Here is a 109,988-nt window from a genome sequence, read left to right as displayed (position 1 = left end):
CCAATGTTTTCTTTGCATGTGTTTCAGCTCTACAGTGACCGCCACTGTGAGGTTTGAATCCTCACTGTGCCATGGAAGCTCACTGGGTGACCGTGGGCAAGTCACACTCTCTCATCCTAACCAAATCACAAGGTTGTTGTGAGGATAAAATGGAGGAGAGAAGAATGATATAAGATTGCTTTGGGTCCTCATTGGGGAGAAAAGGCTGGGTATAAATAAAGTAAATAAGTAAATAACCTGACATTTGCCAAAATGTATCTGCGAGTGACTGCCACTTTCTGTGATGTTCTGTTGAAAACCAAGTTTCAGGTGGGTAGCTGTGTTGGTTTGCAGTGCAACAGTAGCATTTTAGGCCAGTGGCACCTTAGCGACCAATAAGGTTTTCAGGGTATGAGCCTTTGACAGTCTGAGCTTATACCTTAGACCAACAAGATTTTCAACAAGGGTATAAGTTTTGAGAATCAAAGCTCTGGAGAGTCAAAGCTGAAGAAGGGAGCTTTGACTCTCAGACGCGTATACCCTGAAAATCTTGTTGGTCGCTAAGATGCCAGTGGACTCAAATCCTGCTGTTGAAAAGGAAATTGTTAGAAATACCAGATTGCTGACTTCATATAGCAGAGCCAGTCTTCTAGCAGATATTATATTCAGCAATACATGACCAGGATTGTCAAAAACAGTAACTAGCAAGGAGGGGATTAAATTAGTTCTCTGGTAGAAAGTTGCTGTCCAGACACAGGTTTATATTGCAAATGCTTTGGAGTTTAAAGGAAATGACAGTAAAGGAAGAAAATCAACCCATGTTTTCCCCATGTTATGGACATTTGCACTGAAAATTAAATAGATAAAATGTACAGAAATAGAGATAATCAAACAAGTTAGAGCAAATGTTAAATTATGATAATCATATAGGTCATAAGGTTATGAGAGGGCATAACTCATAAGCACAAAATGATTATAACTGTTTATGATCACACTGACTGCTTTGGAAGCTATTTTAATCCAGTGCCAGAAGAAAGTGATGAAGTCAGTAAAGGAAGCAATGAAGGTACTCCGGCTCCCAAAGAAAAAAGAGGGGAAAATCCTAAAATCATCTAGCACTTAATTGTGTAGTGCTTTAACAGTAATTTACAATAAATATTCATGTCCTCCTGCCCCATAATTGTATTCTGCTGAGAACAGACATGTTAAGATTTAAGGTAAATGAAACATTTGAGATAATTATACATTTCACAGAGATTTTTTTATCCCGTGATGAACAGATTTTCCTCTGGCATTTAGGTTCATTTAGGTGGTGGAGAAAAAAAGCAAGAGGCATTCAGCATTTGAGGATTATACATCTGAGAACAGAACTGCATGTTATTTTGTCAGAATTATGTTCCTGAATCTTTATTTGCCAAGATAATATGACTTATGAGTAGAAAGACTTCAAGGGAGAATTAACCTTCTCATGCCTGCCGCTTCTCCATGCCAGTGCCCTGAGGCCATTCACCTCTCTCCCAGCAGGTTTATTTCCATGTTTGGAGCCCAGATAAGGAAAAATATTTAAAAGTGACTAAGAGGTCATTTGTAAAGGTTGGCTAGTTGGAAGGGGGGATTAAAAACACCCCCTTGCTTACGAATTCTTCCCTTCCCTTATCAGAAAAGGTGGTTTGCTTGTTTGTAACCCAGTCATTATGAATCTAATGTAATTACAGCTGAACATAATTTGGTACATGCCATTAGGAAAAAATGCTACTCTACAAGTTTGAATTTTGTCTCAACTCCTTGCATTTATTTCTAAAATGGCCTGTAAAGATGTATAACATATTTCAATCCAGTACCTACCTTGAAGATTAAGATATCAGGATAAAAGTTGGTGTGAACATTCAAGACAACGTTCTGTGTTTCCAGTTGAAACCCCTGCTCAGCCTCTGTACCTATTTTCAAGGGGACCAGAAATATTCAAAATAGATTTAATGTGGCATCTGAAGTGAGGTCTTTCATACATTCTGCATTATTAATCCCCCCCATCCCAAATAGTTTCCTACCTCCTGCAGGATATGACAATGTGAGTGATTGTGAAAAATAATCTTCCATAGCTGCATCCCAATTTCCATGCAAATAGCTAATGGCATATTCTGCTTGTGCCTTTGTCTTTTCAAATATGTAGGTTTTTTCTTTTGACTGATTAGTTTAAAAAAGAATGGGAAACATTTTAAAATGGCCTTGAATCAGTGTACAGATTAGCTCTAATCCTGGCCCTTGTCCAGACATCTTTTAGTTTGCATATTACTTAAACCTCCATTTAAAAGAATAGAATTAGGTTCCATAGATTAAACAGTGATTTCTTTGTTCTCTTTTGTTTATTTTTTACTGAGAATTATAATTTAAAACTGAATGACTGAAGTCAATTTAAGTTTTTTGCATTGTCTTCAATAGTAAAAGATCTGATCTTTAATTTTTTTCATTGAAAAGGATTACTCGTGGAAGGCTATGTGATAGTGAAAGATATGAAGGAATGTTTGTTTCTTTCCAAGAGTTATTCATAATATAGATTACTTGTTTATTGAAGAAAAGGAGGGTCCAGACAGTAGAACTCAGAAAAAATGCTGCAGGCACCATTACAACATTCTATCATATTTTATCATATGCTTAAAAATCAATCGTAAATCTTGGTAGTCTTCTTATGAAGTAAATATTTATTTTACAGTGTTTGTTGCATGTGAAAAGGCACATACTTCAAGATAAGCAACTTGGATCATCTCCATTATCAGGCAATAAAAATAAATAGTAAATATAGAGTCTGTGGCTTGAAAATTTGCACATGATCAAGTGGTAAACTGTTTTCAAATGTATGACATGGTACAGTACCCTGTGGAATCATTCTTCACCATAAGCTATGTGGATACTATAATGCTGAATATGCCTTAGTAGAGTATTTGCTTTTATCACTGTTCTTGGTAGATGTTTATTCTCTAACTACAGTTAGTACCAAGGGTAGGGCAGACAGGGACCCTCTGGGGACCAGACACTACTCCACTACTGCAAAACTAGCACAGAGTAGGGATTAGAATATCTCCACCTCTGGTTGCTTTCATGTGGGCATTTTTCTCTGTGCAGGCAGTGGGGTGCCCCTGCTGTTATGGGAAGCATCCATGCAGCACTATGTCCATTCCAAGCATGACTCAGAGGGTTTCTGTGCCTCTCTCCCTTGAGCCACATCAAAGGAAAACCTCTTCTGATCCAGCTCTTTGGAGAAAGCGTTGGGTGGTTGTGAGCAGAACACTCAGTAGATACTCAGCCTGCACCCAGCATGGGGATGGGGTGCATCTGAGGTCTACCTTCACACTAAGCTCCACATTTCCATGCCCCTTTAGCCATTTAACAGGCTTTTTTCCACCACTGAGCTGGCTATTAAATTAATTCTTCTCTACTCTCTTTCTTGCTAGATGAAACGAGTCAGTCTTTACTAACCTCCTCACATAAGATATACCCTCCATGCTAGTGATTTCTACAAGGTACTTTGTCCAGGCTGGAGTTATAAGCCATGTGGAGGATTGTTCAGTGATATTTCTGCAGTTATGATATGTAAGGAAATTGCTAACCTGAGACTGAGTCTTTGAAGGAAAATGGCTGGACTTAGGTTCAGGGCTGTAAGTATTGTAAAGTTTGTGGCCTAGCTTAGAAATGTGTTTGCAGAACTGATTGGAAACACCTGTGGAGTAGTCTCTAAGTTCCCCAGAGATTCGACCTTGGAGTGGCTGTTCTCAGAGAGCTGTGTTGACTCCCTAGCTTTTCACACAGCTGTGATGCCAATTAATGGCTTAGCCCTGATTGGTTCTTGAGTTTCCAGGTGATTCACTGAGGCCTGAAAAGATGGCTTCTCAGCTCACTCAGTTCCCTTGACTAGTTTTTCATCATGATGCAAGTATGCCAGAGAGAAGCTGAAAGCTGCATGCTATTCTGTCACCCTAGCATGTCCTTATGCCAAACCAACCAGGCCTGAGAGAGGGCTTGCTTTTTAACAGATGGGTGAGATATGCAGCAATGGAAACCATTTAGAGATGCTTAGGTAGTAGCTTTCAAGTTTTAGATACACAGTTTTAATATGTAGAAAGTGCAACAGTAAGGATTTCTTATTTTGATGCTTGTTGCCTGAGTAAGAGTGCTTCATGCTTTTGGAGACACTTATTTAATAAACTTACCATTTATTAAGCTGAATCTGGAATTTATATCTTGTGCATGGGTACACCCCAGAAATGAATCCTGAGATTGGAAGGCCTGACCTTGGGGAAAGGAAGAGCTTTCAGTCTCGCAAACAAGGGCATGTGTCCTGCCTGCCTACTTGCTGGAGTGGTTGTGATCAGCATCCAGAACTGGGAGGTCAGGTGACAGCTCCTCTGTATGATATAATGAAGATTCTATGAAACCTGGCTCTTTAAATGGGTTCAGCAAACGTTCAGATGTATTTAGTCCATTTTTATCCCACCCTTCCTCCAAAGCTAGTTTGGTGTAGTGGTTAAGAGCACGGGACTCTAATCTGGAGAGCTGGGTTTAATTCCCCACTCCTTCGCTTGAAGCCAGCTGGGTGATCTTGGGCTAGTCACAGTTCTCTGGAGCTCTCTCAGCCCCACCCACCTCACAGGGTGTTTTGTTGTGGGGATAATAATGACATACTTTGTAAACCACTCTGAGTGGGCATTAAGTTGTCCTGAAGGGCGGTATATAAATTGAATGTTGTTACTATTATTAAAGAGATCAAGGCAACTTCCAGACAGTCTTAATGTTCCAGTTTCATTTCCCTTGGTTATCTTTTTTATCATCTCCCCACAGCTTCATTACCAATCCCTTGCTGTCCTGCTTTTTTCAGTCCCCCCTTTCTGAAAACTGTTTTCCCTGATCTTCCTTCCCCCTTGAAATGTAGGGAGATGCAATGTTAGTGGTGAAGCAAAGTTTAAAAAGACAGCAAAGGCTCTGTCAATTTCACCTCTCTACAGGAGGGTAGAGCTGGTGGAGATGGCTCCTCAGAGGGTTTGTTAATTTCATCTTCACCTTCCCTCAATTTCACCTCCCCTTCTGGGAAGCAAAGAGGACATTAACAAACTCTCTGAGGAAAGATCTCTGCTGGCATTATCCTTGTGTAGAGAGGTGAAATTGATAGTCTTTGGCTCTGTCTTTTTAAACTATGCTTCCCAGCTAACATTGCATCTCCCTACACTTGAGCATTCCCATATAAGATGTCTTGTGTACAGAGACAAAATCTGTGCCGTTTCTTATTGCTCTGCCCACTAGGGTTGTCAGATAGGGTTTGGAAGAATACTGGACCCTGGGGAGAGGAGCGGGGCTGGCACTCACCTTACTACAGATCATCATGCTACTGGAAGTGACATCATTGTTCCCCCACTTTCAGGTAGGCTTGCTGGCCACTCCCTGGACTATGCCATGCAGGAGGGTCAGTGGTCACTCCCCCAGTGGCTGACTACTCCTCTAGTGGTTGCACTCAGGAGGCTGGGCAGGCAAGCAATGGAGCTGCCTGGAAGCAGGGAGGGATGGGAGTACGTGAGGCAGCACAAAGAGGCCTGCTGGCACTGCCACTATCTCATGCATGCTAACGGCCAGCCGCTCCTCCTCAATGCCCCAAAATACCAGACATTTGTATGTCCAATGATTTAACTACATTTCCCTCAGACAGTCCATAAAATACCGAACAATCCAGGTGAAAACTGGACACCTGGCAACCCTACTGCTCACCTTACCATTTTGCTTTAGTGCATGGTGAGCAGTGAACATTTTTTTAAAAAATGCATGCTAGGTATAGGTCAAACTAGCAATATACCACATATGTGCTGAATGAACTGGCATAGCTGGTCAGAACATCAGAAACAAGCAGCCGATTCTCTACTCGCTGCTGGGTGTCCGGTCTTTCCTCCTATCTGTTCCTCCCCTGCCCCTACAGACCCCCGGGGTGCCTCCTTCTGTCCTGTTGCAGAGCTGTTCCCAGAGATGCGACAAATGTGAACAATGAAATTTATTTTTAACTACAAGCCTGATCAAAGATCACTTTTTATATATTGACATGCTTGTTACAGTTTAACAAGAAGACTGTGCATGGGGTTCAATTATTCAGATGCTTTTGGATTCTTGTAGTGTTATATGCCAATATCTTTATTATTTTCTCCTCTGAACTTGGAACTCACTTCTACATTAGGTATTAATCGCTTTATAGTGCTGGATTTTAATGGGAGAGATTTCTTTTCCAAATAAGATGTCTAGGAACTGACTTACCAGTGAAACTGAATAGCACTTTCATTTGCAGTGCAATCCTATGTAGAATTACTCCTGTTGAAGCTCATAGAAATCAATGGGTTTAGACTGGATAACTGCATAGGATTGCATTGTTGATGTTTTACCTTTTAAGACATCTATATTCAAACTACTATGGATCTGAAGCAAGAGATTAGTCCTCTATTATAAACTAAAATGGCTGAGAATTGAAAAATACTAAGGGTTCAATCCAGTGCAAAATTTCTACCTGAGTTAGAGCTCTTGAGCAAATGGAAATGCAAGAAAAAGACTAGGTGGCTACCCACTTCCACTTCCTCTTGCACAGGATCTTGTGCAACCAGTTTCTGGGCATTATTTGAGTCCCGTGGCACCTTAGAGACCAACAAGATTTTCAGGGTATAAGCTTTCAGGAGTCAAAGTTCCCTTCTTCAGATACCATCTAATGTCTGAAGAAGGGAGCTTTGACTCTTGAAAGCTTATACCCTGAAAATCTTGTTGGTCTCTAAGGTGCCACAGGACTCAAATCCTGCTTTTCTACTGCAGATCAACACAGCTACCCTCCTGCAAACATTAGGTATTACACAAGATCATGCAAAAGCAGAATTACACTAAGTCTGTTTATATTTCCCTTTGTGCATTACCAGATCCAAGCATGAAGTTTTTGGCAAGAACCATGCTCACACAACCAGTCTATCTTGGAGTGAACGAATCATGGGGCAGCTTAGCCATCTGTGTTATCCTGCCAAAAGGTAAAGAGGATTTTAGAGCATTGGGTGTATTAGATAAGTGGTAAAATGTGTAGTGAAGTAACCTGTATGGATCCTACATCTGCCATGCATTCCTCTCTCATTAAAATAAGGACCTCAGACTTTTCCTTTAACAATGAAACAGTCCCTGTTTAGTTTTCTAAGCTCTGCTAAAGACTGGTCTTTTTGTGTTTTTGCTTTATCTTGTCATAAAGGGCTGTAAACTGTCTAAGAACCATAAAATAAACAGAGACCACACCACACTTATAGGGAGAGCTTGGTTCTGTGTTTTTTCATGGGTGAGTTAACTATGGGAAAATTTGACTAGAGACTATCACTTCCTTCTTAGAATAGTGAATAAAGAATCATGCTGACGGCAGATAGGGACGTACCAATGCCCAGCTGGTGGCTGCTGTGATCCAGGAAAGAACACCTTTAGAGATGGAAGTTTATAAAACATTCCTTGGCATTTCCCCTGCTGATTGATTGCAATGGCAGAAGTGGGAACAGGAGTGTTCAAAGTCTTGCCAGAGTTCTTGTTGGAGGTTAGAAAACTCTGCAGGGCCTGCCAACATGCTGGACTATCAATAAAAGTGGAGGAAGGCTGGCCGATGAGGATGCTTGGCACCCCAAGCTGAGTTAGAGGGGAGTTGGGAGAAGGTGCAGGAGTTGGGTGCTATAATGCCCGTCCTCTTCAGAAGCGAGGCCACAGGGCAGGCTAGGGACAAGCCAGAGAGGGAGATCAGGATCAACTGCAACAACCACAAGTCACTCACCCCCTTCTTAGGTATCTTGTGAACCCTACAAATGAATGCAAATGCTTGAACATCAACTATGAGTTTTTCTAGCCAAAGATTTTCATGCCGGACTGCCATGGTGAATTTAAAATAAATGGAAGTTAACTGATAGTAGTATTGTAACTATAAGAATAAAAGATAATGATAATACCTATTTATCCACAGTAACATCCAGTAATGAGGAAACTTAAAGAATCATCAACACATTCTTCTGGATCATGATGCGTTCTCAAGTAATAGTTCCTTGTTCTGCAATATATTATTATTATGTAAAGACTGTGTGTGTTGGAGAGCCTGTGCCTTTTTGAAAAAAAAGGATAACAGCTGGAGAGAGCTACTGAGAGTCTCTCTACACAAGACTTTTGACATGTGTTCTTAAATGACAGAGGCGACAGAGATCACTTTGGAAGGGAGGGATTCTTTCACAACCCTCCACCGACTCTGCCGTGCCAGACTGCCTCCCCTTCTGGAGCCCAGGGCTGGTGCCACCATTGAGATGGTAAGGCGGGTGCCGGAGGGGGTGCCAGGGGCAGAGGCATGCACCATGGAGCTGGCGTGCCTGGCCCACAGCTGCTGCAGCCGGCCAACCCTGCTCTGCTGCCGCTACTGCCACCAACACACACCCCTGGCCGGGTGCAGCAACTGCGGGCCAGGCACGGCAGATGTCCGGGATGGCATGTGGAATCTCCCTAGCCACCCGCCAGCCAATGGGGCCGGCTTGCTGCATGATGATGTCATCACACGGTGATGTTATCACGCAGTCGGGGGCGCGCACATGCACTATGTGCGCATGTATGTAGGGGCAGCTGCGGGTGCCAGGAACCCTGGCGCTGTCCCTGCTTTGTTCTGCTGAGACTCAGTTAATTCAAAGTTTTAAGCAGCGAGGGCTTGAGAAGCCAACAGAGAAGCAAAAAAGTGTCATTTCCCTATTTAGTATTGCCTCAAATCCTCCCACAACTAGTTTCTCTCTGTAGGTTTCAAAATAAATATATTTACTTTCCTGCTGACTCAGATAATGTGAAAAGTCAAAATGATGCCCAACAGAACTGATATTTTTAGATAACACTCAGATACAGAGGAGGTAGGAAGAAAAATAACTCTTACGTTGTACAGTATCACACAGAGCAGACCCTATAATGTCACAGAAAGGCCATGCCAATGCACTTTTTTCCATATAGAAGAAAAACAACAGGGAAAGTTCCTGCTAACATGAATCCTCAGTAACATCCTTTTGCTCCTCAGTACGGAAAGAAAAAGAGAAGCACAACTGCATATCACACTTGTGGTGTGATAATGTGCATTGGTATGGGCAAATAACCTACTTTTAACTGTATTTTTAACTGTAGAGCCCTGTGGTGCAGAGTGGTAAGCTGCAGTACTGCAGCCCAAGCTCTGCTCACAACTTGAGTTCGATCCCAGCGGAAGCCGGGTTCAGGTAGCCGGCTCAAGGTTGGCTCAGCCTTCCATCCTTCTGCGGTTGGTAAAACGAGTACCCAGTTTCCTGGGGGTAAAGTGTAGATGACTGGGGAAAGCAATGGCAAACCACCCCGTAAAAAGTCTGCCAAGAAAACATTGTGGTGTGATGTCCCCCCATGGGTCAGTAATGACTTGGTGCTACCTTTACCTAACTGTATCATAGGACTAGTTATAATCTTTCAACTCATGACAATTTTACTTGAAACATGTAATTGTCATGGGTTGAAAGCCTCAACGCTGTCATGTTCAATTGAACTGGTCTATACGAACATCCCTACAAGGGCTGCTTGCTCAAAGGGGTGGAAAAAGCAGCAGTGAATGGAATGGAGGCAGGCACAGACGATGCCCAAATGCCACATTCCTGTGCCACTCACTGGTAACACTGCCACACTCTCTGCTCCTCCCTCTTACATTAATTGCATTGGTGCAGAAGTGCTGATGTTAAGACAAACGCGCGCCCCCCCCCCTTCCAGGCTGGCAACCTCCTTTCCCCCTTCACAGCTGAGTCATGGTTAAAGTAATAAATGGGAACAGAAAAAAGCTTGTTAAAGGGCTGAAAAAAGTGGTGAAATGCAGAGCTTAGCTTTGCTTATTCCTCACAGGTCCCTGGATTGGCTTTGGGCACAGCTACCCTACACTTCCTCCTTCAATCCCCACAATTTGTACTTTAAAAAACTTCCCAAACCTGTGCCTTGTGTGGAAGCTGCCAGAGGTTGGTACCACACATCAGCCAAATCTGCTCTATGCAAAATCCCCTGAGAGAATTTTGTGCTGTTGCTGCTGAGATCCCACTGCTAATATCTCTGTAAAGCAAAGCTAATTGGCCAAATAACAAACAAAAATCATACATATAATACACTGAAATGAGAAAAAAAAACTTGATTAAAATATTTAGGAATGTTTCAATATTGTGAGAGGAAGTGACATCTAGTGTTAGTTAGGAGGGCAAACAAGTCAACCTTCAGATATAAGTAGAGAAAATGAAAAGATATCTCAAAAGATTTTTTTAAAAGATTACTACTTCACATGAATCAAAAGGCCTTTGTGACACTGGCCCCAATACCTGCGTGCTGGATTTGCCATCAGTATGTCGTATCTCATTTAAACTGTTCAGGCAGGCATACTAAGGTGCCTGTCTGGGGTCTCTTTAGTTACACTATGCTGTAAAATATGTCACATACCTCTCACTGGCCTGCAAGATTTTACACTGGACTCGCTCCACACTAAATTATTATTTATTAATTAAATTTTTGTAGGCTACTTGCATCGATGTAGGACTCCAAGCAGGATATTAGCAACATAGCCTGAAGGGCTATTCACTAGAAGAGCAATCCTAAGCGGGTCTACTCAGAAGTCAGACTGTATTCATTGGGACGATCTCACAGGAAAGTGTTCTTTGGATGGCTATGGGCAGTTGTAAAGTTCACTACAGTTTTACTGTTGTTCTGTGAGAATCTTTGTTTTATATTAATCTCTTTTTAAAATCATCACAGATAATATAAACCAAAGTATCCAATGTGCATTAAATTAAAATCAACGCGTATCAGGGCACAATCTGTTGCAATAATCAATACGTACATTCCATTTCTCAATAAGATTTCTCTCCTTTCTCTGAATCTAATAATCTCTTCAGTCCCTTACAAAAACTCATATAAGATCTTACAAGGGCTTTGTTACTGTAGTATGTAAGAAATGCAGTTTAGAGCAGAGCAGACATATTACACAGCAGAAACGTTTCATGGACTATGAGTTCAAAGTCAAAGTAGCTTCACTGGTATGATATTTGAGTTATCCAAGATAAAACCTTGTAAATCTTTTACGAGAATTGGGGTGAGGGGGTGGATAGAAATGTCTTGCTTGTAGACTAGAATAACAGATTGGAAGGATCTCAGCAATTAGTAGCCTATCCTGATATAGCCTTTGGGCTGGAGAACCCTTCCAGCAACAAAGTACAAGCAGCAACATTTGGCCATTTCTATAGCTGTGCTTTGTGTTTCCATCTCTGTGCAAAGTAGTATTGGGAGCAGAACATGATGTGCCACGATTTTCTCTATTTATGTATATTTAGATTTGCTTTATTAGAGGTCCTTAGTAAGTAATCACTAATCTTTCCCCTACCCACTTTCTCATCTGGCAAGCAATGTCAGTACCACTAAATGTCGGTACCTCTTCTAAATTCATGGGTGCTTCACTTTTCCTGCAAGACGAATGTTGTCATAAACATCAGTAGTATGAAGAAGTCCTGGTGACCCCAATGACTTGTTTCCAATTGGAATCAAATCCCTGTTTTGCAGAAACATCCCAAACACTACAAAAAAAATGTGGGGGTTACAAGAAACCCCCAGCTGCAGAAGCATTGTTTGTGCTTGAAACAGACAACGTAAAGGCAAAAGAGATCTTGCAACCTCAGTAAACATTTCTAGGATAGATGGGGGTGACGATGGCCACCAGTGGCCAAGAATAAATGGCAGGCAGTATCCTGCATTTTGCAGGTAGGTCAGATCTAGGCTCATATTGAGTTAGGCTTCAGGCTTGACTGGTTAGTCCTAAGAACATAGACTGGAATTGAAGCTGGTGGATCAGCTTATCCAGCAACGCAGCCTTCTCAAGCCTCAGCCTAAATAGGCTAGGAGTCGACCTGGCTCAACTTAGGGTCCCCAGGTGTTCACCAGTAGAGGGCAAACTCCCAGGGATTTGCCTCCTTGTCCGCCGATCGCCCAGTGATCGGTGGGAGGGGGCAAGCTCTCAGACCAGCAGGCATCTCAGGAGCTTGTGCTCCCAACCAGCACAGTGACGTCACTTCTGGAAGTGATATCATTGTGCTGCCCGCGGGAGCATTCCTGTGCTTTATTGGGGGGCCCTCTCAGTGGGTTTAAATGCCATAAACTTTAACCACCAAAGAAGTCGTTTTCTCCAGGGGAACTGGTTTGTTAAATTAGTTTTATATTTGTATGATGTGTTAGTGTATATTTTATGTCGTAAACTTCCCTGAGCCCGTTCGCAGGGAGGGCAGGGTATAAATCTAATCAAATAAATAAATCTCGGTTGTCTGGAGATCAGTTGTAATTCCAAGAAATATCCAGACAGCACTTGAAGGTTGGCAAGCCTGACTGTGTATGGGGTTCAGTTATTCCAATACTTTTGGATTCTTGAAGTAGTGCAATGTGTGTTTAGTTTGTTTCTGTCTTTATTTTCTCCTCTGAACTTGGAACTCACTTCTACATCAGGTATTAATCCCTATATAGTGTTTTATTTCAATGGGAGAGATTTCTTTTCCAAATAAGATTCTAGGAACTGACTTATCTGTGAAACTGGATGGTGCTTTCATTTGCAGTGCAGGCCTTGGCCTTGGGCCTCGGCCTTACGTCAACACTGCTCTTGTTGAGTGGGAGCGGGTCCTGAGGGGCTATAGGCTTCAGTTTGCTTCCTGCCTGGCAGAGGCCTACTGGCCATCTCAGAGGCTAGTGGCAAAGTCACTCTTGCAGAATCTGACAGGGTGGCTTCTGGCCCTGGTAGGTACCTCTGCAGCATCAGGCCTTTCTGATCTTTCTGGTCCTTGGGGCTCCCTGGCTTTGGCTCCTCATGCTCTTCCTCTGAGCCCTCCAAATCAGAGTCACTGGGCTGGTCAGAGGGCATCATGACAGGTAAGGAGAACAGGCAGGCAAGCAGGGCTGACCAATTGGGATGTGATGGTGGTAGAAGCCACTGCCAGCCAGAGTAGATGCCAAGCAGGCAACAAAGCAAAGGTTGTTTGGAGGAGTAAGAGGGAGCAGTGCTGCGTTTCCTTTCCTTTTCCTGCCTTTGCTGCTCTATTCTGCCATGGAGATAAAGCTGGTAAGTGGCAGTGGCTGGGAGGAGGACGAAGAGGTGGTGGCGGCCATGCTGCTGCTGCTGTTTCCTTCCTTCCTTCCTTCCTTCCTTGTCCCTGCTCAGGAAAGAAGGCTAGCAAGTGAACACACACACAGATGTACATGTTGCTTGCATTTAACAAGAAAATCATTAATACAAAGTCATGTTAATACTGGTTTGCTGTGGTTTTTTCCCATGGTAATATGCTATAGAAGGCAAGAATGTGCTGCTGGACCACATTCAGAAGTACCTTGCAGGGGAAGAAGAACCAAAACCCTGTTTAAGCAGGTTGTCTGGAAGGAGCAGACACCGTAAACACATTTTTTCGATGAGGGTGGTAACCCACAGAAGCTTTAGGCAACGAATTTAAGTGCCAGCCTACTTTACGTCCAGACATGTTCAGCTTTATTTCAGAATGCAGGTAAATACAAAGTTTTTGGAAGGGTTGAACTTTGAAATAAGTTATTCAGTACAGTTCTTAAATGAAAACATGTTGAAAAATGTGCCTGCATTTTTAAGGAGAACAGGAACAATTTTTTCTTGGATTTCCAGTCAGCCCATAACAAGGGTTCTAACAAAAGTTGCCAACAATGTCTTGAAAAGTATGAAAAATGTCAAGAGCAATCAGGAGAAAATTAAGCCTGTTTACTGTGCAGGCTAGTCCCGCACATGCTTACTTGGAAACAAATCTCACTGATTTATATCAGATTTAATCTAAACCACATTTCACTTTCTTGTGATCATATATTCAGGATAAATTATGGTCATTGAACGTTTAACATTTCTATTTTAAAAGGTTGCGGATATTGCTAAATGATACCTTTTCACAGGTTCCAAGACCTGATTTTATAACCCTGCAATCCTGGACATTCTTATGAGGCAGTAATGTTAGCAGTCAGACCTCTCCTCCCACTGAGGGGCAGTTTATGGATATGAAATCATAAACACCCTCCCTCACATAGCTTAAGTGCATGACACTGCCTGGCCTGAAATAAAACAAAATGGATGCCAGCAGGGCAAGAGCCTGGAAAGATATTTCAAAAGGAGAGTCAGAGCAGCCACTGACTAAACTCCCCCTCTATGCCCCAGAGAGGTGTATAACTTAGGACAATGAGGCTCTCAGGAAGCTTCTGACTCATCTTGTCAACAGCCGATCTCATTTCCCCTCATCCATTTGCCCTAATCATACAACATCCAAGCTATTTAGCAAACCTGGTAGCTTTTTTCATCTGGCACTCAAAGGGTCATCAAGCACCATTTTCACCTCAGTCCACCTCAGGTAGATCCACTGAGCCTCTCCAAACTCCATTATCTACTTCTGGAGACAGCCATGAAGTTATAGTTTTGGGGTGATGTCAGCTTGCCCCAGGGAGCATTTTACCCTATAACTGGACTCCCTAGCCACCAGTGAGTGTGTGTTCTGGATCCATCCACACATACCCAAATTCATCGGGCCACCTCTCTTCTTTGTGAAATGCTGGTTGTTTTGCTGCTACTTTCCGTAGACCTCTATCTGTGAGACTGGTAACTGTCACCTTCCCAAAACTGCTTCTCCCCCTTTCCTCCCTGATTTTCTTAGTAAGCCTTGTATGTTTGTCTTTTTATTTCTATTTCAATTAAAAAAAAACATTTCCAGTTGAACACCTGCCTGTTTTATTTCATGAGTTCTCTAAGGGAATAATCCCCATAAACATAGGTGGAGAATCCCTGTTATCCCCTCTCGCTCGTCCCCTTTAAGCTAATTCCCCAACTAATTAGGAGACTGCCTATTTAGGTAACAGTAAGACCCAGTGAACATAACACGGTTTAAATCTGAGTACTCATTTTCAGGTTTTTGCTATAATTTATCAAATAGTTTAAGAACATGATATGGTGATTTGCTTGAAGGAGAAATGCAGGCTACACCCTTCCAGACATGTTTTTAAAAAGTAATCAGATTTGCATAAAGCTTGTAATGTTGTATTTGTGTCCTGCATACCTTGACTAAACTATGGAGCTAATCCTGGGACACTTAACTGCAATATTTCCCTTTTACAGTAGGCTTTATGTTTGGCGAAGAATAGCAATTAAGAAAAAAAATCTTAGAATTGCTGTTACTTCCATTTGAAGTTCAAAAATGCAATAAATACATTACACAGTTGCTTTCAGTAGATACCTTTTGTTATTAATTACCTACCCAGCACACACAGTTTATTAACGGAAATAGTAATTTGGGTCATTTTAAATAGTACCTCAGAAGAAAGACTTTCTATTGGCATATACTTTGAGTAAAGAATGTCAAGAATTTGTTTGCTGGCTCCTATGGCTGCAGCTTATTTAGTTCCCTGCCAATTTTGCTGGTGGGGTAAAGATGAGATTTAACCTAGGGCAATTGGAACAGTTACCCTGGAGGAAGGTTTACTTTTGATTCTTTCATATGGGAGGTGCGACAGCTGTCTGATTTATGGAGTTTTGGGGAGCTGGCAATTGCCCTTTTCTCAGTGAACTATTTGTATAGTTTTGAACTTCTAGTCCTCCAAAAATGATAAATAGTATTAATGTGTCAACTGCTACCAATATTAACCAGCCTTTATTTATCAACAGCTGAGTACTATGTTCTGCATAGAATGCAAAGATGATAATGTATTGTTTTGCATACCTTCCCTTTTTGTCAGCCCTGACTGGGTTCTCCACAGCTGGACCTTAGAGTTGCCAGATCCAGGACCGGAAATTCCTAAAAATTGGGGGGGGGGGGCTAGGAAGGGCAGGGTTTGGGGAGGAAAGACACCTTAGCAGACTATAATGTCACAGAGTTCACCCTCCAAAACAGCCACTTTCTCCAAGGGGACTGATTTCTATGGCCTGGACGTTAGCTGTAAGTCCAGGAGATCTCCAGGCCTCACATGGATGCTGTCCACTCTATGCCTCCTCACAGCTTCTGATTTAGCAAAGTCCTCACCTTCTCAGGCTGAGACTCCCCATGCTGCTACAAATCCTACTGAAAGATAATGCTACTTGTTCTTGGAAGGCTTGCTTCTTAGGGGCACACCGTCCGTTAAAATTACAGGGCAAGGTCCCAGTGGGCCATTGTCTGACCCTGCTGGCAGCCAGGAGAAAGCAGAATGAAGCCCCAGTAGTTCTGGCAGTGGCTGCAGGGGTCATTGAACACAGCCCCAGCCAGTGGTGCTACCTGTTTGAATGCATCATCAAGACACCACCAATGTGCATAGGCCCACCCATTGCTGCCTCCTAAGCCACAGTGGCAATGGTGCAGAAGCAAGTAACAGGTGAGCAAGCACCAGATCTGAGCTGAGTGGCCCCTGCAACCACGAGGTGTGTAGAGGCACAGGAGACATTCAGCTTTGGCATTTTACCCCAGTCTGCCCTAGCTGGCTCTGCATTCACAGAGGCTCAATCACATTGGCTGCTACAGATACAGATGTGTAGTCCACCCAGGAGAACCAACATGTCTGGAAAGCCCTAGAGAGGGTACACTGATCTGATACAAATCCATCGAGTGAGTTACCCTGCAATATTCTGTGATACCATCTCTGTGTCTTCACCCCCTTCTTGCCCTTCAGGTTTCCCTTCTTTCATCAAAATGAAAGGGTTTCAAGACAGTGTGTGGGTTTGCCATTTTCCCAGTGGAAGCAGGGGATCTCCCATTCCCCCGCTCTGCTCTCTGCCACCACTCACCTGGCCAGCAAGGGGGGGGGAGGGGGAAACACGCCTCCAGGGTGTGCTCCCAGGGCAGTGCAACAGTGTCATTCCCGGGAACAGGCGTACACAAAATGCACATCCAAAGAGAAGAAAAAAGGTGAGTACCAGGTCCCCACCCACCTGTTGGGAGGGTGAGGGGACCTGGCAGCCCTAGCTGTGTGAAAGAAATAATTTCAAATGAATACAAAGCAATTAAGTAATATGGCAGGCACTAAAGCACAACAAACCATTTTCTTCAGTGCAGTTATTAACATACTTTACTTTGTGCTTTAAGGCATGAATCCAAACGTCAAATAATTTTAGCAGCTCAGGAATGTGCAACAATTATGTGGTGTTTTCAAGAGTAAACTTAGCACATCACCTTAGTGCTGCATTGATAGTCCAGGATAGGCAGAAAGCAGCCAGGCAAGTCACTAGAGAAACCAAACATTTAAAGCTGCTTTGTGCCGAGTCAGACCCTGGATCCACTTAGCTCAGTATTGTCTATTCTCTGACTGCCAGTGCTGAACTAAGTGGACCAATGGTCTGACTCTGTGTAAAGCAGTTTTCCTGAATCTTTCCCAACACCTGATGTCTTTTAACTGGCGATAACCTGGGACCTCTTGCATACAAAATATGTGCTCTCCCACTGAGTCACATCCTCGTTCTTATGTCTCCCTCTTAAATCCAGTCCTGGAATGCATTTCTAAGAACAGACATTCTGTGTCAAGCTATTAGTACTGGGTTCAGCAGGCACACATTTTTGCAAGAAGTACTCAATCATCTTTGTCCTTTCAGAACATGCAGAAATGAAGAAGGAATGTTTTTCATGTCCTGGTTATTGAGCAAAATGTTGTTTAGAATCAGATGTTTCCCACCATTTTCTGCAAGGTTAATGATGAAGGTTAATGAGGAAGGGGCAGGCCTGGTGCATCCATGGAGGCAGTGCTGGCTGCTGCCTTGAGCGCTAAACTCTGAAGGAGGAGCCGTGCCAGCCCCCGACGACCCCCCTGACCCAGAAGTGGGCTGTGTCCTCACTCGCTTCTCCGCCCCATCGCCGCTGCCACTGGCCTCGGCTCAGCTCCCGGTGAGCCAGGCGCCCAGGCGGTGCGGCAGCGAGCAGGGAAGTGGACCGCCTCCTTGCCCTTTTGCCGCTGGCGCCTGCCTCAGGTGACGGGGACGCTTCTGCGCGATGATGTTACAAGTGATGTCATTGCACAGGGCCAGAGCGCACACGTGCTTTACGTGCATGCACAGGGCAAGAGTTGCCACCTCCTGCCCCGGGAGTCCCACAACCACGTTATGCTGCTGCCCCTCCCAATCACCAAGAATACTGAAAGCTGTAAAAAAGCTGTAAAAGGTATAATTTTGGGAATGTATTTAAAATTAATCATTTTAAAGCCTACAATATCAAGTTGGTTAGTGGGGGAGAGCGCAAGTAGGTATCTCGCCTCAGGCACCATAACCCTGGCACCGGCCCTGCGAAGGGGTAAGATACCTCCAGCATGGATTGCCTATCTTTAGGTATGGGCAGGAGTTCTCCTAGAATTACAATTGATCTCCAGACTATGGAGAACAGTTGCCATGGAGAAAATGGCAGCGTTGGAGGGTAGACTGTACAGCATCATCCCTTCTGCAATCCCTCCCTTCCCTAAACTCTGCCCTCTCCAGAGTCAACCCCCAAATCTCCAGGAATTTCCTAATGCAGAGTTGGCAATCCTGCTCCAGTAGCATCTCCTCCACAGGTATCACTTGGATTTTTTTTTCACAATTCAGGGCTTCTTTACACATTAGAATGTCCCTATTTGTTTTGTGATGACTTTGAAGCAGATGTATAATGAGAGTTTTGTTTCTCCCAGATTTACATGTGTCCTTTTTCCTGTGTGATTGGTATAAATGGGCAGAAATAGCTATAACCTTCCCCTCTGTGCTGTTTTCTACTCTTTGAAGCATTCTTTGGAGCTACTATTGGCTCCATCGCAAAATGTACATGCAGCCACAAAAATAGCATGAGGAACCACCAGGTGGCAGGAAATCACATGTTATAGTCCTATGGCATCAGAGTCTCTTAGGGTGTAGGGGCAGAGCTAGAGTAATGTCCTCAGTCATTCGGTGGGATGCTCCATACTGTAAACACATGTAGAACAGTCAGGAAGGATATGGGATGTTCCAATATAGCAAGAGATCCAGAATTTCAGAGATTCAGCCAGCATGGTGTAATGGTTAGAATGTCAGACTAGGATTTGAGAGACCCATTTTCGAATATCCACTCTGCCATGGAAGCTTGCTGGGTGATCCTGGGCCAGTCACATACTCTTGGCCTAACCTACCTCACAGGGTTGTTGTGAGGATAAAACAGAGGAAGAATTATGCAAGCCACCTTGGGGCCCCATTGGGGAGAATGGTGTTGTATAAAGGAAAAAAGTAAATAAATAATAAAATGCATTTCAGCTCTGCTGCTATCCTTACATGTACTAACAACAAAAAATATGTCTGCTTTATAGGGGTTTGTAACCCAGCTGGTAGAGTTCCAGGACCCCCATGAGAGGTGAAGACCATTTGTAATATCAGTTATCTCTGATCCAAGTCAATTCAAGGTCAACTACTAGCCCTCTAGAGTTGCAACTATTCTTTAAATTCAATTACTGGAATGCTAACTGCTTGTTCCTTGTATTTTATCCCCTTATACATGTAGCTCTTTTTGAAGGATGAGGAATGAAAGACATTCAGGAGCAGAAGACAGTATTAGCTAGTATGGCAGAGGCTTTGGGAAATGTCGACTTCTTCTGATTTACAATAATAACTGAGAGGAATGCTTGACAGAATGCAGTTAATATCACATGAAATCTCAAGGATAAGTTAGCACACATTTTTAATTCAAATCATTTATATTTCTTATGTCAGTAAAACCTCAACTGTTCAAAGCAAGAGTATTTCTCATTGAAAAAAAATCCTTTTTCTATCAAAAAGGTAAAAAAATCTTACTAGTTTGTTAAAAATGTATCATAGTACATTCATGGATGCTTGTGTTTTAATAGTTTTGCTTTATTAGTTGTTAGCAGCATCAAACATGTATCAAGCATATAAATGTCTAAACGAACAAGCAAACAAAATTCAGGCCTGATGTAATGATTCTGGCAAGGCTGAAGCACGCACAGTCTCTCCTTTAATCTGCGCTGCAGCACATTGGAAATGAAATGCTGAGGCAAATGGAAAATAGTGCTGCCAGCCTCCAGGGGGTGACAGTGGAAATCTCTCACAATTACAGCTCATTTCCAGGCCATAGAGAAAACCCTCAGCTCTTGCTTCTCTGCAATGTGCATTTGAGACTTTATCACTCTTAAGTCAAACACACACTCCTGTGCATTATTATTTATTAGACAAATTCATTTAGTTTAGGATTTATTCACATTAACAGTGAATGGGTTGGATGTGCCAATTCAATTTGCAGGTGAGGATTTGGGTGGATGAATGTTATACCATGAAAAAAAAATCCTGAATATATTAAATTACAAAATCAGAACGAAGGATATGCTAGAATTCTTCTTCTTGATGTTGAGGTTGCTCTGCGTAAAGCAGGTTTTTAATAAACAAATAAAAATAAAGAGACTTTCCCACCTGCAATCCAAAATAGAACAGTTTTTACCACTTCCTCTGTTGAACTGGCTCCCCTATAAGAACTATGCAGTACTAGTCAGTGTGGTTGTTGTTTATGGCCAGCAATTACAAATTCTTGGCAGATATATGCCAAGGCCTATGAAAGAGAGTAAGTAAAGTGGAACACACTGCACCTTGTACAGTCAGTGACTGTTTGATAACCCCAGCTGTACTTTGCACGGTATTCTGGAAGAAAGCAGGAATCAATCCCACATTCTCCAGTGGGAATCTAATGCAGAAGAATGAATAGCACAAAGATGATGGATTGTTTATATTCTCCCATACGTCCTATAGCTTGATCCCATAGATGTTGATGCTTGTGGGAATTCTTTCATTAATACCAATGGGCCTGTCTTATAGGCTGTTTATAGATTTACCCATTCTTAATTTGTCTTGATATATAGCTTGATATATAGCTTCTTTGTATACTTTCTATTCTTATTCATATGCACGGTTACTGTACCAAATTACTTTAGTATCCCACTGGGTGTCATTGGGGCTGCAGCTTCCATGGAAAGCTGGTACAGATCGTCTGACACCAAGCCTTATACTGGAAGAAGTACCAAGAAAGCAACCTGAATGTTCTTCAACTCTCCCTAGAAGGGGGATGGAGAAAGGGACATATGTGTTGTCGTGTCATGTGTGTGTGTGTAGTTCTTCTGTTCTGATGTGATATCCAAATATAAAAACTCCATCTGCATGAGACTGCCTTGATGTCCTTTCAAAATAACAGGCCTCATCATTTCACCCTATCTTCACCCTACACATTCCACTAAATTTCTCAGGCTAAATTTATCCCTTTTTGAAACCCTGATGACAACTCTCTATTCAGCTCATGTGTCTCCAGATGTTTTGTGATCTCATCTCTTATGAATGTTTTTAAAGATTTTGCTTACCATCAAGATTACAATCCTTTTTTACAGGATAAGCCTATTAAATGTCTAAATGAGTCCGATTTTTTTCTTTTGTGATCACCATGATTAAGTTTTCTTCCTTTTATTTCCTTCTTGGAATCAATAAATAAGAAAGGCATATAAAATTGTCCATCTAGCTCAATATTCTATCTCTGCATACTATCTGAAGCCAAATGGCTGACAACATAAATGGGTAATGAATTCCAGAGTGGACTGCTATGGAACTAAGAGCCCAAAGGGACATTCCTGCTAATCTTATAATTCAGAGGCTGTTTTGTGCTATGAGTTATGAGATTCAACATCCATTATTAAATGGGTATTTAGCTGTAATGCTCTCAGTGTCTGTTTAGATTATTTCTTATTTCAGTTTGAAAATATTGTCATTTTAAAATCTGACCTTCAACTATAGAAGGAAATGATACTTGTTAATCCTTCTGTTAACATTATGCTGTCCTGAAATGAATGCATGTTTTCCAGTTGCATGCACTTTCCTTATGTCTTGTTAGAAAATACTAGTCCCTCTTATAAAGTATAGATCGGGTAGACATGGACTTATGTTGGGTCTGTCATGTTGCATTGAGGCTGGTGGTGTTGGTTATTGCCATGTTGCTTAATCCCGGTAGGGGGAGGGAGACTAGCCAGTCTTTTGTTACTCTCAGAGCCCTACAAACCTAGTGTTGGCCGCTATTTATAGACTATAAAGAGGTGAACTGGCAGGTGAATAAGTTAGAGCAGAAACATCCAGCTTGATTGCATTATAGTCTTCGTGGCCGGTTTGCAAGGCATGCCATAAACTCCAAGAGAAGCAAATCTATACAAAACTGCACAGTAAGTCCCTTTTGACACTTCATATTCTTAGCTCAAAGCTCCCCTTTCTTTAAGTCAAAAACTGCCTATGGTGCAGGAATTCCCTCCAGCATACCCCCCCCCAATCCCAAGCCTGCTTCTTTTCCTTATTTTGAAGTCTTCCCAGTTCAGTTGCCATTGTAAATACCTCTGAATTTGCAGCAGCAAGAGCTACACAGAGAATCAGTGCCATGAAGAAGCAACCCTACTCTGCTGTGTCCCTGAGCCCCAGCGTCCCTGGGCAGATCGGCTCTCTGTTCATGGCTGCTTCCACAAGCTTTCCCCTGAACTCTGGATCTTTCCCTTGGACTTCACTAGAACTCTTTCTCAGGTTTCCACCTGACTGTAGCAAGTTCTCTTACTTGCTCCAAACCTCACTGAAGGCTTTTGACTTCCCAGATGCTTGAGGGCAGGTTGTGGAATCATGTGCTTACTGGAATATCCTCTCGGGGCCAAACTCCTTGTAATATTGAAGTTCTATGACTGGACATATTGTCTGGCCCTAAAAGCAGCTGTTAGAGGCAGGGTGGGATATGGAGCAGTGCTGCATCACTAGGAGAGGAAGGCTGACTCTTTCTTATGCACAATTTTCCTCCAACAGCCTGCTGTCTGTCCCATTAAGGAAAAAGACAGGCACAGTACAGGTAAGTGATCCGCACTGCTTGTTTACCTGCTCTTGGAGAAGTGTCAGCAGCTACCTATACTCGTATTACTTGTATAGTATAATCATAGTATTACTTTCTCTATCACCTTGCCCAACGTGTTCAGAGCCATGGGTGCATGAATGTATGTGGATCAGGCCTGCATGACAGGAGAGAGCTGTAGATGTGTCCTGCAGCTTTGGAGACTACAAGGAAGAGGGGGGGGGGGAGAGAGAGAGAGAGAGAGAGAGAGAGAGAATGGAATCTCTCACACAACAGACTCAGGAAGAGGCAGAGTGGCCAGAGTGGCAAAAGAAGCAAATTGCTCATCAGGAAGATTACACATCACACAGAGACATACACAGCACCCTCCAATGTCCTAGGCATGCTGACTCGTCTGTTTCAACACGTGGAACCAATGAGGACGTGTGAATTGCCCGTGCATCCCTCAATACCTTTTGGATCCTTTTTCAAGCTGGGGTGCCCATAAACTACCAGGCAGATGGAAGAGAATTATTCCTGGCAATTTCTTTTTTTCTACTGCAGGACCAGCCAATGACCCCTTAAAAGTGATTTTGCCAAGGTTCAGTGTTAAATAGCTATTGAAACTGCTGTTTGTTCTCTGTTGCATTACGGGTAAAACTACTCAGATTATTAGTCAAAAAACCATTGAACTCAGTAAAAGCCCTTATATTGATTGTAGCAAACTCTGATGTGTGATGCTAATCATCCAATACTGTTTTTAAACAAGGGGCTTTAGCAAACTAAAGCACTGAGGGAGATGAGAGAGGGGTTCTGGCCTCCTCTGATTCCCATCAAAAGCAAACCACTATTCATAGCACCTTCCAAAAAAACCCACCAGTGTTTTCCCCAATCTGCTGGTTGGCAACACCATTGAAATTAGGTTTCTTTGACAGATCTTAAGCTTTGGAGAGGAAAGGAATGTTCTCTTGATAGAATAATATCAGTGTGTCCTGCTTGTGTAATCCAGTTTGAGCATAAATAACACATTATGGCTGTAGCATTATTTCCAAGTGAAAAGTGTCTACATTTGGCTGAGCCAAGAAAGTTATCCTGATTGACACGTTTATAAATGGGTTGGATGGAATGTGTATTATAGTTTCAAAGACCACTGCAATCCACCTGGTGTTTAGGAAGGAAGGTCCTGGGAATCAGCGTATCAAAGGGCCCCCCTCCACCTCCATCACCCCTGCCTCCATAGAAACAGAAGCAGCTGGCTTTAAGAGATCAGACGAGGCTTTCCTTTTTCCATAGTTCCTTCTTGGTACAACCAGCCATCATCCTCCATCGTATCCATTCAGGATTCTTTGGGCAGTACAAGTCTAGATTCCACAGCCTCAGCGCCATTACGCAGAGGATAGTCCTTCGATCTCGTGTCAGAGTGGGACTGCAAAATGTGGGGCACCACCTCCTTACCTGAACATAATCTGCAACACTGCAATCCTAAACAGAGTTACCCCCTTCTATGCTCATTGTATTCAGTGGACCGCACTGCAGCCTGTGAGATGCTAAACGACTCATGTTTTTGCAGTCACTTAGTTGCAGCCAAACCAGGTAGTTAGTAAGCTCTTGGTAGGTTGTTATGTGGTCTACACTGGCCTTGGTGGGTCACAGGCCTGCTCTGGATTGTGTCAATTGTGATATTGTGCTGTTCTGTAACAGTGTAGGATATGTGTTTGTGTCTGATCACGTATAACTCTCCCCCTCCCTAGTGGCAAAACAGCTTTATTCCTAACAGTCTAAGATAATGTCTCCCTTCTAATTCTCCAGATCCTCCCCCACTTGCATAAATGCTTGCACATTTGTAATTAGAATAACAAATTAGTGGTAGCGTGCAGTCAGGCTGTCTAACGGTAACAGATACTGTGTCAGTTTAGAAATTAATTGTTTGTCTTGTGCCCTGAGTTGTCATTGGCAACCACCTACAAAAGTTAAGAATGTAGAAAGCCAATTGGATGAATGGGTGGAAAAAGCTGTTAGTTCTGACTGAGCTCAGTGCAGCTGCCATTGTGGTTGTATGGCATAAACTAGTAGGGGAAGCACAAATTATACAGTGACTACTGAATATGAATCTCCATCCAACAGTCAGTAAGCCTCCTGTGTCCTTTGGATACTCTTAGCTCACATCACTGTGGCATATCTTGCTGGAACCAGTGTTTTGGCTACCCAGGTGGCTCTAAAAACCCTTTGTGTTTTTTTCTCACATTTTGGCTCAGGAACTCAGGGTGGTGTCCATGAGATTTGCCCCCATTTTATCTTCAGAAGAACTCTGTGAGGTTTAGTAGGCTGAGAATGTGTATAACTGGCCCATGATCATCATGACGTTTCTGGGAATCAAGGATTGGAGTTCAGCTTTCCACTGTCTAGAGCCCTCCAATATACCCAATTACATCAACTGGGCTCATTTATTTGATTCATAATCTGATTTTTAATAATTTTATTGGATTGAGTTTGCTAAAATCTGATCTTGAATCATAATAATTTCCTGTAAAGCAGGACATTGACAGCTGTGGCCTTGACTCTATGAACTATGGTTTTTAAGAGTGCCCAAACCTTTCAGTCCAGTGCCATCTTCCTAGATAAAAATGCCCTGTCCTTTAAACAGAGTTTTAATCTTATTTACCTCTATGCCATTAAAAGCTTCATCTGCCCATTTCTACCCATTAAACATTATTAAAGGGACAGGACATATACTTCCAGGTCTGTCAGCATCCCTATTTCAGTTCCTTGGAGGAAGGATGGAATAAAAATGTGATTAATAGAACATGTTGAGACTGCGGAAGTAAAGACTATGGCCTACAGTCATGCCATAGTCTATCTTTCATCCTGCCTTTTTTATCTCATCCTTCTTCCAAGGATCTCCAGGCATCATATGAGGTTCTTTCCTCTCTCATTTTATCCTTACAAGAACGTTATGAGGTAAGTTAAGTTGAGAAATTAACTGGCACACAGTAATCCACTGAATTTCATAGGTGAGTGGGGATTCGAATTCTCGTTTCTCTAATCAAAGTACTACACTCTAGTTGCTGCATCACACCATATTTCTTATTGGTTAAATATATTTTAAATTGGATTTGGTAGGTTCATTTTAATCTTTCATTGTTAATGTGGTAAGCCACTTTGACCAACTAGGTAGAGCAGAATAATAATAATATAACTACTTACAGTACAAAGTACAGTCCTGTCTGTTTTCATCAAATATTGTAGAAACATCATAATTCATTTTATTTTATTTGTTTTATTTATATTTCAATTTATATACCGCCCATCCCCAGGGGCTCTGGGCAGTGAACAGTTTAAAATCAATAAAAACAAGAAAACAATAATACTAAAATCAATATACAAAACAATAATGAAATAAATTAACCAAGTGCAATGGTGGGGAGAACCCCATCCCAGAAGGTGGGAGGCCGACATGGCACCGCCCCCTTTAACCACCTGGCGGAACAGCCAGGTGGTGGAACAGCTCTGTCTTACAGGCCCGGCGGAACGATAATATGTCCCACTGGGCCCAGGTCTCCATTGACAGAGCGTTCCACCAGGCTGGGGCCAGGACTGAAAAGGCCCTGGCCCTGGTTCAAGCGAGGCGGGCTTCCTTAGGGCTGGGGACCACCAGTAAACATTTATCCGCTGATCGAAGTGGTCTCCGGGGAACGTACAGGGAGAGGCGGTCCCGAAGATATGCCGGTCCCAACCTGCTCAGGGCTTTAAAGGTAAGCCAGTGCAGCTGGCGCAGGACAGGTGTGATATGTGACTGGTAAGATATACCAATCAGGACCCACGCCGCCGCATTCTGGACCAGTTGTAGTTTCCGGATCAGGCCCAGAGGTAGCCCAGCGTAGAGTGAGTTACAGTAATCTAGCCTGGAGGTGACCGTTGCATGGATCACTGTAGCCAGGTCCTGGGGCGTCAGGTAGGGGGCAAGTTGCCTGATCTGACGAAGATGGAAAAATGCAGACTTGGCAACCGCCGTGACCTGGGCCTCCATCGATAGGGAGGCATCCAGGAACACACCCAGACTCTTTACCACTGGCAAAGTTGCCAGTGGTGTCCCATCCAGGGCAGGGAGCTGGATCCCAACATCTGGCAGCCCCTGTCCCAGCTGCAGGACCTCCGTCTTCACTGGGTTCAATTTCAGTCTGCTCTGTTTCAACCATGCCGTCACAGCCTCCAAAGCTCTGGCCAGATCATCTGGGGCCGTGTCTGGCCGGCCGTTCATCAACAGAAAAAGCTGGGTGTCATCCACGTATTGATGACAGCCCAGCCCAAACCTCCACACCGACTGGGTGAGGGAGCGCATGTATATGTTAAATAACATCGGAGAGAGTATTGCCCCTTGGGGAACCCCGCACACCAAAGGGTGATGGGGCGATAGATCTCCCCCGAGCACCACCCTCTGTCCCCGACCCTGGAGAAAGGAGACCAGCCACTGTAAGGCTGTCCCCCTAATCCCCACGTCGGAAAGGCAGCTGGCCAACAAATCATAGTCAACCGTGTCAAACGCTGCTGCCAGGTGTATAATGTCCATATGCAAGAACATTAGCAGTTTCTCGCTATCTTTATCTGGAATTAGCTGCAAGATGTTTACTGATAGTACTAGATCTGACAAGCATTATGTCAATGGAATTAGACTTTGCTTGCAAAAACTTGAGTCTCACTTTGCAGTCTTTAGCAAATAAATCTAATGGCTTTTCTAATTCATGGCTGGTTGGAAGCCAAGCAGTTAATTCACTGGAAGTCTATAAACACTATGAAAGTATGCCTTTGCAAATATTAAGAACATTCTTTGAGTCGTATTCATTTTGACATGCAAAGGTTTGTATGGATTTTTTTCCTGCCGGTTTGATATGAAAGTTTCACACCCTGAAGCGCTGTCTTGAACTGAAAGAATCATAGAATTAAACCAATACATTATGGTGATTTTACTCAGTTTCTTTAAAGTTGAATGCAGATTTTCTGGAAATGTTCATCAGCTTCTAGATTATAGTGCCATCAAAGCAAATATCATGAGATTTGAGATTTCATAACTAGCTTTTCCTGTTTCCAATAAGAGCCCACCACATGGTATACAAGGGACAAAATGACAATATCCATCCCAAATTGTATGTCTATCTGGTATTAAGAGGTTCAGTGCCTATGAACATGGGACTGGGTGGAGAGGAACAGTGTAATCCTGTGGGCCCAGCAGGCTGAGCGCCAATACCCTAGGTTAACACAAGTGTAATATTAATAGCAGCAGTAGTAATAGTTGTAGTAATAGTACTGGCTATAACAATAGCCATAGAAATCAAGGCTAACAAAACAGCCCTGACAAGCCACACCCCTACAGCATCCTTGAATTTGTTGTTTACCAACATTATTCATTTAGATAGGGAAATGTTCTTTAAAAACAATTCCAGTGATTCAGCATACAAATTATGAGCCATATTAGCACAGCCAATAAGATTTTAAAATCTGGGCTAACTGCTTGCATTCTAAATGATCATTCCATCACAATATATGTTAGATTTGAGATTGTCCTAAATAAGCTTTCCCCAAGAATACTGTTTTTGCAACCATGTCTCTAATCTCCCTTGGCATGAACCCTATTCTTGAGCAATTCCTGTGATTTGAAGCAGCTTTAAGTTTTAGTGGAGAAAACATTGATGCGAAAGTGGGGTTTCCAAATTCCTTCGGCATGGTGCTGATGTTCTTCCTCTCTGACAGGACAACAAAAACATTTGATTCCTAATACAAATGGCTTTGTTTTCCTCAGCACATACGTTCTGTTCCAATTAATTCATGTTAAAATTTGAAAGAAACAATATTTTCTCAAAACCAAAGAAAACAGCTGATAATTAAAGAAGTGTTTTCTCTCTCAGCATATCCCATGGTGTTTGTAGCGACCTACCTTTCAAAGGGCTTCCCTGTTAGAATGCCTGCATAATTTCTGCTTTTGTTAATGGTGCATTCAAATGAAGCTTTTCCATCCACAGAGAGCTCAAATACAAAGCTTGCCCTCAGAGGGTCTAGGTCCCCGCCCTCTGTGAGAAAGCATTTAAAATTATATTATTTAGTGGATTTTATATTTCTCTTATGAAGGAAGGAAAAATTACCAACATGAGAAAGATGTACTACTGTACTCAGTTTCCCACAACCTGGCAGAAAAATATAATACAAAAATAAATTCCAAGAAATAGTACAAATTACAATTACATCAGCAAAAAAAAAAAATTATTAGATTTTACCCTTTAATTTATTCAGATTAGTAAACCAAGTCACAAATGTGCAATTAATAAACAACATTAGAATATGCATCTAAAATGGATACTAAAAAGTTAGCTTATAATGGTCTTCTAAAAAATGTATTCAGTTTTTCATCTTGGAACCACCTCAGCTTTTCAGTCATTTCAAAAAGAGTCCAGTAGCGCCTTTAAGACTAACCAATTTTATTGTAGCATAAGCTTTCGAGAATCACGTTCTCTTCGTCAGATGCATGATACAGAGACTGCATGATGCATGCATGATACAGAGACTGCATGATACAGAGATGCATGATACAGAGACTACACCAGTCTCTGTATCATGCATCTGACGAAGAGAACTTGATTCTCGAAAGCTTATGCTACAATAAAATTGGTTAGTCTTAAAGGTGCTACTGGACTCTTTTTGATTTTGCTACCACAGACTAACACGGCTAACTCCTCAGTCATTTCAGTTTACCATTCTGTGTATGTACAAAAGGAAAAGCAGTACACTTCTAAGGTTCTCCCTCAGTACAATTTTTGTTGTGGAAAAATTGACTAATGCATCTAACTCCAATAGAGCTCAAGGCCCCTTTGGCTGCTGTGTAAATGAGGCATGTACAGTCCTGCATTCTCTGTTGCAGAAGAGTGGCGCATGAGTGGAGACTGTGCAAAACAGGTCTCCCTTAAAGGCTGATGTCAGAACCACCACCCCCAGCAAACGCTGTTGTACTGATTCTTCAAAAGTGGCCTTGTGGGTATGGATAGTGTTTGAACTCATAGACTAAGTCCATTGAAGAAAATAGGCTTAGAAAGGCGTAACTCTGTTTAGGATGGCACTGCACCATCTTTCTCTTCTAAGCAAACCTATTACTCATCTGGGCATGCTACAGTGGCTTCTCTGAGTTTCACTGAGTAATTACATTATTTGATATGTACAAATTCACAGATTCTGGTGCTGACATTTGAACCTTGTAAAATTATAAAGGCAGCCAAAGAGACAATCAAATTCATGGCTAGTGCTTTCTCTGTGAAAGTCCATGTAAACCTCCATGTCACAGACGGGCTCGTTGTTCCAAGAGTGCTACAGTTGCACAAAACACAGGGGCATTGTTACTGGAGGGGACTGCCCCCCAGCAGCACCACAGTGGCTGCATTCAGGCACTTGCTTCTCAGCCCAGTTCAGAATGTTGGTTATTGACTTTTAAAGTGCTAAATGGCTCAGAAGGGAGACTGCCTCCCTTCATACGAGTCTGCCTGAGCAAAGTCAGGCTTTCGGTAGCCCAGCTCCCAATGCTTACATTAGCTCAAGTCTCCTTGGCAGGTAGCCAGGACGCGGGGAGGGGGGGGGCAGGTTTGCTGTAAAATTCCCTACCCTATAAAATCCATCTAATGCTGCCTCTTCCCCTTCTGACCTGTTAGAGATTCACACACACACAAAAATATTCTAGAGGGTGTTTATGTTTTTTCCACCTTGACTTGATATTTGAGTCTATACGATGAACAGTCCTGCTGACTGCTGGTTTTATTGCTCAGTTTATCACTGTTGATTTTGCTGACTATTATTGCTGTTTTAATGTTTTGTTTTTTTAGTTTACGGTTTGATCTTATTTATGTTCAGGTTTCTGTTTAAGTTTTTATTGTTTTCTTCATGTGATATTTTCAAAATGGAAGCCACATATAGTTTTATTTGTAAGGGGAAGGTGAGATATTTATGTTCAAAATAAGTAAAAGTGTGCATTTCAGAGTATCTTTACACAAGACAAATTACATGAGTAGGATCAATTGAAAGATCTTACACTTGTTCTCCCATTGTGGATACACATGCACCGCTACAGAGCCAGAGTACACTTGAATATAAGACCACACTTCAGTGTCCCCGTGTAAGAGGTCTTCCTTGTGCATTGCAAAATCAAAAAGAGTCCAGTAGCACCTTTAAGACGAACCAACTTTATTGTAGCATAAGCTTTTGAGAATCACAGTTCTCTTCGTCAGATGCATCTGACGAAGAGAACTGTGATTCTCGAAAGCTTATGCTACAATAAAATTGGTTCGTCTTAAAGGTGCTACTGGACTCTTTTTGATTTTGCTACTACAGACTAACACGGCTAACTCCTCTGGATCTTGTGCACTGCAACACTCTGAGCCAAACTATCTTCTGCCATCCAGTGGTTAAACATACACATGGCAATTCATGTGCTAAGAATACATATTTCTGCAATGAAGACAACAGTGAAACCTCAAGCATCAGAAAACTTACCACTTTATTCCTAAAAATAGTTTTAACTGAAAATTGTCAGGCTGTACCAAAACCTCAGAGGAAGAAATCAATCCCTTTAGAAGTGCCAAATGCAGCTTGCAGATCCAAGATGCAAATTAAGCTGTTTTTACTACTGCTCTAAGGTTATGCTGTACCTTTTGAGTCTTAAAGTAAGATCATAGATACATTACATTAAAACAGAACTGTATATGTATCAAAATACTTTTATTTTATTAAAATAATTTATTGGGTAGGTTAACATACGTTTCACAGATTACAAATAGTCTTGGCCAGGGATTTTGTGAGGAGTGGGGCTGGGGGAGAGAATTCTAGAAACCTTGGAACTGGGCAAGTCATATGATTTGTTTTCTTAGGGTGTTTGATTTGGAGCTGGGTGAAGAGAGGCTCAGAGGAATATTTGTTTGGGGGCCCATGGTATCTCTTGGCAGGTTTGGATTTACTGGCTTTGCTAGTGTTATGGACCACGAGCCACCAATTTGAAAATAAAAATATGGTTGGAAGGCACATTAGTATTAAGTAACCTTTCTAACTTTCTGAAGCTAAGCAAATGCAGATCTAGTCAGGAGCTGGGTAAGAGGAAAAAAGCATGATAGCTGCCTTGAGCAAAAAAGATGGCCGAGATATTTAGAACACAAATAAATAATTTAAGGCCCAGTCTTCAGGGGCAAGAATCTGTTCACTTACACTACTATGGCAGAAGAGATAATGTGTCACCAGCACAACACTTGTCTTTTGCAGCATTATACTTGCACATCTTTTTTAGCTCCTGTGTAGATGGAGTGGTATAGAGGAAGAGAAAAAGTACAGGACCTCTTCAAAAAATGCAAAAGTTGGTTTGACTTGGATCAGAGCAAACATACATCGGTCTAGCCAAGCATTCTGTGTCTATCATTGACCATTTAGATGCCTCCAGAAAGAATGTAAGCCGGGCAGGATGTTATTTTCTCCAGCATGTGGTATATTGAACATGGCGGTTCCTTCATTGCATCCAATCTTTTGAAAAAGCAATCAAAGTTAATGGTAATGAACCCTGATGTCATTCCAGGCATGTTTGTGGCATAGGCTAATGGTTAGATTTCTAACAGCGTAGGCAGCACAATTCCCAGGGGAGGAGCAAAACTAGGTGGGGCCAAATCTGCAAAGAGGGTGGTACCAAAAGCCAAAAAGAATTTTAAAAATAAATTACATACTACAGATCTTTATTACATAAATTAACAATAAATGTATGACAGCTAACTAAAATAATAATAAGAAAAAAATGCAACCTATACAAATATTGCTAGGATTATTCAACACAATGTATTTCTTCTAATTGATGCTCTCTTGATGAACACATTAGCTTTAATATTGATCCATCATCCAAGGGATATGTTGGTATCTGTGTAGAATAGCCATGTGACTGAGCCTGGCATGCTTAACTGCGGAAAAGTCTTTATCCTACAAAGATATGAGAAATGCCTTTCTGATGTACACAACATATAGAGTGGCTTATTTTAACCACCTTTGTCAGATCTGGTAGCAGCTGTTGTAGCTGGCCTGGTCACAGGCTCTCAGTGCTCTCCCTAGAGGCCTTACGGTGGGGCCCGGAGTTCTCCCAGAATTGCAACTGATCTCCAGATTACAGAAATCAATTCCCTGAAGAAAATGACAGCTTTGGAGAATGGACTGTATGGCATCACAGCCCTTCGGAGCTCCTTCCACTCCCCAAGCTCTACCCTCCCCAGGCTCCACTCCCAAATTGCCCAGATTTTTCCACACTGAAATTGGAAATCCGAGCTCTCCCATGTAAAACTTTTTGATGGTGACTCTGTTACAGAATGTCTTCCCTAAGGTGGTGTGAAAGCTCTGTACCCTTTCCAAGGTAGTGCCAAGGGCCTAGTCTGTCATCTGGAAACTGTTCTTTATAGGTGAACTTGTTGCATTTAATTATGAGAAGTTTTGAGGGACAGCTATATAGCTGTGGTTTGTTTTGCTAAGTCTAGGTTGGAAAAATCTGCACATTAAGATTTTAATAAATTTCAGTTTTTGATACTGTGTACTGTGTGGGGCGATTAAAAGTTGAGACCTAATGGTCTAGATTTGCTCAAAAGGCTTCTTTTCATTTTTTGTGGCCAAGTGAAAAAGATTTTAGGCCTCAAGACAGGAAAATAATGAAACTGTGGATTACTAGAGGACCCCAAAAGTACTTAAAAAAATAATTCTGACAATGGTCCTTCAATTACCTGTGGTCATGCCTCCACAATGTTTCTTAAACGGAACAAAGGCTGTCCTGGGCTATTAAGTAGCTCGCTAATCACTTTTTGAGGGTCAATGTGTGGTCCCAGCACGGAATACATACTTTACAGAAAAACTGACTTGTCAAAGATGAGCGATTTTCGGTAACTGTAAACCAGAAGCTTAGTTTTGTAGGTTAGGTAGATTCATGCACTGCAAAACAATCCAAATATCATTTCTTTTGTATCTGTTGATCTTTCCCTGTGTATAACGACTATTCTAATTATTAACAGATATATCCGTCCGGCAAAACTGTTTCGTCCTTTGGCCTGTGCTTCCCTAATGCGAGGCATGAGCCCCGCATTAGGTAAGCATGGGCCCGCGAGAAACGCTTTTGTGCACTTTAGAGCCCAGAGCAAGATTCGAGCCCAGTACGAACGAACACCCGCGGCCTCGGCCAGGGCCACAAGAAGCGTTTCCAAGGAGCACCGCCCGCCCCTCCCGCCGGCCCGTTCGCATAGGCCACGCCCTTCCTTTGACTAATTCCCCCAATCAGAACGTCGCTTTTCTGTCGGTGCCTTCAGCCGAGACAATAGAGATGGAATAGGGGTTTTTTTTGGTAAACGACTAGAGTGGCCCCAAGAACTCCGATTCCCTGAAGGTGAAAGGTCAGGAGCTCTCTGGCGGAAGGGCTGAACGTCACTTCCTGGCTTTTTCTTTTAGACCTGTGGCGGGCACACGCGGTGCCCGGGGTGGGTAATTTTTTTGTTGTCGTGGCCACTTCTCGCTCGGTCGGGCTGTCATGGTGAGTTCGGTGCGTGGGGGTGGGGGTGGGGCGCGTGTGTAACGCGGCGTCTCGGAGTGGGGGCGCTGGAACAGGCTGTAGCCCCGTTTCATGCCTTCTTGTTCGGTTCCGCCCCGTGCAGAGCTTGCCTCTCAATCCGAAGCCTTTCCTCAACGGGCTGACTGGGAAGCCCGTGATGGTGAAGCTGAAGTGGGGAATGGAATACAAGGGCTACCTCGTCTCCGTCGACGGCTATATGAACATGCAGGTAAGAGGAAGAGGGAGGGAGGGTTAACGTCACTCTCTCGAAAGCTAGTGCTTACCGGTCAAGAGCGTTTATTCGCCTCGCTATGCTTCTGTACCTTCTCTCCGAGTTTAATAGGCGGTAGTTACTATGATAGTCACAACTGTCTTTTTTTCCTAATTTTATTCTCACAACCACCCTGTGAAGTAGGTTAGGCTAAAAGAGCGACTGATCCAACATCTTTGCAGAGTTTCTATACAGTAGTTTGAACCCGGGTTTTACCAGCCCTGATGTTGACACTCTTAAGCAGTATACTCCATCGTCTTGCAAAAAATTCCCTAAACCCTTCTGCATATCAGATCCCTGTTAAAAGAACGCAGAGGAGTTAGCCGTGTTAGTCTGTGGTAGCAAAATCAAAAAGAATCCAGTAGCTCCTTTAAGACTAACCAATTTTATTGTAGCATAAGCTTTCGAGAATCAAGTTCTCTTCGTCAGATGCATGGTACAGAAACTGGTCAAATATAGAAGAGGAGGGGGGAGGAGAGAGAAGATGCAATTAGGGGGGGAGAGGGAGGATGCAACCAAAACATTCCTTTGCTTGTAAATGTAAAAGGAGATGTTTACATTTACTAGCAAAGGAATGTTTTGGTTGCATCCTCCCTCTCCCCCCCTAATTGCATCTTCTCTCTCCTCCCCCCTCCTCTTCTATATTTGACCAGTTTCTGTACCATGCATCTGACGAAGAGAACTTGATTCTCGAAAGCTTATGCTACAATAAAATTGGTTAGTCTTAAAGGTGCTACTGGACTCTTTTTGATTCTGTTAAAAGAACAAGAGTATGCCAGGCTGTTGTGCCCCCCCCCCCCAGCTATGCATTTTTGTTATGTATTTCTGCTTTTCAGTGCAAACATCCGAGTGTAAATGTCTGTATCTGAAAGTGTAGTTAACATGTTATGGAGCAGGTGCTTGTTCTGATACCAAGTAGGGTTTCTTTAAAATGTTGAAAACAGTCTGTAAAGTCAAGCCAGTTCCAACTTATCACAAAGAAAGGACCCACCTTAAAGTACTCACAATAATGTAGAAGATATAATCTTGAAATGCAGATTGTAGTGTAAAACAAATGGTCATGCAGATGACATTGGGGGACTTAGCTCATAGGTATTGGTATCCATGACAGTTGTATCCCCATTACTAAAACTTGTGTATAACTTCAGCCTTGGTATTTGTCTCTTAAAATTGTCAGACCTTTGTTTGATGTAACTTAATGATCAGACTTGAAACACAAACATACAAAGAAGCTCAAAGTGTACTCTTCTCAGATACTTGAAAGGAAAATGTATCATTTATGTGTGAAACTTTACGTTCACAGAATGGAGGAAAAGTTCATTTAATAAACAGATCCTTACTAATTAGTTGCCATGGTCCTTTTCTATAATCAGCTTATTTTATTTGAACTGGTTTTCTTGTCAAATGAGTGCTATATTGCTTTTAATGAATTGGATATTGTGCTGTTTTTAACTGCTGTAATTTTATTTTGGTCTTCTGTTGCATAGTTGTTGCTTGTATTTGATTATTTTTGAATGTTGGGAGGTACTCCAGGAGCTGAATCTGAGTGCAGGGTATACATTTTTTTAAAAAAACCTTACAATTACTGTTAGGAAATTGTTAAAAGTCTTGGTTTTTTATAGGAGTGTAATCCATAATCTCTGGTTATATATACCTCTGCACAGTGCAATTACATCTAACAAAGGAACATTTGTAAAGGTTATTGCTTTCTGTATAGCTTTATGTACACATCCAAAGATATTAACTGAAATCATTTACTTGGAGAGCCATAATTTAGTACACAGCTGTGCTCTATTCATGGGTTAAGTGGCCAAGACATTTTCAGAAGCAAGGCTCACAATTAGTGGGCCGTGAAAATGTCCATGTTGATAATACTAATCTGTTTGAAAGATAGAAACCTGAGTAAAACATGAATGAGGTAAGCTTTTAAAATGAGAAAATTGATCACTGAAGAACATTATATTTTTTACTGTCAAATCTGTTCACCTTAGAGAATGTACGCATATACAGGCTGGATGTGCGTGCATTCTCCTGTATATGCGTACATTTGTTTGTAAGAGCAAGCCAAAATAAAGGTGTTACAAATTAAATCAGGGATCAGTACCTGGATAAACACAAGGTTTGTGCCCTGACTGGGATAGCCCAGAAAAGCCTGATCTCAGATCTTGGAAGCTAAGCAGGGTCAGCATTGGTTAGTAATTGGATGGAAGACCTTAAACAAAGACCAGGGTTGCAGAGCCAGGCAATGGCCAACCACCTCTGTTAGTCTCTTGCCATGAAATCCCCACCAGGGGGTTGTTGTATATCAACTATGACTTGAGGGCAGGATTTTGTTTTATTTGTATTACACATTCAGCTGTGCATGCATTGACTGTAATATGAGAATTAATGCACATACAAAGAACAGTAAACTACACACAGATTGTATGTGTGTTCACTGTAGCATATGAATATGACTGGAAATTTACAATTAAACATCATGGACGTTTCATTTAAAATGTGGAATTTAGCATATTTCTGTAAGATACCAAACCAGTAACATGAGTTTAAGTATCTCATATTACTTTTATGTCCTAATAGCAACAAGAATAGTTTGTATGGGAAAATTTGTTTATTGGAATAAATACTTGTAAAAATTTAAAGACTGTGTAGCATGTACTTCTTTTACATTGTTTACATTTAAAGGGGGAAAACCCAAGGAACTGAAAAATGTTGATGTGCTAATTTTAATATAGTCAAATAAATGTGCATAATTTGGCATGGATGTGGTTATCTACTTATCTGGTTCAACATACTTTAATTATCATCTGTTGCGGTCCCTCAGGCACCTCGTCACTTGATTTATTTAATCATATCAGATGGGTAGTCACAGTATCTGTTCCATGACATAAGATGAGGTGCATCAATAAGAAATTTGGCTTTGATTTGAACTGTGTCAGTTGATTGCTTAACTTCCTTTTTAAAAATTTGGTATTACATGTATTTGTGATTTTTACTGTTTTGCTCCCAATGCATACTTGCTCACTTAATTCCTAGGGATAAATATCTGAAAAATACTAATTATAGCTTTGAAAGTCTGAGCTTATCTTACATTCTATTGGCTAAGACGTCCATTAATGGTCATTGTTTTTATAAACAATGAATCTTTAAAAATGGAAAATAATTCCATGTTGCACTGGCCCACCATGGTGCATTTTTGTCCCTTGACTTGCAGGAGAGAATTTTTAGGGGGATGCTGGTGAAAGGGGAAATTAGAAACAATCTGCCTCTACAGGCATTTTCTACTTCTGCTACTATATGATTCAACTCAATATTAGCAACTTTGCGACCTGTTTTTTAAAGTAAGAAATATTTCAGTAAGAAAATATTCAGCGTTTGAATTTTTGTTTGATTTTAAAGAAATTTTGTATAAGAAGCTTATTTTTAATGGAGATACATAGATCCCTTAATCTTAATTTGTGGTTTTGTTTTTTTTATTAAAGCTTGCAAATACAGAAGAATATATTGATGGCGCATTATCTGGACACCTTGGTGAAGTTCTGATAAGGTATGTATACGTAGTATAAAAGTATACCAACTTAATACAGCAAGAGATATTTTACACTGTGTTAAAATCCTCCAACTATAATACTTAGTTTAGTCTCAAAATAATCTGGCAAATTGGTATAAAGTTCTGCTACATTATTTATCTTCTCGTGTAATAGTACTTCTGTTATTGCAATTGGAAATTGTTTGTACTAAAATAAGGAAGAATATATAATGAACAGAGATAAACTTTATTGAAATTAGTGCCAATAAATTAGATATAGCTGTAAACACAGAATACTTTATTTAATTTATAAACAATTTGGCGTATTAAAAGAGAGTAGGATGTGTAATTAACTTTAAAAATAAAATTACATATTTATGCTAATTATAGCAAAATTAACTTCTGTTTTGATTCGCAGGTGTAATAATGTCCTTTACATAAGGGGTGTGGAAGAGGAGGAAGAAGATGGAGAAATGAGAGAATAAAGTTTTTTTAAAAAAATAAACTTACTAAGTTTGCAGTTTTTTAAAAAATAAAATATATGTCATGTTTGGGTCTTATAATACATGTGTAAATGAGCCTGCATAGTGTATCTGGTGGTTAGGAAAAGTTAAATATTTTTGTTAAAGGAAAAAAAGTTCAATATGAAATAAAGATTCTTTTTGAATGTTCTTAAAATATGTTTGTTAGCTTAAGAACTCTTCTTTTTAAAAGCAAACTGAATGAGATTTATCCCATCACAGTTTGTTTACTATCTCGGCTAAACTGAGCTACAAGCACCACTGGAACATCAAGACCTATTCCTAAAACCAAATGTCTTGTGACAAAGTTCAAGTGAAATAGTAATCTTCTTCACTTCTTGCATTTACATTTAGAACTTGTTTCTTTCCGTGTTTAGTCTCTGCAGGTTGTGAGCGATACACCAGTTTTCTGCCCACCTGAAAATGGAGAAAACACACAGACCTTGTTACACTAACTTCTGATTTCTAATATTCTTCCAAATCTATTTTAGAACATTGTGATAGTTGCATGGTTCTTGGAACCATGCAGGGAATCGCCATGTTTTCTAAAAAGCATAACCATAACTGTGTTCACTGAAATGCAAGTTTGAGTTCAATGACTCCCCGGTCAGTTCAGCCATGCAACCTCAGATTCTTGTTTTGTATGGAGACCATTTTATTCTACAAGAACAGGTTCTGGCAAAACTTGCCTGTGCTGTCATCGAGCATTGCTGGCAAGTACAGTGTCAAATTATTTTGGTTCAGATAGAGTTATGGTTTGATTTGGTTTTACTTCAGGCTATTAAAGGTTATCAACTGAACAGGCACGCTTTAATCATTTAAGTTCTGGTTCGTCTGTAATGGTAAAGTGTTAATATTGTTGTCTAAAATGGCAACAAGATACTGGCCTTTGAACTTGACCTCTGAGGGCTGGAGCCAATTCTTCTGAGAGCAATGGACCAGTGGGAAAACAGGGTTAACATACCTGTAACTTATGTTCATCGAGTTCTTCTGTGCTGACACACATGGGGACTGCGCAGGCCAGCCGCCAGAGAATTTTCTATAGCTTCTATAGCTCCGAAGGGGCCGTTTGTCGCTCGCCTCAGCGACCGTTTTCCCACCCAAACGGTCACATGCTCCTCCAGCGACCAACGGCCCCTTCCCTCAGTTCTCCTTTGCCGCCGCTTGACCAATACACCTAGCCATAACAGCTTAAAAGCACCACTCTCGTTACAGCCATCACAGTGTCATGCATTGGAATTCACAGCGGGGTAGGAGGGAGGGTTGTGTGTCAGCACAGAAGAACTCGATGAACATAAGTTACAGGTATGTTAACCCTGTTTTCATCTTCGTTCTTCTGTGCCTCCACACATGGGAGTGTACCAAGCTTCACACAATAAGGAAGGTGGGGTGAAATCCAACACAATTTTATTAAAGAACAACAACACTATATACATATATACATCTATACAAACTGTGTAGTGATATATAAGTACTCAATATTTACATATATATACACATAAATATACATATATACACCCTCAAGGGTACCTAGCAGGTACGCAAAGAACCTTTTCCAAGACTCCCTCAGGAAAAAAGGGAGTGTAGGACAGCCTTGGCCACCGAAACATCCTGCTCCGCATTGACATCTATGGCATAATGCCTTACAAAGGTGTCTGCAGAGGACCATGTGGCCGCTTTGCAAATGTTAGCCAGGGGCACACCCCTGAGGAGTGCTGAGGAGGATGCTTGGGACTGCATAGAATGGGCCCTGACATGAAGTGGGCAAGCCACCCCAGCTAGGGAATAGGCCTTGCTAATGGCCGTCACAATCCACCTAGACAGGGTCTGTGAAGAAGCCCTGTTACCCTTGTCCTTGGCCCCAAAGCACACAAACATTTGAGGACTCGATCGGAAGCCCTTCGTTCTATCCAAATAGTAGGCTATGGCCCTTTTTAAGTCTAGAGAATGGAGGGCCTTCTCCCCTTTCGAGGAAGGGTGAGGGAAAAACGCAGGCAAAACAATATCCTGCGAGAGATGGAAAGCGGACACCACCTTAGGCAGGAAACCTAGGCAGGGACGCAGGACCACCTTGTTTGGATGAAATACCAGGAAGGGGGGGTCAGATCGCAACGCAGACAGCTCACTGACCCTCCTAGCAGAAGTCACGGCCACCAAGAATGCCACCTTGTACGATAACATGTCCAAGGGGCAGGTTGCCAGCGGTTCGAATGGAGGCAACATAAGACGTGAAAGCACCAGGGACAGCGACCATTGAGGCACCGGTGTGGACACAGGTGGGTAAAGGTTGAACATGCCCTTAAGGAATTGACGGGATTTTGGGTGAGAAAAAACTGAACCACCATCAACTCGGGTGTGAGCAGCAGAGATAGCTGCAAGGTGGACCTTGAGAGAGGAAACCTTCAGGCCCAGGTCACGCAGGTGGCACAAGTAATCGAATATAACCCCCAGGGGGCTACTGGCAGGCACCACCCCTTTGGCAAGTGCCCACACTTCGAACCTGCGCCACTTGGCCGCATAAGAGCGCCTAGTGGATGGTCTACGAGCATTCAGGAGGACCCTCTGTACCTCATCCGAAAAACCTACAGGGGAGGAACGATCCGCCAAGCCGTCAGGTGCAGCTTCCTGGGGTTGTGATGGACCAAACTCCCATTCAGGAGAAGGTCTTGCCGAGGGGGCAGACTCACATATGTCCGTTGGGACATCCGCAGGAGCTTTGGAAACCAAACCTGCCGTGGCCAAAAGGGGGCCACCAGGATGCAGTCCGTCCCGTCCTCTTATCTTGCACAGGACCCTGGGAATCAAAGGGAACAGAGGAAACATGTAATGCAAGCCCTGAGTCCACGTACACTGGAAGGCATCCCCAATAGAGAGGGGGTCGCTCCCTGCCCTGGAACAGAACATTTGGGCCTTGGTATTCGCCGCTGTTGCGAACACATCTATATCTGGATGACCCCACATCCGAAAGATCGGCCCAATGCACTCTACGTTCAGTTCCCACTCGTGGTCCAGCAGAAAGACCCTGCTCAGGGCATCCGCTCGGGCATTGTCCGACCCTGCCACGTGTAATGCACGAATTGTCACGCCATTCCTGATTGCCCAGTGCCAAGTGAGCGTGGCTTCCCTGCAGAGCGCCAGGCACACTGTGCCCCCTTGTTGATTTATGTAGTACATGGCCGTTGTGTTGTCCGTCTGTACCAACACCTGGCGATTTTTCAACAGTGCTGTAAGGGACACAAGTGCAAAACATATGGCTCTTAGTTCAAGCACATTGATATGGAGGGTCTGCTCCCTCTCAGACCAGACACCTTGCACACATACATCACCACAATAAGACCCCCAGCCCAGCAGAGAGGCGTCAGTGGTAACAGTGACGTCAGGGTGCTGACAGCCAAAAGGCGCCCCTTTAAATAAATTTTCATCAGACAACCACCAGTCCAGGGAGGACAGGATGACCCTTGGGATGGAGAGCTTAAGGGACGGCGGATGCTGCATAGCATCGTACCTCCGCACAAACCAGTTTTGGAGAGGGCGCATATGCAGCCTAGCGAAGGGGACCACCGAGGTAGCCGCTGCCATATGACCTAATAAGCACTGGATAGTGCGCACGGATTGGAAACGGTTCCTTTTAAACATGGACACAAGACCCCTTAGGGACCTAGCTCTCTCCCAGGGGAGCAGAGCCTTACCCTCCACGGAGTCCAACAGTGCACCAATGTAGGAAACCTTGCAGGTGGGCACCAGCTTGGATTTTCCAAAGTTTACCAAGAGCCCCAAGCGGTCACAAGTGCTAAGCACCAAGTCAATGTCCCGCACCAGCCTAGCCTCCGACTCAGCCACGAGGAGCCAGTCATCGAGGTATGGGAAGATGGTACAGCCCTCCTCACGGAGGAATGAGACCACAGGGGCCACACATTTTGTGAACACTCATGGGGCAGTGAATAGACCAAAGGGAAGCACCCTATACTGGAAAACCCTACACTGATAAACAAAACTCGGGTATTTTCTGTGCTCTTCCCGTATCCCCACGTGAAAATATGCGTCCTTCAAATCAAGGACAGCAAACCAATCCCCCTGTTTCAGTAAGGTAAGCACCGTCGCCAACGTAACCATCTTGAACTTAGTAACCTTGAGGAAGGCATTAAGACCCCTTAGATCTAATATAGGGCGTAAACCCCCGTCCTTTTTGGGTACCAGGAAAAACCTGGAGAAGAACCCTGTCACGGATTCCTCATAGGGCAACTCTTCCACAGCACCCTTGGCCACGAGCGACACGATTTCCGCATCCACCTCGGCCATAGTGTTATTTACAGCTGACGGGTGAACTGCACCTAGGCAGCTCAATGAATTCCAGCCCGTATCCCTTATCAACAATCGTTAAGACCCATGAGTCAGATGTTATTGACTCCCACTCGGAGAGGAGTGGACTCAGTCTGTCCGAAAAAGTCGGGGATACGGCTGGCGTGCCCCGTCAGTACTGCCTCCCAAGACCCTGCTGATCCTTCTGCTGGGCCGGAGGTTGTGACGGGCGAGGTTTGAAGGGTCTACGCCGCCTGGGTTGTTGTGGAGGGGCGTAGTGCCGCTGTGGGTAGGCAGGATACTGTTGGTAGCCTGGACGCTGCTGCTGGAACCTGCCCTGGTAATGGTACGGGGCGTATCGTGGAGCGTACCGTGGCCTGGAGGCGGGCTTGTCCGTTGGAGCCAAACCTAAGGATCGCGCCGTCTGCCTGTCCTCTTTCTTCTTTTTGAGGGCCTCATCAGTCGAGGTAGAGAACAGGGAGTCCCCCTCAAAAGGTAGACTCTCCACACGAGACCTCACCTCCTGTGAGAGAGCCGTAGATCGAAGCCAGGAATGGCGCCTGAGAACTATGGCCGAAGCCATCCCACGCGCAGCAGTGTCGGCAGCGTGGCTCCCTGCGTTCATCTGCTGCTTGGACAGACACACAGCCTCGGTCTGAAGCAGGGAGACCACAGCTTTCTTCTCAGGAGGCAAATCCCCCACGTAGGACGCCAGTTTCTCCCACAAATACAGCTGGTACCCTGCCATGATTGTCTGATAATTGGCGATTCTTAGGCCCAGGGAAGAGATGGAATACTGGCGCCTACCCATTGCATCTATCTTCCTGCCCTCCTTGTCAGGTGGTGCTGAAGGTGGGCCCGACCGACGAGGTTGGAATTCCTCTGTCACCAAGGAGGAGGGTGGGGGGTGTTTTGCCAGTGCTTGCCAGGTGCCCTGTTTGATCTTATAAAGCTGCTCTATCCTCTTGGAAGTTGCAGGTTGGTCACAGGGCACCTTCCACACCCTTTCCCCGATCTCCTCAATACCTTCTAACATGGGGAAGCCAATGGTAGCAGGGTTGTCTCCATAGATCCTCTTCAGGAGCTTGTCCTTGGTTTGGGGGGTCGCTGAAGAGATATCCATCTCCAGCGCCTGTGCCATACGGGCCATCTGATCAGCATAAATCTTCAGGTCCTCGTACGGGGAGCTGGTGCTCGGCACTACGTTGTCATCCGGGGACGGTTCCGACCAGGTCTCGGATCGGTAATCCCCGACGCTCTCAGCCTCCCCTTCCTCGGAACCATGTGTTGACTCCTCTCCCCGGTACGGTGGAAGGAACCAACCTTGCGCCGACGTCGATGGCTTCAGATCCGAGTACCCGAAGCCGACAGGAGCCCCTTCCCACTGACAGTGGTAGGCTGGAGGGATGTAGGAGGAGGCCTGACGATGGCGCGAACCCACCGAGTGTCCGGATCCGACACTACCAGTCTCGGAACGGCGCCTCTCATGGCTGGAAGCTGTTGGGGGTCGATGATCTGGCGACGGTCGGATCCGACGACTGGTCGATGGACTCGGATCCGAGACCACAGGGGGCGCAAGCGGTACCTCCTCAGGAACCGGTGAATCCAGATGGGGAGAAGGTGTGCGGGGGATCTCAATCACCTCCTCCGTCGGAACCGAGCGCGGCGAACGATGGCGGTGCGCCTTCTTAGGCTTCTTGACTGGCGGTACCGACGAGGCCCTCGGAACCGACGTTCCCCCGGAAGACGGGCTCGTTGTGGAACTCCGCCGTTTAGACCCCTTGCTCGAAGACGACTTCTTCGGAACCGAAGCGGCCCTCTTCGGATCCGACAGTGGACTCGGCACCACTAGTCTTGTCTCGGAGTCGGACGTCCTCGAATCCGATCGAGACTCGGAGGCGCTTCGGGGCGGTCTCACCGAACCCTGCGCCGGAGAGGCGGCTCTTGACGCCGCAGCGCTCGTCGGCCTGGATCTTGCTGCCGACTTTGCAGAAGACACTGAGCCCGCTCGCGAACGCTTCTCAGCAGAGGGGCTAGGGCAGGCCTTGGGGGAAGGCAACGGAGTACCCTCGGACATGAACTTCTGCCACAGGGAGGAGTTCAACCGGGCCTTGCGCTCCTGCCAGGCCTTGTTGGTAAAGCCCTGGCATATCTTACAGGCTGGGACATTGTGGGTCTCCCCCAGACAAAACAGGCACAGTTCATGGCCATCGGTTTGGGCCATTTTAGTGTGGCACTGGAGGCAATGTTTGAAGAGCGCCTTTGAGGCCATTTTCAGGGACACGCAAAAAGCAGGGTCAAACAGTCCGAGTCGTATTTACCGAGGCCGAGTCAAGTCCAAATCAGTAAGCGAAAGAATAGTCCGAAGTCCAAATTCAAGCCAAAAGATCAATCCAAGTCAAAAGACACACCAAAAGCACAGAGCAACGAACCTCATGTTCTCTCCAAGCGGCGGCAAGAAGAGAACTGAGGGAAGGGGCCGTTGGTCGCTGGAGGAGCATGTGACCGTTTGGGCGGGAAAACGGTCGCTGAGGCGTGCGACAAACGGCCCCTTCAGAGCTATAGAAGCTATAGAAAATTCTCCAGCGGCTGGCCTGCGCCTGCGCAGTCCCCATGTGTGGAGGCACAGAAGAACAAAGATGAACATGATACAATCTGGAGGTTGCGGCAAGAAAGGGATAATGTACAGAAGCTCCTTTTCACTCCTTCTCCTCCTGTGAGCTTGTGTTCTACATATACATAAAACCTGAGTAGAGGAAGAGAATTCTGCAGATTTCCCTGTTCCTAATCCCACAATGTTTTGAGGGTCTCCCAACTCTTAGAAGTGCATCTTTGTGGAGCAGAGAGGCTGCAGAAGAAAACCCCTTTTACAAACTTGCTTTGTCTTGGAAGGATTGGATCCAATCCTGTGTAATTTCTGCAGTGGAACCATCAATATTTCAGTAAGGAAGGTCTCCAATTCATTTTGAGTTGGCACTGGAGTTTATAGTGTTAAAAGGAAAAGATTTCAGCAACAGATTGGCTTAGCACTACAGCAGTGGGGTTTCACTTTATTGTGACACAATGCCCACCAACTCCACCAGTTTGTTTATTCTCAGGATCTGCTGTAGCAGATTACAACCTTTACAACAACAAGCTTCCATTTTGCCAGCTACTTTCTAGCTCTTGTAGAAAAGTACAGATTCAGGGACAAACCAGGTGCTTTAAATATTGGTTTTATATGATCATGATTCATTATTGGAGCTAGTAAGTGTTTCACTACATCCAGTCTATGCTGTGATTAAGTAAATAGCGCACAGGATTATATTCCCTTACAGTCCACAGAATTTACAATTTCAAAAATGGACAGATCATAGCTATATGGAATTGGTGGTTGAAAATGGATAGCTGCATAACTGTTTTGAATTCTCCATGACTAACCCTTTGCTTTGGTGCTGCAATTGCTCTTGCCAGGGCAACCTTTACTCTTTCTTCCTGAACTCTCTTCAGTTCTTCCAGTTTCTCTTCACGTAGTCTTAAAGAATTAAACATAAAATAAAGTTGGGGCATAGATATTACTTCTATGTTATCTTTAAAAAAAAAATATTGGATGGGTTAACATATACAAATCATAATATCTAATATCAGTCTCCATCGCATTATATTATTCCCACCCATTCCCCCCCTTTTTCATTGTTTTCCATTCCCTTCATATCCATTACATCACATTACATCTTTATCTCCTATAATAATTTCTATAATATTAGTTTCTACATTATACTGTATAATATATAGCATAACATATCCATCTTCATCTACATTACATAGCTATCTCCTTAGTACAATTTATCCTTTATAATATAAACTTCTAATTTATATATTATATATAATATAGTATATGCTATAACATACCACTATCTACAACATTTAAGCCCGCTTTCTATTATTATTAAATTCTAACTTATAATATGTAATATAGTAACTTATTTTAACCTCTAAATAAAATAAAGACCTATCTTTCCCTTAACAATTATCCAAAGACCACATCTTCCCTTTCATGTCCCACTTTTTTTCCACAAAATTCTTAAGTTTCTCCCAACTCATAATGTATTCCTCTGTATCTTGTTCTTTAAGCTTCCTTGTAAGCTTATCCATTTCTGCCATATTTAATAGCTTCAAAATCCAATCTTCTACCGATGGTGTTTCTTGTGTCTTCCACAACTGTGCACATAACATTCTAGCCGCAGTAATCATATAAAAAACCATTACTCTGTCCATTCTATCAAGTTCTTCCAGGTTCATACATAATAATAATAATTCTGGGTTTTTAACAACATTTTTCTGTAAAATCTCTGACATAACTTCTACAATTTCCCCCCAGAACTGTTTAGCTTTTTCACAAGTCCACCACATATGATAAAATGAACCTTCATGTTTCTTACACTTCCAACATTTGTCTGACATTTGATTATTACCATTAGCTAACTTTTTTGGTGTTAAATACCATCTATACATCATTTTATAAACATTTTCTCTTATAGTGGTACATGTTGATATTTTCATAGCATTTTCCCACAACCTCTCCCAAGCTTCCATCAGTATTTATTACAGTTTATTGCCCATTTTACCATTTGTACTTTAACTACCTCATCTTCAGTAAACCATTTCAACAAAATCTTATATATTTTAGATATCATTTTTTCCCCTCTTGAAGTAGACACTCTTCTAACTCCGAGTTTTCCATCCTAAATCCTACTTTTCTTCGGTCTGTATCATACAAATCTTTTATCTGTCTATATTGAAACCAACCATACTGAAATGACAGCTCTTCATTAGTTTGATAGTATATACATTCTGATCCACTCTAAGAATTTCTTTATATGTCAACCACTCCTCCCCTTCATACTCCGTCTTTGGGTTCACAACTTCCGCTGGAATAATCCACATAGGAATCTTCTAGGTATCTCTCGTATTTTGTCCAAACCGCAAATAAGCTCCATCTCACAAAATGGTGTAGAAACATAGCATCAGCTTTAGTCTTTCCATACTATAAGTATGCATGCCATCCAAAAAGTTTATTATATCCTTCCAGCGTCAATAGTTTATGGTTTTTCAATAACATCCATTCTTTCAACCATACCAAACATATAGCCTCATGATATAATTTTAAATTTGGTAGTTGTAATCCACCTCTTTCCTTGGCATCATATAATACCTTCATCTTCACTCTAGGCTTTTTCCCTGCCCACACAAAGCTCAACATCTTTCTTTGCCATTTTTCAAACTGCTTATTGTCTTTCACAATTGGTATTGTTTGCATTAAAAACATAATCCTCGGCAACACATTCATCTTAATAACGGCAATACGTCCCAGCCATGACAAATTAATCTTGTTCCAATTCAATATGTCCTTATCAATTTGTTGCCATAGCTTATCATAATTATTCTTGAATAAATCAATATTTTTTGCAGTCAACTCAATACCTAGATATTTTGTTTTGTGAACTACCTCACAATTCGTTATCTTCATTAGTTCTTGTTGTTGTTGTTTAGACATATTTTTACATAATATTTTAGATTTGTCTTTATTAATATAAAATCCTGCCAGATCTCCAAATTCTTTTATTTTCTCCATCAGTCTTGGCATATTTTGAATAGGATCTTCAATTATAACCATCACATCATCTGCAAAAGCTCTAACTTTGTAGGAAAGACCCTTAATTTTCAAACCTTTTATCATGTCATCATCCCGTATTTGTCTAAGTAAAATTTCCAATACCATCACAAATAACAATGGAGAAAGTGGACATCCTTGTCTCGTTCCTTTTCTTATCTCCAACTTTTTTGTTATATCACAATTTACAACTACAGCTGCAGATTGATTCTTATATATAGACTTCGCTGCTTGAATAAACATTTCTCCCATTTGCATCTTTTCCATCGTGGCAATCATAAAATCCCAATTTAAGTTGTCAAACGCTTTTTCTGCATCAGCAAAAAAGAATCCAACTTCCCTGGATTCTTATCATAATACTCTATAGTGTTCAAAACTACTCTTAAATTGTCTTTTATTTGTCTATCTGGCAAAAAGCCTGCTTGTTCTTCTTCAATAAATTCCACCAACCAGGTTTTGAGTCTTTCAGTCAAAATTTTGGCAAAAATCTTATAGTCATTGTTGGTTAACGATATCAGTCTGTAATTTTTAACATTCGTTAAATCCTGTGTTTCTTTCGGTATCAATGTAATGTTGGCTTCATTCCATGTTTCCGGTATCTCTTGTCCTCCCAATATTGCATTCATTACTTTTTGCATCAGCTGCTTTAATTCATCAGCCATTACTTTATAAAATTTAGCTGTAAGTCCATCTGGTCCTGGCGCCTTCCCCACTTTCGTGCCTTGTATCACATCCATAATTTCCATTACTGTAATTGGGGCATTCAACTTATCTTTCAGTATCTTAGGCACTGTTGGCAAACTCAATTTATGAAAATATTCCTCTATTAATCTTTTATCCACAGATTTTTTCTGATATAATCTCGCATAGTATTTGTAAAATGCTCTCTGAATTGAAGTTTGATCCAATAACTCTTTTCCATCTTCAATTATTTTACTTATTATTTTCTTCTCTCTTTTTTTCTTCAGCTGCCAAGCCAAATATTTCCCGGGTTTATTGGCTCCTTCAAATGACTTTTGTTTCAGTTTTTTCAGTTCCCATTCCATCTCCTTATTTTCCATCACTTTTATTTGTTCCTGTAGTATTTTAATTTCATATTGCAATTTCTTTTTGCCTGGTCTTTTCCTTAATTGCTGTTCTTTTTGTGCTATTTTTTCTTGAATTTCCTTCATTTTCATTTCTTTATTTTTCTTATCTCTTGCATTTAAATCTATAAGCACTCCTCGCATAACTGGTTTATACGTATCCCAAACTTTATGAATTGACACCCCTTGGTCCACATTATATTGAATAAAGCATTTAGTCTCTTTTTTGAGAACCTCTAAATTCACCTGACTACTCAGAAGGTCTTCATTTATTCTCCATCTTAATTTTTTACTCCTCATTCCAAATCTCCATAACATAGGATTATGATCTGAACTAATTTTGGGCAAAATGTCTGTTTCTTTTGTACAAACTACCAACTCTTTTGATACCCAGATCATATGTATTCTCGATAATGATTGATGACTTGCCGAAAAAAACGTGTATTGCTTGGCCTTAGGATTATATTTTCTCCAAACGTCCTCCAATTCTTCTTGCCTTTGCAACTCAAAAAAAGACTGGCAATTTTCCCACTTTGTTTTTACTCAAACATGTTTTTTTTATCTAGTTGTAAGTCCACCACTCCATTAAAATCCCCTGCCACCACCACTTGATCATATGTCACTTGTCCCAGCTGAATCATAATTTCATTAAAAAATTGTTCTTTTGCTCCGTTTGGCGCATAAATTCCCAAAATTAATGCTTTTTTTGCATTACACACAAACTCCACCGCCAAATATCTACCATCTTTATCAGTAGCAATCAATTTAGGTTGCAGTTCTTCTTTAATATAAATTACAATTCCCCTCTTTTTTTGCTTTGTTGCTGCTACAAATTGTTTTCCCAGTTTTTTATTTTGTAGATACTTAACATCTTGATCTCTTATGTGGGTTTCTTGCAGGCAAATCATATTACATCTTTGCTTGGCAAGCCAATGAAATATTGCTTTTTGTTTTGAGGGTGAATTAAGTCCATTTACATTCCATGATAATAATTTGTACTCCGTAATTACAGCCTAGTTGCTTTAGGTAAGTCCTTTTCTTGTTCTAACAAAAACACTTCCATTGCATGCCTTGATTTGATCACTTGTCTCACGGATTGGAACTCAAAGCTCAAGCCTTCTGGTATTTCCCATCTATATCTTATGTTCATAGTTTTCAGTTTTTGCGTTAGATCTCTGCATTTCTTTTTTTTTTTTTATAAAATTTTTTATTGGATTAGACACATATAGAATTTATTACAATCATTCCCTTAAATTTTCCAATTCTAACCCCCTCCCTTTCCCCCCCCTTTTGTTGACTTCCAACAGTTTTCCAACCCCTTGTCTATTCTCCCTCTACTCATTTCAAACTTATTGTACTTATTATAATATACTTTCAAACTCTTCTAAGCTTATCTATAGTAACATAGTGCTATCTCTATTTTCTTCCCAAATGGGTAAAAATATGACAATCTTAACTTATCTTTTTCAATAATAATAATAATCATCATCATCATTTTGGTATTCTGTACTCTATCTTACTCTTTCTAAGTACTTCAAAATGGGGCAAACAATTTGTCCCTCTTTATGCATAACTTCAAATACTTCTATAAACATTGCATACATTTATTATAAATTTGACTTTGATTTGATTTATTATAAATTTGACTTATACTCTATAAGATAGTCTTTACTTTACTTTCTTTTACATGTCTTGTCCTTTTTGATTAACTAATTTCTCCATTATAAAACTATCCAACAAACAATTCATGTACACATTCAGCAAAAGTCTATCAATTAGACCTATATTATGTATGCTAATGTATATTTATTCTCCATTGTACAGTTATCTGCTAACATAAAAAAAAATTAATTAAATTCTATCCTTATAATCCTTATGATAGTAACACTATCATAACTATTCATACCCAACTATTCATACCCAACTATTCATACCCAACTATTCATAACTATTCATACCCAACTATTCATACCCAACTATTCATACTAATCAAATAAAATAATTGCTTAGAATTTTTTTCACTTTACTCTCTCCCCCCGGTATAGTCACTCCCCTCTCCTTTTGTTATATTTCAGTAATTATCAAACTGCCACAGTCCTCCCACCTCCCATTTTTTCACCAAATATCATTTCAGCCTCTCCCAGTCCGTGTTAAACTGTCCCAGGTCAAGGTCTCTCAATTTTCTTGTCATTTTATCCATCTCCGCCATGTACAGCAATTTGTAAATCCAGTCCTCAATAGTTGGCACTTCTTGTACTTTCCATTTCTGCGCATATAAGAGTCTAGCTGCTGCTGTCATGTAGAATAACAATGTCCTGTGTTGTGCTGGAATATCTTCCATTCCCAAGTTCAGTAGCAGGAGTTCTGGGTTCTTATTAACTTGAAATTGTAAAATCTCACTCATTACTCTTATTATTTCCCCCCAGTACTGCCTAGCTACCTCACAAGTCCACCACATGTGATACAGAGATCCCTCATGCTTTTTACATTTCCAGCATTTATTAGATGTATTCAAGTTCCCTAGCGCAATTTTCTTTGGTGTCAGATACCAACGATAAATCATTTTGTAGAGATTCTCTTTGATACTGGTGCATGTCGTAATCTTCAATGTATTTTTCCACAAATATTCCCACGCCTCCATTGTTATGTCTTTATTAAAATTTATAGCCCACTTCACCATTTGCACTTTAACTACTTCATCTTCCGTATACCATTTTAACAGTACTTTGTATATCTTAGAGATTTCCTTTTTTTCTTCTTGTAGAATTGCTTTCTCTAAATCTGAGTTCTCCATTCTTATCCCTCCCTTCACACAGTCCGAGTAATAAAGATCTGTAACTTGTCTATATTGAAACCAGTCATAATTTGGAGACAACTCTTGTTGCGTCCTTATTCTTATTTTAGAAAGTTCTATTCGCGTTATCTCCTTATACGTTAAGCACTGTTGTTCATTATCAACCGTTCTCGGATCTATTACTTCATATGGAACCACCCAGGAGGGGATTCCTTCTTGCAGGTAGTCTTTGTACTTCTTCCAAGTTGAGAAGAGGCTTCTCCGAATGTAATGGTGCAAAAACATAGAATCTGCTTTTACTTTATCGTACCATAAGTATGCATGCCATCCAAATAATTTTTTATATCCCTCTAAGGCCAGCAGTTTGCGATTTTTCAGCTTCATCCAATCCAGATCTCTGCATTTCTTTCTCCCTTGCAAAACTCTCCTTGGTAGCTCCTTCATGATTCTGATCCATGTCCCTTCAAGTACTAATGGGGATTCAAAATGTTTTCTGATAATCTCCTCCTTCATTCTCTTTGTAGTCAACTGGACAATAATATCTCTTGGTAAATCCTTTTGCTGTGCATACTTTGAATTTACTCTATAGGCTGGATATTTCTTTGTTTAAAAATTCTGCAATTATTTCTTTGTTTAATTATTTTTTTGTTTAAAAATTCTGCAATTATTTCTGTGATTTGTTTCAAGGTTGATTCAGCCACTTTTTCCGAAACGCCTCTAAATCGAAGTTGTTTTTCTGTTGCTTTACATTCCATCACAACCGTCTTATCACTCAACACTGATGTTTCTGCTTTTAGACTTTCTGTCTTCGTTTCCACCTCTTGTACCTTCTGTTGTGTAACTTGAAGCTCCATTCTTATCTCATCAATACTTTTTGCCAGCTCAGCAACTTGATTTTATAGCCTCTTTAATATCCTTCAATAAGTTTTGCTGTGACTCTTGAATTTGCTTTTGTGACTCCTGCACCATTTTTGTGACTCCTGCACCATTTCTTGTGTTTTGTGTATGGTTTTTTGTATAGTCTCATTTATTTCTTTATTGCCCTCTGTTACTTTCCAAGTTCTCAATCGCTGGTTGTTGTGGGTTTTCCGGGCTGTATTGCCGTGGTCTTGGCATTGTAGTTCCTGACGTTGAACTAAAGAGTTGAAAAAGAGCGAAAAGAACTTTTTTGTGACACTGAGAGATCTCTGTCTTTTGGTGCTACACCTCTGAAGATGCCAGCCACAGCTGCTGGCGAAACGTCAGGAACTACAATGCCAAGACCACGGCAATACTGCCCGGAAAACCCACAACAACCATCGGTCTCCGGCCGTGAAAGCCTTCAACAATACATCTTCTCAATCGCTGTCTGCCCGTCTTTGTCTTTATCTTTTTTCGCCATCGCTGGGCTTGCCTTGGCACCCCACGAATCCGCTCTTTCTCAGCTCCGTCTTCTTATCTGTCTCTTTGTACTCTCGTGTCAAACTTTAATTCAATAATGCCCCCAAAAAAACAAAAATAGGATTTTACTGCATTCAAAATGCCGGGCGCTTTTTCTCTATGGTACAGCCTATAGTAAAATCATCAGCTTTTCCCTTTCTCAAAATGGCGAATTTCACTTCCTTTTCAAAATGTCAGGCGTTTTTTCTCTATGATATAGTCTATAATGAAGTCTTCCAGCTTTCCCACTTTCAAGATGGCGAACTTCCTCGTCCTCTCCAGATCCTCTGTCCCCTGTTGTTTTCCTTCCGCTGCTCCCCCGACGCGTTTCCTGCCCTTCTAGCAGCGGCTCACTGCTATTACAAACAGACTACTTCTCGCGATCTTTCCACCGCTTCCCACACTCCTTCCCTTCGCATCGTTATCTCACAAACCGCAGGTATGAAAAACAAAAAGTTCTTTTCACTCTTTTTCAACTCTTTAGTTCAAATGATTCACAAATTTCCACTCCCCACCACTTTTTAAATTCTTCCAGTTTAGGTATCTGTCTCTTTAAATTAGTAAACTTTGATCTTTGTGTAGTAATCAAGCCCGTTAGGGGAGATAGCAATCTTTACTTCTTTCGTTCTTCTTGGGTTGTACTCACTTTCTTTTGTTCAATTCTACTTAAAGTCTGTTTCTGAAGCTTGGGTACAACGGTCCTGTGCCAATTAAATGACTCCAAAAGCTGCTGCAGAGATAATAGCTGCCCTTCTATGAGGCGATCTCAAGGCAGGGGGAGAATCCTTGATTCAGAACCCCCACTCTGCCGAGATCACACACTCTTGGGGCTGTAAAAGCATTCCTGCCTGATTTCTGCCTGAAATCAGGAGGCTGCGGGTGGTCAAAGCACCTTGCCAGCCAAAAAACAGCACCTCGGATGATCCAGCTCCCTGGATCACTTCAGATCTGCCATATTCCCAAACCGGAAGTCCTATGTTATCTAAAGAAAAGTTGGTTTTGGAATCTACCACATTTTCTCCATCTGGCAACTTTTTATTGTGATTAGATTGTGGAATGTTGGCATTGAAGGATCAAGAAATGCGTAGAAATGTTTATGCAGAAGATTTTTGCAGAAAAGTAGCACAGGTATATATTTTAGACTGAAAAAAACTTCCTGTAAAATCAAGACAGCTAATAGCGATTTATAAAGAAACCAATTAACTACATAAAATATGCACAGACATGATTACCTGCAAATCCCAGTGTTGACCAGAAATAGTGGTGGCACTTAAAATCTAAATTTACATTCAAGTTCAGTAATAATATATATGTGAAAGACTGTTACTTACTGGTTGTTCACTTACCGTTGCCGTCTTTCTTTCATCCTGAGTTTTTCATTGGCTTCAATAACATCAAGGTATTCATTTGGAATTGCTTCCAACATCTCACACAATTGAGAAACTCTGATTTCTACTACTTTAAGCATTTGCAAGGTAGTCAAACTGGATACTTCAGATTCTTCACCACAAACTTTGTATACTTCTGCTACTCTTTTATTAAGTGTATTGAGAATTTTATCCTTATGATTAAAAAAGAATGTCAATAAAGAACAGCAAATGTTACATTATTAAATTTATACCAAAGCCCACAGTGAAATATTAGGAGGTACCCTAATTTCCAAATGTGACACTTATAATTGCATGATTATATTCCCCACCCCAACACTTTTTAAGCACATTCATGGATGGTTCACAAGGCAGACTGGTACAGAGTGATTGTACAAATGATAACTCTTTACATAGTTGAAGATAAAGGTGAAATCTAATAAAGGTACAAACATACATCTCCTAAATAAGCCAGTATGGTTTGAACTCTTGGAAAAACTTGTTTTCGGGGGGAGGGACCTTTAAAGTAGTAGAGAAAACAGGGTTAACATACCTGTAACTTATGTTCATCGAGTTCTTCTGTGCTGACATGCATGGGTACTGCGCAGGTGCAGGCCAGCTGCCGGAGAATTTTCTACAGCTTCTATGGCTTCGAAGGGGCCGTTTGTCGCACGCCTCAGCGACCGTTTTCCCCGCCCAAACGGTCACATGCTCCTCCAGCGACCAACGGCCCCTTCCCTCAGTTCTCCCTTGCCGCCGCTTAACCAATACACATAGCCATAAACTTTCAAAGACACCAACTTTCATTATAGCCATCACAGTATCATGCATTGGAATTCACAGCGGGGTAGGAGGGAGGGTTGTGTGTCAGCACAGAAGAACTCGATGAACATAAGTTACAGGTATGTTAACCCTGTTTTCATCTTCGTTCTTCTGTGCCTCCACACATGGGAGAGTACCAAGCTTCACACAATGAGGAAGGTGGGGTGAAGTCCAACTCAATTTTATTATATATAACACAGTAACAATCAACACGTGCAATAAATATACTACTAACTATACATGTAATATCTATATATATATATACACAACATGTGCAATAAATACGTCCAATAAATATATATACACATATATACACATATATACAAACACAAGAGGTCTTGTAATACCACCATACCATCCAAGACTCCCTTAGGAAAACAGGGAATGTAGGACAGCCTTGGCCACAGATACATCCTGCTCTGCATTGACATCAACGGCATAATGCCTCACAAAAGTGTCAGCAGAGGACCATGTGGCCACCTTACAAATGCTAACCAGGGGCACACCCCTGAGGAGCGCCGAAGAGGCAGCTTGGGACCTTGTGGAATGGGCTTTGACCTGAAGTGGGCAAGCTACCCCAGCAAGAGCATAGGCCTTAGCAATGGCCGACATGATCCATCGTGACAGGGTCTGTGAAGATGCCCTGTTACCCTTATCCTTGGCCCCAAAACACACAAACAAGTGAGGACTAACACGGAAGACCTTAGTCCTGTCCAAGTAGAACGCTAGGGCTCTTTTCAGGTCCAACGTATGAAGGGCCTTTTCCCCCTTTGAAGAAGGTTGGGGAAAAAACACAGGCAGCGTAATGTCCTGCGAGAGGTGAAAAGCGGACACCACCTTAGGCAGGAAGCCTAGGCAGGGACGCAGGACCACCCTATTAGAGTGGAATAGGAGGAAAGGGGGGTCAGATCTTAGCGCCGACAGCTCACTAACCCTCCTGGCAGAAGTTACGGCCACCAGGAATGCCACCTTGTACGATAATAGGTCCAAGGGGCAGGTTGCCAGAGGCTCGAACGGAGGCAACATCAGCCGTGAAAGCACCAGGGATAGGGACCACAGAGGTACAGGAGGTGACACTGGTGGGTAAAGGTTAAACATCCCTTTCAGGAACTGGCGGGACTTCGGGTGAGAAAACACTGTGCTACCTTCCACCCGAGAATGGAAAGCAGAGACATCTGCGAGATGGACCTTGAGGGAGGTGACTTTTAACCCTTGGTCCCTCAGCTGGCACAGATAATCAAATACGAGTCCAAGGGATCTATTGGCAGGCACCACTCCTTTAGCAAGTGCCCAAGCCTCGAACCTACGCCACTTAGCAGCGTAGGAGCGCCTAGTGGACGGCTTCCTAGCATTCGCTAAGACCCTTTCCACCTGATCCGAAAATGCTACTGGCGGGGAAAGATCCGCCAAGCCGTCAGGTGCAGCTTCCCGGGGTCGTGATGGGCCAGGCTCCCGTTCCGTAGAAGATCCTGCCAAGGGGGCAGACTCACATATGTCCGTTGGGACATCCGCAGGAGCTTGGGAAACCAAACCTGTCTTGGCCAAAAGGGGGCCACAAGGATACAATCCGTCCTGTCCTCCTCTATTTTGCACAGAACCCTGGGAATCAAGGGGAACGGTGGAAACATATAATGCAACCCTTGGGTCCACATAAATTGGAAGGCATCCCCAATAGAGAGGGGGTCGCTCCCTGCCCTCGAACAGAACCTCTGGGCCTTGGTGTTTTCTGCAGTTGCGAACACATCTATGTCCGGATGGCCCCACATCTGAAAGATCGGCCCAATGCACTTTGCGTTCAGTTCCCACTCGTAGTCCAACAAGAGGACCCTGCTCAGGGCATCTGCCCGAGTGTTGTCTGAACCTGCCACGTGTATAGCTCGAAGCATCACACCATTCCTGATTGCCCACTGCCAAGTGAGCGTGGCTTCCCTGCAGAGAGCCATGGATGCTGTGCCCCCTTGTTGATTTATGTAGTACATGGCTGTCGTGTTGTCTGTCTGTACCAACACCTGTCGATTTTGTAGCAATGCTGCAAGGGACACAAGTGCGAAACGAATGGCTCTTAGTTCAAGCACATTAATATGGAGGGTCTTTTCCCTCTCAGACCAGACATCTTGCACACATACATCACCACAATAAGCCCCCCATCCCAGCAGAGAGGCGTCAGTGGTCACTGTGATGTCAGGATGCTGATAGCCAAAAGGGGTCCCTTTAAATAAATTGCCATCAACCACCAGTCCAAGGAGGACAGGATGACCCTTGGGATGGAGAGTTTGAGGGACGGAGGGTGCTGCGCAGCATCATACCTGCGTACAAACCAGTTTTGGAGAGGGCGCATATGCAGCCTAGCGAAGGGGACCACAGAGGTGGCCGCTGCCATATGACCTAACAAGCACTGGATAGTGCGTACGGATTGGAAATGGTTCCTCTTAAACATGGACACAAGACCCCTTAGGGACCTAGCCCTCTCCAGGGGGAGCAGGGCCTTACCCTCCACAGAGTCTAACAGTGCACCGATGTAAGAGACCGTGCGGTTGGGTACCAGTTTCGATTTCTCAAAATTCACCAGGAGCCCCAAGCGATTGCAAGTGCTCAGTACCAAGTCTATATCTTGCACCAGCTTAGATTCCGAACCAACCACGATGAGCCAGTCATCGAGGTAGGGAAAGATGGTACAGCCCTCCTCCCGCAGGAAGGAGACCACAGGAGCCACACATTTGGTGAACACACGTGGTGCCGTGGATAGACCGAAGGGCAGCACCTTATACCGGAAAACCCTTTGCCGGTAAACGAAGCTCAGGTATTTCCTGTGCTCCTCACGTATCCCCACATGGAAGTAGGCGTCCTTCAAATCGAGGACTGCAAACCAATCCCCTTTCTTTAGCAAAGAGATCACAGTTGACAGAGTGACCATCTTAAATTTGGTAACCCTTAAAAAGGCATTAAGGCCCCTCAAATCTAGAATGGGGCGTAAACCCCCATCCTTCTTGGGGACCAGGAAGAACCTAGAGAAGAACCCCCTTACAGATTCCTCATAGGCCATCTCTTCCACAGCACCTTTGGCCAAGAGCGACACGATCTCCGCATCCAGCTCGGCCATAGTATTATTTACAGCTGACTGGGGTGAACTGCACCCAGGCCTCTCAACGAACTCCAGCCCGTATCCCTTATCAACGATAGTTAAGACCCATGAGTCAGATGTTATTGACTTCCACTCGAAGAGAAAAGGCCTCAGTCTGTCCGAAAAATTCAGGGGTACGGCTGGGTTGACCCATCAGTACTGCCTCCCAAGACCCTGCTGATCCTTTTGCTGGGCCGGAGGTTGTGACGGGCGAGGCTTGAAGGGTCTACGCCTCCTGGGTTGTTGTGAGGGGGTGTAGTGCTGCTGTGGATAGGCAGGATACTGCTGGTAACCAGGCCGCTGCTGTTGGAACCTGCCCTGGTAGTGGTACGGAGCGTACCGTGAAGCGTACCGTGGCTTGGAGGTGGGTCTGTCCGCTGGGGCCAGCCCCAAGGACCACGCCGTTTGCCTGTCCTCTTTTTTTTCCTTGAGGGCCTTGTCCGTAGATGCTGAAAACAGAGAGTCCCCCTCGAAGGGCAGGCCCTCGACCCTTGACTGCACCTCCTGCGACAGGGCTGTCGACCGTAGCCAGGAGTGGCGCCGGAGGACCACCGCTGAAGCCATCCCTCGTGCAGCAGTGTCGGCAGCATGGCTCCCAGCGTTCATCTGCTGCTTGGATAGCCGGACAGCCTCGGTCTGGAGCAGGGACACCACAGCTTTTTTGTCAGGTGGGAGGTCCCTGACGTAGGATGCCAGCTTTTCCCAAACGTAGAGTTGGTAGCCAGCCATAATAGTTTGATAGTTGGCTATCCTAAGGCCGAGAGAGGAAATCGAATACTGACGCCTGCCCATCGCATCGATCTTCCTGCCCTCCTTGTCAGGTGGTGCAGAAGGTGGGCCCGACCGACGAGGCTGGAATTCCTCGGTGACCAACGAGGAGGGTGGAGGGTGTTTCGCCAGTGACTGCCAGGTGCCCTGCTTCACTTTGTACATTTGCTCTATCCTTTTGGACGTAGCAGGCTGATCACAGGGCACCTTCCAGACCTTCTCCACGATCTCCTCGATCCCTTCCAACATGGGGAAGCCAATGGTAGCCAGGTTGTCGCCATAGATCCTCTTCAGGAGCTTGTCCTTAGTCTGGGGAGTCGCTGAAGAGATGTCCATCTTGAGTGCCTGAGCCATACGGGCCATCTGGTCCGAATAAATCCTCAGGTCCTCGTAAGGACAGCTGGTGCCTGGCGCCACGTTGTCATCCGGGGACGGTTCCGACCAGGATTCAGATCGGTAGTCCCCAACACTCTCAGCCTCTCCTTCCTTGGAACCGTGCAGCGACTCCTCTCCCCGGAACAGCGGAGGGAACCAACCCTGCGTCGACGTGGACGGCTTCGGATCCGAGTACCCGAAGCCGACAGGCACCCCTTCCCATTGGCAGTGGTAGGCTGGACGGATGTAGGAGGCCTGACGATGGCGCGACTCCACTGAGTGCCCGGAACCGACACTCCCAGCCCTGGAACGGCGCCGATCACGGCTGGAAGCTGCTGGGGACCGATGAGCTGGCGATGGTCGGAGTCGACGGCTAGTCGACAGGCTCGGATCCGCGGCCACGGGGTGCCCGAGTGGTACCTCCTCGAAGGCCACTGGATCAGGTACCTCCTCCGGAGCCGGCGAATCCAGATGGGGAGAAGGCATGCGAGGGATCTCAATCACCTTCTCCGCCGGAACCGAGCGCAGCGATCGATGGCGGTGCGCCTTCTTAGGCTTCTTGGCCGGCGGCTCCGACGAGGCCCTCGGACCCGACAGTTCCCCGGAAGATGGGCTCGTGGTGGAACTCAGCCTCAGCTTCGACACCTTGCCCGACGTCGACTTCCTCAGAACCGATGCAGCCTTCTTCGGTTCCGAGCGTGGACTCGGGACCACAAGTCTTGTCTCCGAGCTTGACGCCCTCGGATCCGATCAAGACACAGAAGCGCTTCGGGGCGGTCTCACCGAACCCTGCGCTGGAGAGGCTGCTCTCGACGCTGCAGCACTCGTCGGCCAAGATCTCGACGCCGACTTCACCGAAGCCACTGAGCCCGCTCAGGAACGCTTTTCAGCAGAGGGGCTAGGGCCAGCCGTGGGGGAAGGCATCGGAGTACCCTCGGACATGACCTTCTGCCACAGGGAGGAGTTCAGATGGGCCTTGCGCTCCTGCCGGGCCTTGTTGGTAAAGCCTTGGCATATTTTACAGGCTGGGACATTGTGCGTCTCCCCCAGACAAAATAAGCACAACTCATGGCCATCGGTCTGGGCCATTTTAGTGTGGCACTGAATACAATGCTTGAAGAGCGCCTTGGAGGCCATCTTCAGGGGCAGGCAAAAGAATGGTCAGACAGTCCGAGTTATAATTACCGAGTTCACACAAAGTCCAAATCAGTAAGCAGAAGAGTAGTCCGAAGTCCGAAGTCAAAGCCAAGATATCAATCACGAAGCAAGAAGCACCAAAAAACACAGAGCAACGAAGCACACGTTCTCTCCAAGCGGCGGCAAGAAGAGAACTGAGGGAAGGGGCCGTTGGTCGCTGGAGGAGCATGTGACCGTTTGGGCGGGAAAACGGTCGCTGAGGCGCGTGACAAACGGCCCCTTCGGAGCTATAGAAGCTGTAGAAAATTCTCCAGCGGCTGGCCTGCGCCTGCGCAGTCCCCATGTGTGGAGGCACAGAAGAACAAAGATGAATCATTTTTGCAATAATACGGCAAAGTGCTTCTTTCAGACTTTGTGTTAACTATTAGACGCCTGCCATGTAAGAAAAGGAAAGTTCACTTGGGAGATGAAAGGCTTCTTTTGAACTGGTATGATTTATATAGCTTCAGCAAAAAGTTTTCTTACATTATATACAACACCACTATTTATAACATAAGGAAAAAGTCCTGCAGTAACTCCACACCTAATTCTCTGCATATCCCACCCTATCCAATCACAGCCACTGCTGTCATTCACTAACTATTGTCATTTGGCATTTGAAATTATTCCTCTCTCCAAGATATAAGGACAGATGGACTCACGTTCTAGCTGTATCTGAAGAAGTGGGCTGTGACTCATGAAAGTTCATACCCTACCACAAATTGTATTAGTCTTATAGGTGCTTCTGGACTCTTGCTCTTTCTATTGCTACAGACAAACACGGCCACCCATTTGATTGATCTTATTGTTACAATTGTTTATACAGCAAAATGTTACCATGGTTGCTGGATTATACTGTCCTGAAGAAAATATCTTGGCTTTTAATGCCAGTCCATCACTTTTTTCCTCTTCTTTCATGCAATCAGCTATAATAGCTGCTTTTTCATCCACTAGGCTTTTTATTTTTTGTTCCCTACAAAAAATACAGCACTCAGAAGTTATAAACAGGTTTCACAATTTTATAGCTAGATTGATATGACACAGTTGGCTATATTTCAGGTGACTCTTAACTTTATAGGCAGCCTGCTCTAAGTATGGTTAAGTATCTTCTGTCCACTACAGACAAATAGGTTGAAAAGGAATTCCCTCCTGGGGGAGGGAATTGTAGTCCTATGGAGTCTATGCTTCAAGGAGTTTGTGCAGGCATTACTACGTCTGGCTAACATCTGGAGAATGCAAGCGATTACCTTACTAAGCAGACTGACAGGAAAATGAAAGAGAACAGCATCTCTTGGTCAGAAAAGTGGTTTTCCCAGTCATGGAATGGGAAGCTACTACCGTGAGTCTCCTCTTTCACTGTTAGCTGAATGAGGTGGAAGTAAGCTCAGCCAAATGAAATATGACTTATTTCTGTATAGAACTGTTTAGGATTGCTCCCCAGCAGCCCCAGCCTAAGTGTCTGCTGCCTGCCAGTACCCCTACACAACATAAGTACTGCTAGAGATATCCTGTGGTCATTCTGCAGAGGGGAAAGGACAAACGCCCCTCTGCAAGGCCCAGACTGCCTGGTAAGTACATCAGACTTCCTCATAATCCTAGCAACACCCACCAATCAAGGAGCTGCATGCCACTGATTCCCTGTGAGTGGTACACATGGGCACAGCTAACTACTACCTGCAAATGTAGCCATGGCCCACTGGTACACTGCTCCTGTCACAGGCAGATTGTCAGAGATTGGGGAGGAAAGTGCTGCTGACTGCAACTTCCAAGGAGGCTCAGGCCAGTGGTACAAACTGCAGGAACATGGGGTGGGTTTGAGTTCTTATATGCCAGTGAGTTCCCTTTAGCCAAAAAAGGGAAATGCTAAGGCAGCAACAAGTGAATATACAACTGCACTGTCAACAAAGGTCATCCCACTGGGGAAGGGCATCCTTGTGGCAAGCAGGAGAGAAAGGTATGACTCCTAGGAAAAGGGACAGTAGCCAGAAGGCAAAGCCCTGCCTTTTGCCCAGCAATGGGCCAGGTAACAGCAAACATGAGGGAGAGGCCTAACTCAGACCCACAGCTCTTGCAGAGGGGGGCAGCTCCCCAGTTACATAGGGCATTAGGCAGTCCTCAGCAGCAGGAGACAGACATAGTTCCATGGAAGAGCACTGGGACTGCATGACCAAGGTTACCAGTTCAACTCCCACACAGAGCTTTGAGGCCAATTCAGTTGCACACAGCCAAAGTCCCCACACACACATGAAATAGCACCATGATTGCCACATATGTCCATCATTTTGACCATCAAGCCCCTAGATACCATTTTCTTCCAAACTCAAAGGCTCAACTCCACTGTTAGTTCCCATTTGCACCCCATAGGCAAGCTGCATTTTTTATCAGATGCCAGCAGTGATATGGGGAAGTGAGTGATCTGGAGACTCCCCTAGAAAGAGCATACCTGTGTCCTCTCAGACTATCTAGGGTGGCAAGGTCTTCTACTATAGCAGAAGGCCTCTCACCCTATAGGCCCAGTTGCCCTTTGGGGGAAAATGTGGGAGAATAGTATGAGCACAACACTAGGATTCCACCCCAACTCTACAGTAAAAGCATAAAGTTTCAGGGCAATTCTAGAGCATTGCACCTGACACAATGATGGCACTTCCAGATTTGTGTTTGAAGTGATGTTGCGGCATTGCTATGACACCTATTTGCATAACCCGATCCCTTAAATCTTTTGCTGGTTGCCAGCGCTCAGCAGGAAACTCTAAACTGCCTCCAGCCCCTTCCATCTATAAATGCATGCTGAAGACGGCTGAGGTTGGGAGCGGGCACCACCCAAGCTTCTTATGGGAGAACATTCTACTCAAAGTACCACTGCTGAGAAGGCTTTGCCTCTGGAAATTGTAATATGATAATACAGGAAGGGTGAGCAGTCCTGTGCTTCAGCTGCCATTGTAATTGAGTCCCTCGTGTGAGTTTGTCACTGGTTTTCGGGGGAGGGGGGGCTCAGCCCTCCCCCCCAGCCAAATCCGGTGGGGCTTGAGCCCCTCAAACCCCCCCCCATAGTTTATGCCTATGCTTCCCATTGATTTTTAAAGAGTAAATAGCAACTGGACTGGGGATGCAGCACAAAATGGCTTAATTCCTGAACCCCATGCTGCTCTCCCAACCACAGTTGGCCTGTTGAAGTTCCTTTTTGTCTTGCAAGGGAAATGTGCCATAATGGCACCTTAGTCAATGGAGCAAATAGCATCTGGGAGCTTAATTCCCTTTCTCTTATGCCACAACTCCAATCCAAATTGCGGATCTTGTAGCTATGTACTCTTTTTAAAAAATCCACATATTGATTCACATACCTCCTATCATTACATCTTGTTCAACCCCAAATAAGGGGAGTAAAAGCATAGGATGCATACTTCAGCACTTGCCCTTTTTTCTTAGATAACTTACATTTGCTCTTTAACAATTCTTTCCCTCTGCCGACAATCTTCCAGTGCTGCAACTAAGTCCTGAATGTTTTGAAATAGTGTTAGATTTTGTTCCTCAAAAAATGCAAGCATCTGAAGTAACTCTTCTGGGTCTTCAAAATATATCTCTGGCTCCTTACGCAGAAGAAATAATGCTATAAATATACTAGCAGCTCTGTTAGAGACAGCACTTTAAAAAAATCTAAAACTCAAAAGCTGTGCTAAGATGAATGGGAAAGTTTTTAAGATTGCATTACGTTAAACACTGTAAGTTGCACTTGCCTTGCTACTCCCTTAGCAAAAATATTATCAGCCAAATTAAGGGCAGTTCACATATACAGAAGGTAAGTTTTTAAATTGTGTGTGTGGAAGAAAATTGTTTGAAGATACAGAGGGATATGTATCAGTGAGTTATAATGCGCAAGGTGCCTGCCAGTAGCGATAGTGTATTTCCCTTCATATTTCACAGCAATTACTGTGGCAACGGTGTGCAGCAACGGAAGTGGGAATCGGCATTTTGTTTTCCCAATTATCTTAATTTTTCTGGAAATCAACAAAAACGATTGCCCTCAGACTTACCTGGGCAGCCGAGTTATGGCCTGTAGGGCAGCGGTGGAGTGCGAGACATGGCGGCTGCCAAGTTTGGACCTTCCTAGCAGCCCTGCGGAGAGGCCCATGTATTTAAAGTTTCAAATTCACCAGCTGGCCAATCAGAGCAGGCAGGGCAGGCTGTCCAGGGGTGGGGTCGGGGTGGGACCTCTGAAGTGCTGCTTCCTCTCAGGTATGGCAGTGTGGCTCATAAGCAGCAACCAGACCTTCCCCTTGTCACTATTTGTTCTACTGGCAAAGGACACAAAGCTGCGTGTGGTAGCAAATCGTCGGCTTCTTGGCAGCAAATCAGCAGCAACTCTGATGGTGAACTGGTGGCAGCTCTGACATGCGGTGGATTGGCAGCAGCCTGCAAAGGACTGGTGGCCTGGCAGCAGTTGCAGCAACGGCTCTGTCCGGCAGAAACACAGCAACAGCTTGGATTCAGCTCCAGTGGGGTGGGAGTGGCGCCACGGCAGCAGGGGGAGGTGCAGCAGCAGCCACAAGCCCAACGAAGCATGGGGCTTCTTTAAATTCCGTATGCTAACAGTAAAGGGTATGGAGGGGGCACCTTCCAAGGCACAGGCAGCAACTAGGCCTCCCAGCAAGGCCACCAGGGCTGGGGGACAATGAAAGGCATTGGACCAGGCCGTGCACCCTGCCCATCTAGGGGACCGGGACAGCCTCATGGATGCACCACGGGAGTCGCCTCGCTCCCTAAGGGTGGGGTGGGCCTGCGGGGATGGCCAGGGATGCAGAGCATCCAGAGGGAAACCCAGTCATTGTACTCTGCAGGGTATTTCGCAGACATTAGAGCTCCCCTCAGAGAGGGTGGAGCAGCTGGAGGCCTCTGGGTTCGGAGCGGCTTCTGCTACTCTGGAGCTTGCTGAAGGCCCCTCCCAGGCAGCTGGTACAGCTACCAGGGGCTAGAAGCTGGCCAAGGGCCACAGGGCCACACAGTTGCCAAGCAACAGCTCCACTGCCTCCAGCAGCCCAGAGTGTGGTGGCTGGCTGAGACCCGGGCCGAATCCACATTACCTTCGCGCGTCCCGGTGTTGCGCTAAATGTCCGCGAAACACCCGGAAGTATAGAGTCTTTCAAGCGCGATTTCAGAAATCGCGCTTGAAAGACGCTATACTTCCGGGTGTTTCGCGGACATTTAGCGCCGCGCGGAGGTAATGTGGATTCGGCCCCACTGGGCCCACAAGAAGACCTGACAATCCAGGTGATGGGATGAGGACTCAGACAGTGAGGGAACCACTGGTGAGTCCTTTTCATCTGACAAGGCCATGGTCCAGGGGAGGATTATTGGGATGCAGCAGCGCGCGTATTTGGCCTTGCCTGGGCGCTACAAAGGAAGGCTGAGCATAAAGAGATGGGGACAGGCTCCAGGGAGGTATGGGCAGTGGAGCAGGCTGAGGGTTCTCCCCCGCTCAATTCATCCTTCATGGATGGCGAAGAGCCTCCTGGGATTTACCTCGCCAGAAGATCTGGGAGCAGATCTTGGGTGGCTATTGTATGGATGTCTTTTCAATCATAAAGCCCAAAGAGAGACAGAAAGGGGTTCCAAAAAGGAAACAGTGAAGCACACCTTCAGCAATTTGTTGGAGGGCTACACTATTCTCATGAGCATTGTGCAGACAGCCTATCCTGAAAGGCGCTGGCACTTGACCCAACCACCCAGGGAACATGCTGTGTGTGTGGGCACTTGGTGGTGATAATGCAGCTATAAAATATGACGAGGCCTTTCAGAAGTGGGCCTCCCACAACCCAAGGGCCAAGGGGGACCTCATCAGCGAAAAACTGTGGCTGTGGCTGGTGGGGACCCACATAAAAGGAATGGGTGAGACTAAAAGGCGGTAGTTGGTCCAGTAGTGGGACAAAGCCAGGGGGCTTTGCTGGGAATATAACCAGGGCCAGGGCCAGCACTGCACTGTAGGTTCGAACATAATTGTGACAGCTGTTTGGGCCCCCATTCTGGCTTTCTTGCCCCTGCAGATCTTCTGCCCCTCACCCTTTTTGTGCTGGCCAGTCCTCCACTGGCAGCTCCCATACAGAGGGAGGGTCCAGTGCCTCATCTGCCCAGCCTTCAGGTGCCAGGAAGTAGCCAGGTGCCCAGAATCTTGAGGTTGGCCTTCACCCCCGTCAGGCTGGAGGCCCTGTGCCCCCTCCTGCTGCACTACACCAATAGGCATGCTGTCCACTACCTTTTAGATGGCATTTTCCTGTGGTTTTGTATCCTGATCTCTGGTCCCTGAGTTCCCACCACCTCTGGCAACCTTAAGTCTTCCAAGGGGTTGCCAGACATTGTGGGAACCAAGATCACTAAGGAGGTGGCCACCAGCCATGTTGCAGGCCCATTCAATCCCCCCTCCCTTGCCCAACCTGACAGTTTTCCCATTTGGTCTGGTCCCGAAGAAAATCCTGGGAGAATATAACCTTATGAATCATCTTTCTTACCCATGGGATGCTTCTGTTAATGAGGCCATCCCCCCAGAGTTGTTCTCTGTCAAGTATGCTTCCTTTGAATGTGCAGTCTAGCTCTTCCAGACTTGTGACACTGGGACCTGTTTCCAGAGTCCAAGTCCTGGGGAATTTCACTAATTGCCCTTCTCTTGATAGTTCTTTCAGGTTGGGGCAAGTCAGTTTGGATCTGTGGGCACAGCGTTGTGCACCGGGCTATCCAGTGTTTTCAGAATGGGATGGCAGCTCAGCCTGGATGGTGTCGTTAAGATCACCTGGACTGGCATCAGAGGAATGCTCTGGGAATCACTTGTACCAACAATGCTTCACCAGGCCAGGTGTGGCAGCCCTCCTTGTCATTCAGGTGGGGATGCCCTTGTCATTCAGGTGGGGGAGAATGATCTGGGCAAGCAGCAGGGTGGACGTGGTTCAGCAGAAGTTGGCCAGGGCAATGGGGCAGTTTGTGGAGGCAATGGGGGGCACACTGACTCCTCATCCAGACATTCCTTCCAACTAGAGTTTTTATATTGCCCTGATGGTGTGTACCTGTCCAGCTGGGAGCAGGACATCTGGTTGCATGACATTCAGGACAGCCTGTTGCTTTGATTGCAGCTTTAGGGGCAGGAGCCGTTTTGGAGGGAGCCATTTTGTGGTTTAGGCATTGGTCTTGGATTCTTTTTGGAGGAAAACGGGGCCCATATTGTGCACATATTGCTGATAAAGGGTGTATGTTCCAACCCCAGAAGAAGAAATGATAGTTTTGGATCTTCTTCCTCCATAATTTTTCTCTACCCATAATTTGCTCACCAGGAATGAGCATACATATTAACTGGAGTTTGGGTTCCATGTAAAAGCAAAATTGGCATTAGCAACAAAAAAAGCAAGAGTTGTTTCGACTGGACCCTATGAAACATTCGTGGGAAGACTGTTGTAGAGCAGATGCTTCCTGCTTCCCACAACAGCAGAGGGACCTCTGAAAATCTAATGCTGAAGTTGCAGGACCATGTGGCCAAGAAAACAGGAGTGGAGTGCAGAAGAATAAGTGGGCAAAATTGCTCACACCTTCTTCTTCCCCCATGGAGCCTTTGGGGCTTGGAAGCACTGCTGATGGAAGGGGAAGATAGAGGCAACTTTGCCCAGTTCCGTTTATCACTGCAGCCACCTGGGTCATGGGGTTTTTCATCCATGTAAGTTCTGTGGCCTCCAAACATCAGCTTTTTAGAAGTCTCAGAAGGTTAATGGAGTAAAGGAACAGCTGGAAAAATCCAAGTCTGGTTTGCTTAATAGGATGTCATCATTGCAAATGAGCAGTTTTGCCTAAAGAGGCAGATCACAAAATTATTTTTTACATAAGGTTCAGTTTACATTTTGGTTAGCCACAATGAGAACATGCCCTCTACAGTAATGTAATAAACAATAATGTATGTTTGTGTGTGGGGGGGGGAGACCCAGATTGTTTTTCTGTCCTTAATATGGATTGTATAGGCCAATATATATGGTATATCTTAATGGAAGTGTTATTTGATATATAATAAATACCTACTGAAACATTTAATTTGTCTTTTTAATTCAAGTACGTTACTTATGAATTCTTATAAATAAAACAACATATGGTTAATTTGATGTGGTCTAGAGTCTATCCAGGAATACTGAGCCTACCCAGGAAGCCATGCCACACTGATTCTTAACCCTGTTGAAGTAATACAGTCCAGATCACATGGGAAAGAGTGGGATGCTTTGAGGTTATCCTAGTAAAAGTGTAGGCTCTTCTCCATAAAACAAGGGAGCTCTTAGTTTGCTATTTTTCCAGTTTCCTTGTGTCTTGAGGTACTTGAAAAAAATTAGTATGTAAGGCCAGGGTTTGGTTTCTACATTAAAGGGAAAATCTGTTTTCTCCAAGCACAAATTTTGGTGCAGAGGTTCTCCAAATGTTGTATTATCTTTGAATTAAAAGCAAAGGGGCTTTATTTTTATGTAGATATAACAAACAGAATAAATATAATTACCACATCACTTGGTATGTCTTCCAAGGAAAAGTCATCATCTGAAGAAACATTTTTTTCACTCGTACAGCTATTAGAGAAGATAATAACTTAACTTAAATTTACATCTCATCTCTGAAAACATTAATATTTCACATCAAAAGGCAACAAAATGTTTTTGTAAAATAGGTTCTAATCCTTTAGCTACAAGAAACTGAATCAATAAGCCTTACTGGTCAGGTATTGTAAGAATTTTAATGTAGTCTTCTTTTCTTGATACAAATACAACAACTTCTTAGGTCTTCTGTATATCAATAACACTGATGATGCACACTGAAGACCTTTATGGTTGCTAATTGTGTTTCTCAGTAGATGCCACAGCTTGAAATCAAGGGACAGAAGCCTAATTAACTCACTCCAAACTACAATCTGCTTTTGCAGCTTTGTGGGTATTCTCAAAAGCGGTTTATAATACAAGGGGAGAGGGGAGGAGTTGGAAACATGATGGGAAATGATCTTTCAGCTGGTCTGGGCTACTTGTAAAAATGTAGATGGGGAATTTACAGTTGCTTATTGTCACTGATTTCTCCATTACTACTTTCACTAAGCTGTAAATACAGCCAATTATTTTGGTCATCATTTATTTGTTTTTAGCAACAATAAAATCAATCTAATGAATAATTTTTGATCAAGAAATTAAGCTTTATACTGTACCTTAGCATGGACCTTTCCCTTCCCAGCAAGGATGGTCTGCGGCTTATGTCTATTTTTGATCCGTTTCTAAAAAGCCTATAGTCAGTTACTTTGAAGAGTGAAATTGAAATAAAAAACAAACAGACATCATATACTACCATTATTTGGCATATAGGATAAGAGTCTCATGATAAAAGCATTGCCTTAAGACTTCTATATAAGACATAAGCTCTTCACTGTGTGAGACTAGTGAGATCTGCTAAAGTGAGACTGGTGGTTACATAAAAGCATTTTTTTGTTCCAGAATTTCCTCCCAGCACCTGTTTGGCTGATATTCTTTTTTTGAAATTTTAGATGACAGGTGAATATGAGGTGCCAGCTGACAGGGACAGAGCTTCTTTTTCTTCTCCCCTCCCACATCATCTGCTGTGAATAAGACCCTCCAAAAGGACTTGAAGATGCAGAATTTCCTCAGTTCCCACTTCCCCAGCAGCTCCATTTGAACTGTGAAAAACTGGGGTCAGGTCTAAGCTGTCCTGCATGGATAAAAACTCATCTGAAATCAGGTGATGGGAATGTGTGAGTAAGTGCATGTTCATTAGGAACAGAAACAGCAGGCCTTTCCTGGGATGTATGGCAGCTGAGCTAGAAGGAAAATGTAGGACTGCCAGTGAAATCCTATGCAGAGTTACTCTGGAGAAACTATGCATGGAATCGCAGTGTGAGTCAGTGAGTAACATAGGAATTAGGAACAGACACAGAGATGATGTTTTCTTCTGCATTGGCTGGAAAGGATGGTATGTGTGATGACAATTAAGGCAGGAGATTGGAGAAGTATAACTTGATATATTGATAATGGGTACCAGAGAAGTGGGAAGGGGGGCGAGATCTGAATAGTAATGAAGATGTGTGTGATTTCAGTGAAAGGGTTCTGTGTTTAACACAAAGAAGCCCAAATTCCACTGGGCCCACTCATCGTCTTTTGGCATCCCTACAGGCTACAGCATACCACTAAATTCCAAACTGTATATTTACTGCAAAGGAACATTACTGAGATTTATGTCCTTAGACCTTCCTGGCCATGTTGCACAGATGTTACAGAGACCAGTTTTGGTTGAAGCCTAGCCCTTGCTCCATTACAACAAATACCTTTCAGCTGTAAGTTCTGATGCAGGCATGAGTCTGGTATGACTGCCTTCCTCCAAATAACCAACCTCTCTCCTTACCTGAGTTCATCGAGACTCTCCTTTTCTGGTCCTGGCTAGGAATAATGAATGATGATGATTTTTTTCTTAATGAGTTCCTTCCACATGGACTGTCTGTAGCAAGTGTGCCTTTGCCTAAAGATACAACAGAAATGGTTGGATTCAGCACATATTTTTTGCTTGTACTGGAGCTCTTGTGCAAGTGGAAATATAAGAAAAGGACTGTGGTAGCTGCTTGTGCTGAGTCATCTTATTTAGTTAATAGTTTGCCTTTCTCAGTGAGACTCATGGTGGATTACATTGTGTAAGTCAATATGAACTACAGCTGGAACATAAACAATACAATAGGTTACTGCAAGTCAACACATAGTAGTATAGTATGCAGTCCCTATCACTTTGCAAACCATTTTGATATAGTACAGTCATTCTACCTGCATAAAAATAATTCAGTTATGCATAGTTTGCCAAAAGCCAGGGGAGAGTGCTAGGTATTGCAGCAGAGTGCTAGATACTGCAGTGGAGGAACTGCACTAAGTCAATTTAGATTTCCACTTGTGCATCACTGGATCCATGACAAAGAGTCACAAGGTACATGCTGCATCAGACCCAAAGTCCATCTGGTCCAGTACTTTTCTGTCTCTTTCTGTTGTTTGAAAATATATGTGCTGCCTTCTTCAGAGACCTGCTCAAAATGGCTCACAAATTTATTTGTTTGTTTGTTTCAAATTTGTATTCTGCCCTCCCCGCGAGCGGGCTCAGGGCGGATAACAACATATTAAAAATGCAATTAAAAATTCATGTTAATTAAAAACAACACATTTAGAACAGGATGGTGGACAGCCTTCACAGGGAGAGTTAAGATTTATACACCCCTTTTTTCCAAACTAGCGGAGGCCCAGCCTCAGCCATATGCCTGGTGGAACAACTCTGTCTTGCAGGCCCAGCGAAAAGATAATAGGTCCTGCCAGGCCCTGATTTCAGCAGACAAGAGCATTCCACCAGGTGGGAGCCAGGACCGAAAAGGCCCTGGCTCTAGTTGAGGCTAGGCAGGCCTCCTTGGGGCCAGGGACTACCAACAGCTGTTTGTCCCCTGATCGGAGTGTCCTCTGGGGAATATATGAGGAGAGACGGTCCCGTAGATATGCTGGTCCCAGTCCGCACAGAGCCTTATAGGTCAATACCAGAACCTTGAATCTGATCCGGTCCTCCACTGGCAACCAATGCAGCTTGCATAAGAATGGTGTTATATGCGCCTTATTTGGCACTCTCATAATAACACGCGCTGCTGCATTTTGTATCAGCTGTAATCTCTGGGTCAGGCTCAAGGGCAGCCCCGTGTACAGTGAGTTACAGTAATCTTGCCTAGAGATGATCGTTGCTTGGATCACTGTAGTTAAGTCACGGGTTGACAGGTAAGGGACAAGTTGCCTGGTCTGCCACAGATTGAAAAAAGAGGACCTGACAACTGCTTTGACCTGTGCCTCCATTTTCAGGGAGGCATCCAAGATCACCCCCAGGCTCTTAACCCTTGGAACTGGCACTAACGGTGCCCCATCGAGGGCCGGGAGCCGGAGTCCCGAACCTAATCCCCCGTGGCTCAAGTACAGGACCTCTGTCTTCATCAGGTTCAGTTTCAGCCAACTCTGCTTCAACCAACCAGTCGCGGCTGCAAAAGCGTGTTCCAGGACATCTGGAGATGAGCCGGGCCGTCCGTCCATCATCAGATACAACTGGGTGTCATCTGCATATTGATGACACCCAAGTCCGAAACTTTGCACCAAATGGGCAAGCGGGCGCATATAGATGCTAAACAATGAGGAGAGTATTGCTCCCTGTGGCAACCCGCACCCCAAAGGGTGGCGAGATGACAATTTCTCCCCAAGCACCACCCTCTGTCCCCGACCATGGAGAAAAGAGACAAGCCACTGTAAGGCAGTCCCTCGTATCCCCACATCGGCGAGACGGTGAGTCAGAAGATCATAATCGACTGTATCAAACGCTGCCGACAGATCCAATAATATCAGCAGCGCCGAGCCGCCTCGATCCAGATGTCTACGAAGATTGTCTGTGAGAGTGACCAGCAACGTCTCTGTCCCATGTCCCAGACAGAACCCGGACTGGAAGGGGTCTAGGGCTGAGACAACCTTCAGGAAGCCCTGCAGCTGTTCCACCACCGCCTGCTCAATCACCTTTCCCAGAAACGGGAGGTTCGAAACCGGGTGGTAACTGACCAGGTCAGTGGGGTCCAGTGATGGTTTCTTTAAAAGAGGCCTCACCACAGCTTCCTTTAATGGCCCAGGAAAAACCCCAGAGCCTAAGCCTAAGGATTAAAAAAAAACAAATTCAAAAATACAACAGCATAATAATAATTAATAGACAATCCATAAAAACATGTCGAAAACAAGCCATAAACACCACATTAAGCAGACTAAAATGATATTTGTAGAACAGTCTTCAGCCTAAAAGAAGTCCATTAAATATAATTAAAGAAGATGCAATGCCATCAATTAACAGCTTGGATAAAAGAAATGGTAAGTGTCAGGCAAGGTTCAATGAGAATATTCCAAAGGCAAGATATCACCACTAAAAAAAAGGCCTGTCTGTGGTTGCTCCCACTTCTCCTCACCTCTGCAGGTGGGCTGAACAATATGGAAGGAAGGCAGTAACTGCACACAATCAATCTTTTCATTAAGCTATCCACCACAACCCGTGCTCTCTCTTCCAGTTAGTCATTACCAAACACCTTCACTGTATGTGCAATTGGAATTCTTTACACAACCCTACAATTACCTTCTCTGAACCTCTTTTTCATTATATTGCCAAATTATGCTAACACTCAAGGCTAACACTCAAGATTGGTGAAAGCCCCAAATATTTATTTCCTCCAAAGCTTCTCAAAGCAGCTTACAAAGTAAAATAGAAACAACATAAATATATCAAAAACAAGTTGAAAACAGAGTTAACAATTAAAAAGGGGTTAAAATCCAGCCTACATTAAAAAGTTGTCCTAAATAGAAGTCTTCAGGTTGCTTCCTGAAGCTAGGGAGTAAGGGAGCCTGCTGCACCTCCCTAAGCAGGCTGTTCCACAATCGTAGGACTGCCACCAAAAAGGCCCTCTCCAATGTATCCACCAACCAAGCTTCTTTGGTTGATGTGACAGTCAGGAGGGCCTCTCCCTGTGATCTTAACTCCCAGGCAAGAGTGTATGGGAGAAGGCAATCCTTCAGATACCCTAGTCCCAAGCCATGTAGCGCTTTAAAGAATAGAACCAATACCTCAGACTGGGCTCAGGAGCACATCAGTAGCCAGTGTAGTTGCTGTAATATTGGGGTCACGTGTCCAATAGCCAGCCCCAACCAGAAGTCTAGCCACAATATTTTGCACTAGCTGCAGCTTCTGAACTTTCTTCAAGGGTAGCCCCAAGTAGAGTGCATTGCAATAGTCCAGTCAAGAGATAACTAAGGCATGGATCACTGTGGCTAGATATGGCTGAACCAGGAATGGATGCAGTTGATGCACCAGTTGAAGCTGGGCAAATGCACTGTAGGCCACCACAGCCACCAGGTTTTCTAAGAGGACTGCTGTGTCAAGCAGTGTTTCTATGCTGCAAACCTGGCTTTTTGATAGGAGTGTAACCCCATCTAAGACAACAGAGATCTCATGTTGCTGGTCAGCCTTTCTACTAACTCCAAGAACCTATGTCTTGTCAGGATTAAGTTTCAGCATGTTCACCCTTATCCAGCCTATTACTGACTCCAAGCACTGGTTCAGAACATCAACAGCATCCTTGGAATTAGATGAAAAAGAAAGGTGGGACTGGGTATTGTCCAAGCCAGCTAGAGGCCAAAGCAGGGACACTATGGATGAATCTTCTGAGAGATATAAGAAGTGCAATAATTTCAGGTGGGTAGCTGTGTTGGCCTACTGTAGAAGAGCAAGATTTGGGCTCAGTTGCGCCTTAAAGACCAACCAGATTTCCAGGGTATGTGCTATCGAGAGTCAAAGCTCATTCTTCAAATACATTTACAGTGAAATCCTAAACAGAGTTACTTCAGTCTAAGCCCAATGATTTCGATGGGCTTAGACTGGAGTAACTCTGCTTAGGATTTCACTGTTAGAAAAGGAAGTATCCAGCCAGAAGGTGGGGGGGGAAGGTTTTTTTAAAGTAAGGCTGTAAGGTATAATAATACTGTAATTAGCTTGATACAGCTTGATAAAACCAAATGACTATAGTTCCCTGCTTCCAAAGTTTCTATTCTTATTCTTTGTCTTACTTTCAATTTAAATGTTTTGCTAGAGTGCTCCTTTTTGTTCTCTTCATTTCAGCAATGCTTCTGGCTTTTGAAGGATGCTTGCTTACCTTCTTGGTAACAACAACTCTCCTTGTTAACCTTGTTGGTGCCCTCTTGGATTTTCCTGTATTTTTTGTAACTGCTGGTTATACACTCTACCTGAATAGAACAGTAAGATTCGAGTCCAGTGGTATGTTGAAGACCAACAAGATTTTGAAAATCCAAGCTCCCATCATCTCAACTGACAAAGGGTGGTTTGACTGAAAATCTTGTGGGTCTTCAAGATGCTACTGGACTCAAATCCTGCTGAAAGAACTAAAAGGCTATCAAGTACTTATACACCATCCTCACAGATATTGACCTCCTAGATTCACAGTGGAGTCTGCAGACATAAAGAACATTATAGCAAAGAACATTGCTATAAGGTGCAGATAAAACAAACATCTCTAAATCATCCAGATAAATGTACAAAGCCAAACACTCTCTGGGTACAGATAATAATGCTTGTTCGCATACACACTCCACTTTGTAACAACTGTATAAACTGTACTATTACAAATTTCTAGTTATGGGACCTTGAAGTTCTCTCACTACATTGTTCTCTCAGTGATGATCAACAGAAATGGACCCTCTGTGCCCTTACTGTAGCTAAAAAACTTATTATTACAACACTGCACAGACAAATGCCCACCTCCCATAATTTAATGGATGGAAGACCTTACAACTTCATTTGAACATGTAGCATATAGTCAACTACTGCAGATGGACTTATTTTTAGATATTTGGAAACCTTTTATGGATGCTTATGTGTAGATTTCTCACTATTGTTGTCATGTTTATTTCTATTATTTCTATTACGTATGTTTATTTTTTTGAAATAGGAACACAGCCAACAGATAATATTAATACTCATAGCAAACGATATTTCCACTATCCTTGTTTTTACTAGGAAATTATCAGTGTAATTCTAAGCAAAGTTACATCCTTCTAAATTAATTGAAGTAAATGGGCTTAGATGGGCCTAGCTTTGCTTAGGATGGCACTGTATGTACTGCAGGATTAAGCAAAGATAGGGCTGCAGTGTGAACTACATTCTGTGGACTGCATTCAAAAAGAATACTTACTTAGTTTTCTGCATAAAACGTAAGGGGATTGTGATTTTAGATCAGGTTTTTCTCGATTAGGAAGAGTAAGTAAAATTTTTGACATTCTTTTCTTCTCTGGTTTCTTTTTCCCTCTTTTTTCCAGTTGCTTTTCTTGCCACTCTTGAGGAGAAATGCTCATCAAAAATTTTTCGTAAGATAAATACCGCCTCAGAATATCTTCAGAGTTTGCAATATCACTGCAAAAGTTAAAGTTTACAATCGACAATAAATTAAGTTACTTTGTGTTTCCACAAATTTCTGCTTAACCATTCCTCACTGTTAGCAGAGGAGGATTTAATGCTGTCCCTTTCCTCAGGTTTTAGAGGGGGACAAACCAGAAAGAGGGCATCTGTTTACTACTTACTGCCCTGAACTATCCTTATGTGTAGATTGCTAATCTCAAGATTTCCTCCTTGTGATACCCTTCTCTTCCTCTATTTGTCACACAGCTATCTCTTCTCTCCATCTTCCACCATGGTTACAGGACTTGTTTTGCAATCCATGTCCATCCCTAGACTGGATAAGTAGATAGGAATCTCTCTCTCCTCTTTCCTATCAAAGTATGGAGTCCCTATAATAAAGAACTCTTCTTTCTTTTCTAAACCTGTTAAGTTTAAGTTGGTTATTTTACTCTCTGACTCACACCAGCCAGCAAGCTTCAAACACCCATCACGTTCTCTCTGTAATTGATATACTCTGCCCATATATATATATACCTTTTAATAGGTTCAGGCTCCAGTTCTTTTTTTACTACTCACTTTATATGGAACAGTGAACCTGATTGTCCCTACCTATCAGTAGGTCAGTAAAATAGGGCCATCCACAAGTTTTGTGAGACCTTCCTTGTTATTAAGAAAAATGTTAATTTATGTATTTTAAAAAATAAAATAAAATGGCATGACAAAAGCCAAGCAACTTCATTGCTCTCTGAGAGTTAAAGAATGTTGGTGGCAGTTGATGATTAACAGAAAAAGAAAAATGAGAGAAAGCTGTGGTTTAATCAGGATCCCCTAAAAGTTTACAATATCCTTGCAGGGGGAACTATCTGACAAGTTGAACAGGGCAGTGACCAGGGCCCTCTGATGAGTGATGGAGTCTTACCTGCTGGGTCATAAGCCCCCCCCCCCAGGGGCACCATTTTGGCTGCTATTTGAAAGGATCTGCTGTTAATGCAGATGCATAGACATAGATTGCTATGCCTTCTATTCCTTTTCAGTTCTTATTCGGGAAGGAGCAGGAGGATAACAAGTAGAGGTCACTCAGCACTGGAGAGAATTCTTCCAAGACTTTGATCCTTGGCTTGTTCCTACCTCCTGAAGCTTGGCTTGCATTTCTTGTACCTAGTGGTCTTGGTCTGCTGCCCCGGCATCAACACTAGTGATGTCATAATACCACTTGCCTGTGATGTCACAGGCAGCTGAGGGATGGGGGTAAACATGAGTCCCAGCTCTATAAAGCCTGAAGATCCTCAGAGGAAAGCACTGTACAAGAAGAGTGAAACTAAATCCAAAGATATTCCTCTGGTTGAGTAAGAAGTGGTACAAAAAAAAATTCTGCATCACTCTTTTAAAAAAAACTGAAAAAAGAGCTCACCTTTTAATTGCGAACACCTCATTCATTGCTGCATTCACCTCAGTTGTCAGTTCCAGTTTAGATTTTGCTTCCTGAGTTGCTCTACAAATAACACATTTTTAATTAACTCTGTGTGTGTGTATATGTGTGCGTGAAGAGAATTCATAGATGTTATCCCGGAACATAGGTGTATGACATTGTGAGGATGGAGGGGTGCACAGCCTTTTCCTCCCTACTTTCTTTCTCCACCCTATTCATTTTTCAAACCAAAATTTTCAGAAGCCTATAGAAATGTTGTACTCCTCCAGCATGTGACTATTAATCAGGCATTATTATTATTTTGTCAGCATTAAATGTGTTTTTTACATGGGGACAGGCTTGTGTGATTTCCCCATTGCTAATGCAGCTGCAACATGGCAGGTTTCTCTGCTCCTCCTCCACTGCCACCAGGGCCTTTTCAGTTTTTTAAATTGGCCATTGAATATGGTTACAACACTAAACTGTTACAGAAATCTGTGTATCAGGTTCTCTGAATTCCAAGTTTTCATTTTTTAAACAGTGGGTTTCTAGTCCCTTTTGTTGTAAAGATATGCCTTTACATCTCCACACAAAAGGGGATAGAGCTTTACCTATTTTTTTTAAAGCTGGAAATTCAGAGAACCCAATATATAGAGTTTTGTAACTATATAACAATATTCAATTGCTGATTAACAAATAAAAAGCACCCCTCTCCCACTGGAAGTGGGAGGAAATGGTTGCCATTTGGAAAGGACTAGTAAAATCTGCTGCCCACATGGCAGCAATTCAGGCTTTCCTGCGCTCTTTTCCAAAATTTTGCAGCAAAGCAAGTTTGGAAAAGATTAGAGAAAAGTCAAGGAAAACCTGGGAACTGCATGAATTCATCATGATCCTGAGGAGAAGCAGGAAATAAACCTGCTTCCCAAATCAAGTGCAAATAACCCATGTAGAAAAGGTCAATCTTAGGAAGCACTAGACAGTTTACTCCACAGTAAACCAATTCCCACTGAGAGGTTCCCTCTCTTTTTAAAGCTTGTTAAATCAGGACAGGCAGAAAGGGAACACTGGCCAATGACAAGAAGGTTTGAAAGTCTTTCAATCGTAGAAAAGTTAGTAACAGAAAAGTAGGCAAACTGGAAGGAGGCGGCTCTCCTCCTTCATGTCAAGCTGTGGAGCAGCACGAGGGCAGAAAGAACTTTTAAATACGTCGGGGGTTTTCCCCAGTCTGACTTGCGTCAGACATTTCATATCATGAGATCCCTAGTTGCAGCAGAATGCTGTATTTATGTGCTATGAACCAAATGAGAAAAGGCTTTCCTTGGGCATGTAAGGTGTGAAACTTAACAGTTTGAAACTTAACATCCCACAGTTAAAGTTAGTATTTTCTTCAGCTTGTATGTTCTATTCTGAATAAACAGTTCTTGTTCACTTTTTAAAAAAGAAACCATCTAGTGTCTGTTAGTTTACCTCCATTATCAATCCAGGCTTGGTTAAGTTTTTATCCAGGCCCAGATTCTATGCCCTCAAACCATTTTTTATTTTCCTGGGGTGGGAAAGTATGCAATGGTGGAAAATTCCTGTGGGGATGGTGGCTAGCCCCCAGAAAAATTGTTGGCAGTATGACTGAAGTTCTTTCTACACACTGCTGTGGTTGAATCTAGAGTGGGAACAGTGCACACATGGAACACAGGAGAAAACACAATGTATGACTACAGGGGGCTGGACTAGATGTCCCTTGGGATCCCTTCCAGTTCTATGTTTCTGTGTTCTATGTTTCACAGGTCAGGGCCAAAGACTCCACCCTGTGAATTCTGTCTCACAGAAATCAACCCCATTATGTGGGTATTATCTGTGCTTGAGCAATGTATACACACTAAATTGAGACCACAGTTTATAACAGAAATTGTAACACTGCCTAACATTTTAAGGGCCTCTACAGAACTTCTGTCATTCTCTCTGAGAAACTCCTCAAATGCAAGTGTGTCTTCTTCTAGTTTTGTTTCAGCAATTTTGGCCCTTCGCTCTTCCTTTGCTGCCAATTTCTCCAACTTTGTCATAGTGCATTGTTTCACTTTTACTCTGTACTGAGAAAAGAAAACAATTATTTAAAAATGTAGAAAATAATATACATTCAAGTGAACCAGTAAGTCAGGCTATGCAAGAGCAGATCATTTATCTCCTGGGTCGTATATCAAAGACTTGATGATAACTGATCAATCTTATCTCAGCCTTAGCAGTAATGCTAGAAATCCTATTTTCTTTTATAAAACAGAAGGTGCTGGTGCATGCTACATATTAGCTGCAGTGTCTGAATATTAAGACTAGTTACAGAGAATATTAAGACTAAGTACAGAGAAGTTGTATTCATTAATTTACAAACTCTATACCCTGCCTATCACAAATATGGCACTCCTTTATGGTCCCAATAAAAACAAAAGGGATTTAAACAACATTAGCCTTCTTCCAGCACAAGTACCCTCCCATATACAAATAACTCACTGCTTCTTGTTTTTATTTTCTTCCTATTTCAGCAGAGGAAACTCATCCTATGCGTCCACTGTATACATGGATTAGCTTCAAGGAAATCATTAGTATTGCTCAAGAGCTGTGTGTATGCACATGTGGATTTCTGGTTCAGGGAGAATTTGGTTTGAATTTCATGTAGATTTCTGTGGATGCAAGGAGAGGGGCGAGTTTGCCAGTCCCCCCCACCCTCATCCTGCATAGCTGTAACTCCATCTGCTGATTGTATTGTTTTACTCTTTTGCCACCTCATGAATGGAGCAGACAATTTTAAGTCTCCCTACAATGCTTGAATGTGGAATCTGGAATGTTGATACATTGCCATAGGACAAGCCATATGAAGCAAACCACAAACAGGTCTGAAACTGACCTGAAACTGACACTCTAACATTCATCACAGATATACAAATGTGGATGCAAGGAGAGGGGCGAGTTTGCCAGTCCCCCCCACCCTCATCCTGCATAGCTGTAACTCCATCTGCTGATTGTATTGTTTTACTCTTTTGCCACCTCATGAATGGAGCAGACAATTTTAAGTCTCCCTACAATGCTTGAATGTGGAATCTGGAATGTTGATACATTGCCATAGGACAAGCCATATGAAGCAAACCACAAACAGGTCTGAAACTGACCTGAAACTGACACTCTAACATTCATCACAGATATACAAAGTAACTCTCAGTGATTTAGGATCACTATTTTTCCTTTTATTAAAAATATCAGTTAAAAGAAATAAAACTTACCTCCAATAGAAACAGCTCCTTCTGTTCATTGATGTAATCTACTATAGACTGCTTGTCACTTTGACAACCTTTAAGAAAATCAGGATTGTTATATTTATTTCTTAAATTTCTGCAGCATGAGAGCCAGTTTGGTGTAGTGATTAAGAGCAGCAGAACTCTAATCTGGAGAACCAGGTTTGGTTCCCTACTCCACTTGAGGCCAGCTGGGTAACCTTGGGTCAGTCTCAAAGCTCTCTCAGCCCCACCCACCTCCCAGGATGATTGTTGTGAAGATAATTATAACACACAACACTTTGTAAACCGCTCTGAGTGGGTGTTAAGGGCGGTATATAAATCGGACGTTGTTATTGTTGTTAAAGAAATTATACTTATATTCAAGAAATTACATGACTGACAATAAACATTCTGGAAGTATTAATTTTTCCCAAAGACTGACTGGATATCTTTGATTCACTAATTTTGAATAAGATATCTTACACTGGCTTAATTCAGACCATATTAAACTGTGACTCAGGAATCTTAATCACAATTTGACATGTTTCTGAATTGACAAACCCTATTTGTTCTTGACCAGAAAACAAAAACCAGAAATAATGGTTTGTGAGTTTACAGTTTATGGTTCACTTTTTTATGACATACTGAGACTTGGGAAAAGTGAATCTTTATTAATTATCAAGAAATATATAAAAGATCTAGATTACTCTAGCTCTGTTATACGCGCTTGGAGAGTATGCTCCACCCAGTTCTTTGGCATCTTTCCATCTCTAACAATCCCAGCCTACATTAAATACTTAACAGTTCCTCACTATTGCAGAGCATTTATGCTCAAACATCTGAATGCTACCCGTTCAACAGTTTTATATGGGAGATACCATAATATACCTTACTTGGATAGATTTTGTCAATGTGACTTGGAAAAGGTCAACTCTGTGTTCTACATGATATTGGAATACTTTCATTACAATTTTTATTGTGAACTGTGGATTGCTCCTATATTAACTAAACTACCTCCTACTGTATCAAAAGTCAATACAGTTTCTTATTTGCTGGTTGATAGAGACCCAAGGATCATGTTGGCTTTAGCTAAGTATCTCTCCACCATATTTTCCTTAAAGAAAGAATCCTTATCTGCAGCTCAAGATCATTGGATCAAAAGAGCTTGAAAGAAAGGAAAGGTTCACTTATTTATTTTTATTTAAAACAGAATCAGTAAACTCACAGTTCTGCCAGAACAATTAACCCTCAACCAAATTCTCTGACTGCCTTACATGTCTTCCTAAATGAAGCAAATGAAGATCCCTTATTTGCCTTTCTAAAAGTGGCAAATGAAGATGCCCTCCTCAGCCACTCTAGCAGGCCATTCCAAAGGACTAGGCCCACCATGGGAAAGGCCTATGATATTGCCAAAGCCATGGAGACAGTGCTAAGGAGGAGGCTGTCTGAAGAACGCAGCTGGCATAGGCAGATGCAATTTGTAAGTATGAGGACTCTAGGCCATGAAGGGCTTTAAAGGTTATAAGCAGCACTCTGAATTGGGCAAATGGGTAGCAGCTAACACAGCACTGGAGTTGTGTTTTGAGTGGATAGTCAGGTCAGAAGGATCTAGATAAGGGGCCAGCTTACAAGCTAGATGTTATCAAAAGAAGGCGCTCCTAGCAACAGCACCAACTTGTTTATCCATTAACAAGGCCAGACCAAAGAGCACCTCACTCCCAACATTTAACTTGATCTACTAAGGAATGCTTACCTCCATCTAATTCTAGGAAAGCAATACCACCCAAACATTCTGCCTTCTCAACCAGCATTGCCTTCATGTTGTCTGGATTAAGCTTCAGTTTGTTTAACCTCAATCATTTCACCACAATCTTGACACATTGTCTCCACAGCAGCCTCTAGAGGCTTGGATAAATTTGAGGTATCAGTTTGCATATCATCAGCATATTGGTGACAACCCACTCCAAAGCTCCCAATGATTTTGGCCAGAGGTCTTACCTAGAGATTATAAAGTATTTGGGATAAAATAGACCTTTGGGGCACCCCACATATCCGGTCCCAAGTAGCTGACCTTGCTCTGCCAACAAGAAGCAAACCAAACCAGAGGAGGGCAGTCCCTTTTATTCCAAACAGCGATCACAACTGATCCACCAAACACCATAACTGACTGAATCAAATGTTGACAGGTCTAACTGTATCAACAGTGATGTATTACCCTTATCCAACTGTAAGCAGAAATCATCAACCTAGGCAAATAGGGCTGTTTCAATCCCAAATCCTGATTTAAAGCCAGACTGAAAGGGGTCAAGGGCAGGTGTTTAATCCTGAAATGGAGCTGCTTTGCCATAACCTACTCAATCACCTTGCCAAAAAAAACCCCAAGATCAGACACAGGTTGATAATTGCGCACATCCCTTTTATCCAAAGATGAATTCCTAAGAAGGGATCAAAGTACAGCTTTCTTTTAAGATGGACATATTAATAACCTTTCCCCAAAGGTTTCAGCACCTTCTCCCAAGGATTTTAATAGCCAGGCTGGTCAAGGATCCAGTATTCAGGAAGTGGCCTTCACAACCCCAAACACTCTATCGACATCAGTCAAGGAAACCAACTTGAATCTACTCATAGAGCTCTGACGAGAGGTCACTACCAATATCCTCAGCACAGGATTTACTCACTGACATCTAAATCTGACCAGATGAGAGAGATTTTATCAGCAAAGAATCACGCAAAATTGTCACAGCTAATTTCCAAATAAGTCAGGAGCATGAGATACAGAGGATATTAGGCCCTGAACCACCCTAAATAGTTTTACTGGGCAAAATTCATCCAATGCAATGATAGCAGCAAAGAAAGCCTTCCTTGCTGTCATCCCAGGCCTTAAAATGGGCTTTTTATCTTGTTCTTTCTGATTTAGTACAAGTTGTCAGCCTATGGTGCTCTAGTATCTCCCCAACCAGTTGAACTAACTGGTGTGAAATATGAATTGGCGAAGTGCAACTGCAGCTGTTGTTTTGTCTCTGAAAGTGCAGCACTCAAAGACAGAAGTGCGGAGCAGACAGGATAGGAAAGCGAACAAGGAATTCTAAACACGGCTTGCCTGTTTACCCAGAAACTAAAACCAAAGCTTGGGATCTCAGCTATGGTTGAGACAAGACATGGTTTGGCCTGATTGCTAAATTAAGCCAGTAAAATATAATTTAATGATGAAATGTTTTTATCTCAGATAAAATAATAGACTATTGTAATCCGTATATCTTCTTTTGAATTTAAATTTATATCTTAACTCACCTCCAAAGCTATATGCTTTATCCATTTGACAAAGAGAGCTTGACTACCAAAAGCTTATACCCTGGAAATTTTGTTGGACTTTAGGTGGTACTGGACTCAAATCATTTATTAACCAGTAAACATTAACAGATCCTACCACTAGACTCTTACAGGAATAAAGTCAAGATATGTTCTTGGTAAGGAAGTGTTCATCTATGAAGACTCAGTTTCATGTAAAAGTCTTCAATAGATTTAAACGCAGACAGAAAGTGCAGACTTTAGCACATAGGTACTCCAACTGATCATTTTGTAAGTGAGCGTACTTACACTTTGCAAAAGCAAGAGCCCAGTTTAGACTAGGGATTTCTTTTTCTGTTGTTTCTGTCTCTCTTTCAACAGCATTTTCCAGTTGTCGTATAGCTCTTCGAGCCCTTGCTCTTGATGAAATGGTACTCTTTTCATGTACCTTCAAACACTGTTGAGCTGATCTAACCTGGAATTGAACTGCATGTTTAGGATCTAGCTCTTCTTTTTTTTCTTTTATCAAATTTAGGCTTCAAATTTATGGAACATCTAGGAGAGAAAGACTTGGCTTTTTAAAACATGAACATTTAAATTCCTCTAATCAGTTGTCACTCTCACACAATGGTGTTCTCCAGTTTCATCTCAGAAAATCATAGTACATTTGGACAATCAACCTACTATGAATAAAGTGAGCATATCTCTCACATAGTGAACCCTGAGCACAAACTCACTTTATTATATTGACTTGTGTATATATTTTATTTAGGAATCTGTTAATTTTCTGTGATGGCCTTCTGAAACTCTGTAATCTTCAAATACATTGATTGCTTAACAGCACAATTCTGAGGGGGCGGGGTTGAAATTGCTCAGTGAGCTGACTACAAGTTGCTCTGGTGTATCCTGGACTTACACTGGTGTAACTCCCCCCCCCCCACGATGAAGCCCACTCCACCCTGGCCCTCCACCAGTGCCCAGCTACAGTGGCTGCAGTGCAGGCATATGTGCAGCATAAATCCCTGGGCCGGGGGAGCAGGATGGGAGGTGGAGTGTGAGTTAGTCAGCTCCCTAAGCCATTTCGGGCCTGGAAATGCCCCCCTCAGTGGCAGAAAGTTACACCACAAAAAACGATGGTGTAGCCCACAGGCACCCACTGTACAGGAAAAGTTGCTCCCCCTCCCCCCCACACACACACACTCGGACCTGCCCAGGTGGCCCGGTGGAGCATAGGATGCCAACTACTATGGGGACTAATCCACTCACACCCCCATGGTGGATGAGCCCCGCTCCCCATGCGCTACTAGTTCTCCAAGGATGCCCATGACCCCAGGTAAGCAGAGAGGCAGCCGGAGGCACTGCTTGGGAGGACTACGCCCATGAGGACTTAGAGCACAAGGTGGGAGAGGGTGCTTGCAGTGGCACGGCAAGAGTGTGCAAGGGGAAGTTTGTGAAATTTGGAGCTTGCCTCACACTCATATATGGGAGGAGAGCTAAGTCCAGAGTGACTGACTAACAACTAACACCCAAATTGCCTTGCAGGGTACCTGACTCCTGAGTCCTGGCCCAGGTAAGGCCAAGGGTGCACCAACAGGTAAGAAGGATCTGGGGAGGCAGCTGCTCAAGGAGCCATGCTTGACGGAGCTGCAGGGGGGGTTCCAGCTGCCCATTCCAGACACCTCTTAACTGTCTCCCTTACAGGATCAGAACAACAAGCAGCCCCGGGAACAGAACCGCCAGTTGCAGATGAGGAGTACTTTCAGGGCGGAGGAGAATCTGTCATCTGGTGCTGGCATCACCTGCAACAATGGAGCCACTGCCACTGCCTCCAGCCATAGATAACCTCCCAGGATGGGGCAGATCAGGCTGTGACTTGTGCCAGGCTGGGCTCTTTGGCACACATGTGTCTGTTTTCCTTTCAGGCAGGCCACAACCTGTCAGGGAGACCAAGGAGCATGGCTGTTCTAGTCCCCAGCAATCCTCCTTGATTGCCATTCAAGCCCAGCCCCAGGAGCAGTTCTCCAGGCAGCCCGCATCTCTACCTCAGTCCTGAGAAGGCAGATGAGGAATTAATCTTGCGGCTCAGACTGCTGTGTAAAAAGGCTCAGTTCTCTTTCCAGGCAAGGGAAGTTGGCAACATAAGTCCAGTCATCCTCTCCACTTTTGGTAGTTTAATAAAGTCTGTGTCGGACAACAAGTCCCTTGCTGTCTGTTTGCTTGCCTGTGGATGACAGTAATCCCCCCACTCACTTCCCTGTCAGTCTGCCCTTTCGCACATCCTGGAGGATGGTTTCTGGGTTTGGGCTGGTACACATGGGGTGGTCCCAAAGAGGTTCCACGTGCTTCCATGCCTTTGTGTGGCTCTGCTATCAACAAGAGGCACTTTGGAGGCTCCAGCCCTGCCCAGCTTCCCTCCCTGCTTTCCCCCTTCAAATTCACTGCAGGCAGTGAGGTGGGACTCAGGATGTTGCTTGTGCGTGTCTGGCATGGGAGACTCTTGTTCTCCGGCAGCGCTGCTGGTGTTTGATAAGCCAGCCAGAAGACAGCTGCATGTGGGGGCGCAAGGTTGATGCCAGGAGTTGGGGGGGTGGTATCCTGGCATCTCTGGGGCTCCTCCCCTGCACAGCTGGGCCACACTCCCTTTTGCTGATTGCAGAGGCAGGGATAGACCTTGGATATCTTGCAGCAGGGAAGGGACGACTGTGGAGCAGTTTCCCAGGCACTGGAGGCTGTTATCCCACTCTGGGGGCCATCATCCCAGAACCATCACACAGCTCTTTGGGTCCACCCCACATTCCCTTCTTATCTTTTTAATGCAGTGACGCATTTCAATGGAGCTACTGCATGTTGATGGGCATTTGTGGCTCCCATCATATCCAATGAACCTTCTAGCCTGTCCCATTGTTTCTCATGGGCATTCTTGTCATTCGTTTCAGAACCTGCTCCCCCACTGGCCTTGAAGGACCAGCGTTTCTGAGGTTTGCAGGGCAGATCCTGAGTGCCTTGGGCTGTAAGTATGACCCTCACTGGGTCCTGCTGCCTTTCTGGTCTAACTTTTCAAAGAGGCAATGCATGCTTCTCGGAGTGTTGGGGGGGGGGGTTGCAAGCGAGTGGTGCTTCAGCCAGCAGCCTGGCCTTTGTCAGAAATAGGGGTTGGGTGAGCAGGTGGGTGGACACCTGCTCGCCCTGTCTCCACCTCTAGTGCCCCCCCGCCCCCGCCCAGGTGCCTCTACAGAGCATTTTCTCCTGGCTGCACTAGGGTGGCTCTCTCATGAAAGTCCTTAGGGAGTGAACCAGTGCTGCCGTAATTATGCAGGTGTGCCAGTGCTGGCCCCTCACAGTCCTCAGGATTGGGCTACCTGGCACCCCAGAAAGAAGTGTAGGCAGCATCTGTCTCATCACACCCAGCTCCACCTTGAATACTAACCCATTTAATACATTCAATAGGCATGCAATTTTTGAAGAACACACGAAGTAAGGGCAGCAAAGGTCAGCTTATACAAGGATCACTAATGGCCCACGATATCCTGTGGTGCTTAGTTGTTTTAAGTTTTTGAGTGTGTATTACATATCTCATTCATGCAGGACAAAGCCAGTTGAAAGACAAGATACAGAACTCTGAATAATTACTAGAGCAACTGACTTCTAACAGTTTTAATATTGTTTCTGCTTCTCAGCCTTGGAAACTGTTGTTCTGAAAAGCCACACTATTTTATCCCAATAAAAAGACAAATGGATTCTTGCATATATTTAAAGGGTTTACTGGGCCACAGTTATGGCATTTTTAAGAATGGTCTAACTAAGTAACAGAAGACAGCAATCAACTCTCATTTGGCCACACAGTAACACACTCACACACACATAGTCTCAATCTCCCTAATTAGCTGAGAGGGATCTAGAGAACAAATGATCATGTACTCCTTTCAAAACACCATGCCAGCATCAAAGGAAACAATGTTCCAAGAAAGAACAAAGAGAGAAAGTCCATAAATTGTTTCACAAACACGACATAATGTATGTAGGCCTACATCATTCAAAAAGAGGGATAACAAACCCTTCACTAGTGGATTACTCTACAGATGGCATGATAGCAGAAACAAAGCCTTCTGGGCTGCATCCAAACCACAACGTAATCTTTCAAATGGGATCTACACTGGTTGGATTCAGCATGAATTTCCCACCACCAGTGTTCTAGCCACCTTTTCAGTCCAAAGGAAAAAGAGGTTGTTTAGGATCCACAGTTTAATTCACTATATATCTGTGGTTATTTTATTCAAAGCAAATGCACTGAAGACATATTTTCTAAAATGATGCATATTGTACATCTTCGTGCAATCAGCAGACGGATATGGAGAGGGACAGTTTCCAATAGCTTGTATTTTGTTAAGAGAAGACAAAAATGGTCATTGCTTCTTATTGCATTAGCAATTGTTTGGGAGTATGCTATCTGGCAATGGAAGGAAGGGGGACAGTTGACCTTCCTTGTTGGGAAACTCCCTTAGGGTCAAGCTAGACATACAAATTTTTAAAGAGCTGGAATTGGGGAACTCGAGTTCCCTGCAGCCACACAATGACTTTGGGGGATTGCTGTGAAAAAAATAAAGGACAGCCCAAAAGGCCTCAGAATGCCTCCAAGGGGGGAGGGGCTCCTCCTTCCCCCCTCAAGCCATTTCCCAGGTTTCCCCCCTGTTTTTTTCTGCTCCACGTGGAGTATTCTGTGCACATGGAACCCAGACCCAACTCTTTGAAAACCTGCACATCTAGCTTGACCCTAAGAGCCAAGCTACAAGTGATGCCTGACACAGGTTGGACACTTGTCAGCTTTCCTCAAGCTTTGATGGGAAATGTAGGCATCCTGGTCTTGCAGCTGTAATGGAGAGCCAAGCTGTAAAACCAGGACGCCTACATTTCCCATCAAAACTTGAGGTAAGCTGACAAGTGTCCAACCTGTGTCAGACGTCACTTGTAGCTTGGCTCTCAGACAAAGGGTTCCCTGGAAAGAACTTGGCAAATGCAGCCACTACACAGGGACCACCTGAGAACATCAAGCGCAGTACTAGAAATACCAGGGGGTAAACCCTGGAGAATGTCTTAAAGAAAACTATGCAATGTCCATGCAGTCTAGTACGCAGGGAAGAGACTAAGAGGAAAATCCCAGAGAAATACACAGTACTCAACAAAGCTAAAAAAAGTCTTTATAAAAAGAATGTTTATTAGAACAAGAAGGAAAAGGGTGGTTGGATTAAAAAAAGGAGGTAAAAAAGGACAAAACAAAGTACAGCAAAAAAGTACACAATATCACAATATAAAAATAATAAAATCAGGCTAACAGCTAGTTACACTTCATAGACTGTACCAGATTCCTCAGTGTATGTGCAGAGTTCCTTTCAGTAACAAGATGATGGACCTTTACATACCATCTTGTGATCCCCAGATAGTATATCCCCAGGGCTCATTTCGAGGGGGAATGCACAGGAATGCAGTTCTGGCAGTTCCCCAAAGAGGTCACATGTCAGGCAGCCCCGCCCACCTGACTCTCTGCCATTTTGGGCCCGTTTCAGCCAGGATTGGGGCTGAAATGGCTCAGATCGGGCCTCTGACGGGTGGTGGATCACTCTTCCACTCAGCAGCGGCCTGATCCTGGCCATTTTGGGCCCCTTTTTGGCCACTTTCAGCCCCTTTTTGCCATTTTGGGCCCAATTTCAGCCCTGAATGGCCAGGATTGGGTCCAAAACAGCTAGGATAGGTGATGTCAGGGGATGTGGCATATGCTAATAGGTTATGCTAAATGAGTTATGCTAATGAGTTCCTCCAGCTCTTTTTCTACGAAATGACCTCTGTATATCCCAACCTGGATAACCCAGGCTAGCCTGATCTTGTCACATCTTGAAAGTTAAGTATGGTCAGCCATAATTAATACTTGGATGGGATGCCACCTAGGAAGTCTAGGGTTGCTGTGCAGAGGAAGGCAATGGCAAACCACTTCTGAATGTCTCTGGCCTTGAAATCCCTATGAGCTTGCCATAAGTCAGCTGTGAGTTAACTACAAAAAACACCTCCCTTTCTGAATAAATTTTACCACTTTGCTTGCTTTGTTGGGTGATTTTTTTTTAATTTGACCTTGTACAGTGAACAATTTTAAGGACATAAAGAAACTATTAACAAAATTATGCTAATGAGTATATCATGATAGTGATAGCTGAGTAATAGCTATACATACCTTTTCTTTTTCTGTACATTCTATATCTCTATAAAGATAGATTTCACCACCAAGATGTCTGAAGGGACTTGATGATTTACTATCTTAACAAAATGCAGAAAAGAAAAATATTATTTTCTCTTAGTATTTAATATTCAACCAACGAAACAGTTCTAGATGGCTACCAAACTGTGATCCAGAAAACTTTTAAATGGCAGACTCCACCTTAAAATGATCTTTCAGTCTGAACTGATACACTTGAATTTCATCAACTTGGTGAGTTTTCCCCTTCCTTAAACCTTAAAGAATATAGCTGAGAAAACACATATAGAGCCTTTGGGACTAGGGAAAGCCTGCTACATAAGACATCCACCTTTTGATAACTCCCAAGGACCAAAAGTCTTGAAACCATTCTCCTTTCTGTCACATTATTACTTGGAATAAGGAGAGAGATTCTTGGCAGTCAACACCTGGAGCCACCAGCTACAGTCCAGTATAAATAAATACAGCTTATAGGGTTGAAAAAGCCTATAATGACCCCTTTCTTTATACTAGAGAAAGGAGAGGTGTCAGACTCTGAGAGGCACACAGCATCCCTAATACAGAAACATCTAGCCACCATCTAGACTATACATTTACACCGAAATTTTACATGGGGTTACATCCAAGATTCTACTAACAGAGTAAATTCACAGAAGCAGATATTTCCATAGCTCCACTTCTCATAGAAGCAAGCTCTGCTCACACAAGGGTGAGAGAAGGTGCAATTTCAGTCAAATCCCCCTTTGAACTGCAGTCCCACTGTACCACATAGCATATTGCTTTGAAGGGTCCCCGATCCTTATAGTAGCTACTCCGGTAGCAGGATGTGGAGAGTACAAGAGATTGCTGAAAGAAGGAGAAGCTAGGAAAGATCTGCTTCTACAAACTTGGACCCAACCCATCGTCCCCTTCTGTACACACACCCTGAAGTAGTATAGCACTAACTATTTGCAAACACCACTATGCCATTGTGAAAACTTTAAAAATGGCTTGTTGACTTGGTCATGCTTGGATAGCCCTTTAATAACTTTTGTGGTTACTCCACCAAGATACAGGTGGCAGTTACTTCAACAAGCTGGAAGAATATTCAATAATGGTACATAAAAAGAAAATCCATGGGATCTGTCTACATTGCACCCTGGAACTGGTTAAATGACCATGCCACAGCTTGGGCAAGCATAACAAGAAATTAGCCAACCAACACGGTGCCAGAATTCCAAAGGTGCCCCTGACTGAGCTATGTAAATATGTTAGAGAGAGCACTGCTACCTTCCTTTTTGGAGGAGGCACTCAAAAGCTGCTATGCAGCATTTCCTGCAATCCAGAGGACCATGCCAAGAGCCTTCTGTTCTGCATGAGCTTCCCAGAGGTTTTTGACTGAGGCTGCAGTAGCTCAGAACTGGATATTGCACTAGAGCAACCTCTCAAACCAGAGCATCCTATGCAGACAAGGCAAGCCAGTTACATCCTACTTGTAGGAATCATTCACAACTTTTTAATCACCTGAGTCAGCAAAAAACCTAGACTGACCCTATCTTTCCCACAATATGCTCCAAAAACCTCTAACAGAATTCTCATCTTTATATAAAGATGCATCCCACCCCTTCCACCCACCCACCCCTGGGAGGTGGGGACTAACAGATACTTAAGCAAGTTTGTAGTGGTGCTCTATGTATATGGACCAACAAAGTACTGATCAAATGGGGTTTGCTTTTAAAAAAAACATATATACCTCCACCCTCCAAATCCTATGCCAAGCCTGTGTTCAGATACTATAATGGGGAGAATATTCACATCACTGACAACAATGAGTCAACTGTAAACTCTAAAAAAAAACCAAGTGTGGTCATGCTGTTACATGCTATCAAATCCCCTCAGAAGCTCTCTTTTACACACACACACATACATTATGGCTATATCAGGACCTCCCCTGTACCCCCATCAAAATATCCTGGGGAACAGGAAAGGATCTGTCAGTTTCAGAAAGTTCGGGTTCCCTGAGTTTTCCAGGTGGTACTAACCATGGGAACTATACTTCCAGACCATGCCTTCTCCACACTTGGACAACTTATCAAGGTATGCCACAAGACATACTCCAATATACAATTCAGTACTGCCTCCTGCTCTTCCAAATATGGATTTTCTTTGACTTTGGGAGCACACTTCCTACCGATTCAAAGATTATACATAAACACATGGGAGAGGTGTTACCATTATTCTTTTCTGATCTCAAATATGGAGAATAAGACTGTGATAAAAATGTTGCCATCTCGACACTGTAAACTCTCCTTAGATCTAGCAAAACAGAAAAAAGTGATAGCATGAACAACTAAAGTCATTTTTTTGTTTTTACTCATTTGAAAATTCAATATGCAGCTAAATAACTGCTTGAGCCAAAGAAAATTTGGGCACTTTATAGACTAAGAAATAACACTTGAAGGCTTATGAGCTACACAGGTCTCAGCAGATAAAACTTGGGTTTCTAGTGCATCCTTAAAGAGAGATTTGCCCTGTGCATAAATGAGGAAATCAGACATGTGTGTTTTTTAAAACCACTTTCAATGTTACGTGTATTTACACATGTTCTGAAAACATGTACAGGGGAATATTTTTTGGCTTGATGCCGGACTCCTTGTGCCTCTCTTCAATTATTTTTTTAAAAAAACAAGCCTTAGCATCTCTACCTGGTAACACATTACTTACTATTTAAAAACAACGACAAAAGGATACGAAAAGCAAGAGCATATTCGAGCCCCAAGTTCACTCTACGCTAATATGGGGGGGGGGCATCCTGAAGGTAACAATAGGGGTCTACTCACAAACAAGACTGGAGGTTCTGAATACTCCAGAGACTTCAGGCATGCAGAAAAATATTACTTCATACATTTAAAAAGATCCCCCTCCAAATGGCTAAGCATGCTCATTATTACCCTCACAGATACAGAATGATGAAAACAGCTGAGGATCAATTAAGTGGGGGCAGGGAGCGGGAGAAAGAGGGATGTTAGCCAGCTCACACATACACATAAATCTGCCTTATATTGAACCAGACCGCTGGTCCATCAAAGTCCATCCTGTCTATGACTGGCAGTGGCTGTCTAGGGTCTCAGGCAGATCTTTCACATCCCCTACTGCCTGCTCCTCTTATCTGAATATGCTAGGAATTGAACCTTGGACCTCTGCATGCCAAGCTAAGCTCCTCCCAAACTCCACAGCTCACAAACTTCAGATCTTAAAGTCTAAATGTGGTTGGGGCGGGGTCTAATAATTTACCCTTCCCCCAATTCCTTGCAGGCTTCCAATATATAGTGTACTATATTAATAATGTGCTAATATTAACTTTTGCAGGAATTATTTTATAATAATTATAAGATTATAATAAGTATAAAAGTATAATATATATAATATAAATTATATATATATATATAATTTTATAATTATTATAATAATGATAAAAAGTATCACAGCTCTTAAGTGAAGTGTATTGATATAACATTTTCTTTTTATTAGCATTTTGCTAACATCAGTTTATATTTTATATCTTTCCCATTTTCTTCTTCTTTTTTTAAATAATAAAACCATACAATGATTACAAATAACATTAGGTACCGGAGAAAGCGCTTGGGCGCTAGGAAGCTTCAAATACATGCGAGAGCCTCCGCAGCAGACGCGCCTCTGCCCTCCGGAACGGCCGCCCGCCTGCAAGAAGACGGTTGAGAGCAGCTCAGCAGCGCTCCAGGGCACGAGACGGGACAAAAACCCGCGCGCGCCCCCTTGCAGCGCCTGCCCCTTTGTTGCGCTCGCTGGTTCACGCACGCGCGTGTCTTAGCACTGCATAAGTGGCAGTCGGCTGTGCTTCTTTGTTACCCATCCCTGAAGATGGAGGAAGGCAGCCCGGTCCTAAGAGTCTTTATGCCTAAATTCAGTAAAAGAAAGGCGTGCTTCACGATCCTCTACATTTATTGGGAAGACTTTGTCTTGAAAATGGCAGGTTGTTTGCCAAGCATAGTGAGGAATATAAAGACTGAGCGCCCTGCGCTGTCTTGAATGCTCTGCCTCCAGAATATTAGGGAAATGCAGACTTGTATAAGAATTATATTAGCGATCTTTTTTTAAAAAAAACTATTGGTTTCTCTCATGTATGAAGGGGAAGTCATGGAAGATGACCATTGAGATGGCAATGTATCCTACTGCAGCCCTTTCCCGTTCTGTAGTAAAATATTACTTGTGTTCTGATTTAAAAACAGATGCACGATCCTAAAAAAAATTCTTCATTCATTCTGAGTTCCATCCAGTTCCATTTCCCAATACATCGACAATAAATCCCACAAAGTTTAATGGAATTTATTCTTTATTTGATTAATTTATTTACCTAATACATTGTCTTTTTCACTGAGAATCAAGAGGCAGATTCCATAGTGTAAGTCAAATACGATCAACAGGATGGGACATCCAATTAAACAGTGCAATAGAATTTGGATTGCAAAAATCTGAAAACATGCAAAACTCTTCTGAAACAACCTGAAACAAAGCATAAGTAGTTAAACGTGACATGTTAAACCATGCAGAAATTACAGTGTAGAAGCATACTTACTACAACAGACAGAACATAGTAGTATAGTCCACAGTCCCAATCCTTTTACCGGAGCATCTCTCAGAACTGTTTTCTTACAGCACAGCCCTTTTACCAGTGTAAAAGAAGCCCTCCTGAATAATTCAGTTTTGTATAGTTTGTGTAAAGCCAGGAGAGTGGGAACTTTCATGACCTTCTCAAGCAGGCCATTCCAAAAAGAGGGGGACACAACTAAGAATATGCATGTACAGGCAGTTGTTGATTTTGCCCATTTGCAGGGTGTTATCTGCAGAAGGCCCTGTTCAGATGAGCAAAGCTTCTATGTGACAGAGCAGAGGGAGAAGGGCAGCTGTCAAATAGGATAGAGCAAGGCCATGAAGGGCTTTGTATGTGATAGTCAATCAATACTTTGAATTGAGCCCAGTAACTGAGGGATAGCCAGTGGAGTGATTGGTTGCAGAATAGGAGAATCATTCGTGCTCTGCCTAACTCCCAATAATAGCTGAGCTGTGGTGTTCTGTACCTATTGGAGTCCCCAAACTGACTTTGAGGTGAGTCCTATGTAGAGTGCATTACAGTAGTCTAGTCTCAGTGTTACTGTGGCATGGATCCAGGCAGTCAGATCACTCATGTCAAGATAGGGGGCCATTATGTGAACTAGACAAGTTGGAATAAAGCATTTTTTGCAGGTGCATTACTTGCTTGGAGGTGGAGAGTGCCCTCAAGTTATAGTTGACTCATGGATACCCCTGGTGGGGTTTTCATGGCAAGAGACTAACCGAGGTGGTTTGCCATTGCCTGCCTCTGCAACCCTGGTCTTTGTTGGAGGTCTCCCATCCAATTACTAATCAAGGCAGACCCTACTTAGCTTCTGGGATCTGATGAGATCAGGCTCACCTGGGCTATCCAGGTCAGTGCTTATCCAGTAGCAATGCTGGATCCAGTAGGATTCCTAGGCTTAGCAGCAGGGGTCAGCAGAATTCCATCATAGGTGGGAAGCTCAATATCCTTCAAGACTTCTGCCTTCCCAGGCAGCATCACTTCTGTCTTTTCTGGGTTCAGCTTCAATTTATTCACTATCAGTTATTGGACCACAGCAGTCAAGCACTGGCTCAGCCATCTCCAAGGATTGCCAGCCTATCAGTATTTTGACAAGACTTACTTGTTCCTTGACAATGCTATTAAGAGCCACCATGGGCCCTTGAAAATGGTTCCCTTCAGACCTTCTCTCACAGCTCAAGTCCCAAATATCATATTAAATTGCATTGCTTGCCCCCAGGATAACTAAGACCTCTTGAATTTTGGCTCTCTTCCAGGGGCCCTCCTCCTAGCTAAAGTAAAGTCACTAAAGCAAAGTACAAGCCCCTTCCAGGACAAGGGACAGGGCATCTAGACAGAATGTGGCTCTTTGGCGGAAATGGATACATCCCCTCTTTTGTAGGCAGCTTCCTTCATGCAACTTGATCCTGTGCTTACCCACTATTGGAAACTGACCCTGCTGGGTTTCAGTGGAGCTGACACCTGAGTAAGAGTTCCTAGGACTGTAGCCTTAGTTTTCACAGAGCAGGCCCCATTGTACAGCTGGCCTTTGTTTTTTACACGTTGGTCTGGGGAGTTTACAAGGGAAAATCAAAGAGTGGCAACTGGCAAGTGTTATGTTTGCCCTGGGTGAATGCAGCCAACCGAGAGAGAGACTCTGACCTGGGAAATGTTGAGCTGCTCTCCCCTCCCCGCTGAAGCCATGAGTGTTGCTCCTGTTTGTTTAGTTCACTGCTCCTTTGGTGGTTGTGTCTGGAAAGCGACATGGCAGGCCAATATGAACTCCTGCTTGAAGGCGCCCAGCAGCTGGTGTTTGTCTGTACAAAAGGAGAAAAATATCTCCTAGAGTCTGGCATGCAAAATCTGGCAGTGTTAGCAAATGCCAGTGTGGTGATTGGCAAGTAAGTGTGTCTCCCGGATGGGTGCAGCTGCTTGGGACCTGTTCTCTCTTGGTCTAGCATGACCTGCCCGACGGGATAATTTTTCTTTCCATCCTTAGGTAGTTCAAATTACATGAAAAGTAAATAAAAATGTTTTAAAAGGTCCTTTTACCCTAAGAACGGTCAGGCTTTAAACTTTTTAATTGATTTATGTTGTTGTAACCAGTTATTAGTTACTCCTGTCTGTCACATTTGAGATCAATATTTTGATGTGTTGTTTTAAACAGAGATGGCTATATAAAGGCAGCAGGAGATGTGGATGCCATTCGCAAGCAATTTTCAGGCGTGCCTTTTGAAAAGATAATTGATTGTTCAGGCAAATGCATCTTACCAGGTTGGTGTATATTTCATAGTTCGCTGTACCAAACAGACAAATGCCATGCTTACTTAGGCAGAAATTCTGGGTTTCAGTGTGTCAGTCATTCTTGAAAGACAACTGATATTTAATCCCTACCTAATGATGTGCAGCTAAGCATGTCATCAAAGTGGCAAGACTAAGAAAATTCAATTTGAAGGGCCTAAATTAACAAATAGAATCTTCCCTTCCTAATTTTCTTTCAATTTCTTTCTCAGTAAAATTTGATAACTATAGAGCCATAGGCAGTTTTCTGACAAAATTGTTATTTTGAGGCTCTCGTTATTTTGTTTTCTAGAGGAAATGTTTTTTAAAAACATAAATATGTATTAACATCTCTATGCTGTGCATTTTACTGAGTTTTTTTAAACAATATTTTCACTAGGTCTGGTAGATGCGCATACTCATCCAGTGTGGGCCGGTGACAGGGTTCATGAGTTTGCCATGAAGGTAAATTTGTGTGAAAGCAGGTGTTTTTTTAAAAAAAATGTACACATTCTCTCTGCTTTTCTCCAGGTTGATGATTCTGTAATGTCACATCTTTTGAGAAACATAAATGTTCTGCTGTTATGTATGATGTACAGTAGTAGAGCACGGGGACAATTTCAGGTCCCTGGAAGTTAGGAAAGCAGGAGGAAGAAGTTCAATGTCAAATAATTTCATAGACATTTGTTAGAAAAGAAAAAAAGAATACATGTTAATTTCTAGAGGAAGATTCGGGTCCAGTAGCACCTTAAATACCAACTAGATTTCCAGAGTATGAGCTTTTGAGAGTTGAAGCTCTCTTCATCAGATACATGGAGTGGGAAAAGGTTGGAGTCTTTATCATCCAGGCAGAGGTCATGAGGGATATTGCAAATTAGAGTATCAGGAAACTAGCTATAATATATGTTGTAATAAGCTTGATAGAGCATCGGTTTAAAGTGCAGAAAATTACCATCTGTAGTGTGTGGAAAAATTCAGTGTCCCAATGTAACATTGTTCCAAATTTGCAAATAAACTCCATTTCAGCAATCTCATGTTGTAACTTTCATTTGAAGTTTCTCTGCTTCAGAACAGCTACTCTCAGGTCAATGATGGAATGTCCTGGCAGATTAAAATGTTCTCCCACCGGTTTTTGAATGTTAAGATTTTTAATATCAGATTTATGCCCATTTATCCTTTAGAGAAGGGACCTAACAACAACAGCTATAACATCTCAGGCTCATTCACTTGTTCATCTTCCAGTATTATATATGCAGTCAAGTGTCAGCAGTGCCCTTCCACTCTCTATATTGGACAAACATGTCAGTCCCTTTGCAAAGGTGCTAATAGGCCCGAATCTTGCCCTACAGACAATCATGGGTACCCACCTGAAACTAGTTAATTCATAGATGCTCAAGCTAGGGATAGGCATCCCCTGAGAGAATTCAGAACACCTAGAGGTGTATGTGTATGAAAAATGCCTGAGGCAGGTGGAACTTTACTCCTCTCACCAGTGTCAGGATGTGGTACTGTTGCCATTGCTGCCCTGACCTTGAGAACAAGGAGAGATAAAGTTCCAGGGATAGTTGGTAGAGGGTGCCTTGTCCATGCCATCTGTGATTTGGAAGTGTAGCCATCACAATTTCTGAACTTTAGGAAGATTTTCTGCCCCCAGGCACTTGGCAAGGGAGAAGGGAAGTTGTAATTACATGTAATTAAATGTAGCTGCAGTGTAAGGCAGGTGTAATTACATGTAGCTGCAGAGCAAGGCAGTCTTTGCCCAAGAATGGGTATTTATCAGATGATTTTGTTTTTAAGTTGGCAGGCGCTTCCTACATGGATATTCATCAAGCTGGAGGAGGAATACATTTCACAGTAGAGCACACTCGGAAAACTCCAGAAGATGAGCTCCTCCAACGTTTCAAACAGCGGCTGCTCCGCATGCTCAGAGGAGGCACTACTTTGGTTGAATGTAAAAGTGGCTATGGTTTAAACCTCGAAACAGAAATTAAGATGCTCAGAGTGATCGAAAGGGCTAGGCAAGAACTGGACATTGGTGTATCTTCTACTTACTGCGGAGCTCATTCTGTTCCAAAGTAATGTAATATTCTTCCTTGTCAGTTTTAAATCTTATACTAAAACTCACTATTCATCTTATTGAAGCTTAAGAATTATTGGAGTGTTTGAAGCATTCTCGTTATTTATTAAAAGAACCTTTTGCATCTTTGTTATGACGGAAGCATCTACCTTAGTTCAGCTAAGTTATGAAAAGTAGAAAGAAGATCTCGGTTAACTTATTTGTAAAGAAAGGATAGGTAGAAATTTTAATTCAGTCTGATCGAGCAGTTTTTTACAGGTAGGATTTACAGGTGATTTTGATGCACACATAGAACGGTACCCTGTTCAATAGTGGGAGCAGATCTACAAAATCATTGGCTCTAGACTGGGACTCTAGATTGTATTTTTAATGATATTTTTCTGCTTTTCAGTCAAAGTACACAATACTACCATTCATAAATGGGTGTGGGCCTTGTCCTTAGGCTTATAAAATAAGGGGCAAATCCTTTCTTTAAAAATCGGGTGCAGGGCACCAGTTTTGATCAAGCCCACAGTGTCTGGGGATCATCAAATCATTTTCCCAATCTGAAACAGTTCTGCTCCATTACTTGTGTATTTGCCAAGGTGTTGCAAATAGTGGTTTTGTGGGGCTATTTCTGGTCAGGAAAACAGCCTGGGAAGAAGGCTTGACCCTGTCCTCCCCTTATGTTACAGTCCTGACAAGATTGGATCTCTGTGTCCCTGATTTTGAAAGAAAGAAAAAAATGGTAGGAGCTGTGTTCATGGAATTCCCACATTTTGTTTGGTTTGGCTCTGTGTGTGTCAAACTAGACATGGCATTAGGAGATCTATGAATGGCTCTTCTACTTTTTAAAAAACTGTAAATAACAACTGTGGGATATTCTGATTCAGGCTGCGGCTTGACACTGGGAAGTGCAGGTTTAATCCATTTTCATAATCTCAACACACACACACACACACACACTCAGATGCCTGTATAGTATCTGTGTGGGTTTCCCACAGGGCAAATTTCTACACTATGACCCTACTCCAGAAATATTTATAGTTTTAAAAAACAGACTAGTCTGGTTATCAAAGACAAGATTTAGACTGGAAGGGGAGTTGAGGGGGAAAGTAAGCAGAATACATTTGTAATACAATAGAAGGTATAGCTTCTTTCAAATATAGCCATCTTAGTGGCCCTAACTGGGCAGACAGTCAGGATTTAAATGTTATAAATAAATATAGGAAAATAGTTAAGAATATAATAGGAAATTATGTAATACTGTTCACTTAGACATGGTAAAATCCTCCTTGAGTTCTATAAATGCTTTTTAATTTCATGACTTTATGTACACAAGAACATAGATCATGTAAAATGTGATTAATCTTGTGGGATTTTGTTATATTTTTTGTTTAATAGGGACAAAAATACCCTTGAAGCCACTGATGACATTATCAACATCCACCTTCCCAAACTGAAGGAACTTGACCTTAATGACGAAATACATGTTGACAATATAGATGTTTTCTGTGAGAAGGGTGTCTTTGATTTGAATTCTACCCGAAGAATTCTTCAGGCTGGGAAAGATATAGGGTTACAGATTAACTTCCATGGGGATGAGCTCCATCCAATGAAAAGTGCAGAGGTATTTCTTTAATATTACAAACACAAAGAGCCAGTTTGGTTTTGAATCCAGAATTCTCAGACAGCCTCACAATCCTGAAATACTAAAACACACTAGTATATTTATGCAATGAACTACAAGTAAATGTAACAAGTAATATGAAAAGGAGAAAACTAAGAAAGTTGGACTTTCTGACCTTTGCTGATAGCGTTGCATGTTCTACTCAAACATTGATTTTGCTTATCTTTTTTCAGTGAAGGAAAATGAAATGGACATATAGTGGAAATGGTTTTTGTTAGCGATAGCAGTACAGAATATACTTATTTTGTACAGTTTGTGTGCCATGTCCTGTTGTGTGCCATGTCCCGTTGCAGTGTTTTGGAGATGTGGCCTTTATTTATTATTACTCACTTCTATAATATTTGTGAGTACAATATACACTACATTAAAGCCAAAGAAGTTCATTTTGTCTGTTAAATCTATTGGTTCTCTCTTTTTTCCAGATAATTATCCATGCATTATTAAGAAACAAGTGGGGACCCGCAAGGAACTCATGGGGGGAGAGGGACTCCTGCTTGCAGTGATGCCCTACTGCTGCCCTGGTAGCTTGGCCCTCCCCTTTGCTCCTCTTCCTCAGCCTGCCTGCTTCTAGAACCACTCCCTTGGTAGTGGAAAGAAAGCGGGGGAGAGTGGCAACTCCTCCTCCTCCCCTCCTCCCCCTCCAACCACTTGCAGCTTCACCACCTCAGCCATGGGTAGGGGTGGTCTCGCACTGCCTGTCTCCTTGTCCTCCACCCCTGCCCACCATCACTGTTGCGGGGAGGGCAAGCCTGTTCCTCTCGGCCTGCTTCTCCTCCACTGCACACCTGCACCTTTACCACATGGCACTGGGGGGAATGGTAGTGAGTGACTTCTATTTCACATGCTGCCACCTTCTCAACCACCCACCTGTAGCATCGTAGCCTTAGCATAGGGGAGGAGGGCATGATTTCCATGCCTCCTCCCTTGCCCACGTGCCTGCTGTGGTGGTCAGGATACAGTCATCTGTTCTTGTACAGTCAACTGTTGTTCATTTGGGGGTTTATTGACTACTCCTCCCCCTTTTTTAAAGGTTTTGGGATTTTTCTGCAAACCAGGATAGCCCTCCAGGTTTGTAGAAATATCTCCCTTCTCTGTACATGGTCACAGACCATAAATTTAAGTGTTCACAGATGGGGCAGTATTGAGAATCAGATATAGTAATATCCCTAAGCAATCATGAAACATTGCAGATAGAGAGGAAATTCTGTCTAGCCCTTAAATTTCAATACCCAGATAAGTGACTGTTTTTATCATTCTTTCCATAATGTATTGCAGTTCAAGTTCTATGGTCAACTATATGTATAGGTCATGATTTTAAAAATACTAATATTTATTGTGTTTCTCAATCAGTCCCCTCCCCCAACTCCTTTTGAAACTGGAGGACATTGCAAAAGCCTTTTTTAATATGGCTGGGGAATTTGGTGTTTAAAAGGGAGAAGTCCCAAAGAGAGTGGCTAAAGTAGCTCTTGGAATCCTGTTGATCATGCCTAGCAATATTTTAGGCACTCCATATAGATTGTATCATTATTAATTAATGGTCCTGATGTGATTAATAACATCCATCCATGCAGTATAAAAACCTTCTTGTAGTGTCAACTTTAGACATTTATAATTAGCTCTTTAAAAAAGCAAATCGCAACATGATGGGAAGGAGACCAAATTGTATGGGCATCTTATAGAAGCTAGATGTCATTTTTCCTTTAGCAATATTCTCTATTAGTAACTTTTTGGTTTGATCTCGTTTTGCCATCTCTAGCTTGGAGCTGAACTAGGAGCCCAGGCTATAAGTCATCTCGAAGAAATTAGCGATGAAGGTATTACAGCAATGGCCCAAGCAAAGTGTGCAGCTGTCCTGTTGCCAACCACAGCATATATGCTGAGGTAAATTCCAATATGATTGTGTTGCCACTGTAGCCCTGTTCAGACAACGAATCTCCATTCAATGAATGCATGCATCACAGAGTAGGTAGTATGGGTGCTGTGTCTATGACCCCATAGCCATATCTATGCATCCATTTAATGCAGAGTATTCAAATGAAAAGAACTTTTCTGGGATTTGTAAGTGGTGGGTGTGATGGTTGTGGACCAATGCTTTTATGACCTTTTGAGATGGTATACTGACCAAACAATTATTGTTAGTGCAGTTCTCCGAAGTGCTGGTGTTTGATGACTTTGAAAACCACCCTGCAGGGCACAAGGATACAGCAGGTTTAAATTACCATTTTTCTTCTGTAATGCAGTATTAGTGCAAATGACACAAAAACTGTTTTTTAGAAGAAGCATTGTGAATATGATTGGCATTTAATATATGAAAAAAGTAATTTTTTAAAAAAAAATAGCGCCCACAAACCTGTGGTTTTGCCTTCCTGATAGTAGAAAACAGTAAATGCAGCATTTCTAAGAGCATGTGGTATGTTACCATTTGAGTTTATATATGCAAAAGAGAGAAGCACTGGCTTAGCATGACAGAGGGTCAACACAAGTCCCTCTACCACACAGTCCAACCAGGCTCTCCCTGTGTTTGCAAAGAGGCTGGATCCTGTGGGACATCCTATAAACTTAGTTTCCATGCAGTCCAGCACCCATGCAGGAAACCAGACTGGTGCTGGAGGATATCTGCATGACAGAAAAGGAGTTATTACGGTGCTTGTCTATCACACTGTCACAGCATACACTAAATGATGAACAAGATCATTTTTCCATTCCACTACTTTCTATGGGATTTAAGTACAACTATCTTTTGCAGGATTGTATCTTCACTAGCTTTCTTCTTTGTTTCTGATGGTTTCAGAACCATTGTGGAAGATCTAAATTAATATTTTAACATTATTATCATGCCTTGAAATATCCAGACAAACTATTCCCTTCATTAAACGATTCATAATTATTTTCCAGAATAGGCGGGCATCTCAAAACTGACATATAGATAAAGCTATAGTTTCTTTGCATGTGGGTATGTGTGTCTGGTAGGTTTTGTGTTGCAGTTTGAATATCAAAGATTCATTTTCTTTTTAGATTAAAACAGCCTCAGGCTAGAAAAATGTTAAAAGAAGGAGTTATTGTTGCTCTTGGCAGTGACTTCAACCCTAATGCTTATTGTTGTTCAATGGTAAGATGTTTCTTTAGTGACTATTATTAGATGCAAAACTATTATTCATGTGAATATGAAGTTCCCTGAAATTGATCAAAGAATACCATCTTGCTTTGAGAATGGACAAAGATTCTTTTTTTGCTTTCTATAATTATACACAATGTAAATTTTATTATGTTTATTTTATTTTTTACACAGATAAGCCTTGCATTTCTTGTGAGTGTAATTAAAATTCATTGTTGGGCAGCAAGGCCCTGCCCAACCCTACCAGGGGAAAGATGGCAGCAATGCAAGCTCTCCCTTTCTCCTCCACATCTGACAGCTAATACATCACTTTTGTGCTGCCGAACAAACCGTACTCCATTGGGATGGCACTGGGCTGTCCTTCCTTGGTCAGGCTGGCAAGGGCCCTGGTGCCACCTCCAACCTTTGGGCAACTAGGGTGGGCCCATGGGAGACTGGGCAGCCCACAGTCTGCAGGGCTGGCTTCAAAGTAAGAGGCAGCCCAGCAGAGAGGCAGTGGGGAAAGGTATCCCAGCATGAAACCGGATGGATGGGGACAGCAGGAACCTGCCCCCAATTCCCAGGACTTCTAGGAGGAGGAGGCAACCCTGTTTCCTCACTGAGGCCTAGCATGTACTCTAGTAGTCAGAGTGGTTCTGACAGAGGGGCAGGAGAAGCCCTTCATTCATATTAATTTCTACTATAGTGAGGCTTTCAGGTGGCTCAGAAATACTTGGATGATACATTTGTTGACTTTAACATGTCCAGGACTCACTAGGGGCACGGCTGACATGTAGTAAGTATTATACATCTGTATAGTAACTTCAGATTTTCCTTTTTCTATCTTTTCTTAGCCCATGGTAATGCATCTGGCCTGCGTAAACATGAAGATGTCCATGAAGGAAGCTTTAGCAGCTGCTACCATCAATGCTGCTTATGCCCTTGGGAGATCCAACACTCATGGCTCCGTAGAGGTTGGCAAACAAGGAGATCTCCTTATCATTAATTCATCAAGGTAAGGACTTAAATTGCTTTATGAGGCTGAACTACCGTATAGGCGACTACATAAGGAGGAATGAAATATCTACCCTGCAGGTTATATTTTTGCCTCCACAGAGAGGCATTCAAGGCAGTTCATGATACATAAACTCTCCAACTATGTAAAGCCACAGTGAATCAAATGGCATAAAAGCACAAAGAGAGGAACAATAAAAATTAAGAAGTACCAAACAAAACAAGCTTTTAATCGCCAAAGTCTTGGGTGAACAGGATGTATTTTGCACAATATCTAACAGAACAACAAAGACGGGTTCAGTGAGTAAACCTTCCTCAGGCACAACCAGAGGAAGCCCCCCTCTCCAGTGTGACTCCTGCCTTGCTTCAGTGGCACAAATATATAGAAAATAGCTTCTGAATGAAGTAGATTATGTAGTTGAAATATTAAAGCCCTTTCATTCTGCAATTCAGAATATTTTTCCTAGAAAGAACAGGGAAACAGCAACTCTTGATTTTGACATTGTTTTCCCCCTTGGCATTTCCCAAACTTCCCTACCAAAATATGGGTAGCCGTGTTAGTCTGTCTGTAGCAGTGGAAAAGAGCAAGAGTCCAGTAGCACTCGTAAAACTAACAAAATTAGTGGTAGGATATGAGCTTTCGTGAGCAGACAGTGAGCTGACAACATGAGCTGTTTGGGAACTCTGGAAAAGACAGAGTCCAAATTCCATACCATGTGTAGTATTAACCGTAATGTCCTTCTGATGTCTCTAAAAAGCAGGTACAAAATGGTAGTCATTAATAGCACTCTTTCCTGTTTTTGTTAATGGCTCAACATTCTTTTTTTAAATAAAACTTTCTGCTGCAGGTAATTTTTACTGTTATCCCATGATAACTCATGTGTAGCTCTTTTAAATGCTGAGACAACAGGTCAGTAAGACCAGGTCTATCCATCTGCTTTTCCTATGACTGTACAGACCACTTGGACCACTGTGGGATAATGTGGAATCTAACATGAGACAAGTGCTTGCTGGGCTGCCACTATTTCTGGCTTTACTATAAGTTGCTGGTAGTCTTGGCTTGTAGCTGCCGTTTAGGGTTGCTGATAATTACAAAGAAAAATTCAGTTCCTTGACTGAGGTCTCAGTGTGAACCCCTCTGGGTGAGAGAGCTGAATCTACAGCAAGGCTGTAGGTGGAGCCCAGAAGTTTGGTAAGGGTTATGTTGAGTCCCAGGGTTAAGCCCAGCTCACTAGCTTGTATATATGTATGTATTGCTGTCAAGTTGCAGCTGACTTATGGCAACTCTGCATGGCAACCACTTCCTTGTGGTCTCCCATCTAAATATTACCCAGGGCCGATCCCACTTAGATTCGGATAATGTATGAGATCAAACTAGCCTGGGCTATCCAGGTCAGGGCTTTTAATAAAGCTTTACAAAGACTGAAGGGAGGAAAACAGCCTTGCCTTTGCTTTTGTAGTGTAGCTATAAACAAGCTCCAAATTCTCATAGACTGCATTCCTCCCCCCTCATTAGCTACCCTGTTGCCTTTTAAACCCTAAATGCCCATAGGACCTTAAAGGAAGGGTCCAGAGCTGTGTATAACAGTAATTGCAATGCTGAGCTCTGGGAAAGGGGGCAGTGGTGCAAGACAAAAGGCAGCAAGTCACTCTGTGTCACCAATGACTGTTGAAGCTAGGACCTTCTGCTAAAGCAAGGGCATAAATAGTCACAGCTGGTCTATCTGTTCAAGAAATATCTCATTGCAAATGGGATGAGGAGAGACTAAATTCTCCCACGTGTCAAGAGTTTCCTGCCCCTAAAGGAGAACCAAAAGAATGGTTATGTGAAGAGCAGGGACTGTGAGCCAAACTACAAGTGACCTCTTACACAGGTTGGACACTAGTCGGCTTCCCTCAAGTTTTGATGGGAAATGTAGGCATCCTGGTCTTGCAGCTGTAATGGAGAGCCAAGCTGTAAAACCAGGGCGCCTACATTTCCCATCAAAACTTGAGAGAAGCTGACAAGTGTCCAACCTGTGTAAGGCGTCACTTGTAGTTTGGCTCTGTGGCTCAGATGTAAACCCATGTTTCCATGCAGAAGAGCCTCAGTTCAGTTGCTGGCATTTCCAGTTAAAGGTGTAAGTAGCCTGGATCATGGGGAAGAAACTTTTGCCTGAGGCCCTGGCAAATGGCAGCAAATCAGAATAGGCAATACTGACCTTGAAAAAGCACCTGCATATGCTCAGTATGGAAAACCTCCCCTATATGCTAGATTTATACATGCAATGATTTTTAAATAAGAGCTTTCAGATATGCGGTCCTCCATTTGCATTCTGCATGCTTTTTATTGACAATGTAGTTTGGCTGTCATGCTTCATTTTTTAGAGAGCATTTAAAGCATTGTTCTTTCTGTGGAAGTAAAATTACAGTCTTTAATTTTTTTCCCCTTTAAGATGGGAACATTTGATATACCAGTTCGGAGGCCATCAAGAACTGATTGAGTATGTAATTGTGAAAGGAAAAGTTGTCTATAAAAACAGCAACATTCTGGACTACTAGGGACTTAACTGTAAGCCTGGTTACAGCCAAGTGATACTAAGAGATATCAAGAGAAGCCCATATTTGTATTGTATAAATTTTTGATAACTGGTTGCCCAGCACTGTGTCACCAGTGCTCATTCTGGATAATTCACCCATGGTATTTCTGAGTGAGAAAGTCACCTGCTTGACAAAATGTCATCAGCTCATTGACAGAACCTTGAGAGCACAGACAGAATGATCAACTGGCCTCATATTTTAAGGAAAACATACCGTCCCTTCTCCTTTGCCTAGTGGACAAGGCGCAGTACCTGAGTAGCTGCTTTTCTACTTGTTTGTATTCATGACATGAGACCATGTAAACCTTAATCTTCTGTCTGATGTAAAATAAACCTGCATGTATACCAAAAGTTGGCTCAGGTTTTATATATTGATGTTAGGTAAGTGTACATCTTCTTGTAAAGAAGTCAACTGTAGCTATATCACAGAGTCATATATCCTTTGGACTATTTCACAGCACAAAGTTCACCAGTAACTTTGGGGCAGCATGAGACAGGGTACAATGACTGGAATTCAAAAACAGCATAACAAAAGTATGATCTCTTAGATCAATTTATCAGAGAGTAAGCTGTGATCTGAGAGTCACTCATTCAAATCTCATCTCATTTGTGGTTTTCCTAGGTGGTCTTAGGCAAGCCACTCTCTTCCAGTTTCAGTACTCTTATCTGTAGACGGGGAACTCTGAGAAAGTTTGGAAATCTTTGACTTTCCAAACTGGATACTCTAGCAATGATTCAGAGTCTTTATTTCATGCTCACAGACCAACAGGTCATAAGCGAAACGGATTCAATAATTTAAAGTACAGAATAATACAATTCAATAAAATGGTTGA

At 43.0% G+C, this 109,988-nt stretch overlaps 3 protein-coding genes across 3 annotated transcripts; 2 read left to right on the top strand and 1 right to left on the bottom strand.

The window, feature by feature from the left end:
- Window positions 1-34,201: 34,201 nt before the first annotated feature.
- Window positions 34,202-38,911, top strand: SNRPF (small nuclear ribonucleoprotein polypeptide F). Its single transcript, XM_054988945.1, has 4 exons — window positions 34,202-34,413; window positions 34,535-34,660; window positions 38,185-38,249; window positions 38,650-38,911. Exons 1-4 carry the CDS (start codon window positions 34,411-34,413, stop codon window positions 38,714-38,716), a joined length of 261 nt encoding a protein of 86 aa, XP_054844920.1. The 5' UTR covers window positions 34,202-34,410; the 3' UTR covers window positions 38,717-38,911.
- Window positions 38,912-38,985: 74 nt separating this feature from the next.
- Window positions 38,986-94,099, bottom strand: CCDC38 (coiled-coil domain containing 38). The gene is made up of 14 exons (XM_054987753.1): window positions 94,042-94,099; window positions 91,810-91,892; window positions 85,899-86,064; window positions 82,308-82,375; window positions 80,962-81,125; window positions 79,045-79,125; window positions 77,431-77,648; window positions 76,658-76,688; window positions 70,141-70,207; window positions 65,067-65,218; window positions 62,469-62,604; window positions 55,349-55,563; window positions 46,472-46,565; window positions 38,986-39,169 (listed from the first exon to the last, which is right to left on the bottom strand). The coding sequence occupies exons 1-14, from the start codon at window positions 94,097-94,099 to the stop codon at window positions 39,062-39,064; spliced, it is 1,641 nt and encodes a 546-aa protein (XP_054843728.1). The 3' UTR covers window positions 38,986-39,061.
- Window positions 94,100-98,159: 4,060 nt separating this feature from the next.
- On the top strand, window positions 98,160-109,506 carry AMDHD1 (amidohydrolase domain containing 1). The gene is made up of 9 exons (XM_054987726.1): window positions 98,160-98,343; window positions 98,610-98,716; window positions 99,123-99,187; window positions 100,520-100,797; window positions 102,183-102,408; window positions 104,225-104,349; window positions 105,484-105,577; window positions 106,417-106,577; window positions 109,012-109,506. Exons 1-9 carry the CDS (start codon window positions 98,207-98,209, stop codon window positions 109,115-109,117), a joined length of 1,299 nt encoding a protein of 432 aa, XP_054843701.1. The 5' UTR covers window positions 98,160-98,206; the 3' UTR covers window positions 109,118-109,506.
- The last annotated feature ends 482 nt before the right edge of the window (window positions 109,507-109,988 follow it).

This window comes from Eublepharis macularius, chromosome 9 (assembly GCF_028583425.1).
Source record: "Eublepharis macularius isolate TG4126 chromosome 9, MPM_Emac_v1.0, whole genome shotgun sequence".
In the NCBI taxonomy this organism is placed as follows: Eukaryota; Metazoa; Chordata; class Lepidosauria; order Squamata; family Eublepharidae; genus Eublepharis; species Eublepharis macularius.
This window is presented reverse-complemented; position numbering and strand designations above follow the sequence as displayed.

Bases quoted from the DNA above. Each gene is read 5' to 3' on its own strand.
- SNRPF (XM_054988945.1), top strand. The intron at 34,661-38,184 runs GTAAGAGGAAGA...TTTTTATTAAAG, and splicing joins ACGGCTATATGAACATGCAG to CTTGCAAATACAGAAGAATA. The intron at 38,250-38,649 runs GTATGTATACGT...TTTGATTCGCAG, and splicing joins CTTGGTGAAGTTCTGATAAG to GTGTAATAATGTCCTTTACA.
- CCDC38 (XM_054987753.1), bottom strand. From the start codon at position 94,099: ATGGCAACATTTTTATCACAGTCTTATTCTCCATATTTGAGATCAGAA. The intron at 77,649-79,044 runs GTGAGCTCTTTT...TAACTTTTGCAG, and splicing joins GAGGTGTTCGCAATTAAAAG to TGATATTGCAAACTCTGAAG. The intron at 55,564-62,468 runs GTAACATTTTGC...TTTAATCATAAG, and splicing joins AGTATAATCCAGCAACCATG to GATAAAATTCTCAATACACT.
- AMDHD1 (XM_054987726.1), top strand. From the start codon at position 98,207: ATGGCAGGCCAATATGAACTCCTGCTTGAAGGCGCCCAGCAGCTGGTG. The intron at 99,188-100,519 runs GTAAATTTGTGT...TTTGTTTTTAAG, and splicing joins TTCATGAGTTTGCCATGAAG to TTGGCAGGCGCTTCCTACAT. The intron at 100,798-102,182 runs GTAATGTAATAT...TTTGTTTAATAG, and splicing joins GGAGCTCATTCTGTTCCAAA to GGACAAAAATACCCTTGAAG.